Source organism: Clarias gariepinus, chromosome 11 (genome assembly GCF_024256425.1).
Source record: "Clarias gariepinus isolate MV-2021 ecotype Netherlands chromosome 11, CGAR_prim_01v2, whole genome shotgun sequence".
NCBI lineage: Eukaryota > Metazoa > Chordata > Actinopteri > Siluriformes > Clariidae > Clarias > Clarias gariepinus.
The window spans coordinates 14,621,804-14,765,982 of NC_071110.1; the positions used below are offsets into that span (position 1 = coordinate 14,621,804).

The 144,179-nt window shown below is 37.9% G+C and overlaps 5 protein-coding genes across 12 annotated transcripts; all 5 read right to left on the minus strand.

The window, feature by feature from the left end:
* Positions 1–2,596: 2,596 nt before the first annotated feature.
* On the minus strand, positions 2,597–45,506 carry tfdp2 (transcription factor Dp-2). Of its 4 annotated transcripts, none has more exons than XM_053506946.1 (14): positions 45,354–45,506; positions 30,641–30,705; positions 28,677–28,740; positions 17,561–17,649; positions 15,120–15,250; positions 14,698–14,745; positions 13,633–13,665; positions 10,331–10,493; positions 8,021–8,167; positions 6,853–6,921; positions 5,779–5,930; positions 5,317–5,483; positions 4,217–4,259; positions 2,597–3,801 (listed from the first exon to the last, which is right to left on the minus strand). In XM_053506946.1, exons 2-14 carry the CDS (start codon positions 30,653–30,655, stop codon positions 3,666–3,668), a joined length of 1,257 nt encoding a protein of 418 aa, XP_053362921.1. In that variant the 5' UTR covers positions 30,656–30,705; positions 45,354–45,506; the 3' UTR covers positions 2,597–3,665. The 4 variants fall into 4 exon arrangements, with proteins under 4 accessions (XP_053362921.1, XP_053362918.1, XP_053362919.1 ...); XM_053506943.1 differs by having other exon boundaries at positions 8,021–8,170; XM_053506944.1 differs by lacking the exon at positions 45,354–45,506 and adding an exon at positions 44,017–44,144 and having other exon boundaries at positions 8,021–8,170.
* A 3,839-nt stretch (positions 45,507–49,345) lies between these two features.
* Positions 49,346–57,010, minus strand: mkks (MKKS centrosomal shuttling protein). The gene is made up of 5 exons (XM_053506674.1): positions 56,596–57,010; positions 53,912–54,601; positions 52,303–52,484; positions 51,666–51,776; positions 49,346–51,479 (listed from the first exon to the last, which is right to left on the minus strand). Exons 1-5 carry the CDS (start codon positions 56,879–56,881, stop codon positions 51,051–51,053), a joined length of 1,698 nt encoding a protein of 565 aa, XP_053362649.1. The 5' UTR covers positions 56,882–57,010; the 3' UTR covers positions 49,346–51,050.
* Positions 57,011–61,391: 4,381 nt separating this feature from the next.
* On the minus strand, positions 61,392–86,793 carry rffl (ring finger and FYVE-like domain containing E3 ubiquitin protein ligase). 3 transcript variants are annotated; one of them, XM_053507659.1, is made up of 6 exons: positions 86,592–86,729; positions 85,958–86,029; positions 76,361–76,560; positions 72,847–73,242; positions 66,692–66,902; positions 61,392–63,855 (listed from the first exon to the last, which is right to left on the minus strand). In XM_053507659.1, exons 3-6 carry the CDS (start codon positions 76,544–76,546, stop codon positions 63,674–63,676), a joined length of 975 nt encoding a protein of 324 aa, XP_053363634.1. In that variant the 5' UTR covers positions 76,547–76,560; positions 85,958–86,029; positions 86,592–86,729; the 3' UTR covers positions 61,392–63,673. The 3 variants fall into 3 exon arrangements, with proteins under 3 accessions (XP_053363634.1, XP_053363633.1, XP_053363635.1); XM_053507658.1 differs by lacking the exon at positions 85,958–86,029 and having other exon boundaries at positions 86,592–86,793; XM_053507660.1 differs by lacking the exons at positions 85,958–86,029; positions 86,592–86,729 and adding an exon at positions 77,427–77,444.
* A 5,747-nt stretch (positions 86,794–92,540) lies between these two features.
* On the minus strand, positions 92,541–104,351 carry eif4h (eukaryotic translation initiation factor 4h). Of its 3 annotated transcripts, XM_053507611.1 has the most exons (8): positions 104,205–104,351; positions 97,773–97,960; positions 97,618–97,682; positions 97,448–97,538; positions 96,004–96,075; positions 95,492–95,656; positions 94,692–94,807; positions 92,541–93,543 (listed from the first exon to the last, which is right to left on the minus strand). In XM_053507611.1, exons 1-8 carry the CDS (start codon positions 104,261–104,263, stop codon positions 93,538–93,540), a joined length of 762 nt encoding a protein of 253 aa, XP_053363586.1. In that variant the 5' UTR covers positions 104,264–104,351; the 3' UTR covers positions 92,541–93,537. The 3 variants fall into 3 exon arrangements, with proteins under 3 accessions (XP_053363586.1, XP_053363587.1, XP_053363585.1); XM_053507612.1 differs by lacking the exon at positions 96,004–96,075; XM_053507610.1 differs by lacking the exon at positions 92,541–93,543 and having other exon boundaries at positions 94,653–94,807.
* Positions 104,352–125,878: 21,527 nt separating this feature from the next.
* Positions 125,879–129,046, minus strand: si:dkey-35i13.1 (uncharacterized protein C11orf87 homolog). The gene is made up of 2 exons (XM_053507811.1): positions 128,551–129,046; positions 125,879–128,048 (listed from the first exon to the last, which is right to left on the minus strand). The coding sequence occupies exon 2, from the start codon at positions 127,880–127,882 to the stop codon at positions 127,412–127,414; it is 471 nt and encodes a 156-aa protein (XP_053363786.1). The 5' UTR covers positions 127,883–128,048; positions 128,551–129,046; the 3' UTR covers positions 125,879–127,411.
* Positions 129,047–144,179: the final 15,133 nt, after the last annotated feature.

Below are 144,179 nucleotides of genomic sequence, written 5' to 3' on the forward strand. Positions count from 1 at the left end.
ATTAAAGTATAAAATAACTTGTGGATTAAAAAATATATATTTTTTTTATCCAAACCAAAGAACACAAAAAAATTCTGAGACCATAAGGTATTAATTAAGGTGCAGTGGTTAAAAGGTTAAAGCTTTGGTTTATGGATAGGAAGGCTGTGGGTTTGAGCCCCAGCACCACCAAGATGCTACTGTTGAGCCCTTGAGCACAGTGCTTAACCCTGTCTGCTCCTTTGCCCTGTGCCAACCCATCACAGGGATGCGCACAGGTACAGTACACATAAACCAGCAGGCTATTTGGAAACACCAGTCAGTTTAAACCGCATGTCTTCAGACCCTGGGAGAAAACCAGAGCACTCCAGTGAAACCCGAACATCCAAACTTCATGCACACAGACCGGATGTGAGATTCAAACCCTCAACCCTGAAGGTGTATTAATTCCAATTTTGAATCATAACCATTTTATTTCATTGGAAGAAAATTTCCCTGGTGTTAGTTTTAACACACACACACACACACACACACACACACACACAAAAAAAAAATACGATTAGGTAGTAATTTATGTAATTACTAGAGACTATAGTTAATTTACTAGAGACTATAGTTAATTAATTTGTTTGTTTATGACAGATAACTTTAGTGTACCCCTCAAACAGGCTTCTTTCTTCTGTCCCACCTTTGTAGTAATCACTTGGAATGCAAAAATAAGAAATTGTATTAGATTTTGTTTTTTTGTATGGTCAGCCCTTTCTAACAGCTTGGCCAAAAAGCAACATATGGTTCCAAAGTTGGTACCATTTCCTAAATAATAGCTCATATTGGAATAAATCTTGTGTGTTAGCAGCAACCCTGTAACAAACTAGCCGACCTTAAAGACTTCTGCTGCCTTACCCCGAGGAAGCTTCTCAAAGGAACCAATGATTTCAAGAAACACAAGTCAAATCTTGCAAAGCAGATGAGCTACAAGAGCAGAAGACCACATCAGGTTCCACTCTGTCCAAAGAGCAGGGATCTGAGATTCATGAAAAACTAGCCAATTACCCATTGCAAAAATGGGAGAAAATGAACAAAACCAAGCTTTAGATACATTATGTATATGATGTACATAAGAATGCCTTGCACTGTGTATTGTGTTTACTCATCGGCCGTAAGTTTCTTAAATAGTTTAAATATATAGTATGTGAAACATTTTGGGACTAACATCCTGGTCTGCATGAATTAAGGAAATTTAGGATTTCATGAGTACTCCAGGAAAAGGAAGTACTGCAGAATATTTTTCTTTTGATGTGATAAGATACAGGAAATCTCTGATGTGTTTTTGAGGGAAAAAGGATTTATAAAATTTCTTTTTACAAAACCTGACTTCTCTGTTACACTACCATTTTTATGTGTCATTAATTTACAACAAAATGTAAATATTCTACCCAAAGCCTAAAAACAGAGCTTAGGAGTTCCATGAAACTTGTAGAAGAGTAAAAACTGGGTTTAAAATGCCATATTAATGAAAGTTTTGCCATTTTTGCTCAAGCCTTACCAGGTGCCATTTTTAGCAGTGGATACTTTTTGCTTCCCATTTTCTCCCCATCATAACACAGCAGCCGACTGGGGAGTGTAAGGACAAAACTATAATTCATCCATGAAATTGTACAGTAAAGCCAGCCAATTATGAGGCTATACCAAATGTAATGCAAAAGTGGGCGTAATATTTTTACCAGCCATAAGTTGTTCAAATTGCACCTTGGTAAAGTAACTCTTCTAAAGGTACTACTCAACACAGTCTCCATCGCAAGCCATGCATTTATGTCATTATTGAACGCAACACTTGAATTCCTTTCATCACAGTTGATGGTCTCCCACTGTAATACAGAATATTTACAAAAATTAAATCAGTGATGAACAATGTGCACAGATGGATGAAGAAGATTAAAGAAGGGCAAACCAGCATTAAAAACAAACCCTACAGTGGGAAACCAACTGAGGCAAAGGGAATTTTAAAGATGAAGATTCCACATTTATTAATCTTCATCGAAGATAAAGAGTTGGGTCCAGTGATAGTGGCCTACTCTACCAGCATGAGCAATTTGCATGGCCCGTGTCAGTGAATTAAATAGTTATTTTCACTTTTACTTTCAGTACATCTTTCCTAGTTTTTTTTAACTGCTGCTCATGAAGCTTTACAATAACACACAAAGACAAAAGGACCTGCCACACACTTCCACATATAGGAACTTCCAGACACACCCACAAATGTGTGGTCATGGGCAGTTTTGTACTTGTCCACTATAGAAAACTATGTGTCTATCATCTAGATCTTGTTGATTGATGTTGAGATATGATCGGTTTTCATTTTTGCAGAAACACAATAAATTGAACTGTGTTTTTAGGTCATATGTTAACAGTTTAAGTCTTTTTTTCTCCTTTTTTTCTTAATCCTGGACATTAGTACTGGTCCTTAGTCTGAGTCACCAATCCAGCAAGGTCAGTTATCGATGAGTTAATAGTGTAATAAGTCTAACAGACTGTATGAATCTTCCACAGGACTTCCACTGAATGTGAAAAGACAAAAGGTTTTACAGAATAAGGATTTGCTAAACACACACAGAGGTAACCAAAATTATATGTTTATGTATACATATACATACTGAGTTACATTTCCAAACCAAAGTAGGAACCATCAGAGAAAAAATACAAGTAATATTATTCTTTTAGGTTTTCAAATAAGATTCCAGGTTTAAAATGCTGACCTGAGTAGGTCAAAGAGGGAAATGTCCCTGGTATCTGCCATTTCATACCACTATAAATTTCTAGCAAAAACAAAAAACAAAAACAGACAATAGCAAAAGATGCTAGACTACACAACACACTTACAAAAACACTTCATTCCCTAGCATGCGTTTCTTCTGGACATATGTACCCAGACAAATACTGTATGCTAATTTCTTATGATCATTTTTTTCCCCATTATGATTTATTTTTTCCTCATTTCATTCTATTGTTGTAAATGGCAAGAAAAGAATAAACTAGGCAATGAATAACAAAATTGCAAAGAATCTCAAGGAACAAAACAAATGTTTTTTTTCCCCCTTTTCTGAAAAGCACACAAATTCCTTCTACACTGGCAACATGGAAACAGTTAAGCATTCACTTTCTTAACAGTGCATATGGGGCAGATGAAGGGGGAAAAACAGAAAAAAAACGTTGTCTAAACACAAGAGGTTACAATGACAATGAATTCATCTAATAACAGGACAGTAATAAATACAATGGGATTTTACTGATTAAGAAGGTGTTTTTGAGGAAGTCTAACTGAAAGCTGTCAAGGTGAAATTCCTGCCAGCACTGACTCCTATCCTCATGCCTGACCTGAGGTTTGCTGGCGTACTTAAGGAGAAAAAGCACCATTAGAAAACAATTGATCAATCCTCCTCAAGATACAAAACCAGTGTGTGCACTCATGTTTGGATGCACATGTGCAGAGGATAGACATATCAATAAAAATAGAGATCAATATATAGAAGGATAAACAGATGGAGAGTTTGGAATATCACATCCGAGCGAGTGCAAGCTTATCCCTGGTGTTTTATTCCACCTGTTTATTTGGAAGAAAGTCAGAACTTCAGGACAGAGGCCCAGTCTCAGGGAAACAAAAGATGTTGGCACATTAATTTCCAAGATCATTCTGGAGAAGAGGGCTCATCTTCGTCATCTTCATCATCATCTTCATCATCGTCCTCCTCTTCCTCCTCGTTGAAGGAGCTGGGTGTCTGACCCCGAGATTCGGAGGTATATGAGGGAGCAGTGCTGCTGTGACTAAAGACAGAAACGAATAAATATTAGTCAGGCATATCATACATTCTAAGCAAAGTAAATATACAGCATATGTGGGGAACCTGTACAAATATGGGTTGAACAAAGTGTCACACAAGCTTCTTAAATATTGCCAGAAACATACATCAGTATGGTATTAACCATGCTGGATAATAATGAAATCTTTCTTTTTAGTTTCATCTTTTGCTATTTTAAAAGTTGACCATAAAGTCTACCTCATAGTACCCAGCTTCCACACTGACTGCCAGTGCTAGTAACGTGTAAATGAGAGATTACTTAAACATAACAGAAAGTTAAACATTATGACAAGTGTAAATCCTCCCTAACACTTTAGCAGGCTTAGAATGAACATAAAGTATTGTAATTACAATCAATTTATTAAAAGAAGGAAATGTACCTTGTGTAATTGGGAGTGGTTCTGTTGGATTTCTTGGCCATGCCTAGGAAAAGATTAAACACATAAACAAGAACATTAATAACTATGTACAGCCCACAGTAAATATACTGATGGACACTGATGATAAATTACAGCTCATTAAAGTCTGTGGTTTGTGTAACTGCATTCATAAATGTGGTTACACTGGATAGGTATATTGATATTTAATTTCTAATTAATGCATACACCAATCAGCCATAACATTAGCACCATGAGTAGCAATTATATACCAGTACAGTGGTGACAGAATCATGGGCACCTAAAGTTCACCCTTGCCCATGGGGCCAGAAAGCCAGAAAACCCATACCGCAGCACAAGTGGCGGCAAGCAAAGAGGCCAAGCTAAATACCCCAAATCCCAATCAGATCGTGCATCCATGAAATACACTGGAGGAACAAGCCAGAATCATGGAGGCCCACTCCTCAAAACCACAGCACCCAAAAGATCCACTGCCAACGTCCTGGTGCCAGACACAACAGCAAACCCAATGGGTCTTGGAGTCCCAAACGGCCAGATCCATTCTGGTAACCTACATGATACTGGGTGCAATGTTTTGAGTTATAATGTTATGGCCAATTAGGATATATGTTACAAAAATTATTCATTATTATTTTACTTTTACAAAGTCTTGTGTATAAAAGTTCCATTTTGTGCCACATCCTCAAATCGTATGCATACTGTAAGCAAATACATTAAACACATTTTCATTTTAGTTTAGAACATTTATCAGACAGAACCTTTCTTCATAACCTTGATCAAAGCACAAGAACAAGCACATGAACAAAAACATCCTCAGGTTTACTCATACTCCATTACATGAGGAACTAAGAATACCATCAAGCTGTACCACGGCTGGAGTTCAGTCTAGCTTTTAAAAACACAAAGGCAAGCCAGTGACTCAGCAGTTCTAAATGTTGGTCTCCTGTTTTTCAAATCCTACAAGAGTTAAAGCTCAGAATTGTTTCCTTCCTAACTAGTACAAAAAGTGCTCCAACCTCAGTATAGGTTTTTATAAAACCTTAAAACAACAAGAAGTTCTCTAGATATACAAAGGGGCATACCTGTGACATAACTCTCCAGTGATTTGGGCACAAGAGTCTTGGCCACGCTGAGGTTTTCCGCGGTACATGTGCCATTCTCCAGCCCCAGAGACATACCCATACGCTTTAGGATCTCAATGTCATCATGGATCTCAAACATGTTGTCAAAGTTAAAGAGGTATTCGCATCTGTAACAATAAACATTGTGATGCGTGTGAGACCACAGGAAGAAAAATTACACTTGCTAGTACAGTCAATATAAAGATTTCTGGCGAAGGAGCTTGGAAAGGTAGAATTAGAATTAAAAAAAAAAAATGCTGAAATAAATTTTACTCCATTGAGAATCTTGGTTAATATTTTAAGTTTGAAGCATAAAATAGATCTGGTTTATAATCCAGCCACAGATGGCATGGACAGACAGAGAAAGAGAATAAGTGAGAGAAAGAGAGCGAGAGAGAGAGAGAGAGAGAGAGAGAGATGTACTTGTCACTGGAGATGGAGCAGTCGATGACTGTGCGCACGTCTGTATTGAGAATGATGAAGGGCAGCTGAATGACAGAGCCTGGTGGAGGTCGAGATTTTGAAGCTGCTTCATTGGCCTGATTCCTTTTCACCAAGTTCTTAAAGGCTATCTGCTGCTCGAGGGAAGAGACAGAGTCGTCAGTATATTATGAAGCATGTACAACACGTTTAAAATTGTAGCCTGCCTATAGTGCTGTAAACGAAAATTCACAGAAACCCCCACAGACACACAACCACCTGTTACATTCCATCAACCAGGACATCCAAATCTTTCTCCTGTAGAAGCTCATGTGCCGATTTTAACACAAGAAATACTACAGATCAGTCTTTTTTTCAGTGGAACTAAATATAACCTCAAGCTAAACAGGGTGGAATGATTTATTTCTAACACATGTAGTGTATAGAAGGTTGTGCAAGTAGGGGAGAGTTTTAAATTTCAGTGTGGGAAGGAAAAGACACTTGCTAAAACAATAAAAAAAAAAAAAGTGAAAGTACTGTTATGGACAGAACTGATGAGCACAGCAACTGACCTTTCCCAAATTTCTCAATTAGTCCTGTTCTATGTTATTGCAACCATAAACTTTAAGCGACAAACCTTTCTTCCTTGAACCCATGTCCAGGTTGCGACATTAATTTTTAAAGGAATTTTTTAATTGATAAAAAAAAGAACTTTTACTACCTTAATGAACAAATAAAGAATTTACAGCATAAGTATACAAACTGAAAATGCCCAAAGCTAAAATGTTTAGCATCATTGATTTAACATCTTTTAGTCTGTCATGTAATAAACTGATAAAAAATTTATTAAGCTGATTCAGTTACTTAGAAAAGCACTGAGAAAGTCAAAGGTTTAAATGAAAGTTCATGACTAGTGCATGACTAACAAACTTGACTAAACACAGAATGTTTAATCTTTTTAATGTTTCAGCATTTTAATCTGAATTAACCATTTAAAGTATTTTTTAAGGTCAGGTACTAAATTCTCCTGCATAAATGTGCGCGCACACGCACGCACCTGTGTTTGTTATTACAAACCTGTAATATCAGCTCCCCTAGCTGGCTTCTTTTCTGTCGAATTCTTTCTAGCCGTTTCTGCTTCTCCAGCTAAAATCCACAAACATACATATACAGAACAAATAAGTGAACATGTGAACACCATTGTTTTGTCCTACTCTAGGGGCGAGTTTTCTAAAGTGCAACACGTACACACATGCATACTTCATTGAAAATAAGCATCTATTCAGATATGTAAAAGCCAGTGTATGATTTATAGATAGCTGGGCTTTACAGGACCCGGTGTTTAAACATAATAAAAAGCAGAAAGAGTGCCTCAAGCACTATTCCCAATTCTGCTTCACAGACTGCCACAAAGCCATCCTGTCTGTCGCCGCATTCATATCAGACATGACACGACCAGATGCTTTCAGATGACTCTTTTAAACCACACCTATAAACACACACCAGTGACGAAGTTAGGCTTGTGTTAATTGCATTACCAGAACTGCCTCGATGGTTCATAAATTGCCTCATAAATTGTGATTTATGGTTTTGTTAGGGTGTTGGATTATATGCACATAATTACATTACATAAAACAGTAAATACTGTTGATTGCAATGCATTTTTATGTAAATTTGAATGCTTGAATCTGATTGATAAGGGAGTGTTGGTTAATTTTCTATAACTGCAGCTCTGACAAGACTGCAACACAAATCACAGATTGCAAATTATATTAAATATATTAGTTCTCATATTAAATAAAGGTTTCTCATAAACTTTGAATCCAAGTCTAATGGGAAACAAATATAAAGTCTGCTTTTATTTAACAAATCAAAATTTCTAATCATGGACATTATAAGGGATAATCTCCTATAAAGAGACATTTAACATTCACTAAAGGAGTCTCCAGTGTCAACATTGTGTTACAGGCATTTTCTCTCCCTCCCATCCCCCGCTCCAGCACAATCATTGTGAACACACTCTGGCGTAGGAGGGTAAAGTACTTAATGTTCAGTGTTGCTACATGTAATGAGGACAAGCAGAGAGAAACTGCCATTATTCTCAACCGCAGCTAGCAAAACCCACAACAAGAATATGGAACAGCACTGAGTTGTACTTTTATAAGTCACACCCTCAGGAAGTGCTTCTGCAATCATAAGCTTTAACTGATGATACTAGTGACAAACTTTTCTCCCTTAAACCCACCTCCAGGTTGCGACACTCCTGGGCCGAGTTAGTGGGAAGGCCAATCCAGCGAATCTCCTTCTTCTCTTTGGAGATTATGTTCATGGCCATCAATACATTCAGTGCATCATACACGCGCCTGCGGATGTTTTTCTGATCATACACCTGCTGCTTGTAGATAAAAAAGAAACAGGCACACATACATGCAAAGATTAAAAACACCATCAGCACATTTTCTGAGAATGTTTAATCTAGTGCATCCTCTTTTTATTCATTCTGCAGCTCCTCATACCCCCGCCCCATAGACCTGAACTGCTTCCAGCATCTGCAGGTAAATCTTTTTTTAATTACGCTTTTAACATTCCAGAAGGAGTAAAGGGATTAAATTCTAACCCATTCCACATTGGGTGTCCTGTCAGAACTAATAGTGGAAAGTATTTATGTTACATAAAAATAATAATAGAAAAAAATAACCTAACTGTACTACAAGATGTATTGTGTTTTTATTATGACTGGGAAAGCGCTTCCCAAAATGCATTGTTACAGTGATAGTAATTATTTATTAAAAATATATATAAAAAAAATTATTTAAAGATTTAAAAAGAAAATACTTAAAATCCTGTAATGTAATAATTACTGCACTAATTAATACTGTATGTTTCCGCTAACAACTCTTTTAACTCTAATTGATACAGTAAGTAGGGTCAAATGATTCAAAATTATTAAATCAAGCAAAGAAAACAACTAAGGAGATGAAACTACTGGAATTGTGTTAAGAACTCTGCAATACATTATTAAACCTGGTAGAATAGTGCTGAACAGTTAACCTCGCTGAAATATATGTCCATAAACTTGGACTTCAGAGCACTGGGAAAGGTCATGTGGTCTTGAGTTCAGGCTGACCCTATTTCAGAGTGATGGTTGTGTAAGAAGGCAAACACATAAAGCGATGCAGCCATCATATACAGTATAGTGGCCACTGTAAAAGCCTCTGGAGGCAGTGTTATTATTATTGGTCTGGTCTAGAATGACCAGGTTATCATACAAGTGGAGTTTTTACTCCCTGATGGTTTGAGTATATTCCAGGATAATAATGCCAAGATTCATCTAGCTCAAATTGTAAAAGCTTTTTGTCTTTTTGGCTGGGCGGTGTATTTATGACCCTTCCTACAAATATGAGATTAACACCAATTGAATAAGATTTAAAACATATACGTCTATATGGATTGTCCTAATAACAAGCTAATATTTAGCCAATACTACGGTTAATGTTTATAGACTACAAGCTACTTATGATCAGACAAGTGATTGTTTCGCTAGCAGCTCTTTTCTGATTTTGTTCAGCCTTTTCTCCAATGTAATAGAACTTAAACCATTTTCATTGAATACTCTTCATATACACAGTAGTTTTATTTTGATTTGCAATTCTAATTAATCTCTGGTCATTTGTTCCTTTACAACATCACACACACCTCCAGTCTCCAGATGTCTTGTGAGAAGGGATGCCTATCTGCCAGCCTCACATTTATTCCTGCTAAATGCTAATCAGGAATATTTGTTATGTGGAAAAAGTTTAACTGGTCTGAGACATCACAAAGAGGAACACAAAGAGCTCATGGCACAACTGGACACAGCTCTGAACCAGTGCCCTTCTGGGTGTAAAAAAAAAAAAAGCTATGTGTTTATAAAAAAAAAAAAGATTTTGTTGTTGTATTTTATATAATGTCCTCAACTGGAATACTTTTGATCTAGACAGTATTCAAAAGAAATATTTAATGCAGAAATCGCTACTAAATGTTAATAGCTTATAACAAATATCTGTTTTTCCCCTTGTGATTACAATAACCAAACTTAGTTATCCTTTTACATAGACACATCATTTATATATGTGGGTTAATTTTTCATTTAAAGAATAGAGATATTTCATGTGATGTACAGTACATGGCTGTGAAAATAGGCCCAAAACAGTGGTGGTCAAAAGTATTGAGACAAAAGTGAAATTGAATGTTTGAATTACATTTGTATATACAGGCAGTGTATAAAATATGGCTTTGGTTGTTTTAATACTTTTGACCACTCCTGTCTATTAATTTCTGGTAAATAAATACACTGGATTTACAATTGAGCTTCGATGCATTTTGATGCTGTGAACAAATCAGAGAAAGAAATAAAATCAGGAAGTATGGTATAAACGCCTGTCTGAGCCACACACCCAATTGAAATATAAAAAAATTTTTTTTTTGGCTTTAAGTTAATTTAACACAGAATTATAAAATTAGAATTATAAAGGCCTACAATTTACTGCCGCCTCTTTGCATACATAGTACTCACACAATTTGTAGATGCAAGGCTGCTGGCGTGGGTGAACTCTGACACCAGTTCATCAGCCACCTCATTATAGGACGTAGTGCCTTTCATCTGTACCTTCTCACACACCTTCATGGAGAAGTGCCTGAGCCCTTTTCCTTTTTTATCAACTTTCTTCATCCTTTTACTGCAGACATACAACACACAAGAAACAAAAAATATTAAGGAAGCAGTTTATTAATTTTAGATGGCTAAATGGTGAAATATGGCAGTTCCACTGCATAACAATAATGAAAATCGCAGATTCTCCAAGTTGGGTTTGACATTAGGTGATTATTGAAGCTCTAGAAACACAGTGAATTTGGGAAAGAATTTTATATTAAAATGGACCACAGAACAATGACTGAGCTTCTCGCCGTAAACCCTGGTTGCTTCTTTAGCACACACTGTCTGCTAAATACAAGTATCCATGTGACGCACCATATGACGCATTCTGTCAGCTGCATTTTTTTGTTACACCCCACACCACTGCTCCTACACCACAGCATTTTGCTACACATGCTATCGCACATCCTGTAGCCAACGCCAACAAATGGCAGAGAAGCACAGTGAGTGGGAGGAAGCTGAAAGAAATTGTGCTCACATGTGGATACTCATGGATTACATAACCACTTCAAGAGGACCTGGCAGGCATGAGAAAAAAAAAGAACAGAAAAAAAGCCTTACCCCAAGTGTTACAGACAGGAACCTGCAACACTACTTTACACCTGAGTAGGGTCTCCCTTTCACACAGGAGAGATTTGGGACTTCATTAGACATCTGGATTGGAAACAATTTCACCGCAATGCTCAGTCTCATTAGGAGATAAGCAGATAGGCTCAATGGATATTCATCCAGAGCTGGACAAACTGGCAGATCACACACAAAGGACACACAGATTATGTGTCCTGCGATTATGTGATTATGTGAGTGCAAATGTCATCTGAGATTCTCTCCTACATTTTATCACCAGGCCACATTAATGCTTTCTGTGAGCTGATTCTATCGTAAATCATACAGTTGAAATTATGTTAACGAATCTAATAAACATTGACGTACAGTAGGTAACATAAAACTAGCTTTCCATGCCAATGTCCAAGATAAGCAGGACTCTTACTATGGCTTAGAAAAATGTTTGTGTGTGTGTGCGTGTGTGTGTGTGTGTGTGTGACAAAAAGGGGGCGGATGTGAAAAGATGTTTGTGGTATTACATTAATTTTGTGTCTTTGGTATACTGTAATGTTTCTCATCATCCACCCATTGGCACATAGAGTTGCAGCTTACCAGGAAGCAAAATTTTTCTGTTCACGTTGCCTTTGTTGATGATTGTCTTTTCACAAGCTAAGGGTCTAGGATGCTATCTACTGACCTAACAGCATGCTCATGAGTATAAGTGGTACTTTAATATACAACAGTCGAAACAAACTGATTCAAAAAGGAAAAAAAATGATTCAAGTCACTGACATTAAACATGGATTTGCTCAGTTTTTCTTATTTAATAGCATAAACATGCTCGTAATACATGAAAAAGGGGATGTGTGTCTTTGAGTCTGCTTGTGTAAATTAACAGTGAGCGTGAATCAATTCGCATTCATCTGCTTTCTTTATGAATTTCTCTTCTTCAGAGGAAATGTAGAAATAAAATGTAGCATTTAAAGTGCTGCAGTGAGCGGTAAATTATATAACTACTGTTGAGCATGCTCGGTGTGGCAGTGGGGGTTGGGGTGCTTTGCACAAGCAGCTCAGAGTCCCAATTGTCAGCGCAGATTAGTTCCAGACACCGGGCTCACGATATTGGCTGTAATGAGAAGATGTAAATGGATGGCATGTAGTAGTGCAGGGGGAGGGCATTTAAAATGTGAGAGAGAGAGAGAGAGAGAGAGAAAGAGAGAGAGACACGAGTTCTGCTCACACACAAACACGTGCGAATGCGTGTGTGACTGTATGCTACTCGACAAAAAGCACATATTTCTCCGTAGCAACAGTGGCGAGGCGCTCTCCTCCTGTGACGAACTGAAGAAGTGCCTTTTCAGAGAAGGGGGAGGGGATGAGAGATTGAAAGGAGGGAGAGGCAACTGACCTTTCACAAGAAGACATACATCTATACATCTGCCTGTATACGGCTAATGGGTGGAGACAAGGGAGAGAGAAAGGTGAAGCGGGGCATGTGTGTGTGTTTGAACGTGATGTATTTAAAATGTTTCATGTTTAACACTGCGGTGCATAGCTGTGTGCACATGTGCGTGTGTGGGTGTGGGCATGCATGAAGATGTGCTTCCTGCAACTTTGTCAATACTTTCGATGAGTGACAGTGTGGGCACTGAACATGCACAAATAGTGTGTGTACATGTGCAATTATGAATACGCACAGCTCATTTTAAGCCGGCACTGAATAATTCAGTTTGGCCAGCATTACAGTCGTGAGAATGAATTTCACAGTCCCAATACTATTCAAATTTTCCTACTATTTACATATTCAAAGGCAAAAAATGCAAAGTCTTGCTTCAACACATGTATACTTGTGTGGCAGGAAAAAAAAAATTGCATTTTATTCGGCATACTGTAAACACCTTTTAGGATATTGTCGCTTTTCCAATATGTTAATTATAGAAGAATATATTAACTTCATAATTTACACAGCTACCGTACTAACAATGCTATATTATAATCATACAAAGAAACAGAGAGAGAGAAAACATCAATGGGCACTTTTTAAATATACTCACCATGAATGCAGAGCTACTACTCACAAAGCATGTCATGCTCCCACCACCAGCACCAACCTTTCCTGTCTCCTTTATAAATCAATACACAACTCTGCAGCACCACAACAGGGTGCATGCTAATCAGCAAATGCAGCTACCCAGCTAGAAACATTGCTTTGGATAAAAACCTACAATGATAACAAAGTGCTGCATAATCCCAGCTGTTTTTTACCTGATGTTATGTTACATGCTGTTTCCCTCTTAGGTATAAATGCATCACTCTCTCTTCTGGAGAGAAAATCGTAATACAATGTGGTAGGATGTACAGTGAGTCATCGCAAATGTCATTTGTGCTATGGTTTGTTGTGTTTGTGTGAGAGACTATAGTCAGGGGACAGATCACAAAATAAGATGAAAAAAAAAAGGATCTGCACCCGTACTTCTCATTCATCCTGCTCTGCATCTACTATTCAATCATTATAGTGACACACATTATAGTGAAGCATGTGCTTTCTTCCATTTTGTACAACACAGGTCAGTACAGACTGATACAAGTGTTTAGTGAGAGCAGAGCTTACATACCTTGATGAGGAGTCACTAGAGCACAGTCCATCCCTGTGACACACACAAACACATACACACAGAGCTATTAAAGATAAGATAAGCTAAGATAAGTCTTTATTAAACCCGAAGGAAATTGTTTCTTCAGTAGCTGCATATTCAAAAGATACAAATACCATAGGATAAGAAGAAAATTAGAGAAAAAAAACCCCTAAATACTGCAACCTTTCATCCGGTTACATGAGAATTGAACAGGTACAGACAGCTCTAAGATTATTTTACATAAATAATTGAACTAAATTTTACTGTATTTGCTCGCTTTCCTATAGATCCAGAATGCTGGGTCAGACTGTATTAAATGTAAGAAATTTGACTTACACACTTATGAGCTGTTAATAATAAATTATAATAGCTGATAATAAAAATATTATCCCCATTATTCTGTAGGTTTCCCTTGTGCCCGTGATCCTGTCCCTAGTTTACTGGTACATAGTGAACGTTCATTTTATAGCTGATTGGTGTATATAAATGAAATGTTTAGTTCGAACATTAAATGTGACAGCAATTAATAATGAAGTAAACATACAGCTATACAAAATTTTAAAGATAATAACAAAGCTTACAAAGAAAAAAGCTTGTGAGGCATTGATATAACGTCAAGTATTGAAATGCAAAGGTTTATAAAGGGTCCAAAACATTTTTGCATACCACTCAGTAAGCCAACTGTCTCAACAGTGCACACTGCATGTTTTAATTAAACATTTAATAACAAAGTACCCATTAAAAAACAATAATAAATCAAATGCACATTTGTGGTACAAGGCCATTTGTGGTATGAAAAGGACTGCACGCCTCCTCTCTCCATTCATACAAGAGATGTAACTGGGATTTCTCTATGGCCAAGCTTATAGACTGAGCCCAATTTAAACCATCTGGTAAAATAAAGAAGTTTGAATTTAGAGTATAGGATGGAGATGTTTTTATTAAAGCTGATTTTCATGCAAACAAATGATGCCAAAAAGGATTTAAACCTTAGTGTAGCTAAATGTGGAGCATCTTTATTATAATAGATGAATCACCACTCACCTGTCAGAGTAATAGGAGTCTATAAAGTCATGTGTGCGTTTCTTGTTCCTATAAAAGAGAAACACTCAGTTTATGGACCTTTAGGAGATTTGAGATTGAAAAGTAATCTAAAAATTTTTTTTTACACATTAAATGGAGGATTTCTCTCTCTCTCTCTCTCTCTCCCCATCTATATATATATATATATATATATATATATATATATATATATATATATATATATATATATATACACTGTACATACACACTACTACTATTACCTCTACTATCTATTACAACCGTTCTTATTTTCCAGTGTAACTCCCTACTGTTCTACTCTACTATGTATCTCATGAGCCTTCCTTGATCTCGGACACTTCCTTTATTTATCCCACTATCTACTGTAGCTTGACGGGTTTATGTGGGGGAGGGAGCACACACACCCTGGGGTCCATTCGTTGCCCTCTGGAGGGCATGCTTGTGTAACCATGGCAGCTGGTGTAGTGTGTGGCGTGAAGGGGCTGCCGATCAGGATACTTCCTGGGTGAGTCACCCTCTGAGGAGTGCTTATAATCTGCAGAAAGTGAGACAAAAAAAGAGGTGGAGGGAAAGAGCATAAGAATATCATGAGCCAAATATAGAAACCTGGGTCTTCCAAGATATATATAAACCCAATTCTGGACAAACACACAGTCTTGGAATCATAAAGGCATAAAAAAAAAAAAAAAAAAAAGACAACCCATGTTTAAAAAAAATATAAATAAATCAATATTGCCAAAAATGTGTTTTTAATTTAATTCATTAATTTGTGACAGATTTGTGCCACGTTTTGCCATTTTTACACTTACAAAAATGTTTTTACCTATAATATTCAGCATTTCTTAAAAACATTTATTCTTTTATAATGCAGAAATAAGCATCCTTGTTAATAATTATGACTTGCATAAAAATAACTCTATAGTCAGATCCTGGCAACTTGAATTGAAATCTAATCAAACCAGAGGTAACCTACAGATTCCCAATTCTAACACACACATTCTCATCCTCTGATCTCTCGTCTTGAGTCTGCATTTACAGATTGATGATCAACCCTCCAGGGACGGCAGCATACCAAGGACACTTTGGTCACCTTCACGCTGATTTTGTGTCCCTCCTGTCTTTTCTCTTTACTGTCCCTTACTCTCCTCGCCTATCATACAGTACAGAGGACCATGCTGTTGGCAAGCACCCGTTGTGTTGCGTAGGCTTGTAAATGGGAAGTCACGCATATCATCACTACCTCACTAACGAGCTCGTTAATGGAGCGACACACAAACACAGTGTTCTGTTCCCTACTAACTGAGCTTAAATGAGGCTTCCTCTGCCCCTCTAATTCATTTTTCAAAAATCCCCTTCCTGACCTAATTGATGACGTATTGTTTTATCCACCTGCTTATCTGGGTGCTTTCTCTTTAACTCTTTAAGTAAGCTCCTCCTCCTCTCAGTCACTCTCTTTCACTGTGTCCTCACTGACCCCTCTTCTGCGAGCTCCCTCTGTTCTCCTCTTCCACTCTGCATAGATACATAATTCAGTACCTCGCCTCAAATCGGTACACAAGCAGTTGACCATAAAACTAGCAGATCACGACACGTCAGTGCCTCCTTCTGGCCACACAGTAAGCTGCATTCTCTGGGATTAAAACCCTAACTAAGCATTCAATTTCAGAAATATTGACACTCCTAATGTAAAAAAGATTTATGGCACGTACACAACTAAGGAGCTTAAATGACATACAAATGTGGACTGCAACCACTGAACTAACACCATAACCATGGCCCCATTACCACTCACCAAAATATTGTACACACAGTATCAGGTGCCTTTTCTATGTTATTGCACCAAATCTTTTTAATGATCTGAATTATATGCATCACTGCAGAAATATTTGGTAGTTTTACAAATACAAAATTTAGAGTACTGTCTCTAATTTTTTCCACTATGGCTTAAAATTTAAATTTAAACAAGCTTGCTCTCCCCATCACATAAAAGATACCAACTGGGAAGAGTGAAAGCTAAAATTAGCTTTTTTGAAGGATAGTGCCGACTGCCCCTTTTTTGCATACATGAGCTCTGTGGCATCACAGCAATTTAAACTTGCAATGTCCTGACAAGAGCGCCAACATCTGGCTGTTGTGCAAATGGGAAGTTCCTATATATAAAATTTAAGTATGCGATTGATAATTCTGGGAGCATCCCATATTAGACACCTAATGCTTTAGCCATTCTATACAGAAGCATCCAAAACCAAATCCTCTCGAATAAATTGTAAACATTTAATTTTCTACATGTTTTTTTTTTTATTATTAAATTTGAATTTCTAAGCATCTAAGAGACTCCTAATCATACTCTGGTCAAGTTATACTGTGTACATTTAGAGTTTGGACATTTGGTGTCCTATTCAAGGTACTAGACCAAAAAATTAATCATATTATGGTTGACAGAAAAACAAAACCTTATATCCTGTCATTAATCTTATAGAAAACATAAATCTGTCAAATGCGGAAGTGTGTGTGAGATGCTCCCTTCTGTAGTTTATGTGGTGTTTGTCAGCTATAATAATCTCTAATATGTATATTTTCATAAAAGACTCTAACAGACACTCAATTGGTTTCTTGATCCTGAATAACGTAGATGGAAAAAGCCTTAACAGCCCATGACATGACACCCGAACCAGTGAGTCGTCCACAAGAACATACTTGCATATTGTACACATTATACATATACTGTCTACAATCTTGTTTTATTACTTATGTGAGGGAAATTATGTGCTACAGTGCTGAAACAAGCCTGTCAGCTGAACTCATCTGCATGAACAGTGAAACAGTGTTCCTTTAGAAAACTCACCATTGGTGTGCTGACATTAGAGTTCACTGCTCCTAAAGTGATCTTGGTGACAGGGCTAAAGTTGGACGGTGCTACGAGAGAAATGCTACCTGCAAACAGAAAAAAACAGCAAAAAAAGGTCATGTTGAGGTCCATAACCAATATTCAACACAGAATATACACTACATTAAAAGTCCCCGCTATGATAAATATTAAAACAGTATTACATTTAATACTCAGAACACCACTGCAGTTCTGACATTTTAACAGTGATTTTTCAACACGCATTAAACTAAACAGGCTCCATTAGTCTGAAAGCCTGGCACCTTGACTGACAGCTCAGAAAAGTTTTGAAGGAAACTTCAGTTGAACTGTACAATTGACAGAAACCATTTTTTGCATATTATGTTTTAAAAAAAAACAAGTCCAAACATGCATCTAAAAGGCCATATTTGACTGGAAGTGCTCATGTGTGGGAGGCTGAGGCACAATAACACTGAAAAGACTCAGTGTGTCTCTATAAGATACACGCGCAATCTGTGGATGTGACGTGCCTAGAGTGCAAAAAGAGTTCATTTTCTCAGGACTCTATGACTGAATGGGAATGCAAATCTCCCTCACGATTGTTGCATATGAATGCAAGGTGATGCAAATAGGCTGTGAAACATGCAAGAGAGAAAAATACTGTACACATTGGGAATAGATCATCAAATACCATACACACCCACAGGCTACACCAAGAACATCATGCAAAAAATCTGACAATAGTAATTTAAGACTACTAGGGGTCAGATAGGGCCAGGGAATTTGGTAATATCAACATCATGAGAAACTGACAATACAGTTTGGTATTTTTATTTGAACAAAATATTTGATTAGTAGTATTTAAGATTTTGTACACAAACTTGATAATTATACAAATGTTTTGTCCCTCCTTTTTTGGTGCCAAATAATGAGTATAAACATATAGCTCTTATTTGTTTTTCTTTTCTTTTCTATTTTGGTCTGTCCACATGGGCGAAGGATACACCCCGCCCTGTAGATATATATCAATCATTTCTATGGCAATTACTTAAGGGGTCCGGTTACCAGCAATTTGAAAAAGACCCAGAGGAAACTCACCAAGCACAAGAAGAACATGCAAACTCCATGCACACAGACCTGATCAAACCTTGACGCTGGAGATGAAACTCCACAGTGCTAACCACTACGCCATCATGCTGCCATATATAAGACAGCGCTACAGGGAGACAGGAAGGACAGCTGATCATCCCTGCAGTGGAAGACTAGATTGTCCGCGATAGGCAGTCCATGAGAAGGAGATGCACTGCAGTACTTCAAGCAGCTGGTGGCCACACCAGATACTGACTGGTACTTTTGATTTTGAGCCTCCCTTCATTCAGGGACACATTGTGAAACATGTTTAGTTTATGTCTTATGGTGTTGACTCTTTTAGTGTTCATACAAATATTTACACATTAAGTTTACTAAAAGTAAAAACAGTTGAAAGTCAGAGGACGTTTCTTTTTTTGCTAAGTATAGTTCTAATGTATGCAAATAAAATAAATTATTTCCCTAAAAACTGTATTTATGTAGTTAAAATTTATGTAAAAACTAGTAAATTACAAAATTGTCAGCTGAGCAATACATGATGATGCAGATACAAAAAACAGTCATTATCTGTCCATATTCGATTAGTCCATTCCCACTGTAGCCTCTAGTATGCCCACTCGATGTGGACCTCAAGATCTGACTTGACCCTTTAGAGAGGCTTTTCTGCTCACCAAATTTGTAAAGTATGGTTATTTGAACTACAAGAGACTCATTCGGTCTTACCTCCCTGTCAGCAACAAGGCAATTCTGCTCATTAAATTACTTTTCATTGGATGTTTTTTGTGCATAAAAATTACAGCAAGTATACAGTTTCTGAAACACACAAACTAGCCTGTTAGAGGCGAGAGAGTGTGTGTGTGAAGATGTGTGTCAAATTACGCGCGCGCACACATAACGACAGGCTAAAACAGAGAGGGAAAAAATGGATCTTTAACCTCTCTCATGTGATTTTCTTTTGCTTTACATGTGCGCTGTTATACACGTGTGTTATAAGAAACAGTACATGCGCACTGTACACACGCGCTTACAGACACAAAATAAAGTATGTTTTACGCATATAAGCGTAGTCATACTACATGCGTGCATGAATGTTGATTACACCAGTAAAAGACGCGCACTAAGACCCAGCAGGGAAGACGATTACCCACAATTCCGCAGCGCAAGTGAGAGTTGTGATTACGTGACGCTCGGCGACAGAACAAGAAGCGCATGCGTGATACATGATACTCAGTACTCGTAAATCAAGACTTGCTTGTTTTTCCAGTCAAAATTTTTAAAAAAATCTTTGTTTGTCTTGCGGAACATTCGCAAACCGGGTTACTCGCAATCCGAGGTTTCACTGTACTCTGAAATGGCCACGGTCTGCTGTAATGACTTTTTTCTTTGGGCCATAATATAAACAGTAGTAATGCCACATAATAAAATGCACACTGCCAGTGCATTCTTCCTGTAACTGTATTTATACAAAACAGTGGTGACACTGTGGTTATTGCTCTAGGTTACTGATGGAAAGATCAGATGTGCCAGCAATGCCAAGCTGCCAGGTGGCCACTGAGCATGCTATTAAATACATGCTCTGATCATCTGTTAGCCCCTTTGGATAAAAGAAACCAAGAACGGAAAAAAATAAATATCCGGTACATGTACCTAAAGGCATATAAACATGGCTGAACTGATCTGAAGCAGCTTCATATCTTACTTAATTAACACATTTGACACACGCAAACATCATGCTCAAAGTCTCCAGTTGTATTTGTCTTGTAGTTACAAAATTCCAAATGCATAAAAACATTCACTGCTAAGCTTAATCAGGCGTTCTTTTTGCTAAAAAGTGCATCAAGTGTGGGATTTCAGAAAACAGATCATCTGAATAATTAATAAATGCAATTACTAAGACAATGACAAACCTGACATGACTGGACTGTGGAGATGGGGGAGAAAATTAATTCAGCTGTAAATCTTTATTTTTATTGTGTTGCAATTCATGTATCGCCATAGTAACTCCAAAATCAGGTTTTTCAAAAAAATTTTTTTTTTTTTACATTAATAATGGAGATGCACCAGTCAATCAGACAGTGACCAGAATTGGCTAGTTTTCAGCTTGCTCAGCAATGACTGGCGATCAGCCTTAAACTAGCCTTTTTCAGTCTCAAAACCCACTCATACACGTTTACCCCAGTTAAAAAACAACAGGTGCAAATTAGTCTTGGAAATCGCATGCATTAGAAGCTACGTGTGCCCGCACTCAGCCTGCTCTCTATCAAGTTAAGTTTGGAGGCTTTGAGTCAGTAAAACATCACTGTTGCTTTATATTCTGACAGGTGGTGCACTCTAAACAACTCACACAATGGAACCCTGGTACTCACACATTAGAAATAAAAATTATGCTGGATGACAATACAGTACCTGCTGCTCAATAAAATGTGTATTTTGTTGGTTTAGGTTTTTTATTTTAAGTTAAATGTTAAGCTCTTGTACTTGTGATTAGTTTATATTGGTTTTCATGTGAGAAAACAAATGCTATAAGCAACTTTTGAGTTAAGACGACGATGTCTTACAAAATCAGAAAAAATTGTTATATCAAAACAGGATGTTTATGATACTTACAGAATCGCACTATTTATTAAACCTGCACCTAGGTATCAGTGTAATATTGTATCAGGTGATTCCCGCCCCTACAGGATAGTGTTACCACCTAACGTTTGTCTATTTCCCTTCAATACCACATCCTGAAATGCTTTATTGCTTATATAACCCGATGCTTTGCTATTAGTTTTTCAAATTCATCTTCTGACTAATTGTCAGTGTGAGCTACGCCTGGGACGGCTGCAGAGCCTGAGCTTTAGACAAACACACGCCTGAGCTTTAGACAAAAACACGCAGGCGCACACGCACACACACACAGACACTCACGGCAGCCGGGGTCTGAGTAGAGGAATGCGTTACAGCCCCGGCTCTATAGAGTAACAATGAGTAAAGCTTCATTAGAATACAGTTGAGTTTCGGCTCCAGCAAGGAATACATGGACACACACGTACACACATGCGCTCACACTCACACACAAATGCAAAATTACACATACATAGATTTACACGATATTTGCAGTAAAAAAAATAACCCATATGGCCATTGGTGCTTTCTGAAAACAACCAACAGGCCAAGAGCACAACAGGCAAAACACAAACACCAACACAGTGCAGTGGCTAAACACATGGAGTGTGTGTCTACTAACAGCTACACACAGAGCAGCTGTGTAACGTAATGAACAAACAGTAGCCTCGACAGTGTTTATGTGGATGCAATGATCCACCTACACAAGACCTGGACTCAGTGAGTTACCTGCTTGTTTTTGGAGAGGAACCAGTAGTACGTCCATACCCGCCACCCTTGTCTCTTTCTCCCTCAGTCTGCTTGTCTTTCATAAGTCTACCACTCAAGATTGGTTCTCAGTCCTACACACACACGCATATACACACGGGGCAGACCACTCCTCCCCTCCCCCAAACTTTTAGCTACAGAAGAACTACAGAGTAGAGGTGGGCAATGGGACAGCACTCGACTCGAACATCATATTCAATCTTAGCTTTTCCTCACTAATCAGTAAAACACGATAAACTTCACACTCGGAACTCTTCATCACTATGTGTTGTGCTGCTGACTGACTAAATGCAAACGTGTGTGAAATAAACAGGTTTGTAGAACATCAGTGAGAGTCACTACTGCGACAGCTCGATTAATGAAGTAACAACCAGAGTGTGAGCTAATAGGTTACACATATTTAATCAGGTGTGGTGAAGGAGGGAAAGCCCTCAGGACTCATTACTCGGCAGCAGCGTGTTAATCCCTCCTGCGTTACGCACTCCTGCAGCACATCCAACTTCAGTTTACACCTTCTCTGATTATTATTTAAAGCGACACAAACAACAATTCAGCGCACAATGTTTCCACTCATCTCTCTCTCACACACACACACACACACACACACACACACACACAGACACACAGACACACAGACACACACACACAGACACACAGACACACAGACACACACACACACACAGACGCGCGCAACAGATAGAGAGAAAAATGGCGAGAGGAGTAATGGAAAAGGAAAACCTCACACACAATCGCACGCGCACACAAATACACACCACATACACAATCGCACACACACACACACACCACGTATATACAGTCGCACACACAGTCGCACACACACACACACCCACGCATACACAGTCGCACACACACACACCACATACACAGTCGCACACACACACACCACATACACAGTCGCACACACACACACCACATACACAGTCGCACACACACACACCACATACACAGTCGCACACACACACACACACACACACACACACACACACACACACACACACCACATACACAGTCGCACACACCACATACACAGTCGCACACACACACACACACACCACATACACACTCGCACACACACACACACACACACACACACACACCACGTATACACAGTCACACACACACACACACACACACACACCACGTATACACAGTCGCACACACAGTCGCACACACACCCCACGCATACACAGTCGCACACACACACCCCACGCATACACAGTCGCACACACACACACCCCACGCATACACAGTCGCACACACACACACACACCACGCATACACAGTCGCACACACAGTCGCACACACACCCCACGCATACACAGTCGCACACACACACACACCCCACGCATACACAGTCGCACACACACACACCCCACGCATACACAGACGCACACACACACACACACCACGCATACACACACACCAGGTACACACACACACACCACGCATACACACACACCAGGTACACACACACACACCACGCATACACACACACCAGGTACACACACACACACCACGCATACACACACACCAGGTACACACACACACACCACGCATACACACACACCAGGTACACACACACACACCACGCATACACACACCACGTACACACAGTCGCACACACACACCACGTACACACAGTCGCACACACACACCACGTACACACAGTCGCACACACACACCACGTACACAGTCGCACACACACACCACGTACACAGTCGCACACACACACCACGTACACAGTCGCACACACACACCACGTACACAGTCGCACACACACACCACGTACACAGTCGCACACACACACCACGTACACAGTCGCACACACACACCACGTACACAGTCGCACACACACACCACGTACACAATCGCACACACACCACGTACACAATCGCACACACACCACGTACACAATCGCACACACACACACACACACACACACACACACACACCAAGTACACAATCGCACACACACACACACACCACGTACACAATCGCACACACACACACACCACGTACACAATCGCACACACACCACGTACACAATCGCACACACACAATCACACACACACCACGTACACAATCGCACACACACAATCACACACACACCACGTACACAATCGCACACACACAATCACACACACACCACGTACACAATCGCACACACACAATCACACACACACCACGTACACAATCGCACACACACAATCACACACACACCACATACACAGACGCACACACACACACACACCACATACACAGTCGCACACACACACACACACACCACGTATACACAGTCACACACACACACACACACACACACCACGTATACACAGTCGCACACACAGTCGCACACACACCCCACGCATACACAGTCGCACACACACACCCCACGCATACACAGTCGCACACACACACACCCCACGCATACACAGTCGCACACACACACACACACCACGCATACACAGTCGCACACACAGTCGCACACACACCCCACGCATACACAGTCGCACACACACACACACCCCACGCATACACAGTCGCACACACACACACCCCACGCATACACAGTCGCACACACACACACACACCACGCATACACACACACCAGGTACACACACACACACCACGCATACACACACACCAGGTACACACACACACACCACGCATACACACACACCAGGTACACACACACACACCACGCATACACACACACCAGGTACACACACACACACCACGCATACACACACCACGTACACACAGTCGCACACACACACCACGTACACACACTCGCACACACACACCACGTACACAGTCGCACACACACACCACGTACACAGTCGCACACACACACCACGTACACAGTCGCACACACACACCACGTACACAGTCGCACACACACACCACGTACACAGTCGCACACACACACCACGTACACAGTCGCACACACACACCACGTACACAGTCGCACACACACACCACGTACACAGTCGCACACACACACCACGTACACAATCGCACACACACCACGTACACAATCGCACACACACCACGTACACAATCGCACACACACCACGTACACAATCGCACACACACACACACACACACACACACACCAAGTACACAATCGCACACACACACACACACCACGTACACAATCGCACACACACACACACCACGTACACAATCGCACACACACCACGTACACAATCGCACACACACAATCACACACACACCACGTACACAATCGCACACACACAATCACACACACACCACGTACACAATCGCACACACACAATCACACACACACCACGTACACAATCGCACACACACAATCACACACACACCACGTACACAATCGCACACACACAATCACACACACACCACGTACACAATCGCACACACACAATCACACACACACCACGTACACAATCGCACACACAATCACACACACACCACGTACACAATCGCACACACAATCACACACACACCACGTACACAATCGCACACACAATCACACACATCGCACACACAATCGCACACGTACACAATCGCGTACACAATCGCGCACGTACACAATCGCGCACGTACACAATCGCGCACGTACACAATCGCGCACGTACACAATCGCACACACACACACCACGTACACAATCGCACACACACACACACACCACGGACACACACACACCACGTACACAATCGCACACACACACACCACGTACACAATCGCACACACACACACCACGTACACAATCGCACACACACACACCACGTACACAATCGCACATACACACACCACGTACACAATCGCACATACACACACCACGTACACAATCGCACATACACACACCACGTACACAATCGCACACACACACACCACGTACACAATCGCACACACACACACCACGTACACAATCGCACACACACACCACGTACACAATCGCACACACACACACACACACACACACCACGTACACAATCGCACACACACACACCACGTACACAATCGCACACACACGCACCACGTACACAATCGCACACGCACCACAAACACAATCGCACAATCGCACACGCACCACGTACACAATCGCACACACACACACGCACCACGTACACAATCGCACACGCACCACGTACACAATCGCACACACACACACGCACCACGTACACAATCGCGCACACACACACACACCACGTACACAATCGCACACACACACACCACGTACACAATCGCACACACACACACCACGTACACAATCGCACACACACACACCACGTACACAATCGCACACACACACACACACACACACACACCACGTACACAATCGCACACACACACACACACACACACACACACCACGTACACAATCGCACACACACACACACACACCACGTACACAATCGCACACACACACACACACACCACGTACACAATCGCACACACACACACGCACCACGTACACAATCGCACACACACACACGCACCACGTACACAATCGCACACACACACACCACGTACACAATCGCACACACACACACCACGTACACAATCGCACACACACACACCACGTACACAATCGCACACACACACACCACGTACACAATCGCACACACACACCACGTACACAATCGCACACACACACCACGTACACAATCGCACACACACACCACGTACACAATCGCACACACACACCACGTACACAATCGCACACACACACCACGTACACAATCACCACGTACACAATCGCACACACACACCACGTACACAATCGCACACACACACCACGTACACAATCGCACACACACACCACGTACACAATCGCACACACACACCACGTACACAATCGCACACACACACAACGTACACAATCGCACACACCACGTACACAATCGCACAATCGCACACACGCACACAATCGCACACACCACGTACACAATCGCACACACACACACACACACACCACGTACACAATCGCACACACACACACACACACACCACGTACACAATCGCACACACACACACACACACACCACGTACACAATCGCACACACACACACACACACACCACGTACACAATCGCACACACACACACCACGTACACAATCGCACACACACACACCACGTACACAATCGCACACACACACACCACGTACACAATCGCACACACACACACCACGTACACAATCGCACACACACACACCACGTACACAATCGCACACACACACCACGTACACAATCGCACACACACACCACGTACACAATCGCACACACACACCACGTACACAATCGCACACACACACCACGTACACAATCGCACACACACACCACGTACACAATCGCACACACACACCACGTACACAATCGCACACACACACCACGTACACAATCGCACACACACACACACACCACATACACACACACAAACACAGACACTCGTGTGTGCAGTGATGTGTGTGGTTATTTGATATCTGCCCATCTAAACATGTGTGTGTGCATTTGTCAGTGGTTTTTATGTGTGTGTGTGTGTGTGTGTGTGTGTGTGTGTGTGTGTGTGTGTGTGTGTGTGTGTGCGTGCGTGCGTGCGTGCGTATCTGTGTGTGTTTGTTTGTGCATTGTGTATGGAGGCACAGAGGATACAGTAAAAGCAGTCGATGATGTTTCTTGTCCCACATCGAGTGACATTGTGATTTAAATGTGAATAGAGAGCCACACCACTCGTGTCTCAGCACAGACATGACTCTCTCGTCGTCTTTAAACACACTTCATGCCTGAACACGTGCCAGGCCCATATTCACACACTCGAGCGAGAAGTTACCACACTCGCGCAGTGAAGAGCATGATGAAAATCTAAGGTTTGATTCTGAGGGTCTGGTTTTCGCTCTGAAGCGAGTGGGTTTTGTTAGGATTACTCTGGCTGCTGCAACAGCTTAATAATAATAATAATAATAATAATAATAAAGATAGAAAGAAAAATAGGTAAGAAAATCCAGACACTTAATGTATTTACTACCATGTGGCACCATGGTCCTAGGGACTAATTTTTCTTTCCAATGTACACAAGCTACATAAAGGAACAAATGAAAAAAAATACATTATTTGCATTATATAAGTAATGCTTGCGTATTGAGCTTAAATATTATTTGATTAACGAAGACAGTGAAGAACATTTACAGCTTATTCAGCACACACACCAACATGCTGTGTAATTCACAGCAACTGTTTTTTCATTAATTCTTCCCGTGGACTAAATGTTTATTGACACTGCATGTTTCTTAGACATCCTTGATGAACAGAATGAGCACTGCCTTGTGAACATCTGGGGTCACCGCTATTAAATATTACTTAATTATTAAATAATTGATAATGTCAGTAGATGTGCAAAATATTTACCCCAAATTTTACTATACAACTGTAAAAAAGAGAAACACTATTTGATATTTCCCCATTATTGCATGGAATGCTGGCAAAGAAAACTATAAAGACAAAACAACAACTTTCAGGTGGAATTCCAGGAGGAAAGAGAAGAATGTTAGAGAAGAATGTTAGAGAAGGGAAAAAAGTAGAAGCAGATCGTAGTCGCAATCATGTCCTATAAATGTTGCAAAAGAGGAATGTTCTTACCTTTTGCTAGATTTTGGTGGCTTAGAAACGCCTTTAAATCACCACACAGAGCTGCAGTGCCAACCTTAAAGAGGAAGACATTAAAAGTGAAAGCAATTGAGACACATGATATCTCCACTATGACATCTTGTCATTAGAGATGTGTATATATGAACTACATAGCGACAAAGTGTATGGAAGGTTACTGAGGCTCAATTCAAGCAAACAGACACTTGAGCAGAAAAATATTGTTTTTTTCTGCCTTGACCATTACTCTCACTTTAAGAACGCATATGTATATTTAATCATCATACAAGAAAGAGCGAGTGCTGTTGTGCCGATTATCTGCATGGCTGTGATGTACTTGTAGGCACAAGGGCGCCGCCAACTTATATTCCTCTGTGGCTAATGGAACTAAATAACCGAGACTGGCGGAGATGGTGAGCCACAATCAGAGACCGACAGTTAGTGTAATTAAAAGGGGTAAGAGTAGTTTTAAATTACTGGTACTCTGTAGAAAAAAAAGGTAAGGAGAATAAACCATGCAGGTGGTGGACAGAACAGTAAGTTTCTCTTTATATTTCCTCTTATTCTACTTCAGAATATCAGCTACGTTACCTTCCAGGATCCGAGGTTAAATCACACACAGTGTTAAAGGAAAGGTAGAGTTTTACAATTACTAGTTTCACACACTATGTAGTGCCCTTTGTCAGGGATTAGAGAGGGAATTAGGATTCAGCCTTGTGTTAGAGGCTAGTTAGCTCTGTAGCCTTAAATAAAATAACACAGTTCGGAATGACGAAGTAGTTATTAAGAAGACAAAGTGTCGCTGAAGATGACATTACATTATCAGTTGAGCTTTCTTGCTGAAAGTGCTTCTGTGTCTGACTTTGAATGTGTATTTGGCAACGAACGTACTGACCTACTTTCACCCAAGGTTAAGACCAACAGGTAGTGTGATTAAAGGGTATTAGAACACCCGTGCTGCAGAGTGATAAATATAGTTAAACGTCCCATTCCTGTCCAATCAGATTATTTGTTCTGGGCCAACTGTTTTAGAATTCACAACATATACAGTAAATGCTTTTATTTAATTAACTTTCCTCTTGACGTGGCAGTCTTCCAGTAAAGAAGTCAGTTTAAGAATAAACAGTCAGCAAGAGCTTCTTTAATTCTTACTAGCCAAGTGTGATTCCCTTACACAGTAGATGCGTTTACACGGACTCTAATATTCCACTAATAACTGAAATAATATCTCAATAGACAAATAACATCTCAGCTGGAACAATCTGACCCAAACTGAATGAATTTTAATCGGAATGAGAAGGATGATGTATAACTATGATCATCTGTTCAGTGTTAGCCACTTTTGATCTGATCTTTTCTTCTTTGACTGAATAAATATATTTTTTCTGTGTTTGTTTGGAAACATGACAAGCATCTGGGAGTGAGATTTTGCTTCCATTTCTGATCGTTAAATTCCGATAGAACAACACTTTCCCTCGTGTGTTAATTTTAATCCTCTCTCATTCTCTGGCAGAGAAAGGGGCACTGATCAGCTCCTAATTTCCTATGTAGTAAAGCATTTAACCAACCACAGATTTTCTAAACATTTTTTAAATCAATTGTAATGCAACAGGTGGGATTTATCCGGAAAGATGGGACGCCTAACCTGACCTTAAAGTTGGAGAAAAAGATTCCTTCTTTGTAAGATTTCTAGTAGATTAAACGATTCACAGCAAGCAAATCCACTTTGCACATGTCAAAAAAAGTGGTCTCATCAGGTCTAATTTACAAGGTTACAGAAGGCACGAAGGAGTGTGTGCACCCGGCTTACGAACAGTGTTCTTGGGATAGACCCTGAATGAACTATGACCCTGACCATGATAAAGCATTAACAGAAGATGAATGAATGAGCGTGTACAATTTACACACAGCACGCTGGTTTGAACACATCAGCACTAAAATAAAGTGTCATTACTCACTGCGTTGGCCATCATATAGAAGATTACGATAAGCCCCTTCAACTAGGCACTAGTTTTCCAGCTTTCTGTAGACAAAAAAAAAAAAAAACACAAACGCACAAGTCAGGAAAAAGTGAGTGTAAGCGCAGGGTAGTATAAACATGCGTAACATCAAGAATAATAATGAGTAATAAAAAACAGAGTGTAAACTGGTTTATATGCAAGTGTGTGTGTGTGTGTGTGTGTGTGTGTGTGTGTGTGTGTGTGTGTGTGTGATTACACAGGGCATGGTATATTGAAGAAATATACTACTTATAGCATTTCTCTGACAAACACAGATGGGTCAAATCAAGCAAGGAAATAAACATAGCCAGATGTGATTTTGAGCTTGACGGACTCCCTTCTGCAGAATTTAATAGCAAGAAAATGTAAATAAACGTCGTTTGCATGCACTGGTCACGGTCAACTATTTAAGTGCCTCTTATTACTCTGGTGTGTAAAGGTGCTCTTTGTGTCCTTCTCTCATATGAGAAGTGTGTATGACACCAAGTATGATGCTGTACTGTTCTCACTATCAAAGAAATAAACACACCACTTGATATAAAAGCTCTACATGCTACAGGTTTTGCTGACATGGGTATAAACATGATGTGCTTGAGCTAAAACTATACATTTGTCTGAAAAGATAAAACAGCTTCTCTTAAAAGCAGTGCATAAACTCAAAACATGATTTATTTGGGTTGAAAACATTTATATGCAAAACATCAAATATTGCTTGAAAATTGTGCTAAGAGCTGAATGTCATGGTATACACTACATGTGTGTTGGTCCAGGGAAAAAACTTCATATGGGAAAATGTTGACATTTTTTTAATTTTTTTTCAAATTATTTTAGCCTATTTATTTAGCCTAATAAAACTTTCCATATCCGTTTTATTTGACATGTTTAACTTTAAACATCAGGTGATGTATGAACCAAATTCATATTGCTATTGAAGCATTTGCTAAAACTGGTATTATTTGTATCCATATCTCGTCTTAAACGCGTCCTTACCGGAAAATTTAACTTTATGCTCATAATAAAACATAGCTTGTTAAATAAATTTTACATTTTCCCCCAAAAGTCGTAAAACAAACTGGAACAAGTCAAAAAAATTATGTTAGAAAATATAAAAAATAAAACATATTCTAACAAGCGCAAAGGCTATATGATTCCTGTGAGACATGTCACGCCAGCCAACTGCATGTTATTCAGCTGCAAGTGTGCCACCCATCGCCCTGAGAGCATGGCCAATCTGCTCTCCCTAGACACCCGGCTGCGGACAGCATTATTATCAGCTGGGTATATATAATGTATATAACTGGGCTTATGTAATCCATAAACACTTTCTTTTGCACCACTTTGTGACTTTAAGTCCATGCCTGATCAGCACAAAATCTGATGTATAAGAGAATGATCTGCTGGTCAACCATCATGACCAGTCATCAATCTGAAAACTGAAGTATTTTAATCAATAGAATATAAATATAAATAAATATTGCAAGAAAATATTTTAATGCCTTTTAAAGAATGCAATGTATTCCATAACTGAATAATAAACATAATAAAGCTTCTGGACTTTGCATGAAAATGGAAAAAAAGCAAGGAGCCAGAAGAACTGTTGCATCTCACCAAGTATTCACTATGGTAATTTTTATTACTGTTTGGTAGTTCTTCTTTTAAAGGCATTATTGCTCATAGAATTATTTCCCCCACGTGCCAAATGGAGAAATAAAAACACAGCCACACCCGATGGGCTTCTCAAACCTTATGGCATGAAGAAAAAAACAGGTAATGATCACTAAATGAATATTTTTAATATAGAGAGACACGAATGAGCAGTAAGTGGTGTTTCACGTCAATAAACCTTTATGTTGTGAAAAAATTACACTTTAACATAAACATATACCAAAATGCATACATCATACAAGTTATTGATGTCAGTGTCAAACACTGAAAATACCTGCTTTGTACATAATGACGAATAATGATAATAAAGTTGTGTGAATAATGTTACACAACTCTGCCCTAGATGTTCAACAAGCGATATATGTAATTACTACAGCTAGTGTGTTTGCAAGCAAACTCGGTACTAGGCATTTATCTGCTTAAATGTAACCTATTTAACTTCATGGCTTACACAAATAATCATGAACGACACTCACCACACGGTTAACCGTTTCTAAACCGTTAAAAGTCATGCAAGATTTGCAAAATGTTTTACTTCCAGCGGAAATCAAGTAGATGTCTAAATATATAACGCAAATTCAGCCATCTGGAGAATAGATGATCCTTAAAAGTTGTAAACATTTTGCTCCACTTCTGTTCCTCTGTTTGTGTGTCTTTCATGCACCTGCTGACTGTTTGCGACTGCGGCTGTACACCTGCTGCAGCCTCCGAGGCGGCAATTCACTCGCATTTAGCTAAAGCGCTGCCTTTCCTGATAACACAGAACCTTTATGAAGTTTACCAAACAGACAATTTTCCATCGATAAAACAAATATAATTATATTACAAACTTCATTAACTCTAACCCTAACAAACATATAGGGGTTAGCAGTGTGACAAATAAATAATGATATTAGATACTAAGGATAGACATTACCACGATGTCTTTCAAATGTAATGCAATGTAATCACCATACCTAGGTGCCAGTTCAATTAGTATTGCGATTCTATATGTATCATGAATTTATAAATATCCAGGGTCAATATTGAAAAGTTTGTAAAATTTTTGTTTTTTCAGATTATGTTACAATTCTAAACAAATCTGGCAAATAATTAGCTCCTTCCACAAATAACGCTGTGTATGAGTTTAGGGCAGTGGTTCTCAACACACAGAAAGAATAAAAAAAATGTAATCACTATAGGCATCTGTAAAATGTTTTATTTTGAAAAATTATCAGATTATCTCCTATTCGCTTATGTTCTTCCAACACTTCCAACACTCTCTGTATCTGTTTTGATGCTGGATAAAATGTTACAAAAGCTAAATGTTACAAGTTAAATTTAGCTAAAATTTGTCAAATAAATACAAACATCTCTGGAGAGCTTCTTTAAAAAAGGGAAAATACCCACTGATAAACCAGCAGAGGAGACTCTGAGAAGAAAGCTGCATTAAAAAGAAAATACCAAGAGTCTTACCCAAATTACGAGATTATCGCAACAGGTGATTCACATGCTTCAAGACCACTCTGTATAATACATACTGTAAATGTGGCCTAAGTGTGTCTGAGACAACTTCAACCCTGGCAAAGTTCTGGATTAAAATTCAATATGGAATATCCCGAGATCGCCGCGAAGCACTAAAAACCCTGCTTCCATTTTCAACAGCCCAAACTTGTGATACAGGGTTGTGTGCAATGATGACAATGAAAACGACATGAAAGTGTCATTGTCTCGCATCGCTCCTAGATGGGGTCGTCTTGTTGCTAGGAAAACAAGCTCAGGGCTTACACTGACTCTGCCTTATGGTATATTATACAGTATTTATTATGCTATGTTATGAGTGACATAGCATAATGACAAAAAATGTCATTTAAAAAAAAACTTTGAATCTCCCCGTGCTTGGTGGGTTTCATCTGGCTACTTTGGTTTCCTCACACAGTCCAAAGACATGCAGACTAGGCTAACTGTAAGTGTGTGTACGTGTGTGTGCCCTGCGATGGATTGGCACCCTGTCCAGGGTGTACCCCGCCTGATGCCCCAAGTTTCCTGGGATAGACTATAGGCCACCCGCAACTCTGTATACAGGATTAAGTGGTACAGACAATTAATGAGTAAGTGAGTGATTTTTGCAGTCAGTGGGTGATACATGACCTGGTACACAAAAGAATCTAGATGTGCAACTTAATCAAGCCCCTTATCTTTATTAGATAGGGATATTTAATGCCAGAACATCAGTAATAGGCATAAAAAAAATCAGCCAAACTAAAACTTATGCAAACAAATACCCACTCACTTAGCTGGACAAAGAGCTTAAAGTTTACAATAATCTTAAAAATAAATGTAACGTAATTTATTAAGATATTCATACCGTCGTATTGTTCAGGAAATCAACGTTCATCACCTTCACCTAGGTGCTGATTAGTTTCCGACAGCAGTTTCATTTACAATGCAACTCCCAGGTTTATATTAATGTACTGGCTGTAATGTGTAATTATTTCTATAGCAACTTCTCACACATGCATTTGCACAGGGGACTCTCTGTATAACCTGTTTGTGCTGTTTTCTCCACAGTAAATGATGTATTGTTTTCCACACATTCCACAACATCACATGTAATTATAACATAATGTAAAGTATATGGTGTTCTAAATATATACAAATCCTGTAACAATCTTATTTAGCAAACTGACGGCTGGACTGTAATTAGTGCACTAAGTCACTCTGACAATGTTAGCAACATCAGTAAAGATGTTCACAGCACAGAATCCTGCTAGAATTATAAACCTATTTTTATGCAAACCTTGTCACGACCCATTTACACACGTACACGCACGCACGCTCACGCACGCACAAAACTAATTTATGTCATTCCGGTATAATTTTGTACTTTCAATATCAATATAAGCGAATCCTAAAATTTCCAGGTGAACATTAGTTTTTAATAAGTGGACTATATTTAGTGTACAACAATCTCAGACTGAATAAATGGCAGCTAGGTCAGCAACGCAGTTTTGAAAATTCGACAGTAGTATGAATTTCTTTCTTTTTCAAGTATTTTATTATTTGCAAATAAACATGTGTAGTAAGAATTCCAATAATTTTTCAAAAATCTTTAAAAATTGAAGGTAAAGGCAAAAGAAAAAATAAATGCAAATTAAATGTTTGGTAAAACCAAGATGTCAAATGGGCCTTTATATCCAATTAAATTATCTACTTTTTAAATCCCAGGCAACCATGTGTGCAAGTGTGTGTGTGTGTGTGTGTGTGTGTGTGTGTGTGTGTGTGTGTGTGTAAGTGAGTTTGAAAGACAGAGATAAAGAAAGACAGAAACAGAGAGAGAAAGAGAGCGCGTGTCGCTGGCCAGTCTTGCTGGGGAAAGCCATGGGAGAGGCATTAAGCCGACAGCTGGTGAGCCTGCCTGTGTGGAAGGGGGGGATGAAAAGGCCCTGCTGCCCCCCAGATCCCATCAGACCCCTGCTGCAGTCGCACATAAAGGCCTTTTGTCCTGTGAGGGAGCGGCCGAATAGAGAAACCACAGAGTCCTTCAAAGTGGCTGCAGCTCTCCCTTTTTTCCTCTAGATCGTCCCTTTCCTTTATTATTTTCTAAGAAAAACTTCACACACCCCCACCTCCCCGAAAATACCATTAAGCTCTGCACACAATGGGTTAAACGCATAGCTGCAAAGGACACGGCACTCTGAGACAACTTGTTGCTGACTAAGAAACGAAAGCAGGTGTAGCATGAAACAGTACGGAGTGTAAACGAGATGTTCAATATGCCTTACTGACACACATTTACTGATTCCAAAGTTCACACTGGTCATCATCTCAACCTACACACACACACACACACACACACACACACACACACACACACACAGAAAACAGCCTTCTCAAAGCGACACGTGCAAGACCTTTCTCGTCTAGATTTATGATGTCAGTCAGTGCAACGGCACTGAGAGTGTGTGCTTTTAAGGCTTGATTTGCATCTCACCCAAACGGTATCTCATAACAATATCATAAATCATAATCCACAGTCACGTGACACACCCGAGCTTTGAATCTGATTATTGTTCATCCATGTGACGAAAATGCGAAAATAAATCATGATCCGATCACGTTAGGCTTCAAAACGTTGGACCTGTTTCACACAGAAACACTTAAAGGATGGGTTCTGACTTGTATTTTTACTGTACGTCCTTATTAATTACGTCCATAATACTTCACGCAGTACGACAGAAATTCTTGGGAAAATGCAGGCACACACCTGGTTTGGAACTGTAAAGCTAGACACGAAAATGGTGTGTGGAGAGGCAACTCACTTGCTTAGTAACTCATAGCACTGCTTTCTTCTTCTAAAGATCTTGGGTATTTTGGATACATGACTCAAATGTGTCTCAAGTGTGGAAAACACTCAGCTAAGCTAAATTTGAGAGCTTGGCATTAAAAGGTTCCACTGAAGTGACATTTGGTAATATAAAGCAGAATGCAGTAATCTTACACTCCACTAGAGACAGCAACCACAGACTTGACCACACCCGTTTTCGAGCATGCATCCTGTGTGAGTGGCTTGTCAGTGATCAGTGTTAAGTGAAGGTATGAAGATGGTCAAACAATACCTCGAAGACATACTGCGATACAATCACTCAACATTAAGAGGCAGTTTGGGACACACCTGGGCACGTCAAAGTCTATTTTGTCGTGTGCATGCGAATCGTCTCGATGCGTCCCAGACAGCAAACGCAAAACGGCCTGATTGGCTGCGCCACGGCCGTAGCTGGAAAACATGTAATCATTGAGAGACTGTTTAGATATTGTTTTAATTAAAGGTTAGCAATCTCAGCAGCCCAGTCTAATGGATAATGGTGACGGTATTGGAACAGCGGAGATGAAAGCATTTGCTTTTCATAGCTCCATTGCCTCATTTCTCATTTATTTTAGGCTTTGTTAGCAGAATGACCCCCCCCCCCCCAAAAAAAAAAAGCTGTAAATAGATGCTGTAATAAATGTGAATGACAGCGTTTCTCCAGGAGGAACGGTGTCCGAAATCTAATCACAAGTGGTCACAGAAGACATATTCATATCATCAGATGGGAACGGCTATGCGTCTCAATTGTTCACTTGAGATCTGATCACACAGGATGCATGCTAGTGCCAGGTGTGACCGGAGCTTTAAATATATACATCACTCATCATGCTTATATGCACAGTTAAGTCGAGCGATAGTTATAACTCGACTAGGCCGTTTAATTAGACTACTGTCCTTGTACCATTATAGAAGCGAAGCATGACAACGGAATCAATACTTCAGTCTGACACAACGTCATGACTGACTGATACGAGCACTGAGCAGTTTGATGACATGCCTGACACTGAAAAATAAATGACATCACAACACATGGTTCCATATATCTTTAAGTCTTTTTTACGGTGTTCATGATATGAAACTTTGGTGCAGTTGAAATCATTTATTGCAAGTTCAATCACATTAAAACGCTGTATCATAACTCTATTAAGTTAAACTCCTGTCTAAACAAAAGCACATTGTGATTTTTAAACTATCATTCAGCACTGAATTTACAGAAAGCTTACTTTTACTTAAACAAGTAGTTTATGTGAGAGTAACCTTTATTTTGAGCCACTGTTTACCATGTTTGATGACCGGAAATCTTAATGTTTTATCATAAAAAAAAAATTTTATTTAGTTTTTTTTTCTTCTTTTTAAAAGTTTCAAACTGTCAAAGAATTTTTTTTTTATATATTTATATATTATTGTGTATACTTTAACCACATACATCACTTTTTCAAAAACCAAGTCTGGAAGTCAACGTCTTTTCAATTTTGCAGAACCAAGAAACGTCGAAATGGAGGGAGAATCCGGAGTCCAACATGAGACTACTAATTGTGAAGCAGGAATATTCAGCCTGAACTACCACTTTCTCAGCTAGATGTAATCTCCATGATATACGTGTGATATGATTGGTTCTGTCACTTTGGTGCCATCCTAAAGAATATAGACTACAGCGGACCGCTCTCATCATTCTGCCTACTTCACTGACTCAAGGCTACTGACCTGGAAGAGGTGACTCTGTTAGATCTGCTGGGAAAGAACAATACTAACATGGGAGTGAATAACGCCAGTCAAAGGCGCTTTCTGCTGGAGGTCGCAGTCTGTTAGTCTAATCAGGGCTGAACCGGGGAGGAAAGGTTAACTAGAAGCTCTCCTCCGCCACACAGTGAGTTCAGAAAGCATAAACCCTGCTGCAGTGGAGTGGGGGGTGAGTGTCGGGGTGCCTGAGTCCACCCTCGAGCTCTCCACTCGGTGACCCCCTCCATCTGTCACCAGTGCAGCACCATGGCAGTCCATCACCATGGCAACAGGGTCACTTAATATGAACGTACAACAGAAATGTTCCTGCATTCAGGAACGTTAATGTACCGAGGAGGTTTAAGATGTAGTACAAATTTGCGTTCTGAAATTATGCTCATCGTTGCGAGGACGGCTGAAGATTGGACCGACTTTACAAACTATTAATCTGAATAGCGAGTCAGCAGGGGGGCCTGAATAGCACAAGCTACACAGAGGACAAGGGAAGGACAGGGAGGACAATAGGTTTAGGATGCATCCCAGGAAATCTCACATATGTGTGTGTGTGAGGTGGTGTGGGAAAACCAACCAGCACTGCTCTTGCAAATTACAAAATATTAAATGAAAATCTGAGAAAACCGAAACTTTAAGTGAGCTTAAATCATATCTAGTTCTAGTCATAAGTTTCCATACCCTAGAAGAAATTGTCAATTCTAGGGAAATATTACCAATTATCTTGAAATCTTTTTTTATTAGTATTTTTTAAATACTGGTGTGATGGTAAGATGTGGCCAGTTATTATCTTATAATTGTGAGAGCCCTTTTTTTTTTTTATTAAAATGATAACCGAAATCACTTAAAGGGCCCTGATCTAAAGTTTAAATAGCTTTAAATGTTTGGCCTGATAATATACACATCCTGTAAGTTGACAGACGTTGGTTTAAACTGCTATTAAAGGTAGGTTTCCACACATATACCTTGTTTGAGTGTAATTAGTGTCGATGTATAAACAGCCGAGAGAGTTGTGAGCATGACAAAAAAATATAAATTAAATCCTGCACTGGATATCTGCACTCACCAAAGACAAAAGACGTGTCAAAGATCTTTGACAAAAGAAAAGACAATTCAAAGAAAGAAAAAGGAGAAAATCAGGGATTCTGTTAACACACAGTCAGGGAGACCAGCAAAGATTACAGGGCACAGGAAATGTTTGTCAAAATTGATGGCAAGATAAATTCAGCATGTTATCAGTATGGAGGACATACTGATACGGCCTCCATAAAACCTGGAGGCCATTTTGCAGTCATCAGATCAGAAGCTGAGCGATGAATGCACTTTCCAACATGACAATGATCTGAAGCACAAGGCCAAGACGATCCTTTAGTAGTTACAACAGAAGAAAATGAGTCTCCTGACCTTAATATCATTGAAGTCATTTGTGGGGTTGTGGTGGATCTCAAACATGCAGTACATGCAAGAGAACTCAAGAATTTACGGGACCTAGAGGGTTTTGAGAGACGAATGGCTATCTTTACAACCTGAGAAAATAGCCTCTCTCATGTACAGCTATCACACATTTTTACAAGCTATCATTGATACTAAATTTCAATACATTGTATTAAGAACTAATATGTATGCAAACTTTCGGGAGGGACCATCTAATTCTTTTTTTTTTTTTCATTGTTTTTTTAATGATTGTCTTATTCTATGATGCCTTATCGCTGAATTTGAACATGCTTTCTTCAATAAATATTACACATAAACTTTTAAATATGACAAAGAATAAAAAGAGCCAGAAGTCAGTCTGCTTTAAAGATCCCATATTTTACAATTTCTTTTATTTAACAAGTGTGTGTTAATGCTCAAGGTAAAATACCAACTGAAATGAAATAACGCATTGTAAAACCTCAAACTCCCTTTAGTACACTCTTCCTCCAAATAGGACATTTCATTGTCTATGTAAATTAGCTCCTTCTGGGTTGAATTCTTTTGGAGCTGAGCAACAAGCTGGTAAATGGTTTCATTTTTTCTTTTTTTATGAGGTCATAATAGGAGTAAAATCTAATTGGGTTGTTTAAACCATGGCCAAAACAAAAACAGAAAAAGGACAAAAAAAAAAAAAGCAGGGGAGGTTTAATATTAATATCTAAAAAAAGGTAAAATGTGATTTCTTCACACAGTGTCAGGCTTTGGTGAATTTTCTGTTTTATTTGTAGAGTGCCTTTATGACTTTATAATATTTATGACTTGATAAAGTTGTATGACTTTATTGTTAAAAGTAGCTTTACAAAAATATTCAAGTTCCAGATATAATTTTTAAATGTAGAAAATTCTTGCTAATTTGGACACCAGAAATCACAAGGAAAAAGTCTCTTGAGACGAACTGATCAAGAATGCAAAAGAATCATTTCTGTAAAGGAAAGCACATAGTTTTTAGGACTACGTGCAGTGGAAAGATTTCCCTGGTGTCGGGTGTTTCCAGGCTGGCACACAAACCTATTACTGAGAAACCAGAAAAAAAGGAAGAAAGTGAAAGATGCTGAAGCACTTTACAACATTTCTTGAGAAAATTTAAATAGACAGCTCAGAACAGCTGAACACGCAAACTGACAGAAGAACTTCAAAAGCGCGTTTAATGCTCAGAAGGGCTTTAGTACAAGAGTCAGAGTCGCTGTGTGTGCAACGGACACCTCGATTTTAATCAGGTTTCATCAAGTGTTTGTGACAGTCATGCAAAAGTTGCAATACCAACATATATAACATATACAAAGCAGTACAATCTTTACGCAGGCTAAACTTGTGATCTTGCCTGTACGGTGTAGCCCGACTGTAAAAACAACAAATATTTACCAAATTTTAGACATCAGTACTCAGATAGAATCGTTACTGATCATACTTCACATATTTTCTTGGCTGATCAGATAAAAGTTCATACCACGAGAGCATGCTGTGCGTGAATACAGGACGCAACTTTGCCTCATGTCTAACGACAATGCAACGTGAAAATTGTTGACACGCTCTTGCAGACAGTGGTGTGTTTACCTTTTTAATGTGGACTGAGAAACTCAGTTCACACAAACTCCGTTTGCTTTTAAGAGTACTCAAACACTTCAGTTGCAACAAGAAAAACAATTCAATCTTTAATTGTCATAACTGCAGGAGCAGGAATAGAAGTGAATGCTATAAAATTGAGTCAAATACAGCAGGTCCGAGACCGGCTCTGGTTTATTTATTCTGTAAATAAACCCTGTCTAACATTACTGTTTCATCCAGACAGCTCACAAACACAGAGAAATGATAAAGCTCTAGTGCATCTTCCCAGCAAAATTCAAAACGCATCCTGGGCAGGACTTTTATTCCCCAATATAAATCACATCGACATACAGGGTTTGAAGGATGGCCTGCTGTTAAATTACTTGACTAGCAGAATCCCAAAGCACAATGGCATCACATGGGGTTGAAGCAGCCAGGAAACTCACCGCTGGAGCTTGTTTCCCCAGAATGGAATGTGTAATGTAGCAACGTGAATGGAGGTTATGTTCTCCGTCTCTGCGCTCATATGCACACACTCACGCCAAAACTGCACAGTGTCTCATGGGATGCGTTACAGTGACAATGGAGTACAGAGCACTGAGCTCAACAGCTGTGAAATGGCGCCAAAAGAGACGCACAAGGCGTGCTGTCATTCCCACATGAATACGCAGCTCCAAAGGTTTACATGATTTGCACAAAATAATATCTTGGATGGAAATAAGCCACAAGGCAGTAAAAATTCAAGCAGCTGCTCAGTAAAATGTTCAGGCGAGTCTATGCACCAAGCAGCTCACTTAGCCCTTTTTTTTTTTTTTTTTTTTTTGTGGGCATGATCCCGAGGTGCCAAGTAGCAGACAGGGTTGGGCACCTGTCACACAGACACTGCGAGCTCCTGGTGGGGGTCTCGTTTTCCTTCGCCTCTACACGAGGGATTAAATGTGCAGGCTGCCTGTAAGGGATCAACAGATGTCCGCCTTAAATCTCACAATCTGCACAAAGCCAAAGGCATTACAACTTTATTCAGACTCATATGTCCTCAATGACCACAACAGCCTAATCAATACAAAAAAGATTATCATCAATGGCTGCATATTTTCAGGGTGCTTGAACCCTATTTGTGGAACTAGCAACTACATTTAGACAAAATAATTTCTCTTCTCCCTGAAAACCATTAAAATGAAGGGAACAGCAGGAAACCATATGATATTAACTAAGAGATCATCTCAGATTCAGGTTTCTATACCGTGTTGTAAATCTAATCCTTTACAACTGAAAACAATTGTACATTTCTTATGCAACTGAACAAACTCTCTTGCCGTATGCTGGTGTCCATTGGTTGCATGAAGCCTAAACATGACATAATATATACATATATAGAGAGAAATATAGACAGATAGATAGATAGATAGATATGGTATGATATGGACAAGGTTTGCATGTGACATGGTTCGCTTTAATCATCAACAAACGGAGAAAAGGAACAAACAAAGGTTTAGAATACTGAAAAAAAATCCTGTCCTGCATCTGCAAGTATTTTGAAATAGCACAAACACAGCTTTTTAAAAAATCCTCTCGATCATTAACAGTCCAAGAGGAAGTCACGCCACCACATTTGCCTAATAGATGCTCAAAAACTGTTGGAGCTCTGAGTTAAAACAATTGCAAAAAACGTACAACAAACACTTCTAGGATGTGTAAAGATAATAAATGGATGAACATTAAAATAAATAATCAAAGTGACAAATCAGCTCAAAAGCTCAATAGTTAAAAGTTAAATGAAGAGATGAACAAAAAGTGATTTGAAAAGCTTGTTATAAGGGCACTTTCAGATTACACCAGGAGATGATGTCAATAAACTCAATGACCAATTACTCGAAATGCAATTTAATGACAAACAGGCTTCCTGTAAAACAATACAGCTTTCAGTCTCCTGCTTTTAAATACAAAGCTATGCAAATCAGAGGAAAAAAAAAATAACCTCTCTCAGTATAAACAAGTGTTTAACGTCGACCCAATGCTGGCTTCATCCTCCCTCCAAATGACTGCCTTCCAAGTCTCCATACACATGGGAAACTTAACCATTTTCTGCTTTATAATATAATTCTTTTTATATCCAATACAAATTATATATATATATATATATATATATCCAATACAAATTTTATATATATATATATATATATATATATATTTATATATATATATATATATATATATATATATATATATATATATATATACGCGCATACATATATTTTTTATATAGCCTTTACAAATGTCTTTGAATAAATAAGAATGCATTGAAGTCATCTCATGGCTGGATCAGGAAGCTGTCACAATCAGAAAGAATTCAAAGTCCAATTACATGCATAACACCAGATGTGTTAGCACGAGTTCTCCGATTATGCTCAATCTTACGTTGGATCAAATTCAACCAGTGGGAATATCTGAAACTGCTTTTTTATATGCTAAATTAACATAAAAAGCATTGTGATTACAAAGAAGAAAATTTTTCTGACAGTCTTCCCTACTTTATTTATTTTTATTAACAAACAAAATACACACTTACTCATTCATTTTCTATACTGCTTTATCCTGTGTCCAGTGTCGCGGGTGGCCTGGAGCCTATTCCAGAAGACTTGGGGCACGAGGCGGGATACACCTCCATTGTTGCCAATGTATTGCTGGACACACACACACACACACACACACACTATGGGCAATTTGGGAATGCCAACTAGGTTACTAGCACATCTTTGGACTGTTGAAGGAAACCGGAGTTGCAGGAGGAAACCCAGCGAGGGACCCACCAAACTCCATGCACACAGACTGGAAGTGCACGGCGACAGTGTTAACCACTAACCGCCCCAAAAGACACAAAGAATACTCAAGTCATTTCACATACTGTAAGCACATTTACAGCCTTTTCTCATGCTTTGTTCCCACAGTGACCTGGTCCTTGTGTTGACATGAACACACTGCTGTCCGGTTTAGACATGTTGTTCCTTTAAACAACTAATTCAGTCAGGGAGGAGGTGGATATTTATGAAATAACACTGAGTCAGCAGGTTTTTACCTAAGAATGTCCCTGCAGAAGCAAGTCTGAGTAAGAATAGTGCGACATGTTGAGCTATAGATAGATAGAGACAGAGATATTGGCGTGTACCTTCTCCTCAAGGTCAAGACGCAGAAATAAACCATCTGCTGCAGGACAGGAGAGTAAACTCTAATCAACATGCCCGTGTCCGTGTCCACACACACACACACAGACACACACACACGGAGCGGAAATGTGCAAATTGCAAAGTTTACAGAACAACGCCCGGGTGTAATAAGAGCTCGGGCTCGTTGCTTTCAGTATTGCGTGGTGCGTGCAAGCCCTGAGCCATAACCTCAAAAAAAACATACACAACACTGAACACACAGTCAAAAACACTGAACACACTCATTGTCCTGCCTGAGCACTGGGGGAAATGGGTACTACAAAGCTGACAGACTCCAAGCTAGTTTAGTTCCCACAGCAAACCACGAGAAGCAGCTGTATTTCATCCTATTTGTGCATTTATTATTATTATTATTATTATTATTATTATTATTATTAACAGTAATAATATAAAACTTTGCAACTGATGCAGTTTCGTTGCTGCGCACTGTGTCGTAGCTGTGCAAAGTGATGCTCCTAACTCAATAGTGCAATAATAAATAAATAAGCGCTAGCCGTTCGCGTTCGAACTACATTCCGTGCCAACTAATCTCGAGTTTGCACAGAAATGTCAGACGACGTGCACTCAAGCTGCGCGTTCACGATAAGCGCGCGAGCACTTTTCCCATCCAAGACGATGCGTTTTAATTAAAGTTCGCTCGCCATTCACATTCTCTATTAAAACATACCCAAACCGACATTACCTCTAGTAGAATCCGTGGCCTCCCTCGAGCGAAAATATCCCAATTTTTTGCTCAAAGAAACTGTCAAATTAAAAGACAACTGAGAACTCTTTGTGTTTGACAGGGACAGCCCGAACTCCTCAGGCCCTCGCTTTACTTCCTGAGTGCCGAACTCTGCACCCAAGCTTGGCGGTGGGAGCCAGCCGTCGCTTCTGATTGGTTACACCCGCTCGTGACGTGAAACACTATCTGTGAGATGATTGGGCGATCCACAATGAGACCAACCCTCACAACTACAACCAGCGCGTCGCACAAAGAAGTCGCGTGCGGTGGAAGCGATCGAAGAAATCCGGAATGTTTCCCGATGTAGGTTCCCTACACAGGGGCGGTGACGTAATAGCTGTAACATCCTAACTAGTGGCCTATACATTAAAGACGGAGACATTTGGGATTCAGCCAAAGTGATTTAAAACCTGAATTAAATTAGTTGAGGAAGACAAAGAGGGGAGTTTTATGTATGGAAAGTGGCAAATAACGGTCGTTTTAACAAACTGTGATTTGTCAGCACACATAAAGCCCTCTAAGGACATTTTACTAAAGGAGAATAACGTAAAACGCTGCAGTTAACAACACTGTGTACAGGGGATGGGAATCAGCAGTCACCTCCAGATACGTATTTTAACGATACTTAGGTGCAGATTCGGTTAAATTGCGATTCTATAAGTACCACGATTTTATAAATATACTGATTCGATATTACAGTTTCCCCCGATTTTAATGCTTTAAAAAAAGTTTAATGATTAATTAATTGTCATTCATTCCTTATGAAATTAGTTTTTTAACTTAAAAACACTTAAACATTACAAACCTACTTCAAATACAAGAGTTGAACGAATTGTATTCAAATTAAATTAGGCAAAAAGCTTTGTAGAGTTTGGAGGAAAAGGCAGATGGGACACTTTTTATAATGTAACACCATTGCGTCAGGAAGGGCATCTAGTGTAAAAGCTGTGCCAAGTTGATGTGCGTACTGGATATTCCACTGTGGCGACCCCTTGCCAGGAGCAGCTGAAAGACCAACAACGACTAGGAATGTGAATTGAAGTTAGGAAGATATGTTTGTTTATTAGGTATACTTACATTTACCTACAGTTTTTTGCAAGGGTTAACTGGCCTCACGTCTTCATGGTCAAGGGTTCAAATCCCACCTCGAGTCTGTATGCGTGGAGTTTGCATGTTCTCCCTGTGCTTGGTAGGTTTCCTCCAGGTACTCTGGTTTCCTCTTATAGTACAAAGACGTGCTAGGAGGTAATTGATGTTTCCATATTGCTGGTAGTGTGTGTGAGTGAGTGTGCGCCTATTCCTGCAATGAACTGGCACCCTGTCCAGGGAGTACCCCACCTAATACCCATAGTCCCCTGGGATAGGCTTCAGGCTTCCCATGACCCTGACCGAGATAAGTAATATAGAAAATGAGTGCAAGCAATAAGTAATTGTTTTAGTTTTAATTTGTAAATTGGGTAACAGGTGTGTGTGTGTGTGTGTTTTCAGTCAATATCACAGTATTAAATACAGTCAGGTACGCCCTCTTGTTTTTTTTTTGTTTTTTTTCGTAAAAACATCATAAAAATGATCTGATCATAGCAGGACATTAGTATTAGGCACAGGCAGCCACTGACAAACAAGAGCATATAACTGCTTCTACCGTGCCATTATTTAGTTAACACAAATAAGCGCCAATAAGACAATAAAAGAACGTGGGCAATATGTTATAACTTAATCTATCTCTCACATAATTAAGGAATTTTGGCCCATTATTCTTTTCAACATTGCTTCAGTTCATTAAGGTTTTTGGAAATTCGCTTATGATCAGCTCTCTTAAGGTCCCACCACAGCATTTCAATTAGGTAAAGATCTGGACTTTGACTAGGCCATTCCAAAACATTGACTAATACATTTTTTATCTGTTCTGATGTAGATTTACTGGTGTGCTTTTTCCTGTTGCATGACCCAATTTCTGCCAAGCTTAAGCTGTTAGACAGATGGCCTCACATTTGTCTCTAGAATATTCTGGTATACAGAGGAGCTCATGGGGGTTCCATAAGCAAAGATTCTGTTCAATAAATGTAGATAGTTTTTTATTAACGTTTTATTAAAGTAATCAAAACAAGCACATACAAAGACATACAAAGGCAAAAAGGATCCCCATAGTTTTATTTTATAATACAATGTATGCACAAAAATTGGCAACATATTGGCTTAGTGGTTAGCAGTGTTGCTCACACCTCTGGAGTTGGGGGATGGAATCTCACCTCTGGTCTGTGTACATTGAGTTTGCATGGCCACAGTCCAAAGACAATATGTTGTAGGCTGGTTGGTGTTCCTAAATTGCCCTTGGTTTTTGACTGGATGTATGAGTGTGTATGCTTGTGCTCTGCAAGGAGTTGTCACTCTATCCAAGTTGTACCATGCCTTGTGACCCAGTGACTGGGATAGCCTCCAGGATAAGTAGTATAGGTAGTGGATGGATGAATGGATAGATACATCATAGTTTCTCCTTTATTTTTAGATTCAAATACACCCACCGTTAAGCTGGCCTAAAAGTGAAAACTTCCATACAAAAAAAAATTACATTTTTAAGGAGAATGGATTGTTGGTCAGTTAGAGTTTTGACATCAACTGCATCACAACCTGGCTAATCTGAACCCTCTGCAACATATGTTCATGCCATTCGAATATTTGTTGAGAACAACCCTCATTTAAAGGCAGAATGATTAAAAAAATATGCCAGAAACAGCAATAAAAATCTTTTATTTAGATATCTTCTAGCGCTGTGGTCTTGCACCTCCAGGATCAAGAGTTTGATTCCCGCCTCTGGACTAAGGGGTGGAGGTGGCATGTTCTCCCCATGCTTGATGCCTGGTTTTCTCCAACAGTCCAAAGACATCAAGATTGCCTATAGTAAATATATATATATATATATATATATATATATATATATATGTGTGTGTTTGTACGCGTGCCTTGAATAGGATTGGCACTCTGTCCAGGGTTTACCCTGTCTCATGCCATATGTATCTCCGTGATAGGCTCCAGGCCCCCCATAACCCTGGTCAGGATAAGCGGTATAGACGATTAACGAATGAATGATATATTCTTAATAGAATTCTTCTTATCTGATATTAAGAAGAGGAATGAGTGGCGTCTATTTACTTTTTGCATGTTTCCCACTTTTATTTTATTTGACAGTATTTGTAAATGGAATTTCAGTGGCACATGAATGGCACTGCTGTTTGTCTCTTGGACAGCATAGCGATTACATGCTAGTGGGAAGGTTGTGGGTGTAATCCTGGTAAGAATGTATCCCTTAAAGCAATGTTGCTGGATATTTAAACACCATAATCTCACATACAAAGTGAAGCTCTTTTAATATAAAAAAACTGTTTACAAGTTAGTGTAAGTAGCCAAGAGGAAGTAAGCAGCTATTGAATCCACAAGTATTACTTTATGTTTCCATTACTTTATTCCACAGATCCTTTAAATTGTTCCAGGCTGCAATTTGAGGAGGAGGAGGAGGTAAAATTTTAATGTTTGATGCACGACATGTCTGAATGCATGTAAATAGTTATAAAAGAGAAGATCTGAATGAAAGCTATTCTGGATATAAATGCATTTTGTTTGATTATGTTCAAAAAGCACAATAGCATTCAGAGTTCAGAATGTAGTCTTCTGTGTAGTCGGATTGCTTTACTGCTCAGTAAACAATACAGAATGAAGCAAATTCAAAGTTCTTCCTTTGAAGAGAAAAAAAATGGTGACTACGCCTTTGAGAGAATGAAGAAAGTACATGTGGAGGCAGATTGGTAGAATGATAAGTACTTTGGGAGAGAAACCACAGGGACATTGCAGTTTTTTTGAGGCGTATACACCTGCATTTTGTAAACCTGTTTTGGCATAATTTAAAACAGAAAATGCTTAAGACATGCTTTATTGTTTCGAGTTCTGTTGCTTTGTGAAACTTTATTATTGCAAATATTTTTTTATTGTACAATAAAAACAGATTATTGACAGAATAACATTAAAATAAGGAAAGCTGTCAATAGAGCTTTATAAGTAAGTTTTATTTGGGATCCGTTTTTTGCCCATTCAGACAGCGGCTTATAAACCTGGGGGAAAAATGTAACCTTTAGTGTCAGTTTAAGACTTTCGGGAGCAAAACCATAGCACCCAAATTTCTGCTGTCATGCTGTGGATATGCATGAATGGATCCGATTTAGGGATCCACAGTAGAATCCAGTGTATGAAATAAAACACTTGCATGCTCTTATGGGAAAATAATTAACAATAAAATAAACTGATGCAGCCTGAAGCAAAGCACAGGTACAATATCAGCTAGATGGTCATTTCTTTCCTATAACAGTAATTTCCAAAGTGTAGAATTTCTATTATTACAACATCTTAAACAGATTATTTATTAAACAGAAATAGTGTGCTTAAAGTTATAATAATGATAATAATAATAATAATAATGATAATTTACAGTTACACTGTGTTATGGAATGTCAATGAAACATATGCTTACATTACATTTTTAAACAACAGCAATTATTTATTCTATTTTTATTCTCATTATTTATTATAGTTTTGAATTTGTAATTATTTTGTATAAACATTAGAAAAAACACTACCATCTCTTTGACTCAAACTGGGCCCTGTGGTCATATATGACGAAAATAGAGACTTTTGTTTTTAATGCAAGTGAAAAATTGATCTAGATAAAAGAACCTAATCCTCACTGTTAAGTTTCAATAGAGGATCTGAGATGTTTGGGTCTCCTATTACACTAAGGCAAAACCTGTACTGGATAACGCAGGAGGCCAGGGGAACACTGAGGAACTCCGGGCACGAGGCGGACAGAGTGCCAATCATATGGTACACATGCATACACCACAACACTATGGGCAATTTGGAAACACCAGTTAGCCTACTCTGCATGTCTTTGGACTGTGGGAGGAAACCAGAACACTGGAAGGAAACCCACAAAGCACAAGCTCCACACACACACACACAGAAATTCTCGACACTGGAGGTGCAAGGCCACACAGTGCTAATGTGACATGGCATTACAGATTCCATTAAGTAAGTAGAGAGGTATTAAATAAAACCATAGCTGGATCGTGCAACAGGATACAACAAACACACACACATTCTAATCCACACAAAATGCCCAACTAACAACAATTTTTTTCTATAACCCTTTCACTCATTTTTACTAAAGGTGCCAATAATTATGCAGCTAAATGAAAGTGTCAACAGTAGGTATGGGTTTGATCACCCATATCGATTTTGATTGATATTGATTGAGCTTTTTATGCAAAAGCTAGGGCAATAAGGAACTTTAGGGAGGCATAACTGGGCATGTTACCAATACACATCAGTTATATAGATAATGTATTTAAATAAACATAAATAATAAAATAATAGAATAAAGTGCATATATAATATAAGACATCAAAGTCATCCTTGTTACAGTATTAAAATTTAACTAGCGATATAAATACTTATTTCTGAAAATGCAATTCTGTGAGTTTTAAATGCCAAAATGTCACCGATTGGTAATCTTCTCCAAAAAGAAGATCGCCACCTAATGTTAAGACGCAGGAACTGTATGCCACAGTGCTGCCTTGTATGTCAAGTCTTGCATCAAAACTTGTCCAATTAATTCACATCCCTAATAATGTAGCTTGCATTTAGCACAAGATTTGCGGTCTCTACAGCAACGTTCAAGGCATTGAGCTTTGCAGTGAACGAGTCCAGCAGTCCGGGTTGGACATCCGATGTGACAGGTGCTGGCAGGAAGGACAGATACGCTGTCTTGTTAAGCGTACTGAGAAAAATCTTCTCCAGAGTTGCCTTTACATTTACCAAACCACAGCTGCAGCGGTGCAAGGTTGTGGTTTGTGAGAATGCATCAGCTTCTGTAACCCAGCAATGAGCATGAGTCAAGTCCGTGAGGAAGTGCTGGTCATCATGGTTTAAAGAAAGAGCCACAGACTGCAGAGAACAGCAGAACGCCTCTGTAGCGAGGAGGAAGTCTGCACGTGAGCACTTTAGAGCCGAGGCCGCTTCACTCGCCTTAGACTCACTCTGTGGGGAATATAACAAAACAGATAACAGTTAAACACACACACACACACACGCATGTATGGTGTAGCTGAAGAATTGGGAAAAGATGCTCATCGATATTTGTCTTAGAGGGTCAGAAGAACTGTTACAACATATATTATACATATGTAATAAAAAAAAAATTATTAAATATAACCAGATGCTCACTATGTATTTGATGTAAGCAGACAACAATGTTTCTGTGCAGCCCCCTCCAATCAGTGCATAAGGCTCCTTAAGAGTCAGTCGCAGCACATGCTCTGCTGTCTGACACGTCACCTTCGGAACAATGCAGCACCAATGAGAAAATAAAGCCAAAGAAAGACGAGGGTGAGTCCTTTCAAGCAAACAACATTAACCTCGAGCAAACTACAAAAGCAAAAGAAACAATGCACAAGGCGTCTGGTATAAATCAGCTTCATTGTGGTTTTTAAGTACTGCTATATAGACCTGATTAAAAAAAAATTCCAGTTTCTCTTTTATAGCCTGCTGTAAACCTTCACCACTACCTGACTTCTAAAGACCTAATCTTCTGTGATCTCTCACTAGTGTCATATAGATGAGCGTTTCTGAAGCAAAGCTTTAAACTTACTATAGAGGTTTTTGCTTTACTTGAAAGAATTCAAACCCCTTTTTTTCTTAATAACTTTTAAAACATTTACATAAGCTGTGTTTACATGTTTGTAAAAATTTTAATCAATGTTAGCAAAAGGCTATAAAATTACAAAGCAAGGAAAATATTAAGGCGTCTGAATGTCCCTGAAAAAAAAAAAAAAGAATTTTGAACACAATAGCATTGGATAACCTTAAGCTCCTCTAACATGGTTTCGTTCCTGTGACAGAGCACCATGGTGTTAACGGCTGCCTCTCCAGACGGAACGAGCTGGAAAAACTCTTTAGGTCCAATCCGATGCAGATGGAGCCCCTCGATCTGTCCATATGCTTTGGCTGGGACTGGGGTGCAGACAGACGCCATAATCAGAGCGCCTGGGACACACAGGAGAGTAGAACGATTGCTTGTAATTGTGGTTTAGCTGTGTTCTAAACTTCAAAGCATTACCATTACATTGTAATATGTCTCTGCAAAAAAAAAAAAAAAAAAGTCTTGCGGTTGCAGGATCAGCTTTAAGAACAGGAAGAAAAAAAAACATCTTCGTGAATGTTGAGTATCTTAAACACATTTCAGCAATTGTGTGACAGCAGTGCAGAAATGGCTGTAAATAAAACTCAGTTTAAAACAAAAGTCATGTATTTGATGATTTCTGTATAAATTGTGTCTAAAACATGTCTTCTTTTAGACTTTAACAATAGAAACATAAAAAAAAAAAATTATTTTACTGTTTTAGTTCTTACATCTTACAGTACATTTTAAGCTCCGCCCACTCGTCACAATCAGAAAATGACATACAGTGGCAAGAAAATGTATGTAAACCTGAATTGAAAATTCATGGTTTTCTACATCAATTTGTCATAAAATTGACAAATAAAATGTGCCTAAAATACTAATACAAAAAATGTGATCTTTCATGACTTTATTGTAGACACTCATTCCACATTCATTTTTATGGTTGTTTTTTTAATAACATCTGAAAGATCAGATTTTTTTTGTCTTATAACTTTGGGCAACACCCTTGACTTAGATAAAGATTAGATCACAACAATCAGATCAGATTATGACAAATTAATGCAGAAAACCATGAAAATCCAAAAGGGTTAACATACTTTTTCTTGCCACTGTGCACTTAAAAAGCTTAATTCATGTACAAATTATTAAATATGTTTTTTCTTTATTTCTTTAATAATCTATAACACACTAACCAGTGTGAAAATAACATTAAACCACAGTGTACTTTTAAAAAGATATTTTCTTTCAAAATCAATAAATGTATTTTTTGTATTATATGTATTATAATTCTGCTGAGAATGTCCTCAAAGTGATTTATAATATAATACAATATTATTATAACAATGTGGCCCAGTTGTAAAGTGCTCGCCCTATCATCCAGAGAGTGCAAGTTTGATTTCCGGGTGATGGAGTAGCCTCCCGCAGCTGAGAACCTGAAGAGAGCTGATTGGCCCGAGCTCCCTCATCTGGATGGGATGAGAGGAACCTAGCGCTCTCAGATAAATTGCGGCTATACCGCTAATCATGGGCGCCTATAAGCTCACACAAACAGAAGCAGCGGATAGCACTGTGCTCCAGTAGTTTGAAATGATAATCGCTCACTGCATTGATTAAGTATTAGCCTTGATGTGGGAGAGCCATAGCGGCAGGTAGGAATAGGATACAACTAAATTAGGAAGAAAATCTGGAGAAAATCATCATATTTAATTAGACAAATTGAAATTTGCATATATAAATGTCCACTTTATTCGGCATTTTTATGTCAAAATTAGCAAAAAAAAGCTCAGACCTGTCATTTGAGCAACTGGCTCCATCAGAGCAAGTCCGAGCCGCTCGATGACCACCAGTCCGTGTTCCTTCAGGTACTGCTGCAGCACCGGGTGAATCACCTTCTGACATGCAAACACTCCCACGCCGTCCTGAACCACTCGCTCGCCGAGCTTCAAAAGCTGCTCCAAGACGACCGTCTCTGGATTTATTCCCACTGGGATCTCTAAAGCTGCTTCTCCAATTTCAGAACAATCACCTGACAGAGATGTGCCAAATAACACTATCTTACAGCGACCTGGATTACGGTTCTTTAGATCGACAGACTTTAAAACGGGTGTTTCGATTAGCAATCCGGGCAAAACAACAGAATCGCTAACTGGCTGTCCGTCTAAGGCCAGAACCAATGTTCTTCCAAATACGCCTGATGAAGCTGATGGAACAGACTGAAGAAAGGCCTGCACGGTCAGAGAGGTGATGTGTTGTGATTCATCAGGGTGGAGCATGCAGGCTGGTTTGCTAGATACCACAGTTTGAGCTAAAGCCATAAGTGACCGAATACTGCTGAAATCCACCTGAACCTTGCACCCGCAATCATCTGCCCTGAGATACCGGTTGCATTCTTCTAACAAGTATTGATACACTTGACTTGCCACAGCAGACCCGAGACCCAACCTTTTTCCATTTTCAATTAGGCCAAGGCAGAAGACTCCTGTCAAAGGAAATAAAGTAGGAAAATTAATGATTTGAATTTCATATCAATCCAGTTATATTGCAAGTGCAAAAAAAAAGATAATCCCAGTTGCAGAAAATTTTGTTTTGTTGCAGCATGGGCCAATACATAATTTAGGGTTTAGGATGTTTTGTTTTCCTCCTCCATTTCTGATCCTGAACAGCAACTCATTTATCAAACTCCAATTTCTGATAAAATACTAGTGAAACCTTTACGTAACAGCTGACACAATTACACAATTTCCCTTTGGGATGAATGCAGTACTCTATCTACCTATCTCTGATAATTATCAAATAACGACATTCTTCACAAAATCATGTTCACTTCCCACAGGCTTTTCTTAGTGCTTTAAACAATGGGCATTCTCACAAAGCAGCTTTGCAGAAATCCGGATGTAGATGTATACTTAGATCCCTAATGGGAAAGCCAGAGGTGATACTGGTAATAAAAAAATTCTCTGAGACAACATAGAGGTAGAAACCTTGAGAGGAACCAGAAGTCCATGGGAATTCATTCCCATGCTGACACTATATTATAAGATAAGTTTATACATTATACTTATACATCATACTTCTGCTTTGCAATCACCTTAAGGCTGTTAAGCATAATCTTTATGATTCCAGGGTCATTTCTATGTTAACGTTTAAAGTATCAATTAGGGACCTACCGATACTATATAATCATAATACCTAGCTGCCGATTTGATTTGTACTGCAATTGTATAAGTATCACTTATAAGTATGTATATGTATAAGACCATTGACACAGTTCTGCCTGCCAATATGTAAACACTTCAGTAAGCACTACCAGAGGATTATAAAAGAAATGCAACATATTACCATCTCACATGCAAAATTATATAGATTAAAATTTATTTAAAGAAAAAAAAAATCGATTTTGGAGTTCTTCCTGACGCAACCCCCATATTCTATTCGGACTTGGGAATGGCACTGTATCCATTGGCTGGAGTTTGGGCGTTGGGTGGGAATCGAACCTGAGCTTTCGAACCATGTGAAACTCTCTCACCCAGTCACTTATTGTCCATAGCGCTTATCAAATAACACAGGAGACTCTGTGCATGAGGCAGGGGACACACCCTGAACATGGTGCCAATCCTTTGCAGGGAATACACACACATACATCCTGAATGGCAACTACGCTAATTCTTTCGACCTGTTCTTTATTTTCCTACCCATCCCGAGGCATCTGGAGATTGTGCCAGCTTCAGTAGACAACGACCAACCCTCCGAAGATCCTGAGGCATCCAGAGAAGGACCAGCTCCAGCTGGATTCTGCTTCATGATGGTTTGGAGCTACACATGCTGCTCCTGTGCTCCCAGTGATCCAGACCCCATCTGCCCTCTGCACCTGCTGACTCCCTGTGCTAAACTGGACTTCATGTTAATTTCTGTTATATTGAACTTTCAACTGCATAACACACATGATGTTATATAATTTCTATCTGTTATCACCCAAATGAGGATGGGTTCCCTGTTGAGTCTGGTTCATCTCAAGGTTTCTTCCTATCACCCTCTCAGGGAGTTTTTCCTTGCCACTGTCGCCGTCACCCTTGGCTTGCTCATCAGAGACAATCTCATTCTTATCTAGACACATTTTTCTTACACATACACACTTCCATAAATTTTCTTTTCATTTTTGTGAAGCTGCTTTAAGACAATGACCATTGTTAAAAGCGCTAAATAAATAAAAGTGCAATATTTTTGTACTTTGGGAGGAAACCCACCAAACATGAGGAGTACATGCACATTCCATGCACACAGACCTGAAGGTGGGACTCGAACCAACAGGGCTAGTGGGGCGTCCCTGTGCAACTAATGATTACTGTTCATAATATTAGAGATAATGAATCAAGCAGGATATAATGCTGGAGGATCTGGTGTGGCTGATGATATACAGTGGATGGCACCAGACTGGGGTGTATGAAGCTCCTGAAGTGACTGAGCTGTAGCTACCTGTGAACAAACCGCAGTCACTCAGTCTGGCGGTGTGATCCAGGACTGCCGCAGCGATCAGTCGGAGTAGCGGCTCTGACAGCGTCATGGCTCTGAGCAGTACCCCTGAGGTGGACGTGCTCTGAACCTGCCCTCCGACTGCGTTGTGAATTTGCTTTAATCTGCCACGTGGGCCGTAACAGGAGGTCAGCGCGCGCCGCATCACTGCTACTTTGTTGCAGATCTCATCGTTACTGAGAGGCTGATCCGTGCAGACTGACGGCTTTCTCTTACAAACACGAGACATGGTGGCTTTATAAACTCGATAACTCTTATCTTGCACGTGTATATAAAACAACTAGCGCATTAAAATTAAACAGTTTGACAAGGTAATCGATTTACAAGTGCAGCTCGAAAGAATTACAGACGTGTTTGTTTTCGTTTCTTCTTCTTTGGTTTGTAACGGCGGCCGGTAAAACACTTTCTGCGCCACAGCGCCACCCACTGGTCTGGAGTGGGTACAAGCTCAGTCTGCAGGAATGGATTTGCAAAAAATCACTTAACTATTGAGCGCATAAAGAGACATGGGAGAGGAAAAATATCTGGGTAAAACACTTACCGTCGTTTCACTGTCTATACTGCTTTATCCACTATAGAGGGTCGCGGTGGAGCCTATCCCAGGAGACTTTGGGCACAAGGTGGGGTACACCCTGGACAGGGTGCCAATCCATCGCTGGGCACACTCACATACACATACACGCTCATTCACTATGGACAATTTGGGAATGCCAGTTGGCCCGACCTGCATGTCTTTAGACTGTGGGAAGAAACTGGAGTACCCGGAAAAAACCCACTAAGTGCGGGGGGAACATGCAACTCGAACCCGGACCCTGGAGGTGCAAGGCAACAGTGCCACATACTACGCCACCATGCCACCGTGTAGAAGGTCAGGCTAGAGTAATGTAATCGCAAAGTATAAAAGGGACATTGGATGGGGGATAAATGGGTAAAAAAGAATATGCACATATGAGTATGCTGTTTTTCATGTCTTCAATTTTGTTTTATTCATTAAAAATTTAATTAAACAAATACAAAAGAACAACTGCGAATCTGTTAGCAAACGTGTAAGGTTAAGAAATCTCACCTTCTGTCATATGATTGGTTACAAGAATTCAGCCTCATCTATAATATCATTTTATGTAATGTTAAAACAAGTTTCACTTTTAAAGTTTTCCAACAAATCCCACCTTCTGGGTTGTGATTGGTGATAAGAATCTAATCTCATCTACAATTAGTTAGGTTCAGCTGGATCCTCACAGTGTGTAAAATGCAGGCCAATCCTAGAGCACATCGGCAGATTTTTTTTTTTTTTTTTTTAGCACAGTTTACCTAAAGTCATGCATTCACTCCTTCATCTTCTATACCGCTTATCCTGTACTTGGTCACGGAGGCCTGGGGCCTATCGCAGGAGACTTTGGGTATGAGTTGGGGTACACCCTGGACGGGGTGGCAACACAGGCTCATTCACAAACTGTAGGCAATTTGGGAACACTAATTAGCTTTTACAGTTTAATAATTAAATTTTTATCATTAATGATGAGGATTGCTTTGCTACTGTAACTGCTTGTCTAGCAAATAAAAAATTACCTGTAAGAAGTATTAGTCACTTGAGATTTGTGGAATTTTGCAAGTTGTAACCAGTTATTGGTTACTTAAAAATAAGTAACCATAAGAATGCATTTTAAATGTCTAACAACACATTTTTAAACAATAAATTATTGTTTCATAATCCTGTCCTACTATGCACAAAAATGCCACAGAATAATATTCAAAAAAATTTAATTTACCTTTTGAAACATATGACAAGGACTACATGGAGCTAGAGGCTGTACATTAGAGAACCTGGAGCCAGGATTTGCATAGTAGAGAACATGTCAAACCTTAAGGTGGATTGGCTACAACAGTGCGAGAGCACGACAGGGTCCACTCCTGGCAGCAAAGAACAGAAAACTAAGGCTGCAGTAGAAACTGATTCATCACAACTGGACAGACTGAAAAAACATAGCCTGGTCTGATGAATCTTAATTTTTGATAAGACACACAGATAGTACAGGCCAAATTTGGCACCTGCGTAAATCCATAGACCCAATCTGCTTCATGTCAACAGTTCAAGCTGTTGGATGCGTGTCGTGTGTGGAGGCTGTGGGAAATGTTTTCTTGCCATGCTCTTGGCCTGTAAATGAATCAATTAAGCACTGCTTGAATGACACAGTTTAAGTATTGTTGCTGATTCCCTAATGGCCACAATTTACCCATTTTCTAATGCCAACTTTCAGCATGATAATGCACCATGTTACAAAGCAAACATCATCTCAATTTGGGTTCATGAACATGACAATGATGGTGCAGTGTTCCTGGGCCTCCCAGTCACCAGATCTGAATGCAGTAGAACACATTTGAGATGTAGTAGAACATAGAATTGCTTGACGCAGTCATAACAACATCGAGTGGAATCAAAGGAATGTTTTCAACATTGTGTGAAATCCATCCCATGAAGTAACAAGTGTGTTTAGCAAGCAGAGGCCCTACGGAGTATTACTGTTGTGTTTCTAATAAAGTGCTCGGTGAGTGTATATTTGTAACCTTGTAAGAGACATTAAGTAGCGTATTACATTTACATATGAAGTGTTTAGTTACATTAGCTATCTCTGTTAGCAGCAGTTCAAAAGGGAATTGTCGTCATCATCTTATCATCTATACCGCTTTATCCTCTATACAGGGACGCGGAGGGCCTGGAGCTCATCCCAGGAGACTTAGGGCACGAGGCGGGGTACAAATCCATCACAGGGCACAAACACAATCATACACTACAGGCAATTTGGCAATGCCAATAAGTCTAAACTGCATGTCTTTGGAATATGCAAACTCCATGCACACAGACCCGAGGCATGAATCAAACCCAGACCCTGGAGGTGCAAGGTGACACAAAGGTGACACAAAGCTACCATTGTATGCCATGTCGCCTAGGGTGAATTGTTACATTAGAAATAATCTTGTCCACCAGATGTCACTGATGAGTAACAATAGAACATCACAATTTGGTGTTTCTCTGTGACTATTTTCAGGTGGTTGTGAGGATTTCCATACTCAGTTGACCACTTTATAAGTATTCAAACACACCCAAATAATTTAAAGTGTATTCCTCTTAACTCTCATTCACTGAAAAAGACCAAACACAGGATTCAATACTGAGCCAATGAAATGACCTAATTTAATGGGTGTCCAACTATACTTGATAATAATATGTACAATATTTAAAATTCTTGTTTTCATGCAACTAGAAGTTAATGAAAATCCAATCCCATTTTTTACATTTTTGCACACATTTGTAAATCTTTATTTAAAAACCAAGCCACCGCCCACAGGCCTGACGCAGGTTCCACTTTAAACTTATCATTCGTATGTCATCAGTGCAGGGATCGTTTCATGGTGTGTACGCATAAATTTAATTTTATCTGCTTGAGTACGTGTGGCATTGAATCACAGGTATCTATTGTGTGTAAAGCTGGTTAGTAAACTAACAATAACCTGTAACATCATAAACTCGACCCAGATGGTTTACCGTTTCTTATCTCTCTAGTATACCTGATACACATGACAATGTGACATTTTCAATATTTAATTAAGGCTTGAAAATAAACTGCTCATCAATTATCACCATATGAATCTAGGCAATACTGACTTTGCAGAAGCCTGAATGAACCACACCTCTCAGAGGTCATAACATTTATTATTATTATAATAAGAAATAAGCAATTCACAGGCAAGAGAGAGAAGAAGCACTAATTTAAAATATTCGGACCAGGATTTTCAATGCTTTTGATTATTTGGCCTCAAGTCTAAATGCTTACAGAACATATAAAGTGTGTGTGCGCACACTTCCTTTACATACTGATACTGAGGAACTGGATAATCTAGTTCTACTGTTTGACATACCATAGCCTTATTACATAAGAGCAAGACTTGACAACATAATTCAGGAAGAATATTAATACAAATCCATCAAAAGATGAAATGAACAAGTGCATTCATTTCTCTAGTATGTAGTTTTAAATTAGCTTCTTTTTACAGTGTTTTGTTGACATGCATTTACACTGTATCTGCTTAAAAAAAACAAGAAGCTTTATCCAAAACCAACTGTGTATTTACAAAAAGAATAAACATCTTCTCTATTGAAAAATATAACAAAGCATTTCAATATACACTGAACAGCTAGAATATTAAAAACATTCATATTAAAAAGACATAGTTTTTGGTTTCTCTGATGCATCACTGAAACAGCTCTGACCCCTCAGGGCATAGACTTGGTGTGTGCTGTGGTGTCTGGCTCCAGGACGTTGGCGGTGAATCCTTAGGGTGCTCTGGGTGGCGGGATGGGGCCTCCGTAGATCAGATTTGTTTTTCTGGTGCGTTCCGTAAACCATTGATCAGATTGGCGGCCTTGGGCTGTTTGACTATTGGGCCCCACACGTGCTTCCCACACTTTCTATCATAGCTGGAGTTGGCTTTTCTGTAGGATTGGACCAGACGGTCTGGTCTTTTGTCCCCACAAGCATAAAGAAATTTTTGCTTGCCCATGATTCCGTCACCAGTTGACTGGTGTATAAATAATAATCAATATTATTCACCTGGTAGTGGTGTTAACATTATATATAATTGGTTTAACTTGGACCGTTCCTGAGTTCTGGATAATCTTAATATAATTCCAAGGCTCTAAATAACTTTACTGTTGTAAAGAATAAAGAAACGATTAAGGCTTTAATTTACAAATAGGTTTTTATTTAATCAGTTACAATTAGCACTGGCTATTCTACAGCATCTGAGAACTGTAAAAGATCCCTGGATTAAAATATTGTTAAAAGTGATTATTAAACAAAATGTCCCAAAGGCAAAGAACTGAAGAGTTTGTAACAGCCTAACAATATAAAAACAGTTATCATGCAATATTTGACATGAATTAAGGTGCTGTGCTTTACAGGTGTTACACAGTTTATCATAAATCCATTTGGTTTCCATAAACCCGCATCTCTACACTCTGCGTGAAGGCACATTTCTGCTTTAGCACACACTGTCCCAAAACTACTTCAGCATAAATTACTTTTAAAATCCACTAATCTGAGAAATCTGAAGGCACCGAGATGTATTAGCAGTCATTTAGAACCAGAGAGTGCCATAGACAGAGACAGTAATCTTATTTTGGCACAGTATCTAGACTTGCATCAGTGCATAGGGCTGAAATACTGCTAATATTTCACCTACTTCCTCAAACCGGTTCCTGAAGCCAAAAGGCTATAAATGTAAAACTGTTTCCAGTGAAGCCTGGTTAGCTTCTCCCTAACCACGCCTCCCATCCCAAAGAAACAACCTTTAAATTCTGATGCATCACTGCTTCACACTGCAAGCTTGAAGCCCACAGAGTGCACTGCACTGCCACACTATTACTCTATTAGAATTAGCAATAAAAGACAATATGGACTTTTATTATCTGGATGTTCTGTTGCACAGGTTTAACAGTGATAACAGCAGCACATATTAGTTATTTACTTTACAGGTTTAGATGACAGGGAAAAAAAAATACTAATGCACTGCATGTTTGTTAGCATTATTTTGCACATAAATGTCTCTCACACATTTTCGCAAAATGTAAGTTTAGACTATTTATCATTCATCCTAAGACAATGTAGTTATCACTGCTCCTGAAAGTGATATTTTTTCTTCCATTGATAATTATGGAAACACTCCTTTTAATGTATTATTACATGTGGTTTTTGTTCATTTTATAAAGGAATGAGAATGTATGCAGTAAAAGTGACTTCTGTCAACGTCTAATTTCACAAGAAAAGATTTCTCACAGAGATTCGGGCACTTTTCACTTTAGTTTTATAGCAAATTCATTCTTTGCTTGTGAAATATAGACCTGCAGACTCAACTTCATCTCAGACTGCATTCAATATAAAACAATTAATAGCAGAAATGTTCATGCTTCACAGAGATAAATTCAGATTTAGGTTTAAATTTATAAGATGAAGTCTTAAGTATCTTATTAGTCCCTAAGAATAGCAAGGCTAATGCAGTTAACCAAGTGAAAATTATTACAACATCTAAGCATGTTTCATTCTTGACACCTTATTATGTTTTCCCTAGCCTTAATACCACCAATATCCTGTCAGGATAGGTTTTCCTGAGATATTTCCTGTCAGACGCAGTCCATCTTTTCACTGACTGACATTTTCGTGTTACCTGCTCTGAAGGATTTGGTGATTTCTCAAGCCTGTCAAACTGTCACCATGGTCCATCATGCTCGTCAAACTAGTCACACAGATTTGGCCCTATGCAGACTACAGTTATCATCATGGGATGTGGGAGTATAGTTCGTGTTCTGCTTGGACGTGTACGCAATACTGAAATTGTGCAATTAAGCTTTAATCGCCTTGCACCTCCAGGGTTAGGCTAATTGCCCCTCCCAAATTGCCCGTAGTGTGTGAGTGGATGTGTGAGTTTGCCCCGCCTCGTGACCTAAGCCTCCTAGAATAGACTCCAGGTCCCTGCGACCCTGAAGACAGGATATAGCTGTATAGAAGATGAGTAAGTGAGTAAGCGAGCATTATCATCAGTGTACAGAACAGGTTTCGGTCAGCAGAGCTTATAATCTGGCTGATGCTGCATTCCACATAACTAGTGAATTTGCATGGAAAGACTTTGGTCATTTTGGTTTAAACTGGACTTGTAACGAATGTGTTAGAAAACTATTTACAATTCTAAATCATTCTTATAAATCCAAAAATTCTAAGTAATGATCCAGCATTGTAAGAAGTGCAGTCATTTCAAACCCCATGCTAAAATGAGCTAAACACAAGATAAAGTATTGCTAGTGTATTGTTTTTTTCTTCTATTCACCGTTCAACCAGTTCAATGGCTGCTGGTAAGTCAAATGCAGCAGCACAGTAATGAACTTCTTTCTCTGGGAAACTATTTATATAAAAGAGGATAAAAAGATGAGAAATTGTTTTTGATCCATGTAACCAAAAAACCCTGATGTTCATGATCGGAAAACATGCACAGCCCGGACCACATACTGTCTGCAGATGGGGCATTCGCTCATGCGCTTGCCACACTTTGTGCACGTGACCATGTGTCCACATTCCAGAAGCACACAGTCGATTGGCGAGTCCATACAGATCTTACACAGGTTTTCTTCCACGGTGGCTGCTGCTGTAGAATCTGTGCAACATGGGAGAGCATACAGGAAAATTAACACTGGAAAATATTTACAATGACTGCCTAAATGCATGGTATATTCTACGGTAAAGGATGGATGAGCTGACATCTTCAATCAGTAATTCTATCAGCTTGTATAGACTTTAACACAACATTTTTTTTTACTGTAATTAGGCCACGATATAGCTTATGCTTCAGAAGTTTGATTTTCACACCAAAAAAAGAAAAATAATGATTAAAAAAAAAAAAAAAAAAAAAAGGAATTGAACAGAAATTAGAAATCAATTGAGGGCAACCTTAGTTACGGGTAAACTTAAAAGGAGGGGTATTCAAGGTCCTATTAGATAAAATTTTTTGCTGTAAAAGTTCCTAACATGATAACACTAACCAAAAGATTACACTTAGACTGACATTAGTGCTTTAAACTACCAATTTTAACTATGACCACTATTTGCTTTGAAAGAGACAATAATCTTAAGGGTGGAACAGTAGGCATATTCACATTCGCACCTTTCGGTACAGGATGTTCGGTTGTGTGCGTGTTTTGTTCCAAGTGAATGCAGTCTAGCTTTAACAATTGCTGGGTGGTTCTTTGGATTAATTCAGTGAACTTGAAGTAAAATGTTTTTAATCGACACTGTACGTGTTTATACGGTGGATAGGTTTTATATATGTAAATAAATGTAACTGAATGCTTTTTAAAAGTTTAAACCAATATGAAGGAACACACATCCATCTTAACTTGATAAACATTTCCTAGAGTGTGTGCTGCTCACAAAACACTGCACACATTTTTTAAGACGACACAGAAAGATAAACATGTAACACATGGCTGAGGACTGATTTCCTACCAAAAGTTTTAAAGACCACTTCAGAAATATGGAATTTTTTAAAGTTTGAATACTTAGACAAACAAATTTAGAGATATAAATTTAAACCTAAATCTGAATTTGTTAAGATTAAGTATCTTATTAGTCACTGTATAATGCTGTTCATGCAGTTAACAACACTTGAGTGAGTGATGCATATTTTTTAAGGCTGAAACTATTCCTCGAGTAATTCGATTACAAAAAATGATCGAGAAAAAAATCTTCTGTCTCGAAGCTTCCTTTAATAAAGTTTAAAAGCTTGAGTCATGTTTTTGTGCAATTATTATTTGTTTGGCGGGACACAGTGTGCTTCCGGATGCAAGCCGCCGTTAAACATCGGTGAAAAAGAAGCGCTTACGTCACCCAAAAAAGCGGAAGGAGACGCAAACAGTCAGCTGTGTATTGATTTGATGGAGCGTTCTGTTGCGGGCTGCAAAATGGAAGGAAAACGACAGAAATCGTCAGTAAAGGCTTATGTTATGCCCGAGCAACTTTTAGTTCTGAAAGATAAGTTGCAAAACGTAGTGTTTTTGTATAATTATTTATTTTAATGTGTGTGTTATGCGCAGAGAGGCATTTTAGCCCATAACAGTGTGCCTTATTTTTTTTTGGTAAATTGCTGTATGCATTTAAAAAATAAAAATAGATTTTTCTAAAAAGAAAACCAATTAATCTTTGTTTCTTTGATATATTTTACATTGCTGTTTAATTAAGCAAAAATAAATTTTATCCAATTCCAACTCGATTTAGGGGTGGGCGATATACCGGTATACACGGTTAACCGGTAGAAATTTGTCAACCGATAGATTTTGGTCTATTGTCTTAATCGCGGTTGAGATCAGGTGACGTTGCACGTTACGTAACCACGCAATACACATTCACTTCTATGGGAAGCCAAACACATCTAAGGTGGGACGAAACCGTGGCACCCGATTGAGCCGGCGTGGGCAAACCAAATAACCAGACTCGGTAAATCGCGCAGTACGGACCAACTTGAGCAGCGCTGCTCGAATCACAAACCTGCGCGACACTGATAGAAATAGACCATCAAAATACATTTTACCCCGCTGGGATGTGCACGTACAAACCAGGCATGGCAAGGCGGAAACAACATTAAACAGTCCTGACATTTTAAATAAATTGTTTTTATTTAAAATGTCAGGGGTGATGCAGGTTTGTGATTCGAGCAGCGCTGCTCCAAGTTGGTCCGCTCTGCGCGATCCACCGGGCTGCGCAAATAAACCAGATCATCTCTGCGCTATCCAGACAGTCGCGCTGTGCTGTCCACTGAGCCGCGCAGATATTTGGTTCAATCAGGTGCCACGGTTTCGTCCCACTTATGATGTGTTTGCAGCAGTGAGTTTGCTTACATGTGAAACACCACCAACGAGGAGATTGTAAAGAAAAAAGGTGCATCGTCAGTGTTGTGGAATTGGTTTGGGTATAAGAAAAGTGATACGAATGAGATGAAGGTGATTTGCAAGGTACGCAAGTGCACCGTTTTAAAAAGTGGTGGAAACACGTCAAACCTTTTCTATCATCTGAAATCTAAGCATACAAATGAATATGGCCAAAGTAAAAAAAATGCGGCAAACCTCTGCAATTCACAGTTAATATAAAATTACATTATGTACAACAGTTTCTTTGTGTTTAAATTTTTATTTACGCATTTTCAGATACGAATTGCTATATTGTGATATATATCGTTATCGAGGTAGAAAATTGCTTCTACCGTGATAGAAGATTTTGGTTATATCGCCTACCCCTAACTCGATTACTAAAATATTCGATAGCTACAGTCTTAATATTTTTTGTACATTTTTTACATGTATAAAGTGTGTTTTGTGTCGCCAGCCCACATATAATTCATCTCCTTTTACCTACAGCAAATATGGACTCTATAACCTATATCTCTATATCTCTGAGAAGAATCTATAATACAAGCACTATAATACAAGCACAAGTCTCACCTAGGTTCTGCAGATCCTTCTGGTCGTGATAGAGGCGTGTCACACGCTCCATCAGTTCCCATTTTTCACAACAGCCCTTGTAATTGACGAAGTTCCTGGCCAAGATTTCTTTTAGCTGACGCACACTCAGAGCCTCGATATCATCCACCGAGGTAATGTCTGAAAGAGATGCCCGGCGACCTGAGGGCAACGCCTCATCCGAGTCTGATGACTAAGAGTGAAAAAGAAGCAGAGGAGGAAAGGCATGAAATGTTTTAAAAAAAAATAAAAATAAGTGTGGGTTGTTTACGGAAAAAATACAAACAATTTCTCTTAGAAGAGGAAACGTATTTAAACAATTTTATTTTGGGATAAAATGTTATGACTATTATAATTTAGTTAACTACTTACTTTAACTTAAACACAAAACCACAACATGATTTTTAAAAGTTGCACAAGATTAGTGAGATTAATGACATGTCTGTCTCTCCCATAGAACAACTTATTGCTTATGTAAATAAATCTTACACATTTCTCTGGTTTTGCTGAATAAAATAGACGCAACAGTAAAAAGCAGTCCCTGCCTCAGATTGTCTAAACTCATGCTGTAAATGGTTTAAAGATTTATCATCTATCTGGGAAATTACATATTTATCATTACATATTTTTCCATTAGTACATTCTTAGTACATAAAGAGCACTTTATTACACTTTATTACATGCATGCTCAAAGTTAATAATTTGAAAATCACCGTTTTGTCGTGCCTGCCGTGACTGCTAGGAGATGAGAAGGCCCACACACCCATGCAACCACGTTGTAACCACTTAATTCAATGCAAGTAACACAGAAAACAAAAGAAGAAAATCCAGAAAGTCCAGCAGTGTGATGTCATGAATACCAGGGCGCACATGTTCTTTATTTAAAAATAAATAAGGGCTGGTTTCAAGCAGGAAATGGCTAAACGGCTATTCTGTGCCATGTGTCCTAACAATGACCTTTAGATATTTGCTGGACAAGTGTTGCTAGTAAGTTTTTGGAAATGTAAACAAAACCAAATCCATACCAAAGCAAACCATATGTGTCAGGGAATAAATCTTAAGATGCAGACCTTCAACTAACCTTAACCATGAAGAGAAGGAAATTCAGTGATCACATGATGTTCAGCAGTAGCATTTAGTATCAAGCATGTAGTTGTACACTAAATGTATGCAAACAGACACTCATGTTTAGGCAGGTTTCTCAAGCAAAAAAGGAAATTCCCCCAAAAGCCACAGAGATAACTGCTAATGCCACTTACCCTGATTAAACAACAAATGGTGAAAGTTGATATTTGTTAATTTAAAAAGTACAAGTCATAATGTTTACATCTAACTGGGATTTTTACGCAAGCTTGGCAATGACCATCATTGAGGATACCTTTAACGTTGGATTTAATAGTACGACACTTAACACAACATAATTATTGTAATTACCAGCTTCTGACTTTTCTGTGAGTCTTGGAAAGCTTTGACTAAATGTGGTCTAATACTGAACAGAATCTAAATTATTTAGTTTTCTATGAATAAAGACTGAAGTTGTCAGTTTCCACAAAAACACACTTCAGTTATACATAATAACTATATTTATATAGTTAATTATAGCACAACAGCTATAAATTATCTGATTATGACCCAATTCTGATATGCCACTCAGATGTAATCTAAACAATAAGATCCTTGCTTAAATATTTTTTTTATATCAGGTCTGAGGCCAGAAATGGAAAGATTAGGCTTAGTAAATACATTGTATGAAAGAAGGCAGAGCATGGTTCAAGTCTCTTAGCTAGGAACTCAAGGAAGGAGAGGACATTTGAAATGTCTCAATTTCATCCTCCAATTTGATTCCAAATTCACATCTTCAAGCAGAAATGAGGAGCAAGTAATTTAAAGATAAATTACAGATTAAACTGTGACTTTTTTTTTGTTGCACCAAAGCATCGCTGCTCTTCTTCGTTTCACACTCCTAGCCGTGTAGCAGCACGAGAGACATAAAACACTGATGTGAGGCTACCTGGCTTTCCTGTGCACTCTGAAGTTTTGTCTCCTCAACATCAACTGGCCTTTCTGCCACTGACTCAGTCTAAAGGTCAAAAGTCACAGCTATAATCAGCCGCCGGAAACCTCTATGGAAACTACAGCTGCATTTCTTTCCTTTTTGTAAACAAATAGACTAATTATTATACTGCTCTCTACCCCAAATTGTACATGAGTGTTGTAATTGGTATTAATATGTTGACGAATGTATTTTCTTTTGTAACGGTACATCAATGGTGAGAGGCATGACTTGCTTCCATAAATGGCATCATAGATTAAGATATTCCGCACACAAAGGAATTTGCACAAATACCAAGATATTATCATGCTGGCTTGTGATGTAACTGCTACTGTAGATCAATGACAAAAAATATATTTTTAGGAGAAAATTTTGTGAAATAAAATTAATAATTAATTGCATTTATGATCCCAGATTCAAGATTAAGGTGGGTGGAATATACTGTAGAACCCATAATTAACAAATTAATAAATTAATTGTGCCATTAGATGATGAATGAATAAAAAGAAATTGGACACTTGCACATTTAAAAGTAATTTAAATGCTATTTAAACTGTTTTAATTATTTATTGTTTAATGATTTAAACAGGATTTATTTAGTTCTCAGGCAGTAACAATACAAAGTTTCTCTAGACAAAAGAGGAACGAACCTACAGTGCCCTCTGTGGCTGTTGTGGCTAACAAACATAAAAGCGCTTTACATAGGCAGTTGTCTACAAGCTATAGTCTTAACTAGCACATATAATTAGAGGTATTTTGTTTGGAGCTGCAGATGTAAAACATCTAGGTAACATGAGCTAGCTACCTCAAATTATCGCAGGTATTAGCTACCTGATGCTAGTTTCCAGGTTTACAAAAGTTACCTAGAGATGCATTTCTGCATGAAAATGCTTGTTGTGATTGCTTAGCAGCAGCCAGATGTTGCTGTGGTTTAATAAATTTTTTTTTTGCATCTCAAATACCTTAGAGAACCTTTGTCTGTCGATACAGACTACGTTGTGAATGTGGATTGCCCACATAGAAGGCCACAACAATAGCTAGTGGACCATGCTTATTATTAAATTCAAATTCTAAGTGTCACATACACAGTCATACACAGTATGATATGCAGTGAAATGCTTACACGACTGCCAGTGACCTTAAAAAAAATGAAAGCTTATACATAAGAAAATAAATATGAATAAAAGAAATACGTTAAGAATAAAAGTTAACTAGTAATGTATAATGTCCAAAAATATATACTGTAATAAACAGTAGTGTGCTTGCATGCTACAGACATGCTTATTTTATGGCGTGAAGCTCTACCTGTTTGTCTCTATAGTTACTACAGTGTGTCTTACACCGTAGCTTCACGCCATAAAATAAGCATGTCTGTAGCATGCAAGCACACTACTGTTTACTTTAAGATTTATTTGCTTACATTATTACCATAATATTAAGTTTTAACTTTTTCTCCCAGAGATTTTTCACTTAACTTAACTAAAAGATTATACAGTGCAAAGTTAGGCATATGGCTAATAGAAACTAGAAAATAGTTAAACTTGTATTATCCTGTAACTTTAAAGATACAAACTCGATTTAGCTTAGTGGGACAGATGCTTCATATGAGTCTTAGCTGAACTTTGGGATGCATGTTTGCATGGAATAAGTGTTGTGAAATTTGGCTCAGATTACTTACATTGTAAATGTGTTTTAAATGACAAAACTTCACGAAGTAAAAAATATTTATAACAACCAAGACTTACTGCAATGTACTAATATGCACCTCAACTTTGATTTAAAACGGACAGAAAAACCAAACTATTTCTTTTAAGTGATACTGTAAATGCTATAACTACTGTGTGGTTACTATTTTTGTACACAATAGCCGTTTGTCTATTTAATTCAAGGAACAGAGTAGTATAGGGTGTGTCAGCTAGGGTATTGTTTGTGTTTTAAAACTCTTTGATGGCGGTAAAATTACGTACATTTTAAAGGATAAATAGCCACTAACTCAGAAGACAGGCTAATGTAAAGGAAGTTCATGTGCAGCCGAATCCAGGACACTACAATCTCTCAATGAGTTTCTGAGTCACACCATTTAAATTCTCACTTTTCATCCAATACAAAGTTTTTGTACTCAAACTTTTACTCAATTTTCTGTCAGTTGGTCACTGCTGGCTGTAACAGTGCTGCCAATTAGATAAAAATAAATCAAATACAGAGTGTAGGTGGGGAAAAAATTCTAATAACAATCAATCACCACCTTTTTTACGTTTGAAGGATACTTTTTTATACCAATCCATACAATACTAGGGCTGATAATGGCTGATCTAAAAAAGACAATCAGATAACGCAAATCCCGCGAGAGAATTTTTTTGTGTGCTGCTGAAATGGCTTCACCGGTCTGGCAACAATATCTGGTGTGTGAAAAAGACAATACATTAGCAATCTGCAACAATCTGTGTAACAAGCAAATTCTACGAGGCAGAAAGCACCCAAAGCATTTTAACACCACAAACCTCATTAGACACTTGAAGGTTAGTCACGTAAAGGAATCTGAGCAGTTTTCAAAGTTGGCTAACTCTTTGAAGAAAGAGCGGAAGAGTTCAGCAGCTTAGGCGCCACTCACTCAGCTGTCAGTAACAGAGACGTTTCAAAAGACAGCGACCCTACTGCAAGGACAGTAAGAAGCATAATGAAATATCAAACAAAATAATAAAATTCATATGCGCGATCATCAGCCGCTGTGTACTGTTGAAGACGAAGGTTTCCGATGACTCATGTCCTACTTGGATTCACGCTACACTATGCCAGGGTAAATAATTTTTACGGATGCACCTTAATACCTGTGGTGCTTAAGGTGAAATAGAAAAATTAAGGGAGCTGACTTGAAAAATTTGAAACAAAATTTTTACTATAGCCTCTTTTGTTGCAGTTTTTAGTCTAAAGTTTAAGACTGTTTGGGTTCTCTGTTATTTTATTTATTTTTATATAATCTACAGGAAAGTTGTATTTGTTTTTGTATTTCAAGCTGTAAGCTGTTCCAATTACTCACTAAGCACTGCTATGTTTTAAGTTGACATGTTGCTTGCTAGTAAATACAGTTGTCAATTAGTGATATTCCTCTTCTCGTAATATTATATATTTAGTTATTTATTTATTTATTAAATACATTTTTATATTTATTGTTAAATATAGTTTAATAAATAATGCTAAGGCTTCAAAGTGACCTTGTAATCTGTGATTGGTATCAGACAATACAGCTTCTAGTGATCTGCACCAAAAATCCTGATCGGAGCACCCCTATACAATACAATGTAAACCAAACACTTGTACACATAAATCAAACATAGGAACTGCTGAAGGTCAAAGGAAGCAAAGTGACACTAATGTAAAAAAAACTTGATTAATTTTATAGAACAGCACAGGAATGTGCTTGTTTAAATATGTCATAATTTCTAACAACAAACTACACAGAATTTTCTCTCATTTTCATCCACGTCAATCACTATTCAATACATTAACTAACAATCTGCTGACTGTTAATAACACTGATTGAGAATGGTCCAATCACATGAGCCCAAATATTTAAAAACAATATTGATTCGCTAAAAACAAAAGTGGGAGGGCTCAGGGCGTACCGTACTGAGCACCAAGGATGATAAAAATAAATAAATAAATTTAAAAAATCCAATTAGAGCTCAGCCTCAATTCACATGCTTTTCAAAAATTTGTGTGCCTACATAAACACTTGTTTGTCCGGCACCCCGCGTACACGAACACAAATAAACGTAATACAGTTTAGATTTTTTTTATTGTAAATAAATTATATTAAGAAATATAGTGGAATATTGTGACTAAATGGCCATTTCATTATTAAAATAATTAATTATGTTAAATAATTACATGTTAAAGTAGCATTCTTTTCTGTGGCGCTGCCTAACTTTAAAGCCCCAGCAATGCTAGATTTCAGTGGCGGCAGGTCGAGGTATTGACCGGCCGCCACTGAATACTAGCCTTTCAAATTTTTTCATTTAAAAAAAAAAACCTTTTAAACCTACAAATGGAAATCTGCACCAAGGACCTCTTTTTTCCTTCTTACCTGTTCATCCTCTGGAGTCTGTGACTGGGTAGTCAGATCAGTCATAACATCGCTCCCTGTAGATGGTTGCTCAGTCACTGTGGTTGGTTCAGAGATTACTTCTTGTTCAGAAGGAGGGGTGTGTGCATGCGTCCCACTTGGAGTCGATGCATCAGAGGTAGGAGTATGTTGACCAAGGACTAGCTCCACAAGTTCCTCTTTCTCTCTGCACATTTGCGTAGGGACTTCATGCAAATGAAGGTAGTCCCTCAAGTCCTTTACTTTTAGCTTCATCAGCTCAGCACGCTCAAACATGGTACCATGGAAACGCCGACACGTGTGGCACAGCCGTGGGTGAGCCTCTAACTGTGCGGAGCAGCGACTACAATAATTCTTTTTGCAGTCGACGCATACATGCTGTAAAGAAAAAAATAAATAAAAATTGATGGTTAGCTATGAATGATGTGAAATATTGTGCAATATAATTTGTTCATATGAATGATTACATAATCATAATGCATAATTTATGACTGATTTAGCAACCACTAGACAGTGGGGGCTGGTTATTGATGATAGACCACACAAACCCACTCTTCTCTTTAGCCTTATCTCACATAATCAGTGCAAATTAAACTAATCTGATCATAATAAATTTCTTTATAATTTCTTTATACATCAAGTGTTGGCACATAGTATGTGGCACTTTAAAGTTGCATGTTATTTTTAAAGACCCCAAAATTATTTAATTGGTAATCTCACAGCTGTTGATTGCACGAGTCACTCATCTTTACTGCAATGTTTCCCCTGAGAAAAAGTGTACAGGCTGTGGTATAATAGGTGATAGGTTGAAAACCACAACACTAGATACAGATCATCATCTCATCATTTCTTCACAGTATATATGTTCTAAGTAAACTATGCTTAAGAACATAATGGGGAACAAACACACAGATATTATGTAAAGTATTCGCTCGCCTGCCTTCACATGCATATTAACTTGAGTAACATCCTATTCTTAATCAACTGGATTTAATATAATGTTGGCCCACCCTTTGTATGGCAAGTATGAAGCATAATAGCTTCAACTCTTCTGTGAAGGCTTTCCACAAGGTTTAGAAGTGCGTTTATGGAATTTCTGACCGTTCTTTCATAAGCTCATTTGTGAGGTCAGACACTGTTGCTGAATGAGAAGGCCTGGCTCACAGTCTCCGCTCTAATTCATCCCAAATGTGTTCAGTCGGGTTGAGATCAGGACTCTGTGCAGGCCAGTCAAGTTTTTTCACACCAAACTTGCTCATCCATGTCTTTATGGATCTTGATTTGTGGAGTCATGTTGGCACATGAGGTGGGCCATGCCCAAACTGTTCCAACAAAGTTGGGAGCATAAAATTGTCCAATATGTCTTGGTATGCTGAAGCATTAAAAGTTCATTATGAGCCCAACTCCTGTAAAACAAACCCACATCATAATCTACACCTCCAACAAACTTCATCACTCCAGAGAACACTGCTGAGTCCAGCGGCGATGTGCTTTATAACATTGCATCTGATGCTTTGCATTGCACTTTGTGATGTAAGGCTCGGATGCAGCTGCTCAGCCATGGAAACCCATTCCATGAAGCTCTCTACGCACCGTTCTCGAGCTAAGCTAATCTAAAGGCCACAAAGTTTGGATGTCCATAGCTATTGACTCAGCAAAAATTTGCCGACCTCTGTGCACAATGCCTCTCAGCATCCACTGACCCTGCTCTGTGATTTTACCACTATTACGATACCATGCTGGAATTCACCAAGAACTCCTGAGAGACACACATTCTTTTTTCACAAATGTTTGTAGGAGCATGCCTAGGTGCTTGATTTTATACAGCTGTAACCATCAAAGTGATTGGAAAACGTGAATTCAATAATTTGGATGGGTAAATGAACATAGTAAACATGAATATAGTGTATATATAAGCAGGCGCAAATTTGAGGACAAACAATAGTGTTATAAAAGCACACAGGTGTTATCCGTTCAAAGTCAAGTCCTCAACTTAACTAAATACCAAACAGTTTTTTCTCAAAACATCTAGCCTGGGCTACCGGCCCAAGGTCACAACCAAAAGAACATTCTCTCCTATGCCCAAAAACACAGTTAAGTCCACAATGTGTGTTCAGTGAAGAGGATTTCACAACACAATACTTAACAATAAGTCATTCATACCAGGTTAATAATATCACGAGGTAGAAGAAATATAATGAAAAGCATAAATATTTAGTTATACATATTTTTTTTTAATCATTTTATTAACACATCTAAAGACAGTCTGGTAAATAATTCTATCCAATAATAGTTGTTTTAAGTGCCCAACAAAAAGATGTGATGCATTATAATGACTTACCTACTGCACACTAGGTTAAGCTAGTATATTGAGGAAAAAAGAACAACAAAACACACATACCCGTGTCTGGTCCAATGACTTTACCTATATTTGCACTACAACAATAACTAGGGACAGGAATCACTGGTCACCACCCGATACGAAATCATCATGATACCCACCATAATGGCAATTCAATTAATACTGCGATTCTGTAAATATGACAATTTTATAAATGTCCAAATTTAATATTTATTTATTTTTTTTTTTTTTACAGATTTTGTTACAATTTTAAGACCTTGAATCTTTTTAAAAGAACAGTGGTCATAAAATTTTATACCTTAGATTTAGCTTCACAACTGAATTAAACACGAGAAACTAAATGGAGCCCAATCCTTATAACGTTAGTTTTTACACAAAAACTAAGCACAGCATTTAAACAATACAAACTAACTTCAAATACAAGACTTTTACATTTAACTTAAAATAATACTTAAACTTAAAAAAACTAAAAGCTAAAATTTAACTGAGTGGAACATCTCTAAACTATGGTTATCCTAATTGGACATCAATTGTGGTCATCTCCCATAATTATTATTTCCTAAACAAAAAAATTCACTCCTAACACACAGGATGCCAGCGTGGGAATAATTTAGACAGTACCACCCATAAAATGATAAAGAAACAATTTTATTTTACCACCTGCTATGTCTCAAAGTCTTAAGCGTGGTTTGAAGAGTTGTGAGCACAACTTGTAACATGGGCATGTGCAGCTGCTGACACACAACTTTTGAGAATATTTAGTGTTTGCTGCGTTTTAAGACTGGTGTAAGAGTGGGTTTCAAGACTATTTTGTTTGGAGAAAAAGGCCCAACAGAGGAACGTGCAACTTACTAATGTAATGACATAAAAATGTGTTTCTGTTGCATCACTCTGCACCAAATCGTTTATGTGATCACTCATGACTGATCGATCTGTGCATGTCCATTATAAATGTTATAAATCATTAAAAAAATATATTTTGGAGTTAGTATGGTGATACATTAATAATTTTTCCCCCCACATCTCCAACAATAAATAGAAGAAATAAATAAAATTAACTATAAATACTTAATCAGCATAAATTAGAAAATACCATGGCACTTACACATTAACAGCCTGAATGATGTTGATTACCTTTCTTTCAAGAGCACTAAAATGGCCTCCACAAGCCTTACACATGTGCTCTGGAGCCGTGGGAGACGGGTAGCTGTTGTAGCCTGAGTTGGTATATGCCTGATGGCGTGAGCTAGTTCTATGACTGCTGGTCTCCTCCGCAGTGGGCGAGTCCAGACAGAGCCAGTTACAACAACTGGCCCACATGCTCCACACCCGTCCTACGGAAACAAAAATAAAAATGTGCAAAATAGTTTTTTTTAAACAAGTTTGTTGTCATTTCATTCAAATAAGCACTTTTCACAATTTGGAAAAAGAAAGGCACTTTGGTTACTTGTACTGCATTGCTTACATTGATCTTGATTTTTACTAGATTTTCACCAACTTGTGAGCTAGGGCATTAAATCTTCACAAGACACAATGGCTTTAAGTGGAAATGGCTGTTTTAGGGACTAAACTGGACACCTTAGCGAGAACACAAGAATCTAAGCACCGATGAGAGAGTTTACTAGGTCAGAACACCAGCAGGTGGTTTGGTGCCTGGTTGCTGAAGTAGGACTCCTATCATTTATTCAGAGAGTTTGTGCAGGCTGAGATACGAGAGCCTCACCACACGGCTCCTACTAGGGTGACACTCATTTTGAAAACACACAAAAGAAACCACCCAAGCTTGGCTGTATCGAAACATCTTTTCTGCATTGGTCCAACATTCTGCAACTGAATGCTTTGAACACTACCAATCATAGACTACAGCCAGGTTAAATGTGGGATCAGAATAAACTTTAGAATACTTATTGCGATTGTCTACAAAGATCCAGTCCAGTAATGTCTCACCCTGATTCTAATGTAAAAGAACATTCCTTGTTTATTCGTTCATGTTTGGGAATAATATGCAATGTGATCTCAAATAGCATCTTTTGTTTTAGCTTCAGAGATGAATGTGATGTAATCTACAGCATGAAAGAATATAGGTGATTCTTTTACTTTAATAGTTTTATAAAGAGCTTTAGATATTTACCAATATAACATGCAAAATCTGTTGGGAAACACGCACGACAAGGATTTTACATTAAGGTACATGCATTACCTTATGGGAATTAGTCTTTTTTTTTCTTCTTTATAGGCTTCTATGCCTTATTTCCTTTGTGTTTTATGTTGTTCATGGCACAGCAGCACAGAATCTAGTTCCATCATTGACCTGTGTATGTAGTTTTACTATTAATTTTAGTACTAGATTTGGAACATTGGGTTTAAATGTTTAAGAACAGAAAAAAAAAAAAAAAAAAATGACAGCTTCTATTTACAGAACAGACAATCCTCACGGTGTGCGTCTCCTCAACTAATCCGTCCTTCACATTTTACTTGTTTTTATTAAAAACATTACAAAAAAAAATTCTCTCTCTCACAGTTGTTTTTGTTAGATAGATCCCAGCTGGCTTCATCCCCTATCTCTTTAGGTGAAAAACCATGTTGTTTGCAAGCCTTGTTATGATCGTTCATGTAGTTTACACACCACGACTTCCACAACACAACAGATCATTTGTGTGATTAAAAGTGGTGTGACGTTAACAGAAACGCATCTCTGCAAGTTTGAAAATTGTGTATTGTTAACAAGGAATTAATGCAATGGTTTAAATGTAAAGTTTAAACTTTAGTCTGGAATTCAGGTTATTACTGACACATGGGTGTGTATAGCAAGTAGTTTACAAGGCTTTTGAGAACACCGCAGTCAAACAAAAAAAAAATATCCATTTTATAATATTTACATTAATGCTGCCAAAATCAACATAGACCTTGATACTATTAGTCATTGAACACTGTGTTATCCCAGTTAGAGTTTTGATGTTTTCAGAAATCTATTAACTCTTCATAGACACCTGTCTATACCCAATATAGTATTTGAACAAAAACATACAAGACCTGGTGGTCAAGCAGTGCGCTCTCGAGCTGAATGAGAAACTGATAATTAAACAGAAATTGTCCTGCATTTTAGCTACTGACTCAATAACATCTAACATGTACAAACAACAATCTGTAAATAGCAATGATTTATCTATAAACTATAATGACTTTGTTGTATCATTATACTTTTTCTTGCCAGCATGTTGTGTTGTGTGTAAAGCAAATCCACGAAAGAGACTACTAGAACAAACGAAGGTATCCAATAACAGTGAAGCAATGGCACAGCAAGACTACCCGCACTCTGCTGTCCTCTATTAATAGTCTACACTTGTAACCCAAGTCAAACACAAAGACACAACTGCTTCCATGGCTACACAGAGACATTCGCATTGCCCTGGGGTAATAGTTTCTAAAACAGGACAACCACAATGGGAGTAAAGATGGAGGGTTGTGCAAGACTTGTGAAGGAACATATTATAATATTATGCAAGAAATTCACCTGGAATAAAATGAAAAAATAAACAAATAAAATCTACACCCAGTATCACCCATGAAGACTAATAAAATCATTCTTGATAAACATTTCTCTGTTAAACAACTAGCAAGTTACTGTATATGAACGCATCATCATAAAGCATGATGGCATTTTCCAACAGCGTGTTCATTCAGGAAATTTATGTAGTTGGCTTTGTTGAAAATTAGCCTTTACAACACAGCATTTAGAACTTGGTAGATAATACTCGAGATGATGGTGCTGTACTATTGATTTAAGCAACGTCAATGTTTCCAAGTATACCTGCTTGTCTGTTTGCCCAGACAGGAAGTAATAAGCTTGCCTAGCATGAGTCAAATTTATTTGCAATACGATTTTAGAGAAGGAAAAAAAAACCCAAAAAACCCACATCTTTTCGAACAGAGTAGCATGCATAACCTTCAATGGGCCATGCTAATATTCTCCTATTACAGAAATTAGTATCATGCCTCTACACAGGCATGCAAGGAATAAAGAGTCACCCATAGATTTATGATTAAGTTTTATGTATGCATCACAGTTCGTTGCCATTTTTAGAACTGCTACAGTATTTGGCATGACCAACTGACCAACAAACAGCTAGAAATTTTGAAAGACCCCTTTCTACCCATAACAGAATTACAGTTCAATCTAAAGGGAAGGGTAAAATGAGCTGGTCGACCTGGGCCTGCTAAAAAAATATTTGTGCCATTCTGCTCAAAACAACTGTCTTATTCTAAGTAAGGCGAGTTGTTGCTCACAACAAAAGATCAAAATATTTATTAAATGTATTGATAGCTAAACTTTTTAAAAAGAAAACTAAAAATGTTGTTTCATACATTTTAAATAAACTACATATTTACTTATTGCATGTTGTGTGTACAGTATACTACAATCCTACTCTATACATACTGTATATGTACAGAGTAATATGTGTAATGTGGATTGCACAACCATGGACATAACCATTCTTTTATTACCATTTATTCGGCTGCTCTTATTGTTTTACATTTTTTCATATATTTTCTATATTGGGTATTTTGTGTACAGATATTTTATTTTTAACTTTTATTTGTATATTTTTATTTTATTCTTCTCTAGTTAAACTTACCCTTTATTTTAATTTTCATATTTATTTCCTATTTATATTATTAGGTCACAAGCAGTTGTCTAAGCATTTCACTGCATATTGTACTGTGTATGTGACAAATAAAATTTGAATTTGTATATAGATGAGTTGTGTTCCAACAGAAATATATTGCTTAAACAACAATTTCATGGAAATAAATAAAAAAATAATAATAAAAGTGTGTATGCATGCATATATCTCACACACAGTTGAAACCAGATATTTACATACACTTTAGAAAAAAAAAAAAACTAATGAAAGGAATTACAAAAAAAAAATTCCATAAAATTCTCCCTCGCTTTTTTACAAATGCAAAAATTCTTCCTCTGACATTTAACAAATGCAAAAAATGTTAATATTCATTGATCTAAAACAGAAAAAGTTTACTTTTATTTAATGTTTGACATTAAAGAAAAACAAAGGTGTTTTTTCTGAAGTGTATGTAAATATTTGGTTTCAAATGTATATTACCAGTATGTTTTGCTATTCATGAATCAAATTACTCAGCTGCATTCTCATGTGTAGTAGAAGAAAAATTATCTTGAATATATTTCCAGATAATATTTGCCTCTCTCATTCATATTAGGTGTTGTCAGGAAGCAGTCCATGCAAAGTTCAACAAGGCAGCAGGGGCACTCCCTTGGGCCCTGCTCTCCAAATGACGTACCACTGTCAGTGCTTCTAAACAACTCCAAAGCACAGGCGCCAAACGAACAATAACACTGCTCTGACAAGACAGCTTGCAGAGAAACAGGATATAGGACACTACTGACTGCTCATAGTAAATGCTAAAAAGACATGCAGCTAGTGTCTGTAGAAATTACAGCACATACTCGAGTTTTTGACATGTCTAGATTTTTAGTATGCCATAGAAATAAAACTTGACAGGGTCTGCTACTGCAGAAAAATAATCAATGGCTAGGCAGGGTTGCCACTACCACTTTACCGTGAACTGTTCTGATGTGTTTTATTGCTGTCTACTGACATTAATTTAAGTGTCATGTTACATTCCTCCTATAAATAAATCACTTATATTATACATTAGCAGTTGACTGTTTGACATACAACTTTTATTTAAAAATGAAATTATAGAAATGAAAGATTGTAGAAATGAAATAAATATATTGACAATTATAAAATGATTTATGGTTAATCCGTATGTTTTACATCAAGTAAAAATCCATGTGGCAATACAATATTTGTTCACAAATATAAATTTACAGTCATATATTGCAAAAACTACAAACATAAGCAAATACTCATGAAAAATCCTTAAAAGTGAACATCCTTTTATTAAACCTGTCCTCAAACTGTACATCTGAGTCTCTGAGACAAAATTCACTAGATCAGTACAATTTTTCTCTGTGTTCCTGTAGGTGCAATACTTGAATTTCCTGCCGTCAATGCTACTCGAGCAATAAGGGGTGACTGCAGAGACCTTGGGTGCAGTTAACATTTTGAGTAATCCTAAAGGTGTTTAGTGAGGCGAGTTTAAAACTCTGTAACCTGTAAACCTCAGAAAAGCATGTCTGTAAAGACCTCCTACTATGCCCAGGAGCTTTGACATGCTGCATCGGGTTTAGACTGCTCAATTTCGGGCAAGTGAAGTGCTAATACATTACCATAGCTTAGAAAGATTCCGTAAAACTGTGCATTTCCAATCTCTGTGAGAAACAGGTGCCTACAAACACTTTTGGCTGAATAATGCACCACCTAAACCACTTCAAGATTTGTCTTATGTCCTTTAGGTCATAAACACATCAAGATGTGGTGCATGCTTTGTTTTGCACCTTCACAGGTTTGCATGTTTCAGGTTTGCATCGATCATCTTTGCATGCAAGTCACTCTGGATAAGAGCGTCTTTTAAATGGCTAAAGGTAAATGTAAAATGGACTATAAAAACATAAGCTTAAATTATTAGTGACCTACCATACTTTTGTACATTAGTAAAAATGACATAAGCATATAATTGTCACTAGTCAGTTATACTATTAAAATTTTTCACATTTCAGATTTGCAGACAAGAATGCAGACATCATGCACAAGGTGGTTGGGAGAATCTGTGGTAGACTCGCTGGTGCTGGCAAAAAAGGACTATAACCAAAATGTTGTCCATCATGTCCAACACCAGTCATTCTCTGTATGAAACTTTTGACAAGTAGAAAAGCATGTTCAGTGGCAGACTTCTTTTACAGAGATGCTCTACCGACAGACTCAGGAAATCGTTTGTTCCCAGGGCCATATAAGTGTTTTGGATTATGTTCGTAATCCAAGATTCCACTGTGTGCGTAAAATATATGTATATTTTTTTTCCCATAAGAAATGATAGAAACTCAAATTATTCGTTCCACAGACCAAAAAAAAATAAAATACACAAAAATAATGAAAACAACATGAAGTAAAAATAAAACAAATTTGACATTTTACATTTTTGCATTTTACCGTAAATTGAAAAAAATAAAATCCCGATAGATAAGTGTTTCCGTTTATGTGTACAGCAAGAAACATCGCTAATGACACTCAAGTAAGCGCATACTAACGGAATTACTGCTGTAAAGTAAAACAAACAAACGAACCTGCACATTACCTTTAAAAAGAATCACGATAGAGTAGTGTTTCTGTGTAGGGCAGAGAGAGAGTGTGTGTGTGATATATATATATATATATATATATATTATACACACACAACTTACAGTATATATATAAAAAAAATATATATATATAAAAAATAAAAAGATAAATAACACACACACACATATATATATACATATATATATATATATATATATACACATATATATGTGTGTGTGCACCCCCTCTCTGCTTCTTTCTCTCTCAAACACATACAGTAATGCTACTGGATGGTCACTGGATGTTAGAAAGATCCATTCATTTTTCTTATAGATAGATGAATAGATAAATGCTTTCCAAGCATGCAGTCCTTTACAGCTTAACATGATTTTGGTCCATTTAGTGCTAGTTATAAAGATCAAGATATTGTTTAACTATCCTTAAATGATTTATACAGTGGCACAGTCATTATTATTTACAAACTAGAAAAAAAAAAAAAAAAAAAAAAAAGTCCCACATTTTACGCACCGAAGGCAGGATTTGATTAATAAAATAAAATGTTATTCCATTTTACGGAATCTCTTAATGCTACAAATCTCTGAGATACTTAAATATTTTAAATGCAATTCAATTTATTTAAAAATTATTTGCATCGCTGTTTGGGGTCAGTCTCAGCTGATCCTCCAGTCCATGGTTATTGTGCACTAGAGCTTTAAAACTATTTAATAAAAGGTGTCAGCATCTGCCGGATATTTGGTAGGTGCATCCAATCTACTCTATGTAAGATATCTATGATCTGTTCAATAAGTTCCAAGAATCAAACACTAGATTTGGTTAGCTACAATAATTGCAAGTGCCTTCCAAACGGATGTTACTTTTGATCCTATCATAGGAGACTTGTCAGAGATTTCACTGTTAAGGGTGGTGTGTTCAGAGGGAGTAGTGAATAATCAGGATTATGGCTGGATGGATTGTAGCAGTTGTACTGGAAAGTGGGCCTTTAAATGTTCTGACAGTTAAACAATATCATTTGAGAGGAAGAGCTGTACTGCTAGATATAGCATGGCTGTGACGCGACTGCAGGTTTAAGGGTGCAACCCAAGTCCCGACGGCCTCACAGCCATGCTATAATCAGCAGTACAGCATGACCTTGTGTGTTATATTGCTGTTGTACATCTGTTCCACAAACACATTTTATCAACAACAGATTATGATTAGTTTTTTTATTTAAAATTTATTTTGCTCCTTCCACAACTGCCAGAGCTGGCGACAGATTTCACTTCCATGTTCAGGGTTATATCTCAAGTGGCCTTAAACGAAAACGCTATGGTGTATAATCCATCGTCTTTCACACACACGATTTAGAATTCAGCCTTGTTTTAGGAGCTAGATAGCTTTGTAGCCATGAATAAAACAAAATTGATTGTCCACATGTGATTCATCTTATAAGCAATTGAAGTGTTTTTATAGATTTTACAGACCTTATGTAATCAGATGATTGTTATCTTGCTGAGAGTTCTTCTCCGACTGCTTTTGAATGTAGTTTTCAACAGGCAGCTGCTCTCTCTTCAGTACTGTAGATCGTACAGCTCTACTTTCAGCCATGATGGCAACCAACAGTGTACTAAAAAGTTATTAAAACACCTTTGATGTGGAGGGTTGAATATGGTTAAACTTCCCAATGGAATTACTATCCATTGTCACAACTCGCAGAATGCCTTTTAGCCAATCAGGCTGCTCATAAGAGGAATGCCTTGGTTGTAACTAACTGCTGTATAATATAGTTTAAAAGGCGCATTCATGATTGGAGGATGGCAAAAGGGTTGACCTACATTGCTCACCCACAGGAGTGAAACTGGTGAGTTTGCACATGACTTGTACATACAAGAACTTTCGTTTCTAGTCGCTCACTGGTGATCGTGGTAACTATAGAAGGTTTGGCAGTTAATTTGCAATATCTGATGCTCCAAGACCATGTAATCCTTAAAACTCTTGGAACAGAACAGACCACATTTGCGCTATTGCAAGGAGATCAAGTCTGAATCTTGATGATGCCACAGGTTTATGTGTCAAACACAAGCCATTTATAGGCTAATGTATACAGAATAAGCAGAAAGAGCTTTCCTTGCAGTACGTCACAATGGCCAGTGATGCAGTATGAGCAGCAGTTACAAAAGACAGAGGAAGTATGCTTGGGCCTTTGCCCTCAGTTGGTACCAGTCATATGATAGTGAAGAGCTGAGAGGTAGGTGGAACACGGCACATAAAATTTAGTAAAATAGTGCAAATCCTAAGGAAAAACACTAATTGCTTCATTAGGTCACATGATTAGCCAAGTATCTGTCTGTCCACATACCTGGAGTAAAGAATTTACTGTACCTGCCTCTCCTCTTAGTCAGAACATGGACAGTAAAATTTGCTGGTTGCACAAAGCACAAATTAAACTTCTGCACATTAAATTTTCAGTATCACTTTAGATTTGCTATTTCATGGAACAACTGACACAACCATGGCAAAGAAACCCGGTTCATCTCTTGTGTACCACAATATAAAGAACAACTAGTTTCAGGGCAGCTGTTGAGTCAGTTAATAAATGTTAATGGAAAACACAGTTTTGTACAATTTTTCTGTCAAACATATTTGTAAATTATTCTTGTCTAATTTTGAGAAAGGAATATGTGGTTTGCATTAACATAACCACAGGAATCAGAACGTACATCTTTTTTAGCCTAAGCATGCATGAAAACCACAAATATCTATGGGTATTACTGTATCACTTACATATTGGAAAAAAAACAAAAACTACATGCAACAGTTTGGATATAAAAAGTCTTTTCTAGCTGGCGATTTGATTGTATTTTTTATTGTGATTCTTTAAGTATTATTATTTCATAAAATACTCCTATTCTTTATTCACAATTCTAAAACTTAGCAAGGCTTTTGACTGAGCTGCCTGTCAATGTGTGAATAATTTAGAGACAGGGTGCCAATACATCATAGTGCGCACACACAAACACACATTCACAAACTACGGGGAATTTGAGGACGCCAAATAACCTAATTTGCATGTCTTTGGACTGTGAGAGAAAACCCGAGCACCCACCACACACGGGGAGAACATGCAAACACCACGCACACAGACCAGAGCTGGGAATCAAACCTGGACCCTGAAGGTGTAAGACGACAGTGCTAACCACTGACACGCCTACTGACAACATTTTACCACCTTAAATGCAAGCGTATAGAAATAAAAATAGATTTCAGAGTCAGTGTGTCGATACATAAATCTTTATGCAAAAGAGTTGTGATGTGCAACTAAATCAATTTTACTTTGTACTCTGTTTAAATCTCTTTTTTATACTCCAACAATTTTAACAAGTGCATAAAAAAAAATAGTTGATGTGTTAAAATTTGTCAGATGTGTGTTCTGCAGAAATACAATTAGCATTTTCAACCCTCAAACTGAAATAAATCAATGAGTTGAAGATTGTTGAAGTGGTGTTACCTTGACTATGATCCAGTGATGTTTGTGCAGTGTGTCAGATTGAGAGAAGTGCAGCTCATATCACAGACAGATCTACAGAGAGGAAACAGCAGCAGCAGCAGCAGCAGCAGCATGTGAGAGTCTGGGGAATTTTATCATTACTACAGCAACTTGCAGGAATCACACAATCCCATGACACACACACACACACACACTTATCCAATGAGGAAACTTGATCTCTGACACACTCATAAACCAACAGAGCAGCTCATGTGAGCACAGAAATTGAATAGCAGGAAATGATGCGTTTAGTTTGTATCTTTCTGGAAGACTCACTGCCAATACACTGGCAATGAGCACAGCTGAGAGACTAAGATCATAACAAATAAATAAAGTGAGAGGGCTGGGACTGACTGACTGACTGACTGAGCGACACGACAGCACTTTTACAAGGCGCTGTTATAGGAAGTTAAAATCAGGACATTTTCATTTGGGCTGACTAAAATATAACCTGGAACTCCTTAACCATGACATGGACTGAACTTAAGCTAAAAGTTGACGAAGCATTCAGCTCACACTGGGGTCTAACGCCTCTCCTCATGAATCAGCAGGTTAAGCAAGTCGGCTTCAAACTCATTCGAGGTAACTTCCTCACCTGAAAAACGTAACTCGGACCTCCACCTTGTCGAGAATGCAAAAGTTTCCTCTAGTCCTCCAAATGCCAAACGCGAGAGGAGTCTGTCAGCGTACACAAAAGCAAGTTTCTTCAACAGTCCGATTAAACGAACTGAAGCGAATGAGTTCATAGTAAAACTCGTTCACTTCCACTTCGCACTTCAACGGCTCGCTCGCTTTTGTTGGCGGTTTTGTAATACGTGCGCGTGACCTTTGGCAACGTCACAAGGTCGGGAGCGCGCACGCCGGAGCCAGAGGGCACGTCCTGGGCTTTCCACACTTAAACAGTGTACACGACCAGCCCGGTCAGAGCATCTACTAGCTATTAAATCAGGCTTACCTGGTCATGCAGGTTGAATTAAAAAGTTTAGTCCAATCTTTATTGTGTTGTATATTTATATATAATCACTATATTTGTATGTTTATTCTTTTTTTTTAAATATCCATGCAAAATGTTTTATCATCACTTCATATTACAGCCTCCTGTCTCTCTTTATTTCTTCTGTCTTAATAGATGTCAATGCTTGACCTGTTGACAGAGAGCACAGACATTGCAATCTCCTTTGTTCTGAAGACAAATGTCCAGTGATAAATGGTCTGTTACAACTTTACCTCCAACTGTTATGACGTACCGGCAGTTTGGAGTTAACCAAACTCCTATATTTACCATATCAACAATTATGTTTCCATGTATTAAATAAATACTGTACTTATTGATTTCACTCACTCATCTTTTTTACCGCTTTATCCTGTGTTCAGTGTCGTGGGGTCCTAAAGCCTATTCCAGGAGTCTTAGGACACGATTCAGGGTACACCATGGACAGATGCCCATCCATCACAAAGCACACACACACACTTACACACTATGGGCAATTTGGGAACGCCAATTAGCCTAACGTGCATATCTTTGGACTGTGGGGGAAACCAGAGTACCCGGAGGAAACCCACCAAGCATGCACACAGAGACGAGAATCGAGTCTGGCCCGGAATCGAACCCACACCCTGGAGGTGCAAGGCGACAGCGGTAACCACTACACCACCATGCCGCCTTTATTTATTTTATTTAATACTTAATATTAAATATGTATTCAAATGGTTAGTTCATGTCTGTAATTTTCCTTGTCTTGCCTGTTTGTTGTTTTCTATATACAACTTTCCCTTAAAGGTTTTTTAATTAAATTAGAAACATTTTATTGCCAACCCTTACCAGGTTTTGCCAGCTCAACCTTTGTTATGATCACAGGTACCTGGACAGGTTGGACATTATTGTACACATTCATGTCTTTACCTGGAAGTCAAATTCAGTTATGGAAGCAGCTTCTCAGCTTATTCACAGTAACCATGATCCAAAATGCAGTAGTAAAAATAGAAACATTAGACAATAAGAAGCAATATCACTATACCAGTATATTAAGTAAGTATATTAAGTAACTAAGTCATTCATAATATTCATAACAATTATTAACTTCCTTTTAAGAGCTTAAGAAATCTGCTCTAAAAATGCAAAAATGTCAAAGTCAAACCAAACATCAAGTTTACTGAAGACAAAGCTTCTGACATCACTGCTTAGTTTCTGTTTATGAGCCAGTTGACATTTATGCCCTTATGACCTAAGTTTTCTTTTCTTTGAAAATGAAGTGATGTTGGGAGATAAACCACAAGTAAACCACAAGCATAAATCAGGGCAGGTACTTGGAATTTTTTTCTCACAAACTGTTTACTGTATCAGAACTCAGTTCCATATAGGACAGTTCAATTTTTTTTATCATCATATATATATATTAGAGAGAGAGAGAGAGAGAGAGAGAGAGAGAGAGAGCATCAATTATGTTATTTACTTACAGTGGGACAAAAAAGTATTTAGTCAGCCACCAATTGTGCAAGTTCTCCCAAAGATAAGAGAGGCCTGTAATTTTCATGATAGGTATACCTCAACTATGAAAGACAAAATAAATAAAAAAATCTAGAAAATTACATTATAGGCTTTTTAAAGAATATTTTGCAAATTATGGTGGAAAATCAGTATTTGGTCAACAAAATTTCATCTCAATACTTTGTCATTGCCAACAAAGGGTATATAACAGAGGTCAAACTTTTTCTGTAAGTCTGCACAAGGTTTTCACACACTGTTGCTGGTATTTTGGCCCATTCCTCCATGCAGATCTCCTCTAGAGCAGTAATGTTTTGGGGCTGTCGCTGGGCAACATGGACTTTCAACTCCCTCCAAAGATTTTCTATAGGGTTGAGGTCTGGAGACTGGCTAGGCCACTCCAGGACCTTGCAATGCTTTTTACGAAGCCACTCCTTCACTGCCCGGGCGGTGTGTTTGGGATCATTGTCATGCTGAAAGACCCAGCCACGTTTCATCTTCAATGCCCTTGCTGATGAAAGGAGGTTTTCACTCAAAATCTCACGATACATGGCCCTATTCATTCTTTCCCTTACACCAAGGGTCTCCAAATCCAGTTCTGGAGGGCCAGTGTCCAACACAGTTTGGTGATTCTTCTTCTCAAACACAGCTGACTAACTAATCTGGTAATTACTAGGTTCAGTGGGTGTGTTTAGGTGTTGGTGAATTACAAATTGTGCTGGTCATTGGCCTTCCAGGACTGGATTTGGAGACCCGTCGTCCTGGTCCCAAAGCATGACGTTTCCACCCCTATGTGTCCCAGTAGGTACAGTATGGTGTTCTTTGGATGTAACTCAGCATTCTTTTTTCTCCAAACAACAGACAAGTTGAGTTTTTACCAAAACTTTTGGATCATCCAAATGCTCTCTACCAAAATTCAGACGGGCCTGGACATGTACTGGATTAAGCAGGGGGACACGTCTGGCACTGCAGGATTTGAGTCCCTGGCGGCACAGTTTGTTACTGATGGTAGCCTTTGTTACTTTGGTCCCAGCTCTCTGCAGGTCATTTACTAGAGCCCACGGGGTGAGATTTTGTGTGGAGCCCCAGATCGAGGGAGATTATCAGTGGTCTTGTATGTTTTCCATTTTCCAATAATTGCTACCACAGTTGATTTCTTCACACCAAGCTGCTTACCTATTGCAGATTCAGTCTTCCCAGCCTGGTGCAGGTCTACAATTTTGTTTCTGGTGTCCTTTGACAGGACAAGCAGATTCAAACCCAGTCTTGGTCATAGGAGTGTGACTGTTTGAGGTTGTGGACAGGTGTCTTTTATACTGATAACGAGTTCAAACAGATGCCATTAATCCAGGTAATGAGTGGAGAATAGAGGAGCCTCTTAAAGTTGTTGTTACAGGTCTGTGAGAGCCAAAAATCGTACTTATTTGTAGGTGGCCAAATAATTATTTTACAGAGGAATATACCAATGAATTTATTAAAAATCCTACGATGTGATTTTCTGTTTTTTTTCTTATTTTGTCTCTCGTGATTAAGGAATACCTCAAAATATGAAAATTACAGGTCTCTTATCTTTTTAAGTGGAAGAACTTGCACAATTGGTGGCTGACAATTCTTTTTTGCCCTACTGTATGTTCTTAAAAAAACATCTAACTATTTTATCCCAAACTAATAAATCTGCTTGAAAAATAATTTTCACACACAGAAATTGCTTTGAGCTGTATGGGTGCAAGGTTCAGGAAAAAAGCTTTAATGGCACCATTAAACAAATAATTTGGAACACATTAACATTTCAGTAATTGAATTTTAATTTTTGCCAGTCATTTGATACATTTTTCAGTTCCTGGGTGCAGAAATGATACAGGACACCTACTACCACGTTTATGAATTTCACAGAGCATACCGCTACCGTGTAATGGTTAGTGTGTTGTTCATACATTGCATTAAAAATAACATCTACCCAAAATTAATGCGAAGTAGTTAGCCATGTCATCTCGCACTTTCAGGGCCAATGGTTTAATTAGCGCCTCGGATCCGTCTGTGTGTGGAGTTTGCATGTTCTGGCCATGCATGGTGGGTTTCCTCTCATTGAAATCCCTTGTACTGGGATTTTCCTTCCATAGTTCAAAAACATTAGGCTGTCTTTGGGAACTGGCATTCACAAATTGCCCGAAGTTTGTGAATAGTAATGTGGGCACCCTGTCCAAACTCGATCCTGCCTCATGCCTCCAAGTCTTCTGGTATAGGCTCCAGGCCCCCCGAAGACCCACAACACAGGATAAGCAGTATACAAGATGAATGAACGAAATAGCCAAATGCTACTGTTATAATCTACTCTTTGGATTTGTGGCTATGGTCCAGTGCACGCCCACACATCTTTTCTCAGAAAACACAGTCACTAAAGAGGTGGAATCATTAAGAGAATGAAAGCGAAAAGCCATCCTCTTTTAGAAAACATGTCCATCACAGGGGGGTGGTGGGGGAACATCAACAAATGTTGCTGAAGTCCTGCCTTCTGAAGAAGCTGAACTTCAAGTAGAAACTAATGCAAACATTTTACATACAAAATGTCTCAATAAATAGGGTAAAATATTTAAGCAATAACATTTGTATCACAAATGAGTTAATTGAAAGTGAGAAACAAGAAATGTCATCATATTGAGGGTATTTTATTTAAAAGAAGCAAACATCTAGCTAAAAATGTGTAAATTTTCCTACACCGTTGCAGAACAACAAATTAACAATTTTCCCACTTATGAGACTGATAAAGGTTTATCTTAATATTGACAAGAAAGAGGATTTTAACGCATGAATGGTACAATTCTGACCTCTAGTGTTTAGAACCTGTATAGCACCGAGATTGGTGCTACACAAATCACTCCCAATCTTAGAAGCTCTAAACTCCTGGGAAAATGGTAAAGGGGGTTATGTCACTGCTGCAAAGAATGTTATCAGCCAAAAATTATTTTAAAATGAGTGTGGCCATATGAAGTGCATCTGTTGTCTACAATTAGTTTTACACGTTCTGCTAAAGTTAGAACCAAAATAAATTAATTCAAGTCTAAAATATTTATATTGTTTAAGAATTACCATATAGAAAAGATAATTAGCTTTGTTCTTATCAGATTTGTCCCAGTTCACAGCAGCTCTCCTACCTTTCTTTTTATTGTACGTGTTTAAAAGAAAGATTAAAATTATATTCTAATTAGTTATGACCAGAGGTGAAAGATAACCAACTTATTTTACTTTAAGTAGCTTTATTTGAGGATACCATTTACTTTTACTTTAGTACATGATACAGCAAATATCTGTACTTTCTACTTTAATACGTTTCTACATGATATTGCATTACGCAACAGTGGTGTGTAGAATATGAAGAGGCAGTATTGTCAACTGCTGAGTAGTATGTGTAATCGTGAAATTTAACTTTTTCAACCAGCAACAAAACAGCATGTTGAGACTATTGAGAGAGGCTTTTCGTAGTATGACGAACAAAATTGTGAGCTAATGCATGCTCGGCATTTTTGATGCTTAAATAAATTAAGGCATGCACATTTGTACTTTTACCCAAGTAGAAATGTAAACACTAAATGTTTACCTATTAATTTTAAGTGCAGTCTGAAGCACTGTAAAGGTGGAGAGAAAATTAATCATCTTCTGACCAATCCGATATAAGAATAAGACTTGACTACTAATGCTGCTTCAACTACATTTGACTTGTGTGGTAGATGTTTTGCTTAGTCCTTGGGGAGGAAAAAAAAAACAACAAAAATTGTTATAAATGTAGCTTATACAAAAATTACAATTTAATTGTACATTCTTTAGATTTTATAAAGCAGTGAAGAAGCAGGGTAATCTATTTTAGAGTTGCAAAATAAAGATGCTGAACCTCCAGCTACTATGTGCTATTTTCAACGGGTCCTAAAAGATATCCCACGATGCTGGAGTTATAACCTAAACCACCAATGGTCAGACGAGCACTCTTAAACCACCAACAGTACAACATGAACCTGCCATGAGCAGGCCTGCTTTAAATACGACATTCACAATATTCATTTGAAACACTTTTAAGATGATATATTTTATTGCCATAAACAGTGTAGGAAAATGAAAAGAAAAACAAAAAAGAATAAAAACAGCCAATTCTTTTTATAGTACAGTAAGAAAATGCTCTACGTCTTTCATGTCCAGTAAAATGTAAAATAAAATGCTTGCAACACATGGATACCCAAAGAGAAATTTACACTCGATCTAATAGTAGACAAGACTAGTGTCTGATGTCACCTTGATGGGAAATGTGTGATGTTTGTTCATTAAGTTTCCTATGTGAAAGCAGTATTACTGACTGTGTTAGAGGTCTATAATTAACTCTCTTGATTTTTTTTTTTTCCTTTTGGATGAAGTGCATGCTGTGGAATTTAATAGCCTGACTAACACTGTGGCTGAAATCCATGATCATGTCTATCATGCTTTCGTTTCACTTTTCTACTAATAGTGTGGCTGTATCTTTATCACAGAAAGCATTTCTCACCTGGATTACACAGACATGGTCAAAAAAAATCTTCCAAAAAACATTGAAGTATGTACAAATAAGATGAATATCTAGGTTCTCCTAACATTTAAATTGTTTCATGGTTAAGACAGTGGGAACTAAAATGTTATTTAATAAACTGAGCAGCAAGTTAGGAAGCAATACAGAAGACACAACTGGGTAGCAATCGTTCCTGTTTTCTTACATTTCAAAATTATTTACCATGACAATGCCTTGGGAATAAGGAGACCAAAAAAAAAAAAAAAAAAAAGCACATACTGTAAGGTCCTTACCCAAAGGCAACAGAATGAAACTGAAGCCACTGTCCTCAGAGTCTTGTTTAGGTGTGTAGGACGTTCACTTAAAGCAGATAAGTCACGGTTAGGTGTTAACCCATGCCGTGCCTCGTTTTCAATCATCTTCTTTTTAGCCAAGTGGGGAGGCTTGGCACCTTGAAAGATTTTTTTTGCTGGCCAAAGCCCGTAGATCCAGTCTAGCCTTCCGGTATAACGCAGCCACACAGCAATATCAATGCTTAAACAAGAAAACAAAAAAGTAATGATTTTACAAGAGCCTGCTTCACAATGGCTGAAAGGTAACACCTAGTATTTTGATGAACAGAAATGACCAAATATCAAAATCAGCCCCATGTGAACAGGAGATTGCAGTTAGCTTTTAAAAGAAACTTCATTTCTATTCTTCATTAGATGTTCTATTTTATATTAACCCCATAACTGAATACTGCTTGTACAATGCTACTACACTGTTTTCATTAACCTGTTTTCCACTGAAACAACCAGGACTTAAAAAGCATCATCGTAATAATCCAATGTGCATTCGAACTACAGGAGGGAACTTCAAAAAAACGTGCGAGCTGGAGCACCGACCTATGCAGGACAAGACTGCCTGCGTCTTCTTAAAAAACGTCTAAATCTAGTGTCCGCAGGAGTGACATTATAAAAAAAAAAAAAAAAAAAAAAAAAAAAGGGAGTGAAGGCATGGCAGGAGAAATATCCACTGACAATATAAACCTGCATCACCGACACAAAAATTTATTGAAAAGCACAAGTTACACGTATCTATTACCTCCTGAAAGAGAAGAGGCTGTACCAAATTAAATCCACATCAACCTGCATTGTTACAACTGCACAGAAATGTGATGGGGTGTTGAATAGCATGTGACTAAAAAAAAAAAAAAAAAAGAGAGAGCAGCTATATCAAACCCTTTTTGCACCACAAATGGATGTGAATGATCTTTCCCCTGACAAACTACAGCACAGAGCAGACACTATTTACAGGGAAGCAGGGGTGGACGTAAAAACACTTGATCAGTTTGACATGCATTTATGAGCTGCTCATCTGTGTATGTTTGCTTGCGTGTGTGTGTGCGCGCAACTGTCATGAAAGTGTATGTTTTTTTTTTATTATATTTTTCCTTCTTGAATAAATATGTTCAAAATCAAATTGGATTCTGAAGAAGGAGGGGTTCATCTCTATTAGGAATGATGACACAGTCTTATCATATTCCTTTTGGCATTATAATTTTTTTTCTTCTTGTCCTGGTCCTGCACTTTCCTCTCACCTGGCCCCCCTCCCACTCCATCCCTCCCCTCCATCCATCCATCCATCTCAGCGTACTGAGGGAGGCTGCAGTCTCTTTAGTGTTTGTCTTTGGATATTACCTCCTCCCGGGGTTTGGCACCCCCAAAGATGGCCGAATTTGGGTTGGCCACTTGGTTCAGGGGCTCGGAGACTGTGCGTGGCTTCAACTGTAGCCTTGGTCTCTGTGCTCTTTCCTCTGAAGAAACAAGAAAAAAATACAACCATGAGAAAGAGAAAGAAACTCCAGGAAGCATTACAGTACAAAGGGACAGTCTAGAAAAGTACACCATGCTGAACTGTGCGCTCATGCAAGATGTAGATACATGTTTCAGACCTGCCTACGGGAGTAAAATACTAACACTGCTCCTTTTGCCCATTACGTCAACTGATCCACTAGATCAAAGACTTAACTGCACACCACCAATAGGGGGCAGTACAGTGCTATGTCAGAAGCAGAAAGGATGCATAAAAAAAAGGTAAAATAGAAAAGAAATGCACAGACAAGTGACAAACATCAGAGGTGCAAGAACAGCTTCAGAGCACCATGGCACAGATTTTACAGGTCTTAGGGACTTATGTAGAATAACTGTGATCAGCCATAATAAATTTGTATTGATTTGCAAAAACTTTCCTCCGCACACAGTACGTTCTTTTCTTACCTACTTGTGTGCAAATTTCTCTTTCTATTCATCGATCCATAATTAAAAGCAACGTTTTTGTACTCTACTTGCAGGTTTACAACTACTACTGCTGGTGCCAGCCTCAAATTCAAGAATATATGCATTATAAATATTTTATTATTAGCAGCCATTAAAAGATACTGCTCAAGCCTTACAGAAGCAGCATTCAACAAAATTAGGCATGAATAAAGCTGTAACACCATCAGAGGGTTCTCTGAAGTCTGTCGGGCCTCCACGTGGTCCGTCTCTGTAGCGGCCCATTGCTCCACTACTACCAGCACCACCACCACCACCACCCCGTCTGTCACCGGGACGACCACCTCCACGACTCCTCGCACCCATGAAGTCGTCATCTCCTCTAAACCCTGTGGTTAGGTAGACAAAGAAATGAAGATTTTAAGGTTTATACCAACGCATCTTAAGAACATGTGCTGTACCAAAATACTGATCTAAAATAATAGCTTCAGGAATTCAAATAAAGCGCTTGTGTCAGATCAGTATTTACAGACAACACCTAAGAGACATCTCTTTCCACACCAGCAGTGAGACTTTAACAATGCGACTGATGGCAATGAGATGGAGCCCTTAGAACATCATGAAGATGACAAAAACAAAAATCTATGGAAAAGACAAGGACAATTACAGCATCTCTCTCATTTCTATGATTGTAGGTATAATTTTGCCCATATGCCTTTGTTCCCACTCATCCCACCTCCTCCTGAATGGTCGAAGTCATCTCTGGAGTCTCGTCCCCCTCCTCTGGCCCCCCGTGAGGCACCGCGGCCTGAAATGCACATGGGGCTACGTTTAAAACACACTGCAATCTAAGGCAAGGTGTGTGGCTGAAGAGAGCCACCCACACACACACTGGTTCTGCTAAAGTGACCCCAGCCATGCCCTGGTTAGTGACACTGCTAAGAAAAGAAGAACCATTTTCACAGGAAGGCAGTTTGGGGAAAACAGTTTGCATGTTAATAAAGCGTAGAGTAGAGATCAGGGAAGCCTACGATGTTATTTGCTATAGAAGAAAATACGGAAAGACACTGCAGTGAATGAAGTATGAGCAGGAAGTGAAGTCGCCTACTAAAAGCCAAGTTGTTTTCTTAGTTTTAAAATTAGTTAAATAAGCACACAGATTTAAATTGCATAGAAATCAAATCATGCACATACATGAACTAGTGATTTATGTATATAAGGAGATGACCATCTTAAACTGTTCTGAACATTGGCTATCGTGCCCTATTCCCTACGTGTTTAGCTTAGTGAGCTAACGCTGGCTGCTGCCGTCAGAACAGGGGTAATTGCTGCATTTATGCTCTACATCGGATGAGCTCATTTCCTGAGTTCTGCTTTTAGGTCGAAATGTAAAAACATGGACAATTGCATAACGACAAAGATTAGTTGGATTTGTATTAGTAAAGCTTCCCGTCTTGCGTTCATATTTGATTGATTATGATGTGATTGTTATGTGATTTATGTGATGGTTGATTATGCTTTTTACGTACGTTTTAGAAAACAAGAGGACAAATATTTTAATTAGATCATTCAGGTATTTAAGTGGTACCGAAGAGAGGCGTCGAAATCTACCATGCTGATCCGGTTTTACAAGCACTAGTGCCATATTGGCAACTGGTTTCAGTACCTAATCCTATTGCTAAATAGAAAAAAAAAAGAAAAAAAAAAGAAAAAAAAAAGGGGGAGCTTGTTTTTGCGGGGTTTTTTTTTTCTCCTCTACTGAAGCTCAGGTGAATCACCATGATCCTGACCAAGGTAATGCACCAACTGATGATAAATGAAGACATAAATGCCACATGGCATAGTGCAAGGACTACACAGGGTAAGTGCTAATGTTAGAGAAAGTGGCCTTTCTTGGCCTTACAAGCATCATTTGACTCTCACTTTCTTAATTTTTGTCACAGTTAACACAGTTTACTTTATTTTGGTTCGGGTATGTCTTACAAGAACATGTCATAAGACATGATTCTTATTCTTACTAAGACTTGGATTTGAGTAGGCAACGTTGACTGAAAGACCAAGTAAGTGAAAAATTAAAAGTATTTGCAACAGAGTTATTGGGGGGCAGAGGGGACAAAAACACAAAGTCAAGTGTTTTATGAAGACATGAAAATTTGTTATGACTAATATGAGACGCGAACCTCTGTCGTCTTTTCGGAAGCCAAAGCCACCGCCTCGCTCCTGTCTCCGGCCCTCTGCAATGTCCACCCTCAGTGATCGATCTCCAAGCAGCTGTAAGAGACAGCACCGGCATGGTAGCACAATCTGTATTACTACTTGACTCATGTTTACACAAGTACCAGCTACTCACAGCGCCATCATATGTCAAAGCCTCTTTTAAAGATTCCAAATCATCAAACTCGACATAACAGAAACCTAAAAGGAAGAACCGAACAATCGTTAATGGCAGGAAGATACTGATGTTTTATGAAAGAATTGTTATGTAGCCTTTAATAGTGACTTCACCTTTAAACTTGTCGGTCTCTTTGTCTCTGACTAGTCGCACGCTCCTCACACTGAGGTCTCTGAAGATAGCGTCTATGTCTCCTTGTACTGTGTTGAAGGGCAGGTTGCCTACATATGCTGTGTATGGAGGCTCTGTTGGGAGCTCCTTCTGCTTGCGGGGTCCGCCTGGCCCACCTGCACCTCGGGATCTGTCAAAAAGCACAAAAGTGTTCTCAATATTAATGCTTTTTTTCTGTACAGATTTGATTTTAAGATTAAAAAATATAATTAAACCACATTGGTTTGATTAGAAATCATACCAAAAGTTGGCATTGCATGATATGTGTATATCTGAGTGTGTCCCATTTCCTCCTGAACCTGTATAAAACCGATCTGAAATGGCATCATGACAATGTTGCAGCACAGTTGGCAGGTCACCTGTCTGAATGTATGCTTATTTTCTCACACACAGATACACCTTTATACACATCCAACTTTTCCTCCTCTACACCTCAAGCTCTGCACATGCCCTGTGTGCATCTGTATCACATTGTGACTAAAAGGCCATCTTTTCCTGGTACAATTGTCTATAGCTGAATGAGACAACTTTTCTAACTTCTTAAAGTGAACTGCACCTTGCAATGATGAATCTTTATATTGGTGCAGCATTACAACACAGCACACGACGCCACTATTGTATCTCACAACACATTTGCTCTATGACAGCAGTACTGTAAGCTATGAGCCAGCTTGCTTCATTAATACCGAGAACTGAAAATGTTGTGCAAAAACACTGCGTGTACTTGCTACTTCTGTGTCGATCTGCTGAAAAATGTACATTATTCCTGTAATCCCAGTGTCAGCAGCTCCAGTAAGCATTAGGCCCCAAGCATCTTATAAGTGACAGCCAGTGAATTAGTGCAAGAACAGTTTCGTATTTATATGCAGAGCTGGCTCAGATATTCAAACCGTTTATACACCACTTTATATCATCAGGCTATGGCAGATATTTAAACCATGCTGGTTATTTATAGATGTCCTATTTTAGTCTAAAAGCTGAATTCACCTGATATGACCTACTGAAACAGCATTTTGGCACACAGATAGTTAATATTACTCTTAGTAAAGCAGCCTTACCTGTTCAGATGTTCACCAGAAAATCTTATGTTATAGCACTTTAGACAGCACTAGTCATTTTATTTATGCAGTTTTTAGCAAATCTAACAAGGTCTAATTAATTCTAATAATTTTCCCTGAATGTCTTATCAATTTAAAAGGGCACCCAACTTCTCCTGAACTGTGACTAGAGTAGCATGTCTGAGGCTAAGATTAATATGCCCCCGATATCAAAATATGACAAAGAATAAAAAACCCTGAAAGCTGTGTTCATGTCTGTTGATACTTCCAACACCACACAAGACTATAATACATGAAGGAGGGAAAAAAAAATCTTTTTTAGCAGCATAAAATTGACACACTGTGTATCACGTAATCTCCTTACAACCGCAACGAGCAATCCATTTTTTTAAGATAACAAGATATACTAGTACTAATACCACAAATATACAGCTAACATTTAGGATTAGTTTCCCGAGTGAAAACCTGCATGTGCTCAAACCATACTGCTGTTAGCTTGATCTGATTAGCAAAAAAAACAGCCAACCAGAGAATGCAGGATGTTAATTCTGACGGGCAGTTTCAGAAGAGACAGCATGAAACATGCACTACAGTAAACACGACGCTGCAGTCCGGCAGTGTTTCCTCACAAATCAAGTCTATGCTAAATAAATCAGCAAAGGGGACTGGGAGGTTCAGATTTGGGAGCGGAGAATGCAGGATTCAAAAACACTTTAAAAAATATATATATAACTTGCTACACATTTGGTCAAGATTCAATATATATATTCAGTCAAACCAGTGGCAGAAAAGAGAAAAAGAGGAATAAAGCACAAGTATTCGGCAGTCATACACTCGTCACTGACATTTTAATCAGTGTTCTATCCCTTACAACAACAACTACTGCTGGTCTTATCAGTGTGTACAATTAACTTCCAAATGTGTTTAACGGACCGTCACTGCGTAGAATTTACAGTCTAAAATAGGTTTAGAATCATAAAATCAGCAGAAAATTTACAACTGTATGCAATAATCATACAAGTAGCCAGGTCTGATGCCTCTCTGTTGCCCAAGCCTTTTCTAACTCTTTGGTTTAGTGTAGAAGAAAAGTCTAAGAAATGTTTTTGGTTTTAAAACGGTTGAAATTAATATGATGATTATAATGTCAGTTATGTGACGGGCATCTCTTCAGGATGTTTTACTAACTCTGGGCTGTTCAGTGTTGGAATAAGTTGCTTCCTCAGACTGATTAAGGATGCTACTTCCATCTTTATACACCAGGGCTTCGACATCGGTAAAAACAAGTACAACATATGTAGAATATAAATTTTGCAAGGGTGTGATGTATTTCAAATGCTACTGTCAGACGAGAACTTCAGCCTGACATCATGTTTCAGCAGGAAGTAGAGCTGTGCAGTTTAACTGGTCTTTTGTTAGTCAACTCAATTTATGTGGGTGTTTGATTCTGAAATGTTTCAATTTTTTTTTATTATTTAAGCAAGCTTACAAATGTTAAATGGGCTAAAATTGGACAGAATTCCCTAACTTTACACCAGCGCCTTCACAAAAAATACAAAAAGTTTGCATCTTCCACAAATTCTTTGTGTTTTTGCTCTCCTTTTAAGTTTTGGTGCGATACTGCCACCTACTGGGGCTCGAGTGCGGAATAGAAGATGCACTAAGACAAAAGATTACAAAAGATTAGGACATGACATTTAAACAAACAAGAAGTTACACAGCATTTTAAAAGTGCCCAAAAGTCAAATCGAATCAACGGTCTACTTATGAGTCACAGTTCTCAAAAACAAGAATATCACATTAAATACAAAGACTGCAAATGGAAAAGACATAAAATCATCTAAAATATCCTAATACATTATTGGCTGTACTGCCCAGTCCTATTTAGATGACCAACAAACATTATGCAGTTTTTTTTAAGCAAGGTTGTCAGTAACTATTACAAAATCCATACGAAAAATATTTTTCCAAAATGTTGCTGTTATGAATATTTGCAAAAATGCTTGCTGCTACTAGAAAATTGAACTAGTAGTTCAAAAAGTTAATTTTTCTTTGTTGAAGTGGCACAGAAAAACAAAAAATTATTTGCATTTACTCAAAGAGTTCTGTGATGACACTTGTGGATTATAAAGCATGCAGTCAGCTCCCAAATGGAAGAAATCTCTCCGCAGCACTACAGAGCTCACAACCCTGCATCTAAACATCATTTTATACCTCGCTCGGACATGCAAAACATTTAGTTGTAAATGGTACAGCTGATGGAATGGACTTAAAACTATACACACACACACACACACACACACACACATATATATATATATATATATAAACTATGCTACACATTAGACTTATGAAGGAAAAGAAAAGAAAGAAATTCAATTTGACATTTTGTCACTGCAAGTCTGTGCTGCCAAAGAAGACATGCAGTAGGTGTCCATCATGCCAGAGACATTCCACTGGTGTCAGAGGAAATGTATCTACAGGGTAGGCAAAGTACCTGACACTAACACAGAAGGAAAGCTCGCCACTTGAGCCAGTCTGAGGGGTTTGACCTTTTCCTGATTATTGTATAACATTTTGAATATTATAGCCACAAATCTCTTTGGATTGCATTAGACTAACTAGGATGTTTAACATTGCTGTTATGAGCAGGATGTTTTGGCAGTGTGCAAACGGGCCAAAATAAGCCACAATTTTAAACCAGGGGAAATTAAACACCAAAAAGAATATCATTTTAATAAAATTATGATGACTTTTTAACTCTTGAAGAAATAAGAATGCTGACTTTTATGCATTCTGAAGCAAGACAAAAATTGTTTAACCGTTTAAAAAATAATAATAATCGAACTCTTCTGCATTCATATGGCGAGTCGTAGATATATTTTCCTAATAAATCTGGCCTAAATTTGGTTTATGGACTTGTATGATGAACTTATCTTACAAGATTAAAGTATTATTATTATTTTACCAGCAAAGATAAAACGAAACTGCTAAATAACTGTCATGAATTGTTCATCTGCTGCAAGAAACTCAAGCCTTTTTTTACAGCTTTACTGGCAGGTTTTGAGCGAGACTGCACATGGTGCTATGACTCATTCACTCCATTCATTCGTTCGTTTCATGCGTTTAGTCTTTGTATAGTAATTGGGAGGTTATCGTTTCAATATACAATAAACATTTGCATAATAAACGTCTTGTCTGATTATCAGCAAGAGTTTGGGGAAATTTTAACTTTACTTGCAGCTTTCTAACATTACATGTCACCTTTTTCTCTGTTTACCCTCTTAATATTTGTTTATAATCATAAGATCACTTAAAAAAAGGTTTACAATTGGGTGAATCATACTGGCACAGCTGTGAATAATGTATTGTGTACTGTAAACAACCCTCCATGGAACTCACAGAACAAAATAAAACCAGTGTTTGCACTTTCCATTCAGAAAACAGTCAACTTAAAATTTCAGTCAATCAAACATAAGCATCAATGTAATGATCAGATGGAATGCATCATCCTTACCATAATGAAAGAAAAAAATTAAAATGTCAATATAAAGCACAAATGGATAGTACCAATCAACAGTTTGGACACAAGCTTGGATTTATTTATTTTCTACATTCTAAAATACTGGATATTATATCAAAACTATAAAAACAACAACGCAACTACAATTTTTTTTTTACAAAAAGGTTAGCTATTGTGTAAAAGTCCTTGCAAGAACAGTGTCAAATGCATCAAGTGCAAAACCTGTCAAGCACCACGATGACACTAGCTCTCATGAAGACCATCCCAGGAAAGCAAGACCAAAACTTAGCTCTCATTAAAAAGTTACATTACTAAAGTTTTAACCAAATCAAACATCTAGTATTTGTGTAAAATATATATTTCACTCTACTGTCTAACTTTCTACACTTATACAAAACGTTATATGAGAAAACGGAACTTTTTAAAGCTCTTTGACCAAGCAGTGGCGTTTTTATTTTTTAAGTAAATGCTGATGTCTCTATGAACAAAACTTTGTTCGACGAATGCTTTAATATGTGTAACCGATAATTGACAAATAAAAATGTCCAATTCTGTAGTCACTGCTTTGTTAACGTGCAGGTCATATCTTCCTCATAACATTTATTAAACACCATTTAGCTTGTTTGCTTTATGATCATTCAGAGATACACATCAAATAAGGGCAAAATCATGTGTATAATTTATGTCCTTCATTAGTCAACAGTGAGAAACTCATATCACATGAGGTTGCTATACACGGTTTGTTAATCAATATCACAATCTGCACTAAGCAAACCAACCTTTCGTTTTAGAGGAGCCAATGCAGGACCAAAAATAAAAAAATTAAATTTGACAGAATAAAGCTGATCTCAGGCTGAACTTCACCACGTGAACTGAAACGATCTCACACTTAGCAACATGCAGCTGTGTAATTAAAACACATGATCTGGTCCATCATGTTGCATTGGTCTATATATTTTATAACATTTCTGTCCAAGCATAGTAAACTAAAGCTTTTCGCCAAAAAAACCAAAAAAAAACAAAGACAAGGACGCCCCCCAACACACAGGCAAATATACCCGCAATAAAATAAAATGTGCGTTTTCAAAATTCTTCTGGATCGCGAATGAAATCTGTGATGTACAAAAAGTCTGCATTCAATGCCAGTAAGATGCGAGTTGTTATGATTCCACATTAACATTAAGTGAAATGCTGCATGAGAGTCGAGGCCTGATCTCTACACCCACCATGCAGACAGACTGAGAGCTAACCGGCTACAATTAGCCTCGATGTCGCGATCACGTTTCAATCGGATCAAACACGCAAGTTCAACCGCATCATAGTGCAAACGCGTCCATAAAGCATTTCTAAATCGTATGTAAAATCCAGACGCTAATCGCTAACTTTGCTTCTCTTGTTATGTGCATCAACATCGTACTCCATGTGGGCTGTGCTTTTTCTTCTCCTGGCGCCAACTGCCTCGTTGGCAAAAGCCTCGCACGCGAATCAAGTTAAATATTCCCCGCTTTTGCATTGATAGCTCACTACAAAGCAAACCCGCATCGTACACGCGACCTAGCGATTCCTCACGCACATCTGGATGAAGCGCCGATCCCCGCGCTTGCGTTTCCAGAGTAAGCGACTTCCCATTCATCATGCCGGAGCAGCGCAGTTCCCCCACACCGCTCAGCGTGCCCAGGCCTGCACTCAGCTCTCACTCAACCCACCTCCCGACCGCCAGCGTACAGCGGCACGTCTTCGCTTAAACCTGCAACAAACAACGTGAATTCCTGTTTTTTGAACAAATATTTTCTTACCCTCTTCCGCCACCAAAGCTGCCGTAAGCCCGGTCATCGTAGGTATCGTAATCCGCCATGTCCGTGTTTGCTGTCGAGAGAAAGCAGTCTGCTAGACGGGGGCCTTCAATATACCACTGTGCGGGGTAGCTGTCTCAGTAATGCCTGTAGGATTTCACACAAACAATACCTGTGGAGAATTTTTTTTCTTAACAAAGCTGGCAAAATTAAACAAATATATATTACGTATGTTTATGCTTTTAAACATTACCAACAACAAACAATTGCGTTATCTAACGTAAAGAAAAACAGACGGCGTTTAAATCAGGCAACGTGTCGAAAGCCATAACAAGAAACCTCTTCAAAAAGATGCAAATACCGCTAAAGCACAAAGTCTGGTAAAGGGGTAATGTTAGAAATTCCTGCTTTGATCAAACTTCAAACATTCACTAATTTGTCGTACAGAAGAAGTACAAGACATCTGCGTTCCTTGTTTCATACATTTTATTTTCGATCATTTTTGTCTTTTACCAAAACAAACGTTTAAAATGAAAAGAGTCTTATACATTTTCCCTCCCAGTTTAACTGAGACTAGAAGTGTAAGGTCAGAACGCAATGCATTGTGGGAATACGGAAGCGACAGTAGATACAGAGTAACCGTGCGAAAATACATATTGTGGTAGAGTTACCTTGAAAAGACCTAAAGTTGTGAGAAGGTGTTAGCTTATAAATTTCCATTATCGTTATAATGAACAATGTGAAAAACTAACCACAAGCAGAGAGCGATTTTCAGCTTTCCATCTCACAACCAAAGCAAAACAATGGAACTCGGGTTGCCTAGGCAACGAAAATGCGTCGCATGTCATGAGTAGCAGCTTTGCGACACATAAACACCACCATCAGCAACACTTCCCGACACGTCTGTCTATTCAGGGCATTTTTACACAGGCATATTATAATCAAAACACGTTTAACCTTGAGTGGTTAGCGGTAAAGGTACCACATACACTGTGTAGGGTTACTCAGATAACTTTACACATTTACCCGTCTGCACAGCTTACTTCCATAAACAGTCATAAAATCCTGCCTGTTTTAATGCTGCATTAACAGCGTTATTAAAATGTTTCCATACCGCAGATTACCAGAAATAAATTACAGATGCAAGCAGAAAAAAAAATGCTACCAATAAATGAAAAGTGGTAATAAATAATAATAATAATAATAATTATTATATTATTATTATTGTATTAATAATAATGTAAGTTTCTTAGAATCCTGCCTTTTTTTTTAATGGAATTTTGACTTTAATATTAAAATTGTGACCCTTTTTCTTAGAATTCTTTTTTTTTTTTTTTGTCCTAAATTTTCCTTTCATATTAAAATTTAGATTTTTCCCTCGGAATTCTGACTTTTTTATTCAGAATTCTGACTTTAATTAAAAATTTTCCTTACAAAATTTATGACTTAAAAATGCTTTTAACATTATATTAATATCCAAATTCTGACTTAATCTTTCAAAATTCTGACTTTTCTTTAGAATTTTGACCTATCATTAAAATTATGACCTTTTCTCCTAGGAGATCTGCAGATGACATTTCCAAATTGGCCTTTTTGTGTGTGCGTGTTTGTGTGTGCATGCGCACATGTGTGTGTGTGCGCGTGCTCTATGATGGATTCTCACATTTCTCATTCTCAGAAAGTTTTATTTCAGTTTTATATGAATAGTTTACAGTGGCCCTAATCCTCTTCTGTAGTTACACAAGGAATATTGCACATGACTTTGCATGGCCCACTATTGTTTTTTTTTCTTTTCCTTCTTGCAGTCACATGATCCAGAATCAAAACAGTCACCATTTTGTCTGGCAATCATGCCCGCTACAAGCCAATGATGAATGATGAAATGAATATAAATACAAATACAATTGATGAATTGCTGTCTAAATTTACCCCCGTGGATTTTTCCTGAACACATGATGAGAGACAAGATGATGGTATACGGTAAGAAACTTCAGTCATAGAATATTACCAGTGTTTACTGTATCAGGCTCCAGTTGTTGTTTACAACTTCTTTGAGCACTCTACACTGGCAGATTTTCGACATGGTTAATCTCATAAGGCATGATTTAATGTTAAACTATCATTTGGTAAAACCGAAAAGTTGTTTACATTCTGTTATTAAAGACGTCAGTTTTTGACATATTTTTCTCCCTACATTGCCATCCATCTGTCACTCTGCTGTCTGTGCTGTCTTATGAGTGACTGAGCTCACTATGTGTGTGCTCACACTGGTAATATATTTAGCAGTAGATGACGGGGACGGACGGGACTGAAACCAAAAAAGTGTGACAGGAGTCCTCTTACGAGAGAGGATAGAGATAGGCACTAGATATGAGGTAACTTTTATTTAGCACAGTCTTGTCCAGGGTGAATGCAGGCCCCACATGATCCTGAATAGGATAAGTGGTATAGAGAAAGAGGGAGAGAAAGAGAATAAATTCAACAGTTGCTTTACAGGCACAATAATTTACCAGAACCGTTCCGGGTGCCGCGCGTGAACTTGTCAAATTCTCTCTCCTTGGGCGTCTCTCATAATGTCATAATGACAACAGCAGCCCAATAAAAACCATGCATGTACTTTAAATAAGCAGTAAATGATCTGGAGGCAGTGTTATGATCTGGGGTTGCTTCAGTTGGTCAGCGCAGGGCAATGTAATGCGGCAGCAACATGAAGTTGACTGATAACTTGAATTTACTAAATGACCACCAGGTTCTTTTAGAGTTTTTCTTCCCAAGCACATTCCAGAACTCTGTGAAAGAGTAATTTTGGGAGAAGGAGAAATCATTTTCACACATGAACTGGCTCCCACATTGTGTGCTATAATTAAAGCTAAAGGTGACTGAATGAAATCTTAGAGTGTTTGCCTTTTTTTTGGGCCAAATTCTCTTCTTAGCTACCTTTTTTTATTCTAAAAAACAAAAAAAAGGTACAAATGGATATAAAAGTGTATACATGTATAAAAAAACTACTTGGATATGCAATAGGTGTGTATTAATTAGTCAATTATATGTTCAAATAAAAGCAAAAAGTTTCAATTAAATTGCCTTTTTCTTTTCTAAATACTGATAAAATAAAGTTTTTGTTTTGTTTTTGTCTTTTTTTTTGTCACATTTTCAATCAAGATAAAATAATATTTCAGTTCAACAGCAAACTGATAAAAAGAGCTTCTAGCCAGACCCTTTCGACTTGGAACTTATTGCTAGTCAACCCATTAAATACAAAATACAACTTAATATCCAATACATTTATCTGTACATTAATACCCTGCGATAGATTGGCACAACGTCCAGGGTGTACCCCACCTTATGCCATAAAGCTCCTGGGATAGATAGTCCCTGGTGAGCAAGCCGCGGGCGACAGCGGCAAGGAAAACCCCTGAGATGGTAGTAGTAAGAAACCTTGAGAGGAACCAGACTCAATGGGGAACCCAACCTCATTTGGGTGAAACAGAGAGCAGGGATTGATCTGCATTTATACAATGTGTTAGGTGGCAGCCAGTTCAGCTATAACAGTTGATTTTTAATTGATGTTAATATGAAGTCCAGGTAGTTATTGGAGGCAATTGCAGTCTTGAACTAACGAGCAATCGCAGCCAAGTCAAGTCCTTAGAGAAACAGCTGCCAACACCAGTCGAGGCCAGAACCATCTTTATGGTAGAGTGAAACCATCCCCAGACACCAGACGCATCCCAAAGAGACATACTGAGTCTGGATCACTGGCAGCTCAGGAACGACATGTGTAGCTCGACAGAGAGAGAGAGTGATTATTCATTAATCTCAGTTTCTTTTTTTACCGATAAAAAATTGCATATCTTTCCAAAAAGTATTTAATGATCATAGTGACAAAACAAAGTAAATATTTTTTTTCCCTCTCTGAGTTTCATAAAGCACATGTATAGTCAATATTTATTTAAAATCTTTACAATACTTCCTTAACCTGTACAGGATAAGCAGTATAGAAGATAAATAAAAATTATTTTGCTGCTGAAGCTGTAACCCAGTACATACTGTACTGTAGCACTCCTGATGTGCTAATTGCTGCACATTTATTTATTTTTTACTAACATCAACATCACCAATGACTTGCAAATGACTTGGAAGTGTCTGTGTTTAATAGGTACAGGTTTCACTCAGTGATTCCTGTTTATTTTTTCTACTTTCCAATGGAAATAAATGAAAATGATATATTTCCAAAGAATAGGGGCCAGGGGCACATTAGTGTACGGTGCAGTAACCTGCCTGCCATACTGCAGCAGCTAGATCATCACTGAAAATATCCAGGAATGATTTGACAAAACAGTGTAATATAATAAAACACTTTGCAAGGTAGAACAATTTGATGCATTACAACACAATACACATCCTGTAGTACAATATAACATCCTGTAGTACAATATAATATATCTGTACAGGAAGATGCATTAATATGTGCACACTCTTGATACAGCAGAATGTAGAGTTGTATTTGATTTCATGACTATAAGAAGTTTTTTTTTAATTATCAGGGTGTGCTGAAGTCAAACCAGTACATTTGATTGTGCAAAATAATAGAAGACAGTTATAAGAGTAAAAACGAGCTCCATTTCTCGATGTAATCATTTCTACACCAATGCACTTATCCCAGCATTTCACTGGTGCTTCGATACCATCAAGGTAGAAAGTTCTTAACAAAGTTAGTTTTAGTTATGGTCACTTTATAGCCATATACGATTGTTCTCTGTTTACATGTCTTAATAATATTATGTTTTTTATGTGTCTATGTAATGTTTGTATTGTCCATGAATTTGCAATAAAAAAATGTATGGCAGGAATTGCTCACAATATAATTTTCTGTATGTGACAAATAAAGAACTTGAACTTAAATTTATTTATTGAACAGCAATAGACAAATATGATTAAATGGTATGATGATATTTTACTATGTCCTTTTTCTTTTTTTTAACTTCTTTACTTTATTTTTCATAACTCACGCAGCAACAAGTCTTTTTCTGTTGTTGTCTAGCTAAATTATAGTTGCCGATTTTTTCCCCTAGGTTTGTAATATATCATAAATTTACATATTTATCCTATCAACAAATATATATATATATATATATATATATATATATATTAAAATGTTTCACATACTATTGCATTTGTGACATGGACATTGCTTCCAAATATTTTGTTTTCTTTTTTTTTTTGTCCACTAGAGGGGAATCTAGTCAAAGATTGATCAAAATTACAGAACAGAAATATCCGGTGCTACACAAATGCCGCTTTTAGAGCCATGTTCTCAGTTTTAATCCCCAAATCACTGCTGCAATCATACTACATTTTTATGAGCCTTAAGACCAAAGAAGATTAAGGCATACAATGCTTAAAAATGCATAAACCTGGGGACGATTATCATCATTCAAAATTGTTAGAGTGTCTAAATGGCTGCCACTGAAATACAAGATGACATGCACAGACCGCAGATGTTCTGTTCATGCTGAGAAGTACTTTAAATATTTTCCCTCCCTAGAGAAAGTGCACCACACAGAGATCTGTCTCAGTGGCATATATTAAAAGGTGCCACGGGGTCCATCATGCTGATTTACTGATGCCCTGAAGATGGAAGATGAATATCAGTCACACACTGCTAATCACCCGCAGACCACAGATAAACGTAAGCAATTACAAACATATTAAAGATCTAAGAGATATTAATTCTCTGATGTTCTAATATTGATGCCCTGCATGGCCTCTGGTTTGATCTTGATCACATTTCTGTGTGTGCATGATGTACTGAATAGATGTGGACCTGGCAGGGATAAAGGTGCCTGAGCAAACTCACATTGGCACTTTTTGGCAGAACTGCGCCCAGAAAAAAAAAAAAGTTTTTAATTTTTAGTTGTGGCTACATACATATGAGTAGCCCTTAACTGCCAAAGTTACACCAAACTGAATATCGTCCAAACTTTTATTACTATTTGATAGACTACTGCTCAAAAATATCTGAGTCTCAAATATATCATTCTGTAAGCAAGTGTGTGTGTGTGTGGGGGGAGGAGGAGGGTGCGGGGTGAGTGAGTGTGTCCCTGAGCTTTAGACTTTATCTATAAAGTAAATGTCTTAAAAGACTAATGTTGTGAGCAATGTGTTACAAGATAGCATGAGCGCACAACAACTGTAGAAAAAAATTAAAAGCTTTTCATGGTCTAATACACAGTCTAATAAAATCACAGATGATAAGTGGCTTGAATATTTTATGAAGTTGCTATCTGATTTGAAATATGTTAATAGAGATTTGAACATTTCATTACAGATTATGTAAATGCCCATAATTGTCTGTGATAGTATTTATGAATTTTCACACATTATTATTATTAATATTATTGTTGTTGTTAAGTTTTAAATTGTTTTGTATTATCCACAAGAAGAAGCCCATGTTCTGCTTTAATCATGTTTTCCTTTTTTTTAACAGGAGTGTGAGATGAAGGCTTCAGGTTGACCCAATTCATTTTCTTCATCTTGTACACATTCCTATCTTTCTCTTTTTTTTTCTTCTTCTTCTTAATTTGCACAGCAAATAATATTATTATGGAACACAGGCAATTTGGGAACACCAATTAGCCTTATCTGCATGTCTTTGGACTGTTTGAGGAAATTGGAGTGCCCAGAGGAAATCCAACAAGCACAGGAAGAACATGCAAACTCCATGCACACAAAGGTGAAAATCAAACCTGGCCGGGAATCGATATTTGTAATATTGGTTCAATATATAAACCAGAACAGTTTGCTTCACTGATGTTATGTTTCCTTTTTCTTAGGTTGAGTAGGAATAAAGAAAACCATGTAACAGTTTCGTACAACAGTCTGTTTTTAGTGTTTTATTTAAGGCAAACACATGAAGTCAACATAGAGTAGTGCTGAAATGAAAACACTGACAGAAAACATTCCAGAGGTTAATGGGGTTATGGTGTTCATTTCCTTGTGGTTAATGAAAGATGTTGTCATTTTTGTCTCACCTGAGAATGAACGGAAAACTTTCTCATACAATTCTGTTAATTCCACATATGGCATAACGTACTATACATCTACATTAACATTTACATTAATGATGTTCGGTGGACAACCTGGTTTACGGAAGTGCTTTGAAATCTTGATAATGAAATACATACTGATACTGGTTCAGTAGGGGATGGACTAAGAGTAATGAGTATTGCTTGAGGATTGAAGAGAGTGTGGTGCAGTGCAGGGTGTGATAAGTGCTTTGAAGTAAGTCAGTGCTGGTCCATTTTTAAGCTTTGTAGATAAGAACCAGTGTTTTAAATCTCATGAAGCAGCTACAGGAAGCCATGGAGAGAGCATAGTAATGGGGTAAGATGAAATCACTTAGGAAGGCTAAACGCATTTTGGATCAGTTGCAGAGGTCACACACAAGTAAAATATTTTTCTATAACCTTATTTGTTATTACACATGTATCAAAGTAATTTGCTAACTATTAAACTGTTACTGAACTTGTTTTTAAGTTTTTTAAGTTAAATTTAACATTGTGGAACTTCTAAAAGACATAATTTGATAAATTCGTTCATTTTTTATACCGATTGTCCTATACAGGGTTGTGGGAAGCCTGGAACCTCCCAAAAGACTTCAGCATAAGGCAGGGTGCAAATCCACTGCATGGAGCACACACACTTATTCACACACTAAAGGCAATTTATGGACACCAAATCTGCACATCTTTGGACTATGAGAGGAAACTGGAGTAGTTTAAGGAAACCAACTAAACACAGGTAGAAAGACAGAATTTGATTCCTTGACACTGAAGGTGTGAGGCCACATTGCTAATGGCTATACCACTATGTCACCAGTAGAGAAAAAGATCCTATGAATTAGCCATTGATTAGATCAGTACTATAAACCAACCATGAACTTAATGCAAAAATAATGCACACCTTCTAATCAATTAGATTTAGGCATAAGTTGTTTCAGTTCTACACACAAATGTAGTCAAATTACTTAACTTAAAGCAAGGCAAAAGACATCCATTATTGAAAATAAACAAGGCTAGCTATTATGACAAAGGCATCAATATACATTATGCACTCTTTCACACCATGTGTGAGTCATCATTTTATTATTTTCAGCTTAGAAATATTGCCTTTTAGGGAGTGTATGGGCATCACAATGTGTTAGTCAGCTGTGCAATACTGTGATTGGTGATTTTTTTTAACTGATGTGCATTTATAGATATGCACTTGAAGATGAAGAAAATCAGTGCAACCAAAATTAATTAATAATTAATTAGTTTAGCATTGGCTAGTGTTTGATATCTGAGGATTTTTTTGTGAGATAGACAAGCACAAAAACACATTTAGCAAATATTAGGACTAAAAAACAATTAAACAATCTTTTAAAATGATTTTAACCCCCCCCCTCCCCCAAAAGTGTTTTTTTTTAATATTCTGACCATGATTTATTTCATATAAAATACATTAGAATATAGAACTAGGCAACAAAAGAAGCATAAGCATGACTGGGTGTGTCATTTCTGCCATCGTGTTCTCCTGCATTTGGTAGGGAACGGCTAAATGCACAGAAAACCCTGTAAAGCACTGAAATACAGTGAGGATGAAATAAGACTGTGAAACTGTGCTACAACACACTGGTGTGGTCTCAGGAGCACCAAAAAAAGTGATAAACTAGTAACGTTTGTTCTACTTGACCAAAATCTAAAAACCCAAATACACAGTTTAAAGTCCATTAACACACACCGGCAAGGTAAGCACATTTAAGCACATATAACGCATATAAGCACATTTTCTTTTTAATTCATCATTGAACTATGCAATATCTGTGCTGCTTGAGTTTTAAGGTTTAAAATAGTTTCCTGCATTTATTATGTTTATAATTGCGTTATTTCAACTGTATATCGTTTGCTTAGGTTAGAACAACGGCACCTCAAAATGTCTCTGTACGTCCTCAAGTGGAGTTTTTCTAGAGTTGGTTCCAGATCATGACCCTGGATTGGATGAAGCAGTTACTAAAGATAAATGACTGAAAAATTGGATTTTAGTCTCACATACAGTACTTGGAGACCCATATAAGGAAAATAAATGAGAACTGAGACTTAAAAAAATACGATCAATAAGAATAGTCATTTTATAGCTAAAATAATTGTTATCAATCTCGAAGCAGTGGCGCTCAATAACACATGACCTGCAATTAGAACAAACACACATTTATCCAGCATTTAACACCATCAGTGTATAATGTGAATTACCAGACCTGTCACGGCTATAAAAACACACCTCACCTAACTTGACATCACAAATTCTCAGTCAGTGAAAGAAAAAAACAATAGGGAATTACAGTATGGAATAAAAATAGTATGTTTCACTAGTTCATTAAAGTTCTCAGACTATCATTTTTTAAAAGCAAACATAACTTAAGAAATGCTAACAATTTCAGGGATTTACTTTTAAATTAATGAACATTTTCCACCTTTGCCGACTTCCCTTTACATATCGAAAGCGTCTATAAATAGAAGTTGCCATGTTAAAGCAGTAATAAACAGCTAGGCTACATTTTAATTGAACTTGAATTAATTAGGCACACAGTCAAGTGGTGCGAGTTTCTTGTGAACTTTTCTCCAGTCAAAGTAGTTTCTTTCATATGTGTGGTCTTAATTATAAGCTCTGATATATATATATATATAAAAAAATAAATCATGTCAAGTGAACTTAATTTGCTCATATTGCTTATTGAGGATGCTCTTAAAGAACCTATGCTATTAGAACTAAAGTGATGACAAATCTTATCTGCTATTATAAATAGTTAATGTGACTGGCTAACTGTCTGCAAGACAGCAAGGATTAAACTACTTAAAAGACCTTGGATATCTTGTCTCTTTGGAATTATATGGTTATTCCTGTTTTTTATTTTATTAAATTTTTTCCAAATTTAAGTTATTCATATTTTTTTAGTCTGTGATACATATTAACATTTTTTAAAGTGATATGCATTTTTGGACTCTTTATTTGGAAAATAAAAACACAGCGCAGTTTTTCTTCATTGAGTGCAAAAACTTTGAAACTCACGATATCACAAAACGATATCACAAAACTAGTCAGAATACAGATAGAATCTTATAATTCCAGGTGGTGTTCTACAATCTACCAGTACTGCTTCAGTTTCACTTATGTCCTTCATCACCCAGTTATCGCAGCCTATATGGAGTAGCAGAAGGATATACTGTCATTTTCAACAGAGATTACAAAGCACTTCTATTAATTGGTCTGAATAAGGTAATGCTGTGACACTTCATTTATTTTCTAACACATACTTAAATGTAATAATCACTCATTAATGGCATAACCTCCAGGTATAAATGTGTGATTATTCATTTTAAAAAGCATGAAATTGGGCATAATACATTTAAATACTACCTGAAAAGGGTTAGAAACCTTTTATTTTAGCACCACTTAATTCAAGATTAATTATGGAAATGTATTCTGCATTATTAACTAAATATAAAGAACAGAGTAAAAGTTATTATAAATTTTTCAAAGATAAATGTGTAAAACATGTTAACAGAAAAGTATTGTGATGTATAGTGTAGCGTTTTTAAGCCAGAAAGAATGCTGGAGAGACGAGTGAGCTTATGTGCTGCCCAATGCAAAGCTGGGAGTACTTTATTAGCACACAGCAGGTATGGCATTAGCAGCACCTTCACTCAGGAGCCTACATCCAATTCAGCGTCAGCCTGAACTGGAGCACATTTCACACGTCACACCCCAACACACACAAACAGGGCCAAAGCCACTAACCCAAACACCTTTCCCCATCATGGTGAACACACACCGACATCCCCGCAAGGCATGCTGGTCGTCAGCCGCCGCTCCGCCCACGCCACACTGCCCCCACCCGAGCTGTGACCGTCCCTGGTCACCATGACAAACTTTGTTTCGGAGGCATAAAGGCGGTTGCCGCTGGCGGTGGGAACGCCGGCGTCCTTTGGCAGGTGAGGGATGAATGCGAATATTGTCCTGAGGCGGTCTGGCCTCCACAGAGTTCGATGTTTCCTCGGCGTGCGGCTGGTAAGGCGCAAGACGGTCCCGGTGAAGCACAACTCGTGCCCGCCCCGCCAACCGCACCCGGTAGAAGACATCGGAGAGCCGAGCAATTACCGTGCCAGGGCCCACCCAGTGGGACATAAGCTTGGCCACGAGCCCCCTCTTCCTTCCGGAGGAACACACCCATACCTGCTCTTCAGCAGCAAAATCTCGCCCCCGGTTGTGAGTGTCCACGCCCATACGCCCCCACTCGAAAGTCTTGCAGCGGTGCCCGCGAGCGCTGGCTGGGGCCCGTCTGCTTGGCGATGGGCGGATCACGGTTCAGCTGTGACACCGGCGAAGCCACTGCGGGTGACGCAGTAACTCGGCTGCACGCTGGCTCAGACGGCTGATCACCGCCGGAGAGCCTGGAGAACTGCACAGGAAGAATGTTCAGCGTCGAGGGTTCCACGTCGCGACGGCGCTCCACGAGCGCCCACAGTAAGACGCCATCCAGCACACAATCGACGTAAAGCCCAGCGCGGCTTCCCAAGCGTCCTCCCGGCGCTAGTTCAGCGGCTGCTGGTGTACGCTGTCCCGTGCCTCGACCTCGCCGCGAAACGTCGGAGAGTTGCTCGTTGCCTAGCCGCGACGGGTAGCCCTGTCCCCGGCTAGGTTCACGAACCAAGCGCCGCTACAGGAATGTATGAGAAGAAAATCAAGTCAACTGACCTGCTCTATTTAATTGATTCTGTATGAACTCGTCTTTGAGATGAACGTTTTCTAACGCATTTTTAGTCAATAAAATGTTAGTACATAATTTGACCATTAATTTTGTGACATTATAGGGGAAGCTGAGCTTCCCTTGCAGTCTTAAAGAAATCGCCACTGGGATAATCCAATACTTGGAATAATGGAATTTGGCTGATTCTTTTGCAAGATAAAATGATGCAAGATAGAACTGAGCTGAAGAGAGATGATGCAATTTAGCAGTGCTGGGATTTTTAATCTACAATTTTCCAAACTGTAAAACTATTAAATCCTCGCATTGATTCATTGAAATCCTTTTTGAGTAAATCCAGTGGTAGAAATGGTTAAATTGGTTCAAACTCATTTTGCTTGCTTATTTCTAGTTACCTTCTTTCCAATAAATAATAGTATAATTACTCCTGGCTGTGGTTTGTTTGTTAATGCCAGAAAGGGATTACATAAGGAATTTGATTCACACAAGCACCTTTACACAACCAAAAACACGTATCCTCTAATAATTTTATTCAAAGTCTGTTGTGGATGAAACTTTATTGAGACTACCGTGTGTAAAAATGAAGATCAGCAGTATATGAAATATTCAAACCAGCAACCATGCTACAGTTAAAAGTCACTGAGATCGCATTTTCTCCATTCTGATTTTTGATGTGAACATTAGCTAAGGTTTCTGATCTGTATCTGCATGATGATGCATTGTGTTGCTGGCACATGGCTGACTGGAGTTGCATGAATAAACATTTGGTGTACCTGTCAGATAAGAAATTTGATTTATGAGCTCTCTAAGGTCCTACACACACTGTCATAAAGAAACAGGGTTTAACACATCATTTTACCTCTAGACTCAAGAAGTAATTTACCTTATTGTTCCTGTGCCAGAAAATGTAAAAGAAATCTAGCTGTTTTAGGTTATTCTTTGTAAAACAAACAAACAAACAAACAAACAAAACCTGTCATACAAACAGCATCTGGAGATAATCAAGCGCACTGGAATACTGGGAAAGACTAAACATAAAAAATTTCAATATTTTGCAAATAAATGAGAGGTGGTAGTTCAAGGTGAGAAACCAAACTATATCTAGTCTGGTTTGCTTCCATTCACCTTTTGGTTACAGGTTACAATGAACAACATTCATTAATTTATTCATTCATCTTCACTCAAAAAAATAACTTGTTGAATGAACGTAATTAAATTATGGAAAGAATTTCCACCTGATTTAATGGCTTTCTTTCAACATTAAGCAATTTTGTTGGCCCAACTTAATGTTCTTAGGTTCAGTCAAATTAATTTTATTAGGTTCATTTAACTTATTTACTACAGCTGCATCCAACATAATTTAATACTGTTAACATAAATGAATAGCGTTGGTACAACACATTTTTCAGTTGTAAATTAAGTTGATCTAACTCAAGTAAATTTAAATTTCAAGACCTGGTCAACAGAATTCTGTGAAGGAAGGAAGCATAAGACAAACGGGATAAAACAGATTTTTATTTTACACCAGCAGCAACTTACAAATGAAGTCTCAATTTGAAAAGATGTACAAAACATAAAACACCACAAATAAGTATTAATCATAGAAAAAATTTAACACCAACAGAAACGTTTTGTACTTTATAACTGTCAGTTATGACTTTTAAATATGACCATTAGAGACGGTTGGTCAGGAAACTCCTGAAGTCAGATGCAGACAGGACACTTTCACTCACAATCTCCTGTGAAAAAATCCAGAGATAGATTCAATTAAAATTCATGATACTTAATTTATCAAATGAACAATATTTATACTTTCTTTCTCTCGCTTCACAACTCATGAGAACAGACCGAAAACAGAACCGAACCGCAGATTAAGCACGCGCACATAACCCTCGGTGTTTTAAGTGTGATTAAAATACAAGAAATAGCTTAAACCAAAATAACGTGACTAAACATCGCTAAACAGAATGTGACATTTATGTTCAGTATTTCGTTTCTATTTAGAAAGATGTGAATTAATTCCTGCTTATCTTTTCCACACGCCCGCCAAACGTTTGTCTTCTCAACACGCTGTGTTCTCTTCTCGCGATGTCTTCTCGCGAGATTTCCGGTTTTGCTATTTCCGGTTTTCATAGTGACAAGATCTCTTTGGTTTATCTCAACATGATTAAATCCAATACATGTTAAGTTGTTGAATTTCATGTAAATACAACATAATTTATTCATGTTCATCTTGGAAACATGAAATGATTATGTACAAAACACATATTACATTTTAGTACATGTAACAGGTAGCCATGTTCATTTTTTTGAGTGTTCTATACCACTTATCCTGTATACAGAGTCACGGGGCCCTGAAGGTTGGATGGCTGACCTGATGTCTCATTATAAGTTTTATATCAGGCTACTTTATTTTAACTGAAACTGCATTAAATTCCAATGAGACAAGCATTTCAACAAAATAAAATATAAACGCTATACAGTAAGAGAAACTACAGCTACTACAGCTGTTTGCTCGCCAGTCTCGAATAAGCTGGAACATACGCTTTGGGTATATCTAGCCTGTGTGACTGGATGCCATGACAGCCTGCATCAGTTCTCTGAAGCTCAAGGCCGCTCATTAGCATGCACTTGGGCTGTCTGATTGATTTTATGCTGGAGCAGGCAGAGGACGGCGCTGAGAGGCTTTCACATCATTTGAATTTCCATGATTGATGAGAGGAATTTTAATGGCACAAGGCAATAGAGGAAAGCTTTGAGAGGCTATTCTTTTGTTTAAGTGATTGTATACTCTAGTATGCACGTACTCATCTTGGTTATATGGACGAATGTCCAAGAAGGTCACCAAATATGTACTTCGCCAAGTGACCTAATCCAGCTTTTTAGACTTGGCTTCCTTTACACCTTGATCATCCTTTACTGTAATCACTTTTTTGTCCTGCATATTTTCACATTTGTCAGCATGGTGCATTCTGACACAAACTAAATGGTTGCCAGGCCGCCACTGACTTCCTGAACAACAAGCCAAGTCAGATTTTTGCTCTAATATTTTACGGAAAGCATGTTAATGTAAAGGTCACCTTCTTGCTTTTGCTGTAAAGCTTTTGCTTGAGATTAACAGTAGATGTTTTATTCTCTGTAGAAGGATGCAAAACTCACAACTATGGAAAATAGCAACTTCTTTCAATTCCCAGAGCTGCTTCTAATCATACATTAATGATGATAACTACAAAAATCACAACAAAACACTCACAACAAAAAATTCATCGACTTGACATTTACTTTGGGGAAACAATACCACCTGCAATGCACAATCGACAACGCTGGGATGAGTAATTCATTAAAATATGTAAAAACAATATTTAACCTTTGCATTGTGGTCAGCCACCTTCAGTTCAGTATTTTTTTTGTTGTTGTATATTTAAATTTGTGCTTTTAAGTTACACACATAATAGTCTCCCCTTTTGCCTTGCATGGGTCTACAACCAACGTAAACGACTGTTGGGATTATATTGTACTAAAATCAGGAATACAGTATATGCTATGACTCTACCCACAATATTGCAGGGGGAGAAATGTAAAATTATTTACAAATAAACTTGTGGAAAATGCAAAAGGGGTCAATTCTTCTAAAGTAATTATTTTATGTGACTCAGGGTCATAGCCTATATATATGACTCAGAGCCTGTCTTAATACCACTGGCTGCAATGCAATAGAATTCAACCAGGATAATTACAGGGTAATTTAAGCTTATGCAAGGCGATGTACTGTACAGTATATGAACAGACTCACAGTAGGAATAAAATTTATATTGCAATATTGCCATTGCATGACCAAGAGCAAACTCAGCACAAAATGTTATTTTGTATGTGAGGCAGAGCTGAAGCTGTGCAGGCATGGCTGGAGACCACTCAGCTTTGCAATCACTCCCAATGGGTGTCTCATGATGAGGAGGAGGATAAAAATGGCACTTGCCTTGGAGGAACAACACTCCAAAATATGCATCTTTTGCCTTTTAGCAGATTCTCTTGGTGAAGCACAAACTCAAGAAAGTATTACTTGAAGACAAATGCGATCACTTGATGCTTGACTCATCAGCACTCCCTGAAGTCAAAAGACACACATACTAGTTACTATCATTACTTCTCCACCAACACCCACCACCCACAAGTTTACATTTAGGCATTTGGCAACGCCCTTATCCAGAACAACTTTCATTTTTTTATTTCATTATACATCTGAGAAATTGAGGGTTAAGGGCGTTGCTTTAGGGCCCAACACGGACAACTTGGTGGTCGTAGGACTTTAACCTGGGATCTTTCAAACTGTAGTCCAATTCCGTAACCACTAAGCTACCCTGACTTAGGGTTAAATTAATCCCTAAGGCCTATAAAAAGTTTTAATGAACACCAAACTGGGATATTTTTTATCGTGGTTTTAGATAATGATGCGCACACAGCATATTTAACTCATTGATTTGATTCACTTCTGCTTTACCTCAACCATGACCAGACTTCTTAATCATTGTTTGCATTTGTGTATGTCCTGTTTTTTAATGTTCACTATATGTAGCCTTCTTCTGTAGTAGTCTGTTGACCTGTTGAAGTCTTGCAATTTGTCTAAGCTCATACACATACATACACACACACACACACACACACACACACACACACACACACACACACACACACACACACACACACACACAGAGAATTACAGCCAAAACAGAATCAGCTGTAGTTTGGAGTATGTGTATGAAGCCAGTAATATTTTGGACTCCTAACTTCATGTTGGTCAAGGCCAAAAAAAAAAAAAAAAAAAAATGTTAAATGTTAAAAAAATGAATAAAAAAAAAAAACTATTTTTAAACATTTTGTTTTTAAATGATATATCAGGAGATGAAGAGTAAAAATAATGCAAATGATGACACAGAAGCTGTTCAGAGTTTCTACAAAAGGGTTATGAAGCAGTGGGTGGTGGATGATTAAAAGTTAGAAGTCAGAAGTATTTATATCACATTTAAACTTTTGCATTCAACTGTATGTCTAGCTCTGGCTGCCACATTATATAAGCACTGCTCTGAGAGAGAATGAGACTATTCTTACTTTACTGAAAGTCAGTCCATGTTTAATTTGGTCTTAACTTGGCTGTTGTATCTGATGTAGTACACGGTTTATGTATTTGTATCTCTTATACATTTTTTTTGCCTGCACAATTTCCCATGAGCCTCTATTTCTCAATCTATTTCCGAAGGAGCCCTTCTATATCTGTGGCTGGCACTGTCCACTTTGGCCTGGTTTGTAGCTGTTCATTACAGGTCTCTTTTACAGGCTGTTGTAAGAATTTTACCACTTCTCATTTAGTTGCTGTCAATCACTTGTCTTAAGGGCCATTCATGCAACCTTTTCACTTTATTATGCTGCCCATTTATTCTACAGCTGTTTGAGATGTTTCACATGCACAATGCATATTGTCATTACTCCTACATACTCAGCATCCTGGAATGAGGTTTGGAGTGTTAAACATATAACAGCACACTGCGAGTCTGTCTTAAACCACTTAAACCAATGGCCTAACTGACATTCTTAGTAAATGCCCGACACAGCCATCTGTAAGTGAGTGTTTATTTATTTATTTATTTACTTTTTTTTTTTTTAAATCAGCAGCCATTTTCTATCCTGAGGCAGCGAGAACTCACATTTTGAACTGTAAAGCTATCTCAGGCAGGCACAAGAAGATGCAATTATATGATAATGCAAGAAACTAAAGTGAAAGCATCTTACAGAATCTTATAGCAGCACAATCTTTCCAGGATTGCTTGTTGTACATTATATGAAATAACACGCTTCTGTGTAATATCGTTCTTGTTTCTGTAGCTTGCCAAGGAAAATTATACATCTAAGTATATCTAATAAAATCACTAGGGCAATGTTTAAATGTTAAAAGGCCTGTTATAATCAATAGACAGTATTCACCTTACCTGACTTGTTCACATGGAGCTCTAACCAAACAGTGACTGCTGTAGGATTGTGATACTATAACCACTACCATTTTTGCTTTTAAAAATAAGTACAGTATACTTGATGATGAAATGATGAAACCTTTCTCTTCTGTAAATGTCAGTTTCAACCAATGCCAGATGTTGAATGCCAGCATGTCTTTCATTATTATATACATATGTATGTAAACCACAGTGTCTACATGAGCAAAATAGAAATGCACTTTGTACACTAGGTTGGATTTTAATTCATTTTATTAAATGTTTAAATTGTGTGAAATAATTACAAGAAACACAAGAATCATGTTGCTTTGAAATATGCAAACTCCCATAGGTGACTGGACAAAATAATGTAACATAAAAAAGGTAATTCTGTAATTGCATACAAATCCTTACCATAGACATCACAGCATACAGTGTTGCTGTTAACACTTAAGCAAAAACTAAATCTAGAAAGGTAGAATATTTCAGCATGGCATTTCCATTATAAAAAAAGAAATGGCACAGTTGTAAAGTGCTCGCCCTAATCATCCAGAGATCGCAAGTTTGATTTCCAGGTGCTGCTGTAGCCTCCCGCAGCCGGGAGCCTGTAGAGAGCTGATTGGCCGAGCTCTCTCAGCTGGGTGGGACGGGAGTCACTTACCATATTCACATTAATCATGGAGAAGAAATGGATAGTGTTTTACTGCGAGTGTGTTACTCTGCCCCAACGGTTTGATATGACTAAATTAGGGAGAAAATATGGGGAAAAATATATTTGCCCACTTACTGGCATGTAGTACTAATTCTAGTCCTTCTGGGGAAACTGTAAAGGTTCTGTATAGAATCATATAAAAGGGCGGTTTGTTGTATCAAGTGTTATTTCTTACATTGTGATACAATAAATTATCAAGGAGCAGAATCAAAACAGGAAGATTTGTGTTACTGTCAAATTGCTCTTGGACTACAATGTATCATGTATGAAAAATGCTAATATTTACAATCTAGAAGACGACTGAATAACATTTATTCAAAGCTGCAATATTCCAGGCCATTTGAGTTTCTAACACTTTGTATTACCTTGCTTACATATTTTTAAATTAAGCAGCTATTCAATTCTTACAGAATTACACTGGAATGAATACGCGTACATTAAATATATAAACATTTCTGCTGTTATAACACATAAAATGTTGTTTGACCTAAATATCTACAAATTTACATAAAATCAAGCATAAAGCTTCAAGCTGTTAAGTGTATTTAACAAAACACTATGTAGTCTGTTTTTCGAATATACCCATCTCGTTGAGGATATGCAAACACTGAAGAGTGTCAGAGGATTTTCCCGGCCCCTCTGATTACCGAGTCCATTAAAATAGTAGGTCATTGTGTAAGCAGGAGAAAGCACTTTCACTCCCACACCTATAATGCATGCTTGCTAAAGCTTTTATCTTAGTGGCTCATCATCCACAGTCAATATCTTCCCAGTGAAAGTGCTGTTAAGTGTGGAATGTGTTGCTTATGACTGTGCCAGACCACACATAATGAAAGGCCAAGAGAAAAATGAAAGAAAAATAAAGGAATACATGTTAGAGTAGTTTGGCAAGGTCAGGTATCTCACTCAAATTAAATAGAACTGGATGAAAAGAAAAACATTATACAAGATAAAAGGACATCTATAAGGCATTCATTTTGGCTATCATTGCTTCTATTACAATTAGAGGATATTGCTGCCGTTGATCAATTAGGCTCTTGCCAGAGGTGAAAGCATAAAACTTCTCATCAGAGGTAATTAAAATGGACCTGAACAGACAGATAGCCAACTGATTGTTCATTTTTTTCATCCATCATCTAAAACCTCATATTTTTTATATCCAGATTTTTTAGATGTGTATTTTATGTCATTTTGTTATTGTTATGTTTTATATTATGTATTTAGTATCATTTTATTAGTATCATAGTATCATTATGATTTAAACATATTCTTTTAATTATGTCACCGATCATACCTTTGAAATGTCACACAGTCCCTTTCCCTGTGGTGCTGGTTTCATCCCGCTGTACAGCTCCAGAACCTGAGATCAAGTTATGTCAAATATGTCAACTACTTAAATGGTTTATAGAGTAGTGAAAATTTACTACTATTACAGGTAGGTGTACATACTTAATTGTATTTGAAAAATACATGCATAATTTGCTTTGAAAGACCAGCTAAGGTTATTAGTCATTGTTTTTAGCCTGCTAAGTCACTAGTTACAGCATAGCATCCTATTATAATATTGGTAAAGGAGAGCTGTGTGAATCTTATGCCAGTACATTGAGCATAAAGTAGAGGTATATTACCACTACAACAAGTTAAAGTTGGTAAAAGTTCATTTTGGTATCTCCAGGTCAAGATACAGAACAAAATTTCAAAGATCGTAAAAAAAAACAAAAAACAAAACAAAACAGAAAGCCCCAGCACTGTCCCATAGCCCCTCAGTCAGGAGGTGCTTGATAGTGCAAGCGGTATCTTAGGTGAGATTTATACCAATCATTCATAACATTAACATCACTTAACACTAACAATGATTATCAATTATATACCAGTAAACTGGTGACAGGATCATGGCCACGCCAGGCCCATTTATTTCTCTGGGGAGCAAAGGCTAGTCCCTCTGGTCTGATCTTGCAGACAAGCCAGTGCAGCACATCTTGTCCACAATAGAAAGGCATGAGATCCCAAGCCAGTTGACACGGCAGAGATGCTCCGAACAACATGTCCCCACCTTGGCCAAAGGGCCTACTGACAATGTGCTGGTACCTACCAGACCACAGCACACCCCAACAACTTTGGTTATAAGCCTCTGCCAAATGAGCTAATGTAAATGCATGTATTAAGTTTCTGACATGTGTGAGACAAGTCAACCACTACATACGCAGATTGGTGCTAATGTTATTGTTACAGGGCAGCTAAACATACTAGGAGTATGTGAATAATATCCAGTAAGTTCTGGATAGTAATGCTTCGATTGACAGGGAAGCCAAGTAATTTCATGCCTTTCACCCACAAAACAGGACCAATTTTTCTCTATTAGGCTCCAGGCCACAGTTATGGGTTATATGTTGTTCTGTGCTAAAAAAAACTAATGTGAAGAAACAATAAAGACCTTTTACATTTCTTAACTTGCTTTGATATTTATGGTCAGATGTGCCAGTGTGGGAGGATAACATAAATTACTAACTTGGATCATTTGAAAAAGGGATCCTTAAGAGCGTATTTGGATCTTTTTATTTTTAAGAATGTTTTAGCAGAGGACTTAAACTTTTTGTACATCATCCCTGATTAAGTATAGCTAAAAAGCATGGAATCATGAATTTCCTATAGCTTGGTAAGTAGCTTGTTATAACTTTAAATAAGTACATGTATCTGTCTGATTACCAATCCTTGACGGTTTCAGAAACTCTCACCAATCTTATAAAGTGCACATGGAACATGTGACTATAAAGATTGTAATAACCTAGGGCATTTACCTATAGGGTACAACTGAATTCTCAATTACTTTGTTGAAATGTGTCCTGTGACTAAACACTGCCCAAACTATCTAAATTATTTCAAATTTACAGGCAAAAGCCAAAGTCTTTGTTCATGTTGGACAGACGTTTTATAACACTGGATGACTACCCATTATTCTCCAGCAGCATGCCAGCTTCCTTATAATGTGCCTTTCTATTCCCTGTCACGATTAGCACATTATACTAATGAGCCTATTACCTTAATGATGCTCCATTTAGGTCTGCAAGAAGAGCGCGCACACACACACACACACACACACACACACACACACACATGAACACACACACACACACACACACACACACACACACACACACACACACACACACACACACACACATATTTTCACAATTCTTTATTGTTACCTCAAAGTAGTAGGCATTGAAAAATAAAATAAAATAATACCTGTTTTCATTACAATGTTGTCTTGAATGTCTCCTTATGGTTAAACACAACGTCAAGGAAATACAGAGAATAAATTTTGAAAATGTCTTATTCACTGTAGATTTTAAATGACATTCCTTAGATATAATCATAGTATGATAAAATAGTTAATTGTTAGTTTTAGATTAATCTTGAGCAAAAATGCAAAGAAGAAAGCAATGATCAAAAGCTGTAGCGTAATACATAACTAAAATACCTCTGGTTATATATTGTATATCGCTATGGGAATACGGCACTGTGACCAAAACATGAAGATGCTTTTAATACTACCACTAGGAGCTGCAATAGTGCGCTAACAGTCTTAGGGAAAGGGGGCTAAAAACTACCACAGTTCTTCATGCCAATCTCCCAGATTAAGTTCCCAACTCTCCCCTGACCTTAGGCCTATCTGACATAAACTTAAATCACAATTTAGCCTAATATTGATACATACGTTATTTTTCCTAAAATAGACAGCTATAATAAAGAAGTACAACAAAATCCACAGTGTTGTATTATAACATGTTCCTACATATTGGGTTATACTTTCTAGATGCAAATGAGAAATGTATGTGTTCAAATTTTCCCAGTGGGCATGCAGACTAGCTCTCAGTTTAGTTTAGGTGAAAACACAGCACTCCTTAGAAATGTTTTAAGTTGTCTTCATGGAAGTGATATATTAGGAATTAATCCTTAAAGATGCCATGTTTAGCACTTTAGTGGGTCCTGAAGATTAATTTTGTATGAAGACTTTAGGAAATAAGTCCCAATGATGTCTAAAGTGTTAACATGTTTAGCACTTTAATGGTTTCCAGTGGTTCTCTAGGTTGCATGTGCCCAGTGGGTTAATTTGTACTTATGCCCAGTAGGTCAATCCAAATTCCTTTATTTAGGGTGTTATCTCAACACTGGGGACCTTGCTGAACATGCTTTTTGAAAATACTCTAAAATATATGGATGTGGATGTATAAGGAAGAACTCTACATTGAAGTCTCCAAGGCTAGTTGTTTGCGTTACTCCTCAATTCAATCATAAAGTCATACCTGACTTTCGGCAAGAAAAATATCATCCAGCATGTCTCCTACTCCTAATCATATATTACAGTTTGGTGCACACCATCCATCAATGGTGACGGTCCAGATGAAATTTTAGGCTCTTAAATGCAAAAAATGAGGCAACTCCTTGGTTTAGCAATGGAGACCGCCTAGTCATGAATGAATGAAATAAGGAGATCTATACAATCCTGACACACTATCTTATAAACCGTTATAAATCTATTGGTCTTGAAGCACGCGTCCATTGTTTCCACCGGGCTCCTCCCTCCTGAAGCTGAAGAAGACTTAGCACTGTTCATGCGTACAGAGGTATCCCCCCCTTCCCGTGTAATTAAATTATACGAAAACACGGGATGTATTTACAGGGTCAGATCATTGGGTTGGCACCGCGTTAATCAAGACACCGCGACGGATTCCAACAGGTGATCGCCACGCGTCTGGCTCGTATGTCCCGTACTATCCGTGCACTCTTTCTCCAGGGTACCTGCGCTGCCGGTGGCTCCTTTATCCGATCTTTTCGCGTTCAGGTCGCTTTTCTGCACTGCTGTAGGTCTCTCCATAACGCAGTGCCTGGTCGCCGGCTTCCCTCGCACGGCTTTGGGGCGGCCGCTGTCGCGCTCGTACTCCTCCTGCGCTTTCTGCATTTTGCGCTTCCTCATCTTGCTCTTGTGCAGGTGAAAGGTGACGAGGGAGACCATGATAGTGCCGGCGATCATCGCCACAAGCACCAGGAGCACCATCGTGGACGAAAATGAGCGGAAGAGCGGGTCGGTGGGGTCGGCGCACGTGCCGTTAGCGCGCGCCGTGCCATTGGAGGTGCACGGTGGGATCGAAAGCGCCAGGCTTTCGGAGGACCCGGCGCTCATTTAGTTCTGTTTTTTTAAAAAAAGCGTATTCCTCAGAAAAAAAAGAAAGAAAAACCAGGACGACTTTCCGCTGACGGCGAATTTCTAGTCCTTGTGTCACCGTTGCCTCTATATTGCGCTCATTCCTCTTGCACAAAATGAGTTGAAGATTCCCTCGGGAGGCACCCTAAAATAGATCGAGTGTAGAATTGAATAAAAGTGCTAATGCGGTTAAAACCCCAATTAAACCTCATAATCACTTGATCTAGCCTAGTCTAAACTCCAAAATATCGTTCTAAACATAAAAAAATAGTTACCCAGTGTATAGCATGAAAAATGCCTATATTTTATATGTCTGTCAAACCAGGAGCGGTGGAACTGTAAAACCTCTGCAATAGTGCCTGAACTTTCATTATGAATAATAAATAAAGCAGGGTAATTTGTAGGCCCGCCGCTTTATGGTTAGTCTTCTATAAATTCTAATGATATGGTTAATCTTATCTCATCTAGAAGACAGAAAGACAAGAGGCTTAATTTTGAACTGCGGCATTCCTACATACGACCAAAGTGGACTCTGGATGAGCAACACAAATGCAGAAATGTATCAGAAGTAACACGTCTGACATGGATTCCATTGTGTGTCATCAATATACATTAGCCATATATCACGTAATAAAAATGCAGTTTACCTTCCCCAGCTGTGGGAATCCTGCCGCTCCGGAGGCGAGCACTGACCGCGTTTGCAAATTGTGGGAAAGAAATAAAAAAAAGGGAGCAGAAAAGCGGCCAATCCCTCACAGATCGTGATGACGTATCGATAACCTCAAAAGGCCACAGTAACCAGCAAGCTCATTCCTACACGCATATGTTCCGTTTTTCACGCAGATTTACAGAGTATAGCAGGTAACGATCTGTAGAGGGAAGACACGACGCGCTTTTGTTGCCACCCGTGTCACGGAAAGCTGCGCCTGTTCCGTCCCGTCAGCTGAGTCTGCGAGAAATCAACACTTGTACGAGAGAACAATAGACGCATTTAGAGATTTCAATGCTTTCAGGCGCGTTGGATTCGACAGCGCTTCTGTCCATGGCATCTCAGAGGAGCTGTTCAGTGCTGAAATCAGGGGAAAAGCCCATTCGGTCTATCTCGGTCTATTAAACGGCGAAATTGAGGTGCGCGTGGTAGTGTTTAACACGTCTGATCTGATCGAGTTCAGACTTAATGAAAGGGCGTTTCGAGTTGTCAAGCTCACAGCTGTTTGATCAAAATGGCTGAAAATATCAAATGCATGTGTGCTAAATTTAAGTCGTTTACGTTAAAGGCCCATTTGTTAGATAAACGCTGGTAATAATAATGCAAAAACAAAAATCCATGCCAGAGGATAATGCAAATGTTTATCTTAACAATTCCATCATTCATTCATTTATTTTATAGCCATTCTACCCTGGTCTGTGTCTTTTTGGATCTGGCGTCTATCCAAGGAACACAAGGCATGAAATGGGAGCACACCATGGATGAGACACAAGTCCATGACAGGGTACCCCTCCTCTCCACACACACACACACACACACACCATGGGGCTATTTTGGACCAGCCAATCCAGCTGCTTTCATGTTTTAAGAATGTAGGGGAAACAGAGAACCCTAAGGAAAACCAACAATTTTAGAGCATCCAATACACTTTAAAGTCAAAAGTCAATATCAGACCAGGGATCCTAGAGCTGTGAGGTGGCAATGGTACCAACCACCCCACCATGCCCCCAAAGCATGTTTATGTAAAAAGCACACACACACGCACACACACACACACACACACACACACACACACACACACACACACACACACCACTACCACCAATAATAATTATGATAATAATTATTATTATAATAATCTCCATGACATCAATAAATTAAACAATAGTGCTGCCTGGAAAAAAATGGAGAATTCTGCTTAAAGATTTACTTCTCTTACCTCATGACATTCCGCCAAAGATAACTAAACAGTTTTATACCCCTTTCTCTACAATTATAGTTGAACTCTCCTTTACACCACACTTGAGACCCACTTTAGCAAGGGCAAATTTGTATGGATTAAAAAGCTCACACACATCCATACTATTGACAAGCTTGCATGCCTGAACTCTGACCTGAAGAAAGATAAAGATAAAGGTAGAGATGACTCCAGGGTCTGGAGGCCAACTGAGAAGTGCTGACTATCTATCGGTGAAGATGTACTCCTTAGTTTGCGCTGTCAATGTCTTAGCACTGATCTCAGCATTGGCTAAATTTAGACTGCTTTCTGTTACAGTTTTGCATGTACCAGGTTTTACAATGGTTGAATTTAATTTAACATTTAATTGACAAATGCAGCAACCCTGCATTTTAATACATATTGTTTTGTTGGTAATAAAACTATGGTGGGTGGCAAAATGAACCATGAATAATTCATTGTATTTTGCATTTATCAGAGGGTTATATCACTTTCAAATATAAAATAACAAAACATTTCTTCGGGATATTTACAGACTTTTATAATCCCATAATGCTTCTCAATGATGTCTGTATATATATGGATATTTGCCCCATGTCATCATCTTTATTTGTAATTAAAATCAAGGGCAAACAAAATGTGCATCTTCTATTTTGCAATCCATAATTAAAGAGAAACAGTGATATACATTAGTAACAATATTTTTATATTAATTCCTCCTAAGGCGGTGGTGGAGTGGTTAGCACTGTCGCCTTGCACCTCCAGTTTATTCCCGGCTAGGCTCGATTCCTGTCTCTGTGTGCATGGAGTTTGCATGCTCTCCCTGTGCTTGGTGGGTTTCCTTCGGGTACTCTGGTTTCCTCTTACAGTCCAAAGATATGCAGGTTAGGTTAATTGGCGTTCCCAAATCACCTGTAGTGTGAATGAGAGTGTGAGTGTGTGTATGTGTGTGCCCTGCGATGGATTGGCACCCTGGGTGTACCCTTCCTCGTGCCTTAAGTCTCCTGGGATAGGCTTCAGGTCCCTGCAACCCTGAATACAGGATAAAGCAGGATAGAATATGAGTGAGTGAGTGAGTAATTCCTCTTAGTGTTTAAGAGAAATAAGTAATTTCGTAAGCTCAAGAGATATTGCTTATTGCATTATTAATAGACTAGAGTTGTGAATAATGTACTTCTTTCACCCGCCACTGTAAAATGCAGGGCAGCCCACACACAAGCCTGAAAACTGTAATGAATATTTCTGGCAAATAACCTGCTATAAAAAAAACTAAGGTGCATATTTTGTTAAGTCAAAAGTAAAATGCTTTGTATATGCAGTCCATATACACTATATACACTTGGTTTCAGTGAAAAGAAATGTCAAGAAATCTCTTCATATTGTTGTAATGCTCAGGTTCAGAAGTCTCCAACCTTTTACCATATAAAGTATATGAGGGAATTACTTAATAAATAATGACTGAATATGCAGATAAACCCACTAAAACCATTTTATCTTATCACACTGGTCATACTGGTAATAACAGCTAAATGAATCAAGTCTGTCAAATCTATATTCACCTGGTGCTGTATTGAAAACTTTACATTAGGAAATTGTCTGATATTATGCAACAGTATGTGGATTTCATTAATTAATTACCTTTAAAAAAAAAAAATATATATATGCACTAATTTCAAATCTGATCACTGCAACATTCTTTAAAAAACTTGGGACATGTGTCTACTACTCTTTAACATTACCATTTCTGTTAATAACACTTTTTGGGTACTGAAGACACCAGTTTAGCTATCGGGATTTCCCCCCATTTTTCCATTTCCAAAATGCATAATCCATATCTCCAGCTGCCCAGTTGCCCAGAAGCTGGGGTCTTCATTTGCACTCCATAATACCATGCATAATTGCAGGCGGGTAAGTTAAGCACCCATACTCTGTGTTTATGTAGCCATGTATGTGTCACCCAAGCAGAATGTGCTTTGGCGTTGCCCTCCTGGAAAATACAGGGACGCCTCTGGAAAAGATGACAAAATGCCAGCATATGTTACTTTAAAATTGAAATGTATTTTTCTGCATTAATGGTGCCGTACAGATATGCAATTTACCCATGCCATGGGCACTGACACACCCCTATTCTATGGTTGACGCTGGATTTTGGACATGAGGAAAGCTTGGTTGGTCCTTTATAGAAACTTCTATGGTCCTTTTCCACTCTGGCCCAGAGAACACGACGGCTTTAGTTTCCAAAAACAACAAATAAACCAATTTTTGGTTTCTAGTGTGTCACCCATTTCTAGCGTTTCACCATCCATCTTAGATGAGACAGAGCCCAGAACAGTCTTCAGCACTTCTGGACAGTATTGATGTATGGCTTCCACCTTGCTGCAGTGAAGAATTCTGTTAAAGGACAAAGGTTCAGCAAAGTGTTCCCAAGCCCATATTATGATATTCACCACAGATGCATGATAATTTTTAAGATGGAGACATCTGAGAGTTCAGAAACTTGAAGAGAAAGTTTTTTTTTGGCCCTGCCTTTTATGCTTCCAGATTTGACTGGTTTCCTTGCATTTCTTAAAGGTATTGTAAACTGAGGCATGTGCAATGCCCAAAATCCTTCCAATATTTCTTTGGGGAATGTTATAAGACATGAAAGAACTGGATAATTCACTGGCATATGTCTTGGCAAATCAGCGAGCCTTATCCCATACTTGCTCTAGAATAAGTGGGCCTTACTTGGGAATGCCTTATACACTATAACTTAGTTGTTTACCTGTTTAACCACGCTTGCTTCTCATCATCGTGTAATTTTAACAGGTAGTTAAGATTAGTATTAGTATTAAGATCTGTGTGTGTGTGTGATTTGAAATGAGCATGTATTTTTAACAGAAAACTAAATCCATGTCCTTACATAATATTATTGTAATAAATTATATATTATTTAAGTATTTGTAATATAGGAGAAGGTGAAAAGACTTTACAGATGACTTCTTTTTTGTTTTTATTAAAATTTCCGTATTGCCCCAACATTTTTGGAATTGGGGTTGTAAATCCACATAAACCTGTTTATTTTATATGAAATTTCATGTGCATATCCCTTTTTTTAAATTTTACAGGTTCTTTTACACATTCATACATTTGAATTGTGCATATCAGGACATCTGGACAATCAGAATCCTTTTAACTGTATTTGTCACCATTTATTTTTGTAATCTTCTTTAATTCTCTTTTACAATACAGCTGCTGCTTTAAAAGTTACATAAAAAGCTTTATAAGTGTTCCTGGTAAAACAGCTTTGTGCTTGATTTCGTCCTTGTGTCGTAGCTCATTAGACCTCAGCTGTGTCTACTGAAGTTTAAATTTTAAGCATTGAAAGCTTAGAGATCATACAAAGAATCCAGCCTCTCCCTTTTCATTATATATATATAATTAATAATAATTGCAGCTGTAATATGACTGTCATGAATTACCATATTTTAACATGAAGAATACACTGGCACTAATTAGTGTTTATATTAGAATTTATTATAGTGCAAGTGTTTGCTTGGTGTAATATTTGGTGGATCAATAGAATAAGCTAAAATAAAGTGTTCTGCCATTTATAATCTGTGGATAATGGATTTAGATGAGGGAGCTTTCTAGCATGGGACCTGTAACTGTTAAAGTGTATAGCTCACATTATAAACACAAAGTACAGCAAGTGAAAAAAAAACAACGGTATTAAGTTTCCTGTGGAGAACAATCAAGAGAGAAAAAGAAGAAAAATAGGGATAACTACAGAGTATGACAAGTGGGAACAGTAGAAGAATATGAGAGACATGTCGGTTATCTAAAGTCAAAAGTGGGACATGGCGTAATGTCAGGCAAATGTACAGCTGTAAGAAGTGACAGAAGATGTGGCAAAAGCAAACAATGAGATCAGCCAATCTAGGTAAAGCAGGAAAAGAGTAGACAATGTTGGTGAAAGTAAAAAGAAGGAAGCAGAACCAAAAGGAAGAAAGAAACAAAATTGTGTGTGACTGGGTTATAGGGGAACAGAATGAGGATAGCAGAGCAGATAAAAAAGATTCAAATTGAAAGGAGAGTGACCAGTAGATACAGTTTCTGACCAAGAAAAAATACAGAATGTGATAGGAGAGAGAAATGGCAAGCATGCAGGAGCAGATCTAATATGTACTAGAGTCAGTGTGGTGAAGGGTGGACTGACAAATGGGGTTAATAAAAGTGAGCTGAATTTGATGAGGGCAAAGTGTAAGGAAGGAGAAGAACTGGGTATGACATAAATCTGAAAATGTGATCAGTTTGATGACTGCACCAGAAAAGTCAGACACTTGGAAAAAAACAAAAACTTGAACATGTAAATGACAGATAAGTCACAAAGGAAATCATGAGAAGTCTTACTGCAAAGCGACATGCATAAATCACAAATGTAAAATATAACATGATGTTTCATGTATGAAGCAATAAAATGCTGGCAGTTAGCATGAACATTTTTTAATGTTCTTAAACAATTACAAAAATGATTTCAATAAGCTCAATTATCCAGTTTGATAAAGTAAAAGTCTAGGCCAAAGAAATAGAAACAAGTTGCTAAATTTAACGATTGTGTTAATTTATTAAATCTACTCTATATTTACCATCTTGCTTTATTATAAGGTACAATGTTGTCTTGCATAAAAGAGAGAGTCTCGTTTGTGAAAATGATTTGGTTGTATTTTTTTTTGCTTTCTATAAATATGTATTTGTGCATGAATTGTGTTAGTACTGTATGTGCAACTTACTCCCACTACAGATTATCTGAGCATACTATCTGAATATCCAGTGATTAGCCATAACATTTAAAGCCAAAACTCTAAGCCCAATATTATATAACTTCCCATTGTGCTACCAGGGCAGCTTTGTCCCCTCGGGGCATGACTCCACAGGACCTCTAGGGGATGTGTGATGGTGTCTTGCATCAGAACATTGGGTGCTGTGGATTGTGGGGTGGGGCTTCAATGAGTTTGATGCGTGTCCTGTGCATTCCATGGATGCTTGGCTGTATTGGGATCTGGGGAATTTGAAGGCCAGGATCAATTCTATCAAGGCCAGCATTGACTTAATTTTTTTTTTTTTTTTTTAGCAATTTGTGCTATGTTGGCTTTTCTGTGGGATCGGACTGGATGGGCTAGCCTTTGGTCCCCACAGGCATACTGTAGATGAGCCTTGAGCGCCCATGATCCTGTCACCGGTCATGCAATATATGTTTTAGACAATTTTTGCCTTTTTAACAACCTAATATCCTAGCAGAAAACAGACTCAGGGCAAACAGTTATAATTTGTACAGACATCCACACACATACAGTGGTTAACAGCTGATGCGTATGTAATGCCAAAATAGTGGCATTGCAATTCATAGGTGAGGTATTTCAAAACAGCCGTAGATTCATGTACTGTAAATGAGAGGTCAATTAATTAATTGTGCGGAGTTATAAAGCCGAGCAATAGTGCAACCTCTAGCTTAATTCATTTACGTGCCAAACAATCAACCCTTTTGTCCCAAGTTTTCTACGCACCCGTGGTGCTTAAACAGCGAAACTGTAAGATTCATCTTATAATGAAAGCAATTGTTCACACATTCAGCATGAAATCTTATTATCCAGCCAAATAATAGGTTTACAATACATACCATTTTATTTTGTTATGTGCACCTCAATTTAAAAGACCATTTAGATGGTTTAATGTGTTTCTCAGGGTGTTAATAAAGAACTAAATGTGTAACTTAACTGTAGTATTTTGTGCCAGTTTCCCAGTACCCACACAGAGATTGAGCATGTTGTTAGACAGATTAACCATTTCATGTATTTTGCCGTATTATGAACAGTTAATGCTAAGTCAATATGGTTACATCAGTCTTAATTAAATTTTTTGCTGAGCTGATTCATCTTTGATTTAATTTTTGATTCATTGTTTATGCTATAAAATGCATTCACCAACAACTTGTTGGTGAGTGTGTTTCATAAATAATAAATATTTAATGTTTTTAAATACTCCATTGAATAATACCATCAATGTAAAAAACAAGCCTACAATAATAATACAAAAAATGTATCTGACAGCCTTCGGTACAGCCTTCAGTACAGCCTTCAGCGCAGCTTTTAGTAATCTTTTGTTAAGACCATACTGAATAAATCCTGGAATAACATGACACCGTTATTGCATTCTTTAAATAGCAAATTAAAACCACAACAAAGAATTACAACACATCTATATGGATAGTTTCCTTGTGATAGATTGGCACCCTGTCCATTGTGTACTCGTGCCCCGAGACCCCCAGGATAGGCTCCAGGCCTTGCATGACCCTGAACATAATAAGTGGTATAGAAAATAAGTAATATAGATAATGCTGCCATGATAACAGACTTATAATCTTCATTAAAGTTGCCTTCAAACATGAGGCCAAATTCAGACTGCAGCTGTCTGTCTCGGTGTCTCTTAGCAGCATTTCAGTTTCACAGGTAATTACAAAGAGTCTGCCAAGTGGTTGACAGATTTAAAAAGAAGGTAAGTTATTTAATTAGACTAGAGGAGCAATACGATTGAAACCAGCTGTCCTCAGAACTCTGTAAAGTGTGCAATCCCAGCTGCCTTTCTCAGGCAGCTATCCTAACATAGTGAAATTCTACAGATTTTTAATCATAATGTGAAGTATTCTCTAAAATTTTTTAAAGCACTCCTCAAGCCAGTGTATGTGAAACTTTGCTTTATGGATATAGAAAGTTTTCCAGTCAATGAGACTCCTAAGTAGACCCCCTTAGGAAACAAAGAAACTTGAACCATCAAAAAAACAAAAACAACAACAACAACAACAACAACAACAACAAACATTAAAGAATATTTTGTAAGAAAGTGCACATCAGAATAATCTGTCAGGCTCTATACTCCCACCAGGGTGTGTCATGGCACAGTGCTGCAGAAAGGCTTCCATTTTGAAACTGACTCCCAGCGGCAACCCTGTGGAAGAAACACATTAACTGCACTCATGGTCTTTGCATCTACTTGCTGTTGGCTCACTCCTGGGATTTGGTTGCACTACATTTTGTTACACAAGTGATCTTTTTTTTTTTTTCCATCTATTTCAGGATTTTCAGCTTAAATCCTCTTTATTTTTTTTATCTTAAATTTTGAACTGATGTTTATTGTACATTTACTTCATTGACAAGATTCTTATTTTTAGACACATCTCACTTCCAGTCTCTTTGCAATTGTATCTACTGCCTCCTGACCAACTGTAAAAAATGAAACTTAAAACAAGCTTATTACATACCGTAGTTACTTTAGAACCCTTGTCCTCGTAATTGACGCGGAAAAAAAAACTGGCCTGTGGCTCACTACAAGCACTGCCTTGAAAATCAGATCTTTGTATTTCCATAGAAACAGACCAAATGAGCTCTCTGTTTTTCCTCTCATAGTGAAAACCTTTTTTTTTTTATCATCCCCTAGATATAAAAGACAAACATAGAGAACAGGCAGAGAACCTTAAATAGCTTTTAAATATTAATGCATTCACCAACTAATTACCCACATTTAGCTCTAATTTGTCTTTTTATAAAGCACACTTGTCATAAATGCTTTCTGCTTTTATTCTCAGGCTGATCTGAGGGGAAGTAGATTCAAACATCAATTGGCATTCGGTCTCTCAACCATTTAACATTGCACCAATGAGAATAAAATATTAATTATCACACATAATATCACACATAACATCTGCAAAGTATATAGGTATTAATGGTGACTGTTCCTGGCTGGGTGAGGAAAGGTTACTAAGACAGAACAAAACAGACGTAAAATAAAAGGTGAGGGTGGAAGCTGAGGGCAGACATATCAGAGACTAAAATCCTTTGAGTGTTTGTGTGGCTCTGTGTGTGTGTGTGTGTGTGTGTGTGTGTGTGTGTAGGTGTAGGCTCTTGGTGACCCTGCTGGTAAGCTGAGTCAGCCAGGTTGAGCTCATTAAAGGGTGGTCAGTCCCTCAGATGGATTAATACTGCATGTAAATTAAGTGCACTGACCCACTAAAGGTGGAATTCTTTACATTGTGTTCAATATATAAACTGCTACTGTATACAGTACCATAAACACTGTAAACATTAACAACAAAACAAGAATCATCATCATCATCAACATCACCAGCAGCAGCAGCAGCGGACATTTATAATCCCCAATTTTACTCTTGTCAAGGTTCAATATGCATGATGAGAATGCGTCCTTATTGGCAGTCTATTCCAACATGCACACTTACATTTATATACTGACTTATATGCAGAGGCCACCTACTTGCTTCATATGACATAGCAAAACATCTGGAATTTTAGAGACTTAAATAGCTAATCACAACATAAGCATTTCTATAAAAGCATATTGTCAGATCTATCAGATCTGGCAGCTATTGATGCCTTGTTTCTGTGCTATTAATTTTCAGTTTGGTTCAGGTTTGGCTTTTATGTCCTGTATGGGTTGTTGCTGAACATCTCCAAATAAGGACACTTATTTAAGCAAAAGCTGGCATTTCGCAGAAAAGAGAATTTCATAGCTGTTTAAAGACTTAACAGGGAACTAGAACATTTAATAAATATTATTTATTAAAATTTATGTTTGCATTTAAATTCCATTCTAGATTGCTACGTACAGTTTTTGGATTAATGTTTAAACACAGAAGGGTCATAGTATTTTTTTTTTTTGCTTTTATGTAATTGATAAAAAACAAGCGGAAAACCATTCATTTAACTAACATCCTATAGGTAAATAATATTGAGTTATTATATTCTATGTACAGGCTTCATTGACTCTTGAAATAATGCCATTTTGCTTGACCAAATCTATTTCTAAGACAAATTGCTGTAACAGCATATGCAGTAGAAGCAAGCCTAAACAAGATGACACATGGGCTGTCAATTCCTATTTGGTGCAGTGGAGGATAACCCATCAAGCTGTTTCCTTTATGAGCCTAACAACATGTCTCAGTGCCATCTTAATTTGCAACAAAACAACTAATTATATAAATAAACTATGTCAAAACTGAACCTATTGCAAAATAATTTGTGAAAACCTGTGTCTCAACTTGCCCTATGAAATTAGTTGTATCTTCTACAGAATAATAATAATTAGGAATATTTGATCACAGTACACCAAAAAATGTATTAATATTTTAACAAAAAGGGAGAGAGAAGCTTTATGACAGGAGCAATGAATACCATTTTCTAGGCAGGAAATACAACTGATGGTAATAAGCACTTGAATTTTGAACCCACAGTTCTTAAAAGACCACAATTAAAATGCAGCACTGTCTGTCATTTTATTATTAATTTCGCAATGTAATTCGAGTTGTCATTTTAATTGGCATTTTCTCATTCACAGCAAGACCTTGGATCACATGGTCTCATCTATTTTTTATGATAGGGCCATCCGGTGCACTCACTACTCAAGGTTGGAGCCTGTGGCATAAACAATAAAAAATAAGCTGGGTAAGCACCAGCTTTGTCTGTTTGACCATGGCTTGTTTGTTTGTGTTTGTACTTCAAATTTTCAGGGCAGACTTCTTGTCTGATTCTCTAAATACAATATTGGCACCAAAATCATCATCAGTGGGCCTGCCCTAATAGTGCACCATTGTAATCACTCAAGATACTCTAGGCCTACTCAACCGTTATTGATTCCTGGAAACTCAGTCTTCCTGATTCTCAGTTACAGCCTTTGCAAACAAATTATTTTCCGATTTCAGAGTGCCTGCTCAGCTGATGACATTGGCGTAGGGAAGAGCGGTGATGCAACATTTGCATTATATTTACAGCATTTGGCAGACATCGGACAATCTAGAAAGTCAGTTAAATTGCTGTGTGGAAACAGCAGACGATCTAAAAAAAAAAACCCTTGAAGGTATAAACTCACAGTTTTCTAAAGCTCTTACCAATCCTCTCTTCTCATACACTCTGAGCCTTGTTTATCCTTGATAGCCTTTTATGTGTCTAGAGCCTTTTCCTGTCCATCTGACTGCTCTCTTGTTCTCTTTTTCTATCATTTAATGTCTAAACATGTTTTGACCATTGCCTGTTCTATTATTTTGGATTTGAACTGTTTTTTTTTTTTTTTGGTACTTTCAATAAAGCGTTCTTGCGTAAAGACCTTCAATGGCTTGAGTGCAGAAAGATGTAAAAAACTGAAGAGAGATAGTAAATATACTTGATCAATATAAAATGATGGGTGTAACGAAGTAAGGCCTAGAACCTCATATCAAGGGTTTAAAACATTTTGTTAAATATTTGCATGTTTAGAGGTTTTCTAGAAACATTGGGAATTCTTTTTTGCATGTCCTGTTTTTTCCTCTGCTGCACAGGCAGATATGCTGTGTCTCCTCTCGGGCAATGCATCTCAAGGTTGTTCTGATGTTAGTGTTATTTTCTCTTTTTCCATCTACCAGGTTTGTATTTCTGCTGAGTATGATGCTCACTGTTGTGAAAAAATTGAATTCATTAAATGTAGGATTAGATCAGAGGACATGATGTATAGGGACTGTCTTTGTAGTACAGAGTGCCTGCAAGAAAAGAACTCAATGCTGATCTGGAAATCCACTTTATTAGGCCTAATTGGGAATTTAAAATAGTTATGCCCAACTGTAGTATTTGTAATATATAGATAGAACTGCTGTTTTTTTCTTTTTGTGCATGCACATACATATTAATCACAGAGGGACAGTCCATGCAGTGTGCTGTAGGTTTGTGTGGAGATTTCAGCAAAAAGTTACTGGATAGTTCCCACGTAATAAGAGTAGATTTTCAGTTTAGAGATTCATGTTAATCCAACACATTATGTTAGATCAGCAAAAGTTAATACACGTGTATTCACATGCATAACTGTATATAATTATAAGCTTTATAATAATTATTTATATCAGTTATTACATATGGCTATATAGCTATTATATAGTAGGACTCCATTTTCACAGCTGGACAGCTGAAGCCTGGAAAAAAAAATTATATAAATTTTTATATAAATTTTTATTTTTCACTTCTTACTCACTTTTGGTGAGTCTGTGTCCACTAGAGCCTCAAATTGTTATTCTTGGCTGACATGATATAACCAAACATGGTCTTCTTTTGATATTTTGTTCATGCTGAGCTCTTTTTCTGCTCATCACAGCTCGAACCAGCTTTATTTTAAAAAGATGTTTTAACCACAAGAGATCCCAGATGATCAACAGTTTCAGATCAATATTTTGAAATATTCAAACCAATCCATCTTGTAAAAAAGCATGCAATCAAAGTCACAGAGACACATACACACTTTTCTTCATGATGTAGTGATGTGAGTTGTACTGTACCTGTAGCTGTTGACCTGTATCTGAATGATTTTATGCATCATGCTGCTGCCAAATGACTACCTGATTAAAATAACTACATAAATGTGCAGGTGTCCAGGTGTTTCTTGTAATGTGAACAGTAAGTGTAAGCTCCAGTGCACTTTAGCATAGTCATCCCTATGTGAATGCACTTCCTGCTGGGAAGCGGTTCATATGTGGCCCAACAAATTAGGTTATGGTTACATGACTTATCTATTGAATATTTGACAGTTATATGTTAAACTCTTTAGCAATCAAATTGACATTAGATAGACAGAGACCGAACCCTGACTTGACCCTGATAAATAAATGCATATTTTACCCTTACAAAGCTTCAGTAATAGCAAGACCCTAACTCAAAATAAACAGTGGCTTCATAATTATATCAATCCAAACACACATTTACATCCCACTGTTTTGCTGTAGTTTCCAACAGTTAGGCAATCAAATTACCAAAAACGTGAGTACTGTATATTTACATCTTAATTACCTGCAATATGCAAAAACGTATGTCATCTGTAACAAAGCCAATTTTCCGAAAAAATTGCAGATGAGAAACAGCGAGTTACAGTCAGTTTCATGAGGGTTGAGCCGCATGTCTCCATATTGCATTTGCATGTGAGTGAGTCACATTTCACAAGGGCATAGATGTATGAAACTATTAAGCAGCATTTAATGTGCCATCCAGATTTTCAATGTCTAATATTCTGTGGCTCTTGAATTCCAAAAATTTCAGAAGTGCACAGCTTCTATGGCATCCTGACATAAGTCAGTTATGTTAGTGTCATAAACACAAGCTTACATCAACCAAAATGCGCCACGTGAGCAGGATGTTATGCGGAGTTGGCTTTGCAATTGCTGATGTGAAACGAGAAAACACAATGCTACAGTCATCAATTTAGACAGGGTTTTTACACATATCTTTAGAGAGCTACATTTTTATATTGCAAGTTAACCTTTATTGCCATGCCGGAGCAACATGTCCTTGTTTCTCTTTGATATCTCACATTTAATAGTGACTCTCAACTGTGTTTTAAATATTAGCTTTGTTACAAATGCTTTCCTTAAAATTTCCAAATTTTTTCTTTGGGGAAAATTCCTGTGCAATGCAATGCATAAAAAAAACTCAAAGTTAACTTAGATTAAACAGTGAGAAAGGTTATTCTTGGCATCAGCCGGGTGCAAAAATACAATCTCTAGATCAGAAGGCACAACACTTATCTAATCCCTCACCTGGAAGCTGCAACAAAACAATTCTAGAGTTTACTGATTAGTTTACCGCATTATTTCGGGCAAAGAGCTGAAGTAAAAGTTAATTGTGTTTTCTTGTTAGAAGGGCAAAAATAAGACTATTATTGTTACATTCACTAGTGATTAATGAGCGCTAAGAGTAAATTGGTGCAGATTTTGCTCTTCACACCACCCACATAAGTTTCCCTTGACCTTCACAGTAAGATTATTGGACATGTGGGTGCTTGTGTGTTTTGTCACTGCTTCGAAGCAGTTGTTAGTATTTATTTTTAGAATCATGCATGTGAATGCACCCATACGTCAAGGCTAAGTCTTTCACACACACACATATTCTTATCTTTTGATTCTAGTACTTTACAGGCATTACAGACAAATCCTATGGCTGACAGTGAAAAGCCAGAGGACAAATTAAACTGAATAATTATACATGATCCAATTCTTGAGTTATAGAAATAGTATTCCTACAGTAGTTTATTTTATGGCAGTGTAGATTATTTAAGCATTAGAAAGGCAGGAAAAAAAAACATCATCATGACTTTAAGCAGAATTTAAATGGTTCCACTTTTCTGGTGGCCTAAGGCCATTGGGAAACAAAGATTTGGTTTCAGTCAGTCATCTTTTTTGTAATTTCACACACTGCTGGGAGTGATTATCATTCTGGCGGGTACAGCAGCAATGAAAATTTTAACCACCATGCCCTAATTTGTATTGCGCAATTGTGCTTTTCAACACCTCTGAGCAAAATTGACAAGAAAACCATAACAAAAGATCTTAAAAGTATAATACACACTTATGCATATGAACAAGTGTGTATGCATTTCCACAATATCCTCAAAGATGCATATGAACAGTGTGTAGTATTAGTCTAGCACATCCATGAATGGATTTATTTGTTTATTCCACCCTTATATTAAAAAATACTTCAAAAAACAAACCTTGGTAAATTGTGGAAAAAGGCTGTTAATAATTCTGTACATTTTCAGAAGAGTTACAAAATATATCTTCTGCACATGTGCTACTCCTTCTGCTTCTTACTTTTGTTATTAGACATTATATCATGTCAGTGTAGCCATTCTGCCTCTGCAGGAGCACAAAACTGTTAATGAGGAATGTAAAATATGCTCTCAGAGGAGGTCAATGTGCTGTTCCTATGATTGTGATGAGCTTTATACACATGTACACACACACGCACACACACACACACACACACAAACACACAAACACACGCACACACACGCACACACGCACACACACACACACACACACACACACACACACACACACACACACACACACACACACACACACAGGGCCTCATTAAAACTTCTTCTGCCCCATTGGGCAGTGAAAAGAAATGCTCATCTTGCAAATCTATAAAACAGTAGTATTTTTTTTCTTACAATGCAGCTAATAACAGATCTACTGCATACTTGAAAATCATAAAGAGCACCGAGGTTCTAAGAGAATCTAAGCGGTTCTAAGAGAATTTAGAGAATTCAATTTGGATTTGAATTTGAGAATGATCATGTCAGAGGTTTCTCTCATAAAACACTTCACTTTATACCACCGAGGCAGAGGAAGCAGGCTTTTAATCCCAGGTTACTTTAAAAACCCCACATAATAGTTCATCCAAAACTGTTAAATAGGATTTGATTTTTCATAGTTTTATGTGGTACAGCAATTTAGAGTATATGCATGGATGACTCAGTGGAGTTAA

What these genes read in the sequence shown, in the direction of transcription:
- tfdp2 (XM_053506943.1), bottom strand. An exon ending in GGCAACGAATGGACCCCAGG is followed by an intron (nt 14,746 to 15,119) that starts GTGTGTGTGCTC and finishes TCTCTTTTATAG; the next exon opens with GAACAAGAAACGCACACATG. An exon ending in TGCTCCATCTCCAGTGACAA is followed by an intron (nt 5,484 to 5,778) that starts GTACATCTCTCT and finishes TTATTGTTACAG; the next exon opens with ATGCGAATACCTCTTTAACT.
- mkks (XM_053506674.1), bottom strand. Translation starts at nt 56,881, where the DNA reads ATGTCTCGTGTTTGTAAGAGAAAGCCGTCAGTCTGCACGGATCAGCCT. An exon ending in TGACTGCGGTTTGTTCACAG is followed by an intron (nt 54,602 to 56,595) that starts GTAGCTACAGCT and finishes TTCCTTTGACAG; the next exon opens with GAGTCTTCTGCCTTGGCCTA. An exon ending in GCCAGTTGCTCAAATGACAG is followed by an intron (nt 52,485 to 53,911) that starts GTCTGAGCTTTT and finishes TGTGTGTCCCAG; the next exon opens with GCGCTCTGATTATGGCGTCT.
- rffl (XM_053507658.1), bottom strand. Translation starts at nt 86,742, where the DNA reads ATGAACTCATTCGCTTCAGTTCGTTTAATCGGACTGTTGAAGAAACTT. An exon ending in GTCCGAGTTACGTTTTTCAG is followed by an intron (nt 76,561 to 86,591) that starts GTGAGGAAGTTA and finishes TTGTTTCCGTAG; the next exon opens with GACGGGTGTGGAGCATGTGG. An exon ending in AGACTCCAGAGGATGAACAG is followed by an intron (nt 66,903 to 72,846) that starts GTAAGAAGGAAA and finishes TTTCACTCTTAG; the next exon opens with TCATCAGACTCGGATGAGGC.
- eif4h (XM_053507610.1), bottom strand. Translation starts at nt 104,263, where the DNA reads ATGGCGGATTACGATACCTACGATGACCGGGCTTACGGCAGCTTTGGT. An exon ending in AGCTTTGGTGGCGGAAGAGG is followed by an intron (nt 97,961 to 104,204) that starts GTAAGAAAATAT and finishes GCTTTTTGACAG; the next exon opens with ATCCCGAGGTGCAGGTGGGC. An exon ending in CTTTGACATATGATGGCGCT is followed by an intron (nt 97,539 to 97,617) that starts GTGAGTAGCTGG and finishes TGTCTCTTACAG; the next exon opens with CTGCTTGGAGATCGATCACT.
- si:dkey-35i13.1 (XM_053507811.1), bottom strand. Translation starts at nt 127,882, where the DNA reads ATGAGCGCCGGGTCCTCCGAAAGCCTGGCGCTTTCGATCCCACCGTGC.